Source organism: Marmota flaviventris, chromosome 2 (genome assembly GCF_047511675.1).
Source record: "Marmota flaviventris isolate mMarFla1 chromosome 2, mMarFla1.hap1, whole genome shotgun sequence".
NCBI lineage: Eukaryota > Metazoa > Chordata > Mammalia > Rodentia > Sciuridae > Marmota > Marmota flaviventris.
Genome location: NC_092499.1, coordinates 175,697,160 through 175,816,285, shown reverse-complemented (window position 1 = coordinate 175,816,285; position 119,126 = coordinate 175,697,160). Strand labels below are relative to the sequence as shown.

Genomic DNA, 119,126 nt, shown 5'->3' with positions numbered 1-119,126 from the left:
TGAGTTGCTATAAACATTGATGTGGGTGCATCACTGTAGTATGATGATTTTAAGTATTTTGGGTATAAACTGAGGAGTGGGATAGCTGGGTCAAATAGTGGTTTCATTTAGAGTTTTCTTGAGAAATCTCCATACTGCTTTCTATAATGGGTACACCAACTTGCAGTTCCACCAGCAATGTAAGAGTGTACCTTTTTTCCCTCACCAAATTTTATTATTGCTTGTATTCTTGATAATTGACATTCTGATTGGAGTGAGATGGAATCTTAGTGTAATTTTGATTTTCATTTCTCTAATTACTAGAGATGTTGAACATTTTTTTCATATATTTGGTGATCAATTGTATTTCTTCTTCCGTGAAGTGTCTGTGCTTTTCCTTTACCAATTTATTGATTGAGTTACTTGTTTTTTTGGTGTTTTTTGAGTTTTCTGTATATTCTGGAGATTAACGCTGTACCTGAGGTGTGTATGGTAAAGATCTTCTCCCATTCTCTAGGCTCTCTCTTCACATTATTGATTGTTTTCTTTGCTGCAGAGAAGCTTTTTAGTTTGAATCCATCCCGTTTATTGATTCTTGATTTTACTTCTTGCACTTTAGGAGTCTTGTTAAGGAAATCAGGTCCTAAGCCTACATGGTAAAGATTTGGATGTACTTTTTCTCCTATGAGGCACAGGGTCCCTGATCTAGTGCCTAAGTCTTTGATACACTTTGAATTGAGTTTCATGCATGGTGAGAAATGGGGGTTTAATTTCATTTTGCTACATATGGATTTCCAATTTTCCAATTTGTTGAAGAGGTTATCTTTTCTCCAGTGCATATTTTTGCATTAGTATTTTTAGAAAATTCTAAGGAATACAAACACATACACACACACAAAAAAAAAAAAAAAAAAAACTCTTAAAACTAATAAGTGAGTCCAGAATAGTTGCAGAGCAGATGATAAACACAAAAATCAATTGCGTTTCTTATACTTGAAACAAACCTGTGAAAAACTAAATTAAAAATATAATACCAGGCTGAGATTGTGGCTCAGCGGTAGAGCACTCACCTGGCATGTGTGGGGCACCAGGTTTGATCCTCAGCATCACATAAAAATAAAGAAATAAAAACAAAGGTATTGTGTTCATCTATAATTAAAAATATATACATTTTAAAATACAATACTGTTTCCATGGCTCAAAAAAATAAAATACTTGGGTATAAATCTAACAAAACATGTGTAGGACTTGTGTGCTGTACGGGAGGGTGTGGTAGTCAGGGTTCTCTAGAGAAACAGAAGCAATAGGAAATCATCTGGATGGACAGATAAGTCAGTAGGAGAGGAAAGGGTTTATTATGGGAATTGGCTCAAGCCATTAAGAGGGCTGAGAACTTCATGGTATGTCATCTGCAAGTTGGAGACTCAGGGAAGCTCATGGTGGAACTCTCAGTTTGAGACCAATGGCATGAGAGCCAGGCAGGGAGTGGGGAGGGATCGGGGGTGCTGGTGCAAGTCTTAAAGCCCAAAGGCAGACACCCCTGAAGTTCTAATGGCCATCCATCTCCAGAAGAGACAGCAAACTCACTGGTCCCCTGCCTTTTTGCTCTAAACCAGGCTCTCAACTGATTGAATGTTGCCTGTCTGTGTGGGGTGAGGGCAGATCTTCCTTATTTAGTCCACTGAATCCAATTCCAATCTCTTCTGGAAACACACTCACAGACAGATCCACAAAGAGTGCTTCACCAGCTATCTGGGTATCCCTTAATGGGATCCAGTTGACATCTAAATTAACCACCACGGGGGGTGCTTGCTGTGTTCAGGGACTGAAAGACTCAACATATTAAAAATGTCAATTCTATCAAAACTAACATGTAAGTTTAACAGACTTCTTATCAAAATGCTAGATAAGTTAAATTAAATATTAAATATATTACATTAATAATTAAGGAAATATTAAATATTTAACATGATGCGATATACATATATTAACTATAAAATATTTAAACATATATAAGACTATTCTAAGACTTGTATACACAAAAAAAGAGAAAGAACCAGAAGTGTCAAAAATATTTTGATAAATGAAAAAAGAGTGAGGATATGCAATTTTAAGAGTCCTTACATACATGCAGTAATCAGAACTTTGTGAAATTGTCAGAGAGATAGACACATAGATTGGTGGAACCGAATAGGTAATCCAGGTACAGCCCACACAAGTATAGACAACTGTTTTTTTTAAGAGAAAAAGAAATCTAATGGCAAAAGGATTAATTTCTCAAAGGAGGAAATTTTTAAAACAAAGGTGCTGGATATTCATAAACAAAAAAATGAACCTCACCAGGCACAGTGTGGCACACTAGAAATTCCAGCAATTCGGGAGGCTGAGCCAAGAGAATCATGAGTTCAAAGCCAGCCTTGGCAACTTAGTGAGGCCCCAAGCAACTCAGTGAGACCCTGTCACAAAATAAAATGTAAAAAGGACTGGGGATGTGGCTCAGTAGTTAAGTGTCCCTGGGTTCAATCCCTGATACCAAAAAAAAAAAAAATAACAAAACCAAAAAAAAAAAAAAAAATCCTCTATCTAAACTTCACATCTTGTACAAGAATTGTCTCAAGATGAATCATAGGTTCAAATGTAAACATGTTTAACTATAAGTTGTTTAGCAGAAAATACATAAGAAAATCTTCAGGAATCTCTAACAGACCTGACATCAAAAGCATGATCAGCTTTTAAAAAGCAATATGTTGGACTTTATCAAAACCAAAAATAATATTTTCTCCAAAATACCATGTTAAAAGAAGGAAAAAAGGGCTTCAGATGTTTCAAAATATCTAAAAACCACACATCTGACAAGGGACTCATGTCTAAAATGTTTCTCTCAAAATGCAACAGTAAAAAAAAAAATAAGGCAAAATTGTCAGTGGGCAAAAGTCATAAAGAGACATTTCACTGATGAGGATAGACAGAAAAATAAAACACATGAAAAAATAATCAACATCTCCAGCCATCCAGAAAAAATGCAAATTAAGGCTGCAATGAGGTATTACTACAGACCCAACAGAAAAGTCACAGTGAAACAAAGTGACAGTGCTGCCAAGAATGTGGAGAAACTGCATCTCTCACATACTACAGGTGGGAATGGAAAATGGTACCACCAACTCTAAATTAGAGTCTGGCAATTTCTAAAAAGAACTAAATACAAACTTACAATATGATCCAGCAGTTGCACTCCCAGGCATTCATCCCAGAAAAAAAAAAATGAGAGCTTATGTATACTCAAAAGCCTAGGCATGGGTATTTATAGCAGATTTCTTTATAATAGTGAGACACTAGAAACAACCAAAATGTCCTACAAGTGGATGGTTAAGCACAACGTGTGCACCCACATATTGAAATAATACTCAGCGATAAAAAGGAAGTATTTATATGTGCAAACACTTATAAGGATCTCAAAGGCATTTTTGTGTGTGTGTGTGGTGGTGCGAGGGATTGAAGCCAGGGCCTTGTGCATACAAGGCAAGCACTCTACCAACTGAGCTATATCCCCAGCCCTCAAAGGCATTTTGAGCAAAGAAAATCAAACTGAACATTTCACATACCGTAGGAGACATTTACACAACATTGTCAAGATCATGGAGACACAGAATACATTAGCATTTGGCAGAGACCTGGTAGAGTGGAGTGGGCACCTTATCAAGGAGTAGCATAAGGGAGGCCTTTATTATCATGGAATCGTTCTGTGTCTTGATTGTCACAGTGGTCACACAAGCAGGCTTATTAGACAAAACTGGAAGCATTGCTACACTCAGCTATAAACAATGTTCATGCAGTCACCATAGTGCAGGCTGTCTCAAATAAAAATATAATCATATTCTGGGGACACCTGTGTGGCAGGAGGTCAGCAGGGACAGAATGTTGTACACAGGTCTTTGGTCACAGGAAGTCATTAAATAATGCTTAAGAGGGGAAAATTAAGAAGTAGCCATAGAAGCATGTGATATAAGATATGACAGTAAAATCTAAAGTTACCAGGTAAAAGAGTTGACAAGTAGCCAGGCACAGTGGCGCATGCCTGTAATCCCAGCAGCTTGGGAGGTTGAGGCAGGAGGATGGCAAGTTCAAAGCCAGCCTCAGCAATAGTGAGGCACTAAGCCGCTCAGTGAGACCTTGTTTCTATATAAAATACAAAATAGGGCTGGGTATGTGGGTCAGTGGTGGCCAAGGGTCCCTGAGTTCAATCCCCAGTACCACCCCGCCTTCCCAAAAAAAAAAAAAAGTTGAAAAGTGTTGCTTTGGGAGGTGGGAAATGGTGGGTGGTTAGGGAGATTCTGCTTTTCAAATGCAGAATTTATAGGACTATTTGACTCAAACTACATGTACATGGAACTTTGATAAAGGGAAAATGGACTTTAGATCATTAAACTAATGTTATAAGAGTAACACATCAAAAGACTATTCACATTAGTAGCACTAGAAAGAGAATTTTGTAATTTGCTGGATAAAAGACTGATGTTCAAAACTCAATGGCAATCCTATTCAGTAGTTAAAACCCACTGAAAAAAAATAACAATAATTTTAAGATTTCATAAACTAGAAAGTATTAATTAAACTAGAGTACTAATTAAAGATACAAAAACCACCTTATGGGTGAAAAAATAAAAAATCATAAATTAAAAGTCATCTAAAACTAAATATATACTTGATATATATAAGATCATATATAATAATATATATAAATGACACACACACATATATATATATCAATTTTCCCCAAATTAGTATAGAAATTCAATGCAATCAAATCATAATTCTAAGTGTCATGAAACCTGACAACATTATTCTAAAATGCTTTTGGGCTAAGAATAGTCATGAGAAATGTGAACAAGAAAAAGTAGAATGGTTTGCTTAAAAGAGCAAAATTTAAAGCTCTTCTAACACAGTGTAATGTTGACAGAGATGGACAAGGAGATTCATGGAATTAAGTGCTCATCAAAAGAAACTCAGATTTAGAGAAAATTGATATATGGCAAAGGTGGCAACAGATATATCACAGAGGATTGGAGAATTCATTCTTGTAGAAAAACGTTAGATCCCTACTGCCTGTGACTAATGCGTGCATACACACACACACACACACACACACACACACTCACCAGAAAAAATATGGCTAGATTAAAGACAATATCAAAAGAGCATAACTGGAGCAAAGACTCTAAAATTTTATTTTGTATGACAAAAAACTCAAATCCTACCAACACTGTGACTTTGTGCGCTACACTAGAGGAACGAGAGGGACTCTTACATGTGCCCAAGGAAACAAACCTAAGAATGTCTGTACAGACAAGGTTATACCAGTAAAAACATTGACGATAGCTTCAATATCCATTTCAGAAGAATAGTCAATGAATTGTGCCTGTTCTGGCAACAGAAAACCACAGATCAGTGGACATTAATAACAGAGTTACATAAATCCACACAATGAATCCACAAACTGGGTTAAGAATAAAAATGCTGTGTGTGATAGACTAGCATCTAGGTAAAACTTAAAACATGCAAAATAACACTGTACATTGCTTAAGGATTTATATGTCTGTTGTAAAAATCATAAAATCAGAGAATGAACATCAAATTTAGGACAAAGTTTTTTAAAAAAAAAAAAAGAAACTAAACAACATAATGGCAAAATGTTAATATTTTGTGAAGATAATATGGTAGGTCCAGGGATATTTTATATTTCATTTTTATACACTTGAGAACAGATAAATGCTTACTCAACAGACAGTAACTTCAAATTCTATATGTGTTAAAATCCTACTTTGTGGAAGCCCTGAGTCAAGGTGAAATCTCTGAATATTAAGGCTGCTCATGACCAAGGGCAGGGGGACATGTATTTTCTTGGTCAATTGGATCCTCTTGGATAGATGCAGAGTCAATCTGAAGTCCAGCTCATTAGGACTGAGCCTTTCCCAAGTCCCCTTACCCAAGTCCATCCCTGCCCAGCTCCAAAATTTTGAGGGAAGGAACATGGGAAGGTGTGCAGAGGGAGCATTCTGTGGCAGGGGTGGCAGAGGAAAGAGCGGGGCCTGAGGTCACTTCCGGGTCCTTGGAGCTGCTTCTGTCCATTTGGACCTGTCAGAGAGGGTAGATGGCAACGGATCAAAGAGGATGCAGGAGCTGTTGGTGGAAATCATTAATTCATCCGTTTGTTTGCGCATTATGTACTGAATCCACAAATATTTATTGAGCACCTACTATGTGGCAGGTACTCTGCTTGGCCTGAGTTCAGCTGCAGATCAGGAAAAAAGTCCCTACCAACTACATCCCGACCCTTCTGTGGGTTCTGAACTCTCTCTCCCATGCCCTCCTTCATCATTGCTACCAGTCAGAACCTTCACATCTTTAGAGTATGTTCTATGAGTTGATGTACCGTCCTTCGAGAAAAGGAGGACAGTAAAACACATGTCCCTGCAATGACCCTCTCCATCCCCAAGAACCCAGCCAAGTGAAAGGAACAATGAGGGTGAGTCTGCTCTGGAAGGTCCAGACACACATTACCTAGAGGGTCACTGGCCTCTCTGCTGGATGCTGGGAATCGGGGCAAGTTCCTGTTGTCTATAGAAAGCTGAGTGGTGGCCGTACGAGGAACAGAGCAAGAGAAGCAAACAAGTGACGTCACTGCCTTTGTAACCTAACTCCTCAAATCCCTCTTGCTGTGGTAACAGGCAGAATTGGGGGCACTGTTGAGAGAACAAGGGCTACTTGTCCAGATGGTACCGGACAAGGTGCTTCAAGAGGCAGCCGTGCTTATCTTTTCTCTTTTTGTGGGGGGCTGGAAGGGGAGGGATCCCAGGGTTGCTCTACCACCAAGCTATATCCCCAGCCCTCTTTATTTTTTATTTTGAGGCAGGGTTTCTTTAAGCTCTTGAGGCTGGCCTCAACCTTGTGACCCTCTTGCCTCAGCCTCCTGAGTAGCAGAGATTACAGGTGTGGTGACACTATTTTCTGGTGATGTACCATGTAGGAGAGAGATGATGTTTGTCCAGCCTATGGCCACCAGACTTTCTGGAGTAGTGTCATGAGGGACAGAGGTGCTATATGGCAAAGCACTGTAAGGGACAGAGGTGCCATCTGTCTGGCCCATTGCCCCTTGACCTTCCTTATAGCATGTTTTTTTTCAGTAAATCTCCTGTGTCACATGCCTTCTCTGGGTGCTTCCTTGGGTCTCTCAGACCCTCCCCCACTGCCCTGACATAACTGGGCCACGGACAGTTGAGTAGATTGTAGCAATATCTGCCTGGTTCATTTCAAAGATACAGCACATGAACACTGAAATATATCACAGAGTATGGGGGACTCTCTGGAGATGGGGTCTTGACATTCATTGCACCCCCACACTCTGGACTCCCACCTCCAGGGTCCTAGAACATAACTTGAAAATCTTCCAACTCCAAGGCACTATACAATACATGGTTAGTTGGAAGCCTCTGAGAATCCCAAAAGACATTTGGAGAAAATAAGGGAGTTTATGACCTTTTCTTGAGGCTGATCACATCTGTGGACACTCTTGTGGGCACCCTGTGTGACTGATATGGTTTAGATATGAGGTGACACCCAAATGCTCATGTGAGAGACGATGCAAGAAGGTTCAGAGGAGAAATGACTGGGTTAGGAGAGCCTTAGTCTAATTAGCGCATTAATCGACTTGAATGGATTATCTGGGTGATGACCGTAGGCAGATAGGTGTGGCTGGAGGAGGTGGGTCGCTGGTGGACATGCCTTGGTGTGTATATGAGGTCCCTGGGGAGCCAGGCTTAGTCTCTCTCTGCTTCTTGATTATCAAGTCCTGAGCCCCGTTCCTCCTCCACGCCTCTCTGCCAAGATGTTCTGCCTCCCCTCAGGCCAAGAGCAACGGAGTCAGCCATCTCTGGACTGAGACCTCTGAAACCATGAGTCCCAAATAAACTCTTCCTCCTCTGAGATTGTTCTTGTCAAGTCTTTTGGACACAGCAGTGAAAAAGCTGACTAAAATGGTGACTTTGTACCCTTGCCCTGAATTTCTCCTGCTAGCCCATAACTGTGCCCCTGACCTGTCTCCCTGGGGACTAAGCCCACCCCCAAACTCACCTGTCACAGTTTCCACCGCCTACAGACGTAGGAGACCGTGAAACTCACCAACAGCAGCACCTTGACACCCAAGAGGAAAGCCACAAAGGTAAGGGTGGACGTCCCTGGACCTAAACGCCACAAAGCACAAGAAGCCATTGAATGGTGCTCTGTGAGTCTGAATATCTCTGAGGTCAGGCAACCAGGAAGTTCCAGAGCCAGCAAGTTGTACCCAATTCCTCGTACCAAACCTGACAGTTTGCTCTCTTGGAAAAGGAAAGGTGATTTTGACCTCTGAGGCTCACCTTGGATTTGGCCCAATAAATGCTGATTTGAGTATCTGACATCCACCAGTCAATGTGCCAGGCTCTCGGGGTACAAATCCAAGTTCAGTGCATGCCATTGAGCCCTTGGGGTCATTTATCATACCATTTGCTATTATCATAGGAAGCTGGTCTCATCGGCAACATTTCATAGATGAGTGAACTGAGTCTCAGAGATCATTGACTCACTTGCCTACGTTTACACAGCTACCATCACTGGAAACCATTTAAAAATAATTCTACCCTAATTCAAGTAGTAATAATAGAAGCCGGCTTTATTGCACACATTTGTGTAGATTATGCATATATTAACTTATTTAAACCTTGTAAGGACTCTGTGAATTAGGATGTTTCCTTAGGCCCTATCTACAGATGAGCAAACTGAGCCCAGAGGAGTCTATATCTGTGCAATAATTAATTGGAAGAGCTGGTTCTGTCATTGGAGCAGACATCATGCAGTGCCCAGGTGAGGTTGTTCAAGCAAGTCTTATAGAACAACGTCCAGCAAGCTCACCTCCATGTCAGATAGACTATTTTAACCAAGAGTCTTGCTGACAGCCAACTCAAAGTCACCAGTAAAAGAGCACTAACTTACACCCTCTCCAGGGTCTTTTTGCAAGGTTTTGCTGGAAGACCACTCTCTGCACAGAAATGAAAGAAACTTGCAGGATGGCCACAGCCAAAGGAAGCCACTGGCTAGAAACTGATTATTCTAGAAGTCAGACTTCTACTCTGACAAGACCTCAATGATGATCCAGCTCCATTTCCTCCCAGTGCCTTCTGGAATCCACTCCGGAGACAAAGGTGACCCAGTTACCGGTAAGAGAAGAGGTTCACTGACCTGGGCTCCCAGAGGGCTCGCGTTTGGGATGGGACGCTGTGGACAGGATGAGGCTGGCCTGGACGGCAGGCTGTTGCTGGTGTTGCACCCTGCAGGTGACCAGCCACTCGGACCTCTGCCTCGACACGTTCACCAAGTGCAAGCTTTCCAAGGTGAAGGAGCCATCGCTGTTCAGCTTGGGCGTGGGCTGATCAGTCCTTTTGAGTGCGTGGCAGTGTTCCAGCCAGGTGAGGTGTGTCTCCTGGGGATAGAATCTCTGCACATGGCAGGTAACAGCCACCAAGCCGGAGGGAGTCGAAGACTGGGACACTGTCACTGTAGGGGGAACTGACAAAACCCAGAGAGAGTAGACAATTACCGTGGGAATTCCTCTGGCAGGTCCCTGGGGGTGGGGTCATTTGTCCAGGAGAAAGTCCTTGGGTGGTACAATTTGAAGGAGCTGAGAGCTTCTGATCCCAAAATATCATTTCCTCATTCTCAACCTCCAAGATCTATCAAGTTCTATCAGTGATGCTGGGAATGGGTCAGGACTGCCACAGAGAAGGTCCTGAGTATTGGTAAATGGGTGGGTGCATGCATAAAAAAAATGCATGACAGAATGGGTGTCTGAATGTGTGAGGGAATGCATGTTTGGATGGATGGATGGATGGAAGAAATAAAGAATAAATGGTATTGGTGAAAACCATTCCAATCTTTCTTTTCCACATTGGCCATTAAAGATGAAAAGATGAGGTATGAAAGTCACTTAAGAATCTACAAATCAGTCAACTCACTCTCTATGACTAGACAATTCTAAGATTTGAAGGTTCAGAGCCACTAGATGTCTTTGAGTCCAAGATACTAAGATTGTAATAGGAAGGAAATTCAGTTTGGGAAAGGAACTTGCTCAGGGTTATAGTTGGTACAGCTGGAATTACACCAGAGAAGGAGTGTTTTACCATTGTGCTATCCTGATGCCCAAACTATAACGCAATTAAGATTCTGATAATAGGATCTAAAGGCTTCTAGAATTTTTTCCACCATATTTTCACCTATGCAATAGAAGGTATTCACAACAGGGAACCTTAGGCTATTCTGGAATCCGATAAAATATGACCCATCTCAGTAGATTTTGAATGCTCACCCAGCGCCATCCAACTGTGACAGGCTGGGTGTTGTAGATTAGGAACCTTGAGCTGCCACCAATAGCCAACATCACCTTGTGTGGTTCATTTTCCTGTGTTTCCAAGACTGAAATTTTGAAATTTCTAACACTCATGGATCTATTTAAGACGGATGTCAGCTCTTGGTCTAGGGTAGAGAGTTAAGTCCTTGGGTGGTATAATTTGAAGGAGCTGAGAGTGTCTGATCCCAAAATATCATTTCCTCATTCTCACCCTCCAAGACCTATCAAGTTCTATCAGTGATGCCGCTAATGGGTCACACAACCAAGGAAGACCCTGTCCTGAAGTTTACTATCTGCTCTGTGTCCCCATTTGGTGCTCAGGCCCAGCACAGGGACTCTCACCAAGCAAAGAGCAAGACTTGGGAGGGAAGCCCAGGATGTGAAGGTCTGGTGGTGTGGGTGGTACCCATGGGGAACAGGCTAGGGTGAGTGTCACCAAGCAACCCATTTCTTCTGGTGGCATGGTGTCCAGGGCATTTTGGGGAGGATAGAGGCCTGGACGCAGCTGAGGACACTGCTCCCGTGTACTGACTGGCTTTGTCTGAGGCAGCGTCCGTGGGTGTTCTTATTTAATCCTCACAAAACCAAATGTGGTGAACACAGAAAGCCGCTTGATGTCGTGAAAAAAAGACAAAGAAAAACACACTTAGAAGGAGCCCATACAAAATCAGGCTCCCATTTCATAGAAATGGTCAAAAAGGAATTGGCTGAACTTCATCTTGAAAAACCACTTAAATTATAAAAATAATTTGTGTTTTAAATAAATATAGCATATCACTGCAACTATGCACCAACTCTCAAAGGAATAAGAAAACTGCTATAATGTCTTATCCAAAACTTAAACTAGAGGACCAACAAATCCTTCATTTCAAATTCACATTCACAGCACCATCATTATAAGATGATTTTGGAAAATGATTCGAAATGATTCGAGGGTTCTATCAGTTTTCAGAGGGACCTCTTTTAATCAAAGCGTTCTCTCCCGAAGTGCCCACAGCACCATTATCATCAGAGACTTTCTTCTTCTTCTTCTTCTTCTTTCATTTATAGCTTTGCCTGTGATCCCAGCACATCTCCGGGATCATTTGCGTCAAATTCTTGAAATACCACTTTTGTAGGATCTCCCAATTCACTGTGCCCTGGAAGTGGATTCTCTTTGCCTGGTACGGTCTGCTGTTGCCACACATCAATCAAGGCAGGGCTCACTTCCAGCAGGAGGGGCTTCCTGATGGTATGGTGTCCCGGGTGTGGGATCACACAGGTGTCAAGATGCCCACGCTGCACAGTAAACTGCTTACCAGCCCCTCCAACTCACTGAGTCTCACAGCAGGACTCAGTCCACCCACCTCCACAAACTGCTGGCCTCTGGGTGGAGTTGTATCTCCAGCTCCCAAAACTCCTTCTCATGCCTCTGCCTGGGGTTTCTCTTTAACCAGGAAAAGCCACCTAGCCCACGAAGGCACGTCCCAGCCTCCTCTCCATCACGGGACAGTTCTAGGCACAGTCTACACTACTTCTCAGAGGGTCCCCAGTGGCACTGCCCTCCAGGCACCCACAGGAATATCTAGCCCAGTAACTCACCATTTCTCGCCTATTCTCCTAACCCATCTCTCTTCCCAACCCTCAGAATCACCTCCCAGCCCTCTGCCCCCAGATCTCAGATTCAGACTCTGCTTTCAGGGAAATCTAAAATAAAGACAACCACAGATAGAGATAATGTCCTTGAAACCCAACTCAAGAAAGGGATGCGGCCACAGCTCATTTTAAAGGAAGCAGTCATTTGGGGACATTTGTATCTTCTGTGATTTTTGGTTCTCTGCACAATTGCCCTAGCTCCAGGAGATTATATAATAAGTACTCAGGTAAGAGGAGTCTCTAAAAGATCTTTTTCTGTTACTCAGCCAAAGACGGCAAAGCTGACAGAACATAGGAACAGCAGGCAAACCCGCAGCTGGTTAGGATGGCAGAGCCAGAAGCCTGTATTCATGCCCAAGGCTCCTCACTCACCAGCTTGGTAACCTCAGGGCACCCTCACTTCTTTGTTCCAGCCCAAGAAAATAAAAGAAAATTAGATTAAAAAAAATTTAGACCCATATCCAGGTAAGAGTTAGTCATCTAAAGACATCATATTCTAACAAATTTGTAAGTTTGCAAATCCCTTCAAATCTTCTTCCTATAAGGTGATAATAATAAAATTAAGTCCCCAGAAAATAAATAGATGTTCTATCTCCATTCTACACATGAGAGGAGTGAGTTCTGAGTCCAGAGGATGTGTACATCAGCTGGACACTCGTGCCTGGTCCGGCTCGCTGCAGGGGACCTTCCACCTTGTTAGAGGTGGTTAGCATCCTTCCTGCAAGGAGAGACTCCCAATAATTAAAAGCAACACCCATTGCCCCTTCTGAGAGGTTCCTGTGAATAAAGCACCCTGTGAAGTACTTTACAGGTGTTTCACAGAATTTCTGCCACAACCTAGTAAGACCATTCGCCAAAGAAGAAACTGATGCTCAGAGAAGTCCACAGCCCAACTCTGCCCTGACTCAGTCATCTGGCAAAGATAAAGACTTACTGCGAAGGTACTGGTCCAAGTTGATGGTTTTCTGGAACACCGTTGTCAACTTGTGCTTGACGTGGCAGAGGACCTCAGAGTTCATGTCATCCAACTGCAGAGGGACGAGCACACTGCTGGTCACATTGTAGGTGTCTCCACTGGCGAGGATGACGGTCTTGGATTGGGGGAGCTCGTGCTTGTTTTTGAGCCAGGTCACACTGACCTGACGGGTGTGTAGTCCAGAGGATGTGTACGTCAGCTGGATGCTGGTGCCTGGCTCGGCTCGCTGCAGGGGGCCTTCCACCTTGTTAGAGATGGTTAGCATCCTTCCTGCAAGGAGAGACTCCCGTGAGAGGGGCTCAGGTGCCTGAATCCCAGAGTGAAGGAGTCTTCTGCATCTCTGTGAAGAGGCCCATACTTCCTCTTCCATGAGGCTTAAAAGCTGCCTTTTGATAGGAGCTAGCCTCGGAGGCTGAGAGTGGAGGCCAGGCGAGGAATCCACAAGGGATCACGCAGGTGTAAAGAGGCCCACACTGCACAGAGGCCCACAAGGCACAGCAAACACCCACATCACACCCTGCCTACCAGCCCCTCCAACTCACTGAGTCCTCACAGCAGCCCAGTGGATACAGCTGTTACCATTCCCATTCTACAGATGAGGAAACCAAGGCCCAGACAAGCTAGGCAGCTTGTTCAAGATCCACAGCTCGTCAGTGACAGAGCCAGAAGTTCTCAGCCAGCTAGTGTGGTCCCTGAGTCTATGCCCTCCATCCTCCCCTCAGTCCCTGAAAAGGTGAGACTCCTCTCACGGCTCCTGGGCAGGTCAAAGGAAGAGGTCAGGAGCACAGGCTTTGGGTTTCTCAACTGCATTTGCATCCCCAACGCCTCCACAGGGTGAGGCTGAGCAACTCCACTCTCTGGCCTCAGTTTCCTCATCTGTAAAATGGGAGTGATTCTTAATTCTCAGAGTTAATCAATCAAGTAAAGGAGCTAGCATAGAATACGTGCACAGTAATCACTCTATAAGTGGCAACTAGCAGAGTAGCATGTACTGTAAGTGGGCATCTGAGGAATTGTTATTGATAATCATATTTTTAATGTGAACAGAGAAAGAAAAGGCTCAGAGTAGGTCTTGACTCGCCCAAAAGCTTCACAGCAAACAGAACTGACATTGCAACCCAACAGAGCTGCCTCTACTTCTCCACAATTGGCTATTAACCGATGGCCTTTAATAGTGCCCAGGGTTCTGCCCCGCTGTGGGTTGAGCACTACGGAGGCTGCAAATGCAAACAACTATTGCAGATCCCTGACCATGTGCTGCTTGGTCCAGATGCCACACAGGAGTCAGGGAAAGGAATCCTCAGCAGGTCTCCACCAGGCAGGGACAACAATTGTTACTGCACAATGAGGATACTCGGAAAGGAACCGCGCTTTGCCTGAGATCACAGGAATGGGCAGTGGCAGCCCTGCAAGGGGACACTGATCTGTCTGCTTCCAAAGTTCTGCCTCTTCCAAAAATAAGAGCCAATCCCTGCTCCCAGGATGCAGAGAAGGTGAACCCAATAGAACTCAGGCTACGGGTTTCTAGAAGCCCCAGAGTTTAAGTATGCATTGTGGGAACCAAGGGGTACAGGCAGACGTGACAGTTCAGAAGAAGTGAACATCAGAAATAGAGTATTTTAAATGGAGAGTTGAAAAGAGATTTAAGACAACACTGAAGCTGGCATTCTCAGCCAGGAGAGAGGAGAAAAGTATAGGAAAATCATATTTACGAATAGACTAACCTAAACCAGCACTAACCTAAGGCTCTCCCAGACCTGGGTCCCTCTGCTGCCCATCAGAGGATCAGATTTCCTAATGAGGCTCCCAGAATACTGAGAGTGCTCTGTGAGCTGAACCAAGCAGGAACTGTTGACAGCGTGGGAGCTACAAGGATACCGCCTTAAGGAACGAGATTTGGGGGAGGTTTGCAGAAGTAAAAGGTGTGTTCTTGCCAAGTAGAGAGAGGCCTGAATCCAGGCGAGGAAGGGGCTGCCCTTCCTGCTGCAGACCCTGGGGGACCACGCAGCTGCACAAGGCAGGGATGTGATCAAAGTGATGGTCTCAGGGGCTTTGCCTTGCCGCAGTGGGACAGATATACCGTACACAGGTGAAGGAGAAAAAAATTAGGAAAAAACTCAGTGAGTCAATAAAAAAATAATAATAATGCAACTCTTTTCCCATCAGAAAGGACCATTTTGGAATTTTTCACCCAGACCTGAGTATTACTAGTGGATGAACCTTTCCTTATGTCTGCAGGGCATCCAAAAAGGGGGGCAGGGCACAGAGAAATTTAAAGGTGGGTTTATTGCCCTGGAGAATTCTCGCAGCAGGCCCAGAAAAGCCAATCCTGCCAGGGAGAGAGAAAGCGGGTGGAAGCCTGCTCGGTGGAGAGGGCCTGGCTTCCCGCAGCGCCCTCCGCTCTGCCCTGTTCCCTGCCTGCGCTGCAGGGCGCAGCACCCAATAGGCAGCTCCGCTGTGGGGACGGTCTTTTCCCACCCGGTGAGACTCGGCAGAGCTGTGAGCCCATTCGCTGGCTCGGCCCTGGCCCCAGGCCTGGTCCATCATCACACCACCCCCTCACCAAGCCCGCGCCCCAGCCAGCCCCCTCCAGGCCAGTAGTCCTTCTCCCAGGCCAGTTCTAGCGGGACCCAGGAAACCCTGCTCGCGCCGCTTTGAGTCTGAACTGAGCGGGCAGCGACACCTGGTGGACGAAATGGTGTAAAGCCACAAAGAGTGAAAAATAGGGAGCAGAAACTGGGTTAGGTGTGGAGGAGACAGGATGAGGAGAGAGAAGGGAGGGAGAGGGAGATTCATACTGTCTCCAGGTGAGAACCTAAGGGACACTCTTTCCCAGCGAAGGGGGTCAAGAATTCCTAGCCTCTCTTTAAAATTGACTTCTGGAAATTTCCAACAGAATCGGGGATCTGGAGCCCAGAGATCTGCCATCTCTGGCTGGCCTTCCTTCCTTCCTTCCTTCCTTCCTTCCTTCCTTCCTTCCTTCCTTCCTTCCTTCCTTCCTTCCTCCCTCCCTCCCTTCCTTCCTCCCCTCCCTCCCTCCTTCCTTCCCTCCTTCCTCCCCTTCCTCCCTTCCTCCCTCCCTCCCTTCCTTCCTCCCCTCCCTCCCTCCTTCCTTCCCTCCTTCCTCCCCTTCCTCCCTTCCTTCCCTCCCTCCCTCCTTTCTACTGGGGGTTAAACCCAAGTGTGCTTTACCACTAAACTACCTCCCCAGACCTTTTTATTTTTTGAAACAGGGTCTCACTAAGTTGCTTAAAGCCTTGCTAAATTGTTGAAGCTGGCCTTGAACTTCTGATCCTCCTGCCTCAGCTTCCCGAGCCACTGGGGTTAGAGGTGTGCGCCACTGTGCCGGGACAGCTCTGCCATTTCTTAGAGTCAAGTGTTAAGACAGAGAATTTTTTGATACAAAGACAGCATGAATGGGGAAGGGGACTTCCCTCCTTTTTCTTGATGGGGTGCTGGGCAGGGAGAGAGGAGTGCGATTTGGGGATGGATGTGAGAGTTTTCACACCAGTTAGGGCACCCTGCCTCTCTCCACCTTCACCCAGGGGCTGCCCTGAGTTCCAAGCCCCCCCCCCGACCATGTTGTCCCCAGGGGCTGGGTGCACCTACCTTTCCCCCGGTTGGAAGCCTGCGCTCGCAGGGTGATGTTGGCCTGCATGGGGGGCTGCTCGTCCTGGACCACCCAGCAGGAAAACTCACTCCCGTTCAGCGTGACCTCTGCCTGCAGTGTGTCCTCCAGAGAGAATGTCCCATCTGGGTTTCTAGTGACCTGGGGGGACTCCACCGTGGGGATCTTGTGCCTGTTCTCCATCCAGATGAGCTTCACGTCTGTGGGGTAGAAGTGACTGGCGTGGCACGTGAGGTTCACTCTCTGATGCACCTGGATGCGAGTCCCGTCGGGGTCCATGGTGATCTTCAGGGTGGGGATGACTAGAGCGAGCAGCGAAAGAGGGAGCTGTTGAGAGGAGCCCCTGCCTCCTCGTCCCCTCCAGGTCTTCCCTTCCCAGGGGCCAATCTAAAGTCTCTCACTCTCTTTTTAAAGAAATATTTTTTTCTTGTATCTCAATATTAGGCAAATCGGGTTAACTGTTATTTTCATTAATATGGGTGGAGGGGCGGGGCTGTCTGGCATATTCTTTTCAATAAGTTTGAAAATTTTCATATCATAAAATACAATTCTAAGAATGACTGAAAGACCGTGCCCATGAGGATAGGGTCTTGTTCCTCGCTCTGTCACAGCACTTAGAACAGGACCTGGCGTACAGTGGCTCCTCATGACTTATTGAATGAATAATAGTTAAAATCAAAACCAAAATAGCAATGAAATGAATAGAACACAGATATTCAGAAAGGGAAGTTGGGGCCAGACAATTGCAGAATAAAAATCAGGCCACGGTAAACAAGTGAGTGCCAGGCATCGTTCTAGGTGTTTTATAAGGAATAACTCATTTAATCTTAAAAGGAACTTTACAAAGCAGGTCTTAATTTTATTCCCATTTTATGAGGAAACTGATATGCCCAAGGTCATACAACTTGTAAAGTGGCCTAGGGACAAAACCCAGACAGCTAGCCTCAGACACCCATGGTCTCCCATCATATATATGACTACATTTATTTATCTATTTATGCGCAGTGGTGGAGATTGAACCCAGGGCCTCCTGCATGCCAGGCAGTACTTGAACACTGAGCCACATCCCCTTGGAGCCTAGACTTATAATCCCTATACATGTCCATCAGGGATGGAAGGGAGGAATGTCCAGTTCCCATTTGTGAAATGGGCAATCAGGCAAAAACCCCCAAAGCCCATGCCACCCCCACCACACTCTACCACCCACTCACCTTGGAGCACTTCAGAGAGATTCAAGCTCATCTGCAGGGGCTCAGTGAGGTCCCCATGGGTAACTTGGCAGGTGATCTGAGACAAGACCTCTTTTCCAGTCAGTGACACCAGTACCTTGCTGGTTACGAAGTACCTGCCTTTGTCATCGGTCATCTGAGACTGGGTTGAGGGTGGATGTTCATCACTGTCCTTCAGCCAGGTGACATTGAAGTTTGTGGAGCTGAAGGGGCCAGCAGTGCAGTTGAAAGGCACTGAATTTCCAGGGGTGGTCCTCTGAGATGGGCCCGTCAGGGAGATGACCGGCTGCTCCCCAGCTGCAAAAGAGAGGGGTTGTGGTGGCGTGCTGAGGGGGACAGATCCAGGAGGCGATAGACACGCCCAGGACTCTGCACCCAACTGACTTCTCTCTCCCTCTTTTATTTGGGGGTAACCAGGGATTGAACTCAGGGGCACGCAACCACTGAGCCACATCCCCAACCCTATTTTGTACTTTATTTGGAGATAGTGCCTCGCTCTTGCTGAGTCTGGCTTTGAACTCGTGATCCTCCTGCCTCAGCCTCTCAAGGTGCTGGGATTACAGGCATGTGCCACTGCATCCGGCTCTTTCCCTCTTTCATTCCTGGCTTCCATCCTCTCTGACCCAGAGCTGGCATCGGGGACCCTGGGCTCCTCTTTTACCTCCAGCCCGGCCTCTCGTCCTGGGTCCCATGTTCCTCCCTTGACTCCCAGGCTCCCGCCATCTCCCTTTCCCACAGTCTCCACACTGAGAAAAAGATGCCAAATAGCCCCTGGCAGGCAGGGAATCAGCTCAGCCAGGTCCCAGCCTCAGCCTCCCCCTGGACACAAGCTGGCTCGATCTGGTAATCCTGGGGGGCCTCCCTGTCTGCTCTGAAGGCCTCCATGGACAGGACTCAGGACTCACCTGTGAGTCTCAGCAGGAAAGTGAGCAGGAGGGTGACCAGGGCCTGCCCAGGGGAGGCAGACATGGTGAGGTACCTGGCGTCCCTGACCTGTGCTGATGGCAGCCCTGGATGAGGCTCTGCAGGGATCCAAGAGCCACTGCTGGTCTCCTGCCAGCCTGGGACTACGTTATATTTCCCAGCTGCCCACTCCCAGCCAGACCTGGAGAAGTGGTCACTGTGGCAAAAGTCCCCATCCAAACCACAAACCCACAGCTGCAGCAGTGTCTGCTGCCTGTGGCTGGGTGCTGACTCTTTCTGGTGCCCCGGGGGCCAGACTGGGGCAGGGCTGAGCTCCACTTTGAACCTCAAGGCCAGCTAGCTCTGTGTCCTCTGATACATAAGCTGTGGGGGCCCCTCTTCTGGAGACTTCTCCATAGTGGGACCACGGAGAGCCTTCTCTGTCCCAGGGATGGCTTCTGGAAATACAGAATGGATTGGATATGATCCCAGGAGGGTTGGTGACGTGAGCTGGGACGAATACAACCGAACACAATGAAAACAGAGCAGGAACCCTGTAATGCCACCTCTGGCCTCTACTTAACTAGAGCATCACGACATGGACCGGGCATTTCCTCCTGCCTGGAACTGTCTAGTGGATTCCAAGCTGAGAAAAATGAATTTGAAGCGCAGCCAGAAATTTCCCTGCCCTGATGGAAGCATCTCTCCCTTGGTCTCTCTCCACCCCTTCTCCACTCTATCTGGCTTCCCAGGGCTTCCCCCTGGGATTGTTTGGGGCCTGTTTTCACCATGAAAACCTTTGCCAGGAAAATGCTGCCTTTGGTTCCCTGCTGTACCAGCAGCCAGGGCACTCCTGGGCACAAAGAATTCACTCCAAAATAATGAGGGGATCTTCAGGGCAAGGAGAGCTCAGGGCTGACGTGAAGCAGCCAGGCCCAGCCTGCTCCCGTCCCCCCAGCTCCTGTGGGGTGTACACTCAGCTAGTGCCAGGGGGAGGCTGAGAGGAGCTGTCATCCTGGGGGAGGGCTGTTCTGGAGGCCCCCCTCCCTCGCCACCCCTCCTAGCCAAGCGGGACAGAGGGGATGGGTGCCGACAGAGGGGATGGGTGCCTGCTGGCGGAGACGCCTCTGTCCCCAGGTGTCTCCTGCGGCAGACAGCGGGCTTGTGGATCTGTCTTCATGGCTCCCTGAGCAGGCGGAAAGGGGAAGTGAAAAGAGACAGCCAAGCAGGGACAGGGTGGACTTCCTCCTCGCAGAGTGGCAAGGGGGCCCTCGGAGAGGCCTGCCCTGGATGAGGGTGGCCAAGCTTGGAGCCTCCTGTCTGCGGCCCATTCTGGAAGGCTGAGTGCTGGCCAGAGGGCCCAGGAGCAGAAGATGCAGCATGGACTCCAAGCTGGGCACAGCCATGCACCCGCAGGGCCCTCCCAAGCGCCTGGGCCTGTGCTCCAGGAGGCAGCTGGCCTCCAGACTCCACCCACAGTGAACAGGGCTGCTGAGAGGCCTCCGCTTCCCCTGACTCCCCTCCCAGAGGGCAGAAGGAACCCCCCAGGAAAGGCAGGAGGAACACAGGAACACCTCACCTGCGCCCCTCCCTGGTCCCTCTTCATGTCACGGGGCGGCACAGGGAAAGCATGAGGGCAGGAGGTCCGTGCGCTCTGAACTGGACTAGTTAGGACCAGGCCTCAAACAGGTCCTGACCCAGAGTAGCTATTTCCTAAAGTTTGGAAACGATTCGTCCTTTATCATCCATCAGTCCCACTTTGTAGAGCACAGTTCTGCAGGTACGCAGTCAGGTGGGGAGAGTCTAAGGGGCCAGAGGGGGGAAAGGAAGGAGAATTTTGACAGAGCTAAGTTGAAAGCAGGTAGAGGAAACCAGCGCAGGTGTGCACCCCAGCAAAGTGCACCTGTTACAAAGGGGCTGCACCTGCTCAGCACTTGCTCAGGTTTCCTCACCTCTCCAAGCCTAAATGTAGTCAAATGAACTAAATTAGTTAAAATCAATTTCACCTGATATAACATTTAATCCAATAGACAGTCATCATGCAGACAGCATTGAAAAATTGTGATATTTTCCATACTTTTTTCTTTAATCTGAATTTCCCACAAAGTGGAATGTCGTCTTAACAAATCAATAAAGTGGTGTTGAACAGCAACAAAGAGTTGATACTGCCTTAGTTTTTCAGTGTCAATATTAATTAAAATTAAGTAATATTTGCAACTCAATTGCTCAGTAGCACTAACCAGATTGTGAATGCTCAGTAACTACACATGGTTTTGGCTACCATATTGGAAAGAGGGTTCTTGGTGACCTTCCTCAGGAAAGCTACCTGACTCCCCAAATGGGTCCAGGCACTTCTCTTGCATAGCATTTTTCACAGCCGTATGAACATTTTAATTAGTTGCATTATGACTGTTACCCTTAATAGATTCTAAGCCCCGGAAGGCAAGGAGCATGTCTTTAGCCCACTACTGTGAATAAGTGCCAGGAATCCAGAAGGGCTTCCATGAATGTTTGTTGGATGGACAGATGGATCCATGGAGAGGTGGTTGTAATCATGGATGGATAGAAGGATAGACGGGTAGATGGGTGGACGGACGGACAGATGGACTCATCCATGGATGGACAGACTCATAGGTGAAGAAGTAAAAGGAGGACGTGTGCTATGGAGTAAGTGGAAGGAGGACACACTCCCGGTGAGAAAGCAAAGAAGTCCTCTTGGAGGAAGGGGTTGGCCTTCAAGGGCTCCTGCACCTTCTCCTCAGCCTCAGTCACACCATCTCCACAGGAGGAGGCTGGTCATGCCGAGACTTGGCCGCAGAGGGTGGGGAGCTGTGGGTGGCCAGCCTAGTGAAGCTGGAAGGCTTGAGGAGAAGTGGGGAAATCAGAGTTCTCCTGTGGGTGTCCTGGGACGAGCCAAGGTACCCACAGGGCTCCCCCAGGCTGGGCCGCTGGGCAAGACTCGGTTTTCTCTGGGGGGAGCTGTGCCAGTCTTCTTCCTGATTCCAGCACCAATGAGAACTAGATCCCACCCCCTCAATGCTTGTGGGCGCCCTTGTTATGACTGTGGTCCCCTATCCTGCCCAGAGGGACCAAGGGACCAGAGAGCGACAGAGAGAAAAGATTCATCAGCTGTCCTTGAAATCTGATTCCTTGCTCCAGGGACCCATGGAGACTCTTCATCCTCACCCAGGCTTAGAGGGGGCTCAGTTCAGCATCACCTTAGGGCTCATGTCACTCTGAGGCTCCTGCAAACAAAATGCCCATCTCTTCCCAAGAGGGTGACCAGACCGCCTGAGGGCAGGGCCCTTCCTCGTTCGCCCGCTCCCTGCTGAAGCCATCAGGGCTTAGCACAGTACCAGTGTCACAGGAAGTCATTTCCTTATCGATGGACTCATTCCTCCGACTCCTAACAGAGCATCAAGGATGCACCAGCTACCACTCCAGGACTGAGAGGTGAGCTGTGGACACACAGGTCTCTGTCCTCAGCAGGGCTACATTCTAAGGGGGAGAGTGGACATCAAGGAAGGGATAAGCAGCACAATTCCCTGGAGGGTTAACTGGCATGTAGGAAAATAAAGAAGGCAGGGGACACAGAGTAACGGGGTATGTTTGAGACAGGGTACTCAGGAATATCGCTCTGGGGGGAGGCATGAGCTAGGACCTGCAGGAAGGGAGCCGTGGTGAGTTCCAGAAGGAGCGTGTCCCAGAGAAAGGAATGCAGCATTCAGGGCGGTCATGAGTGGGCACAGTGGTGGGAGCAGAGTGGCGGGTGCAGGTGGTCATGGGAGAACCCTCGGGTGGGATCATGCAGGTCATAGTGAGGGGGTGGCATTGTCCTCTGTGTGCAGTGCGTCGGGCTGAGATCAGGGCTGGGCGGGATCCAATGTGCAGACAGAAGCTTCACACACTGGCCGCTGTGGGCTGGGGGAATGGGGTGGAGGTAAGGGACCACTGTGTCCAGCTGCGGCCTGCTGGACCCAGGAGTCTAGGCTGGGGAGGAGACAGGAGGTGGGAAGTGGAGAGAGACTTGAAGACTGATGGCATATGGGTGGTTTCCAAAGACCTGGCATGGCCAGTCGAAGTTGCACACACCTGTGATCCCAGTGGCTCGGGAGGCTGAGGCAGGAGGATCTCACAGTTCTAAGCCAGCCTCAGCAATAGTGAGGTGCTCAGCAACTCAGTGAGTCCCTGTCTCTAAATAAAATTCAAAATAGGGCTGGGGAGGCGGCTCAGGGGTCAAGGGCCCCCAGGTTCAATGCCCTGTACCCCTCCATCAGAAAAAAAAAAAAACAAGACCTGGCATGGGATGAGACCACCTTGGAAAAGAAGCAGAGAAGAAAGGGAAGCAGGAGGGTCCTGGGTTGGATTCTGATCTGATCTCTCTCTGCTACCACTTGCTGGGGAGCTGGGGCCAGGTCTCGGGTCTCCACCATGGAGGGGCTGGGCCAGGTGATCTCTGAGAACTCCTGTCCCTTGAGCCTTCGCAGACCTGGTTTCACTTCCTGCACTCCGAGTCCAGCCCACTCAGGGGCCTCCCTAGCCACAGTGTCTGCTGGCCCCAAGGGTGCTGTGACCTAGGTGTTGAGAAACCTCTCTCTGTTCCAGCTGCTCAGCCAGAACTTTCCTCCCTGACTTGCTCACATGTCCCACCCCCGCCCCCCAGAGAAGGGAAGTTCTGCCCTTAGCAGGTGAGAGGTTTCGTTGTTGGACAGCATTGATTGCTAGAAAGTTCTTCCTTCTCAGAAGCTGAAAGGAGCCTCCCACACTTCCCCATTCAGTCGGCTGCTCCCCCTGCTGTGTGCTGTCAATCAAAGCAGGTCTCCTGGGTTTCCCTTCCACACCTGTGCCCACCTAAGTCAAGGAGCTGAGAGTCCACCATCAAGGCCACTGTTGGGGCAGAGGCACTGATGGTCACCAGCATCTCCCACGGTTCCCCTCTTCTGCAGTTGGGAGCCTTCAGGGCCCAGCAATGGATGTGGCTGAAGTCCTCAGCCCCTGGGCACAGTAGTATGCTGGGACTATGTGAAATAGCCAGAGGCTTCCTACGGCCCCAGTTCTCTTTCCCCTGTTTCCTCTCCTCAACTGCTAGAATTTACCCAAGGAGGTGGCTGGGTTAATGAAACAGAGAGAGAGAGAGAGGAGGAAGGAAAAGAGAGAAAGAGAATCAGAAGGGAGGAAAGGATGGAAAAGAGGGAATTTTGGATTCCAGAGGGAAGCATTTTGCCAGAGGGCAATTCTGAAACCCATCCCAGCCAGGCAGAGGGAAGTCACCCAGCCCCCTACTTCCTGTTTGGCCTAAGAGGGGAAAAAGGGGGGGAGGGAGAGAAGCTTCCCCTTAAGGAGGAAGAAGAACCCCAAACCAGGCCGCACTTCTGCCGTGAGAGGCCCCCAGAAGACTACGACTTAGAGGGTGACAGACCCCTCCCTCCCCACGGTGGAGTCTTAGCACTGTGCAGTGCCTCGGTGTCCGTTTTGAACATAGGTTGGGCTTTCTCATTTAAGAAGCAGGACGCAGTCACCCTGGACATTTTCTAGTGTCACCTTCGTCCTAGTTCCTCATTGTGGTTGATGTAGGTATCTCTGCCTAACTCAACTTCTTCCTGGTGACCACCTCCCTGTGGCACAGCCTGGTGCAACCTACTTGACAGCCGCACAGGGACGGCAGATTTGCCACAGTGTCCACCTCTCAGTCGAGGCTGACCTCCAGGGACTCCTACCTACTTGCTTAAAACCCACCAATTAAAATTTCCCACAGGAAACCTATTTGGATCTCACTCTGGATCCAACAAGGGCACTAGCACGTGGGTCCCCCAGTCTCTCTTGTGCTCCCTGACCTCTGTGTGGGTGGCCTTTGGATGTACCATGTACCCCCAGGACCTATGAGTAATAAAATCTTTACTTCCATCTTGTGTGTCTCCTGATTACTGATGAGGAACTCTCCATTTTAAAGATTCTATATTAAAACACTCCCTGACAATTGACCACCACATCCATAAGGCTGCAGTGTAATCAGCAGATCACAGCTGCAAGACCCAGACTCTGAAGAGCACTACAACCAGAAAGCTCCAGGGCCAAGATAGGAGAAGAAAACAAGACAATAAGGAGTCTTGAGGCCATTTTTGCCCACCAAGCATTAAGTGGAGCCCACATCCTAGCCAGATTAACATCAATCCTCTCTCTAAAGGTCCATTTTCTTTGGAATTTATCATCCCATAGGACACCCTCAACTTTTGTCAAAAACTCACAAGGCATACTTGTGTTGATTTCCCAAGGCTGCTATGACAAATTACCATGAGCTTGGTGACTGCAACCAACAAATATTTATTGTCTTACTTTTCTGAAGGCCAGAAGTCCAAAGTCAATATCACTGAACTGAAATGGGAGGCTTTGCTCCTTCTGAAAGACCAAGAGAGTCTTTTCTTACCTCCTCCAGGTTCTTTGGCTTGGACCAAATCACTCCAATCTCTGCCTCTGTGGTCCTATCACTTTTTCCTCTTCTGCCTCTCATTCTGCCTCACTCTGCCTCTCTCTTTTTAGGAGTTATATGATTATGTTGAGGGTGTACTTGAAAGATCCAGGATAATCCCCCATCTCAAGATTCATTATTCAGCCTACCATAGGTGCCAAAAGGCCAGAAAAAGAAAACACTGAAAAGACAAAACGATCATCAGAAGCAGACTAAGAGGTAACACAGATGCTGGAATTGTCAGATGCGGAATTTAAAATAACTATGATCAATGTGTTCAAGATTGTAATGGAAAAACGTTTTCCAGAAAAGGTCATTTGTTAAGAAACTAAGCAAATCTTACCAAATTTAAAAAGACTGAAATAATATAAAGTTTCTCTACCATGAAATGAAACCAGAAATCAATAACAGAAAGAAAACTGGAAAGTTTATAAATAAATGGAAATTAAATAACACATTGTTAGCAACCAATGAGTTAAAGAAGAAATCACAAGGGAAATTAGAAAAGACCGAGACAAATAAAAAAAAAAACAAAACACTAAAACTCATGGATGTATCAGCAGTGGTGCCTAAAGAAAAATTTATAGCTATAAATATCCATATTAAATAAGAAAAAATAAGAAAAAAAGACATAAAATCAATCACTTAATTTTATACCTTGAGGAACTAGAAAAATAAGATCAAACCAAACTCAAAGCTAGCAGGAAAAAAATTAGAAAAGATGAGATCAGAAATAAAGAAAATAAAGAATAGAAGAACAATATAGAAAATGAATGAAATAAAATGTTGGTTCTTCAAAAAAAAGATAAACTTTTAGTTAGATTGACTAAGGGGAAAAAAAAGAAAAATCAAATGACTAAAATCAGAGTTTAAAATAGGGACATATAACCAATTTTATAGAAATAAAAAGGATTGTAAGAGAGTCCTATGAACAACAGAATGTTAACAAATGTGATAACTAGGTAAAAGGAACAAATTTCTAGAAATATACAAATTTCCTTAACAGATTTATGAAGTAACAGAAAATCTCAACAGATGTTTAACAAGTAAAAAGATTTAATTAGTAATAATAACAACAGTAGTAATAAAAACTTCTCAACAAAGAAAAGCCCATGACATGATGGATTCCTTTGTGAATTCTACCAAATATTTAATGACAAATTAACTCCATCCCCTCCAAATTCTTTCAAAAATAGAAAGAAGAGCTGGGGATATAGCTCATTTGGTAGAGTGCTTGCCTCACGTGCACAAGACCCTGGGTTCAATCCCCAGCACCACCACCAGAGAGAGAGAGAGAGAGAGAGAGAGAGAGAGAGAGAGAGCAAGTTTAAGATGGGAATACTTCTTTACTCATTCTATGAGGCATGACATGACCTGACTCTAATGCCAGATAAAGAAATCACAAGAAAAAGAAAATTATAGGCCGATATTTCCTATGAATAGAGATGTCAAATGCTGGAAAACCGAACTCAGAAATCTTCTTAAAGGATTATATGCCATGACCACAGGGGATTTATCTCAGAAATTCAAGGGTACTTGCGCATTAAAGAAAAAGAGAAAAAACAAACAAACAAAAAAAGGTCAGTGTAATACCTCACATTGATAGAGCAAAGGCACAGGGAGGAGGCAGAAACCCACATGACCATTTGACCATTATCTCAAGTGATGCAGAAAGAGCATTTGACAAAAATCTAAACCCCTTCATCATAAAAACAGACAGAAAAATAGGAATAGATGAAAAGGTCTTCAAAATGATACAGGGCAATTACGAAAAAAAAATTTTTAAAAAGTCAAAGCTAGCACTGTATTCAGTGGTCAAAAGCTTTTTCCCGAAGATCAGGAACAAGGCAAAGATACATTTACTAGAAGTTCTGACCACAGTAATTAGACAAGAAAAATAAATAGAAAGCAAACAATTGGAAAGGAAGAAGTGAAATAATCTCCACTCACAGATCCTATTTATAGAAAGTTTCACAGAATCGACAAGAAAACTACTAGAGTTAATAAATGATTTCAGCAAAGTTATTGGATACAAAATTAATATCCAAAAATCAGCTATATTTTTATATACCATCAATGAACAATATGGAAAAGAAATGAAAAAAAAATAATTCCTTTTAAAATGGCATCTAATAGAATCAGATACCTAGGGATAACTTTAACCAAGGAAGCGATAGACTTGAATAATGAAAACTACAGAACATTTCTAGAAGAAATTAAAGACATATAAACAGAAAGGTATCCCATTACCACCCAAACAATCCATTTCTATCCAAATCCAGACACACTTTCTTGCAAAAATGGAAAGCCAATATTTAAATTCATGTGGAATCACAAGGAGTCCCAAATAATCTTGAAAAGAGAGACAACATTGGAAGACTCACTCCAGATTTCAAAACTTACCATAATGCTATTATATTAAAACACTGTGATACTGGCATAAGGATAAACATATGGACAAATGAAATAAAATTGGAAGTTCAAAAATAAACTTATATACCTATGACCAACTGATTTTTGATGAAGGTGATAAGTCAGTCAACCAATAACACAGTCTCTTCAACAGATTGTGCCTGGACAATTGGATTTCCCCAAACAAGAGAATGAAGTTGGATCTCTACCACTTAGATCACAAATAGATCACAAAACTTAGATCATAATAGATCAAAGCCTCAATATAAAAGCTAAACTCATAAAAGTTTTAGAAGAAAACATGGACAGAAATCTTCATAATCTTCATAACCTTAGATTTGGCAGTGGTAACCAAAGCATGAACAACAAAAGAAAACATAGATAAATTAAAATCAAAGTTAAAATTTGTGAAGCAAATAACATTACCAAGAGAGTGAAAAGTCAGCCTATGTCATAAGATAAAATATTTGAAAATTATATATATCTAATAGGGGTTAATATCCAGAATATATAAAGAGTTACTACAATTCAACAACAAAAGATGACAAAGAATCCAATTAAAAAAATGGGCAAAGGACTTTAATGAAAGTTTTTCCAAAGATATACAGTTGGCCAATAAGCACATGAAAAGGTACTCAAATATCATTAATCATTAAAGAAATGCAAAATCAAAACTATTTCATACCTACCAGGATGGCTTTAAAAATATTTTTACAGAAAATAACAAAGTGTTGATAAGAATATGAAGAAACTGGGAACTTTGTACATTGATGGTAAGAATGTAAAATGGTGAAGACAGGATAGAAAATTTGCCAATTCCTCAATACTGAACACAGAATTACCATGTGACATAGCAATTCCCCTCCTAGCTTTATGCCCCAAAGAATTGAAAATGGTGCCTCAAACAGACAAATAGTATATAATTCTATTTATATGAAATATCTAGAATAGGTAAATTCACAGAGACAAAGAGTAGGTTAGAAGTTACCAGGGCTGGGGGAAGGAGAGAATTGAAAATCACTCCTTAATAGTTGCAGAGTTTCTGTTTGGGTATTAAAAAAAAAATGAAATAGATAGTGGCAACATTTGCACACCATTGTGAATATAATCAATGCCACTGAGTTATGCATTTGAAATTATTAAAATGGCAAATTCTATGATTGATATAAATATATATATATATAACCAAAATAAGGAGAACACCACACACAAACACACACACACACACACACACACACACACACAAAGATGTAGAATAACAAGTGTTAGCAGAGAAAATGGAACCTTCTTATATTGCTAGTGAGTTGTAAAACAGTGCATCTGCTTGGGTAAGCAGTTTGGTGATTCCTTAAAATGTTAACTATAGGGTTCCCATGTAACTAAGCAATTTAATGCTCAGACATATACCTAAGGGATTTGAAAACATATCCACACAAAAATGCATATGCCAATGTTCACAGCAGCCTCATTCATGAGAGCCACAAAATCGAAACCAAGCAAATGTCCATCAATTGATCACGGAATAAACAAAATGGAATGGTGCAATGGAATAGTATGTCATAAATAGCATGTTTTAAAATTTTACCCATGTTGTAGTGTGTTATCAGTAATTCATTTCTTTTTTGTGGCTGAATAATGTTCCACTTTATGACATACTATTCCATTGCACCATTCCATTTTGTTTATTCCCTGATCAACTGATGGACATTTGCTTGGTTTCGATTATATCCATCCAATCAGAGCCAAATGCTCAAGTGCACAGGGAACAATCACAAAACAGACCATGTTCTGGACCCCAACATGCACACCTCACCATCGAAAAGATGAGACATCATAAAATTATGTCATCAGACCACAACAGAGTTAAACTAGAAATCAGTCACAAAAAGATCACTGAATAGATTTGGAAATGAAACAATACACTTCCAAATAAACCATGAGTCAAAACAGAAGTCTCAAGAGAAATCAGAAAATATTTTGAACTAAGTGAACACACAAACTGTCCAAACTGGCGGGATTCAGTGTTTGGAAGGAAATTTATAGCATTCGTGTGTAAATTAGAGAAGAGGAAAGTTCTAAAATCAACAGTCTAAACTTATACCTTAGAAAAATAAAGAACAAGAAATTAAATCTAATAGAAGGAAGAAAACAATGTAGATTATCATATAAATCAATTAAATTGAAAACAGTAGAGAACATCGATGAAGCCAAATGCTTCATTAATTTAATTAATTAATGAATAAAACTGAGATGCCTCTAGTCAGACTAAACAAGAAAGAGAAAGAGAAGACACAAATCCCCAACATCAAGAACAAAAGAGGAGCCAGGTACAGTGGTGCACGCCTGTAATCCCAAAGGCTCAGGAGGCTGAGGCAGGAGGATCTCGACTTCAAAGCCAGCCCCAGCCACAGGGTCTAAGTAACTAGAGGCACTAAGTAACTCAGTGAGACCCTGTCTCTAAATAAAATACAAAATAGGGCTGGGGAGGTGTCTCAGTGGTTGAGTGACCCCAAATTCAATCCCTCGCACCAAGAAAAAAAAAAGATCAAAAGAGGGGTCACTACTGCTGATTCTGTGGACACTGAAGGGGTCATGTAAGTATTGATGAGTTTGGATAAAAACGGGAATCCTTGCACTCTGTCCGAAGGAATGCAGGTGATGGAATCAAAGCCATTATGGAAAATATATGAAGAAACTTAGAAATAGAACTACCGTAAGATCCAGCAATCCCATTACTGGGTACACATCCAAAGGAAATAAAACTAGTATGTTTACATCTACTCTCCATTTTCATTGAAGCTTATTCAAAATAGCCAAGATATGGAATAAGTGTCCATCAACAGATGGGTAAAGAAAATGTGGTGCAAAGATACCTAAAATGGAATACTATTCAGCGATAATAAAGAAGGAAACCTGTCCTTGGCAACAGTGATAAACGTAGAGGACATTATGTTAAGTGAAATAAGCCAGACACGGAAAGAAATAGCATGTGATCTTGCGTACATGTGGAATCTAACAGAGTTGAACCCTTAGAAGCAGACAAAAGAATGTTAGTCATCAGGGGCTTAGGGGTGGGGTGGGGAAGGTTGGAGAATAAAAAGAAAATAATGGGGAGATATTTTGTATTTGTGGACTATAAGTCTCAATGTCTTTAAGATGTCAATTCTACGCAATTTGATCTACGGGCTCAGTGCAATCTCAATCAAAACCCCAACATAGCTTTTGGTGGATATTGATAAAGTGATTTTAAGTTTTACATGGAAAGGCAAAGGTACTTGGATAGTCAACAAAATTCTGAGAAAGAACAAAGTTGGGAGACTCACACTGCCCAATTTTAAGAATTACTGTAAAGCTAAGCAATCGAGACCCTCTGCTCAAAAGAACAGATACATAGATCAAAGAAACAGGGAGCTCAGAAAATAAGTAAAAGGTCAGTCAACTGATTTTGATACTCAACATCATTTGTCAACTGGAAAATGCAAACTAAAACAAGTACGCACCTCTGTTAAAATAGCTAATATTTTTTAAAAATGGCCAAACCAAGTCCTGACAAAGACACAGCTCTCGTTTATGGCTGGTGGGAATGAAAAATGAGACAGTCACTTGGGAAGACAGGCGTTTCTTAGCAAGTTAACAGATTTACCATATGACCCAGCAATTACACTCCAAGGTATTTACCCAACTGATTAGAAATCTCATGTCCGCACAAAAGCCTGCACACAAGTGTTTATAACAGCTTTTTTCATAATAAAGCTGGTAGCAACTGAGATGTCTTTTAATAGATGATTGTATAAACAAACATGGAAACATCCCTACTATCAAAAGGAACAAACCATCAATCCACGTAACAATATGAATGAGCTGTCAATGCATATTGCTAAAAGAAAAAAAAAGCCCTCATGACTTCTTTAAAAGGCAAAAATGATAGAAATAGAAAACAGATCAGTGGTTAAAAGAGGTTTGGAGAAAGGAAGACAGTCAACGAGGGGATGAAGACAGTCAACAGTGGATACCTTAGTGTTTGTGTTTGTTCTGTTGTTTGGGGTGCAGGGCCTCGCCCATGCTAGGCAAGCATTCTACCACTGAGCTACACTCTCAGGCCTCACAGAGGATATTTCAGAGCCATGAAACTATTCTGCATGGTACTTGGGTGACAGACTGATATTTCTGATAAGGATTTAACATTCAGAACATACAAAGAGCTTTTATACTATCCTTTTGTTATGACCCATTTCTCAGTGTGGGTTGTGGCTCAGTGGTGGAGCACTTGCCTAGCACATAAGAGACACCAGGTTCAACCCTCAGCACCACATAAAAATAAATAAATAAGCCAGGCACGGTGGCACAGGCCTGTCGTCCCAGTGGCTCGGGAGGCTGAGGCAGGGGATTGCAAGTTCAAAGTCAGCCTCAGCAAAAGTGAGGAACTAAGCAACTCAGTGAGAGCCTGTCTCTAAATAAAATACAAAATAGGGCTGGGGATGTGTCTCAGTAGTTGAGTGCCCCTGAGTTCAATCCCTGGTATCCCCCTAAATGAATAAATAAAGTTATTATTTATTTTACAACTAAAAATACTTTCTTAAAGTACTCATTTGTCAAAAGTCACCAATGTAATTAATTGTATTACACATATGATTATCAATAATTTGTAATACAAATTATTAATTGGTAATACAAATTTGATCATCTCACTGAAGGGCATGGGAAATTGAAGTTTTAACTTTGGAAATGACCCTAAACTAGAAGACTCGGATCAAAAGAACTATCCACAACATTGCATTCTGGTTAGTTAAGTTATTTCTCAAAGGGATACAAGTGAACAACTCTTAAACCCAAGCAGCTGTGTACCAAAATGGAACAATTAAGAAAATGAGTGACAGGTGGTAGGAACCAGACCAGTCACTGTTGAGGCGGGAGGTTGTGAATAACCAAGGGGAACAAGATAGAATGAGCCCTGTGACTGGGTTAGAACCGGATACAGTAGGAGCTGGGGTTGTGGCTCAGTGGTAGCACACTCATCTGGCATGTGTGAAGCACTGGGTTTGATCCTCAGAACCACATAAAAATAAATAAAAATAAAGGCATTGTATCCACCTACACATATAAAAAAAAATTAAACAAAAAAGAACCAGATACAGTAGCATGAGCTCATGTCCAGCTTAATACAAATACAGAAAGAACTTGTTATGTACATACGTGAGCTACTATACATACACATATGTATGTATGTTTCCTAGGGCAGCCCACTAAGAGTGGGTCCCCAGTATCAAGGAGCACACTCAGCCCCCGGGTCTCAATTTTGAAGCCCATTCTCCAATAAAAGGAACCAGGACTCCTTGAAGAAATGGCAATTTGTAAAACCCGGACAGAATGTATACAAGGTGACCCTGGAGCATGTCTCTATGTCAAAGAGACACAGGGGCCAATGGAAAGGGCTCTCAGTAGTCAAAACTGGAACAATTTGAACAGAGAAATAAAAGACTGTGTTAGATTTTGACTCTAAGTATAAGATAAATATCTGTGAGTGCACATCGATGTAATAAATTGTGGAATAAATAAAAGAAGAAATCCAAATAACTTATATCAACACTCCCCCCTGGAGGAGGTAGAATATAATTCTCCATCCTCCCTGAGGGGCTACCCATGGCGGCTTCCTGGTATGGGTACAGTTTGGATAGGGAGTAAGGGTTCAATGACAGCAGAAAGGCCTGCAAACTCTGTCCCAGCCAGGTGAGAACTTAGCATGAGAGATAAGGGATACTGGTGGCATGTTCTCTTGACAGGATGTGTTGAGAAGGACCCATGGCCCCTGTGGTCTTCAGCCCCAAAGCCCATACCCGAGTCTGATCCCAGGAACAACATCTGACAATCCCAATCTGAAGGACCATCTACAGAATGCCTCACCACTTCTCCCCAAAACTGTCAAGGTCATCGAAAACAAGAAAGATCTGAGAGGAGCCTACAGGGATATGGTGGCTGGATGCAATGTGGTGTCCTGGGTGGGAGACTCTTAAAGAAAAAAAAAGGCACCAAAGGAAAACCAATAACATCTGAACAAACTATGGCCTTTTGCTAATATGATGAAGAACCAATATCGGTTCTTTAGTTGTGCTAAATGCACCAGAATAATATGTTAACAATAGGGGAAACTGGGTGAGGGATTATAGAAACTGCAATATTCTTGCAGAATTTTGATAGATCTAAAATAAAAATCCTAGCATAAAAATCCATCCTAAAATACAAATTGTATTTAAATGTATCTTTTGAGGGTGATGGTGGGGGGAATACACATTATACACAAATAGAGTCCCTTCTACCACTTTGAATGTTTTTGTTAGTGCATTTTTAATATTTTATGGCTATACATACAAGTGGGGTTCATTTGGTGCCACCACACACAAGCACAGAACAAAGTGCGTTCCACTGTAGTCCTAGTACCTCCTCCCTCCCTTCCCTTTTGCCCCCACCCAGTTCCCCCTCCCCTACTCCTCTGGCCTTCCACCATCTATTATTATTTGTGTAAATTGGTTCTTTATAGATATGCACAAAGGTGGAGTCCACTGTGGTACATTCGCAGGTGCACACAGAGTAATTTGATGTATCCTTAATGGCCACAATAGTTCATGTCCCCTGCATGGTGTCCTTGGCAAATGATTTTACCGTTCCTCCTGGGGAAGAGTGCTTTCTGTTTCCCCACCTCTTGAATCTGGATTGGCCTTGAGGCTGGCTTGTGATAGGATTATGGAAGTAAACGCATCATGGAGTCTCAGGAAATCTTGGGATGTTGCTGGATGATGGAGACCTGTGGCCCACACACCCCTCATGCCACAGCCAGAAGCCAGCCAATTGCCAGACACGTGATTGAGACCATCTGAGACCACCCAGCCTCCCCCTGGACCTCCCTGTCTAATTCCAGGCAAGGAGCTAAGGCAAAATGAGCCAAACTTGGCCCGGATCCACAGGGCCACCCAGCTGACCCACAAGAGTAATAACAAGAGCTTTTTGTTTAGTCATTGAGTTTTGGAGTTGGTTTGTTCTGTAGCAATACCTAAGTGATTCACTGGAACCCGAGTAGAAAAATACACAACGTTATTTGTTGTGACATTGTGATTATAAAAGATTAGGAGCAACTTCCAGGTCCATCAATAAAAGATTGATCCAATAATTTTAGGAGCTCCATAGAATGGGATTCTACAAAGCCATTCAACAGAATGAGGCCACTTAGGGGAACCAATATAGAACAAATTCCATTAGACATTTTTAAGTGAAGCTGCTAGATGCAGAAAAGTACATAATACAAAGGAAGTTCCTGGCCCTGTGAAATATTTCTATCTCCCCAACTCTGGGAGGATACACAGACAGAACAATGGCTGTCTCTAGCAAGAGGAACCCGGTGGCTGATGAAAGAGTCCAAGGGAGACTTCCCTTTCCCTCATTTTTTTTTTTTTTTTGTATCATGTAAATGTGTTATCTATTCAAAAACAAACAAAAGCAAAATGTAGAACCTCCAGTGCTTTTCAAACTCAAGAGTTTATGATTCTGTTTCCAAGATCCATTCCCAAGATCCATGGGGACCACAAATAGCAACACAGGAATGAGGCCCGTTTTCTCCTCCTCACCCCATGCCTCCCTCTCCCTCTCTCCCTGCTTCTCTCTCCTCCCTGGAAGACAGCTCCCACCTTGTTTCCTGGTTTTCCAGCTTCAGCTGGGGCCAGCACAGCCTCGCCGGCCACTGGAGGGCAGCGCAAGGCTTCCTTCTCTGGGAGGAACTGTGGTCTGCCCAGAATAGGAAGCTGGCTCTGACAGCAGAGGCTTGGCCTTTAAGTTAAAAAAAAAAAAAAAAAAGTCTCAACGTGGGTTTAAGCCCCACCCCCCAGAACCTCATTCCAGGCCCCAAATCCCCCAGTCATTGCCCTCCCAGACCCAGGCCAGGCGGAGCAATGGAGACCTAGATGACCCACAGCGCGTGTCCCTCACCTCCCTCTACTCGCCTCTATAAAATCACTCGTGAACTTGCCCTTCATGCTGCTGAAAATGAGCAATCTCTATAATAAGGATCCCTGGAGGGTTCCACTTACTCCCCGCATGATCTTGAGAGAGCCCCTTTCTACCCTGAGCGACTCCCCATCTGTACACTGGGAATGGTGAACTTAAGAATGAATTAAGGACTTGGTTCCTGACTTTGAACTGAGCACCTTACAGACTGTGTTATGCCCCATTTTACAGAAAAGGAGGCTGAGGCCCCTGACAGGCAGAGGCACTTGCCCTGGTTGCACGCTGCTCAGTGACCAGCAGAATTTGAATCCAGATTTCTCCAGCTCCTAAACCCCCTGCTCCCACCACTTATCCCGCCTCCAAGAGCTGCCTACGGGAGGCTTCAAACGGGAGGTAGCTGCTGAGCAAAAGCTTTGAAGGCGGGATGGAGCCCATGGTAACTGAGCCCTCTGCGTGCCAGGCCCGGGAAAGCCTGCTTCCCTGGGGATAGGTGCTGTGGCATTCCTGCGCCCGGTTGGCCAGGCCGGGAGACGGAGGCTTATAGTGGCTCGGGACCACCCTCAAGGCCCGCGTGTGGGTGGAGTGGGCCGGGTCGCAAGACCTGGGGTTGCCACCGGCGGTGCTGCTTGGGCCCTGCTTTTCTGCGCTCCCAGGGGCGGGTTCCGGCGACCCCCGCACCAAGGCGCTGCGCCCGGGTCTCAGGCCTCCTTAAATTGTCCTGAGGATTCTGCAGGAGCGCGCTGGTTCCGGGAGGAGGCGGGGTGCGGGGGCCACTAGGACCTCAGCGCCAGCCTCGGGTCCGGCGAGCCAGGTTTCGGACCGGTTCCCCGCCCCTCTCCTTCCCCAACCGGGAGGGGCGCACAGCTGTGGGGCGCTGGAGCGCAAGACGCACCCTCCAATCCGTCCTTTTTTGCAAACTGAGTTCCTGTTTTCATGCAAATGCCTTTGTTCCCGCGCCGGGGACTGGAGGACCGAACCGCAGCTGACTAGGGCTGGGCGCCGCTTTTCCGCCTCGCTTCTATTTGGCCTGAAAGACTTGAACGCGCCGGGAACAAAAAGGCCGGTGCGCGGCAGCCAGCGGCAGGGGCCACGCCAGCACCACTCCTCCAGAGGCAGCGGCGAGGGCGCCCGCACGCTGAGCAGGGCTGGTCCCTGCAAGCCCCTCACTTGGCATCACCCAGGGCAAGGGCCGTCCGCCCCTGCCTCAGTTTCCCCAGATGCACTGGGAGATGTTCTGCATCAGGGCTCAGCCCCGTGCCAGCTCCTCGCTGGAATTCCTTTATCTAGGCGCTGTGGGAGGCGGCGGTGCAGACGAGGAGACTGCTGGGAGGGAAGTCGCCTTTCAAAGAGGAAAGGAAGACACACAGACACTCATGTTTCAATAGCAACAAGTGTTCCTATCAGAGCAAACAAATGCCGTGCTTGCACCAGCCTCTGTTCTAAATATTATGTACACGCTACCCCGTGTAATCGCATCGCCTCGAACCTAGGAGATTAATTCTCACCTCCTTTTACAAAGAGGAACTTGGACGTTGAGTCTTCTATTCCAAGGAAATAGGAAGCTGAGCAATACACTGATGGGGAAACCATCCAACAACATACCGAGGTGCCAGCAGATGGTGGGGCCTAGCTAGGTTTGGCCTAGACCGTTCAGCTCCAGGTGGAGCCCTGGGATCACCCCCTCCCTGCACTCCTGGGTGTGCTAGGAAGAACTGCAAAGGCTGACCAGCCACCGTCCCCAAGCCAGCCAGTGCTGGAGGGGAGCTCCTTCCCAAAGGGTGCCAGCCAACATCTCTATGCATGGGGCCACTTGTTGAGGCCTGAACAGTGACAGAATTCAGCCAGGCAAAGAGCTGGCACTCCAGGCAGAGGGCACAGCAAGGGCAAAGGTGGAGGGATGGACTGAGCATTTCATGATCAAAGGAAGGTCAAGGGGGACTTGCCTGCCCCTGAAGCCAGTTAGGGGGAGCTGCAGAAGATGGGTGACCGAGGAGGTTGGACATAGTCGAAAACCAGGTGGGCAGGCTTGGCAGCCAGCAGGGAGCTGGGGGGAAGTTGTGCTGTCCTCACGGGTGCTGATGGTGCTGTGCCCAGGGTGCTCTGGTGTGGCTAGGTGGGGGTGGGGGGCCCTCCGGATGAGCCGTGTAGACTTGGGGAAGGAAGTGAATTACCCAGGCCTTAAACACCACCCCCTCGCATCTGGCCTCCTGGCTTCCAGGAGATTGGTGTTGACATTCACCACGTCCCCAGCCTTTGTCTCTAACACAAACTTGGAAATGTCAGATCAGCTAAGCCCTCAGTCTTAGAGGCAGGGCTGAGATGGAGGCTTAGACTGTAGTGACTCCCACCCTTCTGGGGGCAGGGAGACTTCTACCTGATCTACTCATGGATCCCAGCACCCAGGCCAGGGGCACGCTGCCCTGCTCCCCACACTTTCAAGGACCCTCTAACCATCTTCCAGCTGCATGCACCCCACAGTGCCAGGGGACACACCTGCCCAAGCCCATGTTCTCTTTCTAGAATATTCCAGGTTCCTGGGATCCTAGAGTTCCTTGCCTCGAGGTCCCAGACCTGCTTTCTGGCCTCTGGTGTGGCCGAGGGTCACTATGCAGTGTGGGGTGTGGGTGGAGCTGGGACATGCAGCCTGAGATGTCCACAGCCCTGGGTAGTGCTGAGGGTGAAAGGGGAGGTGGTGGGCTGGGGGGTGAGGGGCAGGGCTGGGCTGCTCTCTGCGCTCGCCTCCGCACAACCTCTGACAAAGTCTGAGGTGTCTAAATTGAACTTGGCCTTCCAGGCAGTTCTGCGGTTGTACTAACCCAGCAGAAGGACGGAGCGGTTTTTCCTAAGCACAGCATTAGCTTGATTTATAACTTATAAATATTTAGATTTAGGGGTGAGTGGGCACCAGCCTCCCCAGGATTAGGGGTGGGTGTGGCCCAGCGCATAGCAGATCTTCAATCCTTATCAAATAGATGGATTAATCTCATTTAATTTAATCCTCACACAGACTCTGTGGGGGAAATCACAACGTCTGTGTTTTATTGATGAGGAAACTAAGTCTTGGCGAGATTTAGTGACTGGCCCAATTCGTCAAGCTAGAAAGTAGCGGGGACGAGCCGGCGGCCTTAACGTGTCTGGTTCCACAATCTATTGCAGTGGGTTCATGACAGGCTTGCACCGTTATGAACGCATTAAGTGGATTATAAATGTTTGCACATGTCACTAATTGGTCTTCGGGGACAGAAGCACTGTTTACAGTACATCTTCCCTTCTTGATTCATGCTCCACCTCCTCAGGCACCTTCGGGAGGCAAGAAGGAGGAGATCAATGCTTCCTTTTACATTAGTGGGTAAACTGAGGCCCCAGCGATAGCCCAAGTGTCATCAGAGCTCAAACAAACAAGGTTTATTTTTCTCATAAGAAATTCGGAGGTAGCCAGGCCAGGGCTGGATCATTGCTGTACCGTTCTCAACGTCCACCTCCTGGTCTGGGCTCATGGTGCATTGCCACGTTACAAACTGCCCCCAAACTACAACCATTTTATTTTATTTTTTTACCATTCTGTGAGTCAGAAACGTGGACAAGGCTCAGTCTGGTGATCTGTCAAGGATCCATGGGATCAGAGTCACTTGGTCACATTTGATCTACGCTTAAGCCCATCTGGAAGATCCAGATGGTTATATTTGGTTAACTGGTGACTTATTGTGGGTGAGAGGAATACTGTGCTCAACTGGGTCCCTCTTGATGTAAACCCAGGGCCCCTCCAGGTGGCCACTCCAGCAGGGTTGCTGACCTCATAGCAGCTCATATCTTTAAGAGGCCATGGCAGAAGCTGCCAAACCCTTCAAGGATTAGGCCTAGAGGTGACTTAGCATCATTTTCACTTACTCTATTGGTCCAAGTAGTCACAGTCCAGCCCAGATTCAAATGCAGAGAAAATAGACTCTTTCTCTCCAGGCATTTTTAATGTACCACGTGACCCAAGATGGCTGCTTGAGATGTAGCCACCACATCTCATATTCCAGGCAGCACGAAGAAAGGGAGGGGGGCTGGGGATGTGGCTCAAGCAGTAACGTGCTCGCCTGGCATGCGCGGGGCGCTGAGTTTGATCCTCAGCACCACATAACAAAATAAAATAAAGATGTTGTATCCACCGAAAACTGAAAATAAATATTAAAAAATTCTCTCTCTCTCAGAAGAAGAAGAAGAAGAAGAAGAAAGGGAGGCATTGAAAGACATTTTCTAGAAGTTACTTGCAACATTTCCCACTGGCTGGGACTCACATGGCTATACCTAGTGCATGGAAGGGAAGCTAGAATCTAGTGTTTATTCCAGGATGACATGTGCTCGGCTTAAAATTAGGGATTCCCTTGACTAAGGAAGAAGAAGAGTATGGCCACTGAGAAAGAACTAGAAATTTGTTCCACCATTGGATTTTTTTTCTACCAACCACCAACTACATTCCCAGCAGATATGTTACACTCTCTGTCCCTCCTACTACAGCCCCCACACTGTCATCAAAATCATCTTGCCTTTATTATTATGTCTTGTTTTCCTAAAAGGCAAATCTTCGGATCATTCCCATGCCAACAGCAAGAATCTGGAGGTTTTCTTGTGAGGACCAAGAGATTGTCATTCTTGAAATGACGATAATGACATCCACCACACGGCAGGCGAAGCACCAAGCTCTCTAAAAACACATCTCGCTCGATGTGCACCCTAACCCACTGAGGAGGGGTCCCGGGTGAGGAGAGCCAATGCCAGAGAGCTCAGGCAACTTGATCCAGGTCACACAGTGAGTAGGTGAAAACCGAGATTCGAGTCCTCAGCTGTCAGAGTGGAGCTGTGGGCTGACGTGCCTGCACCTGGGAAGGCCGGGCCCTGCTGAGAACGAGCAAGGCCCGGGCTTGGCGTGTGTTCTGGCGGACACACACAGGTAAGCCGAGAGCCACAGCCTCTCCCTTGGCCCCTGTGGTTTCCTGGGGTGGAAAAGCCTATATCCAGCCCAATTAAAGGAGTCTCTTTCCACCCCCAGCTCCAAAACACTCTTCTGACACCAGTTCTTGCCTTTGTTCAAGAACCTACAACGAAGCCCAGACCTCCTCAAGTTCAATTTTTCCCCTGCAAAGAGGAAGGGGGAGGAGAAAGAGATAGACAAACCCAGGTTCCTCTCCTGCTTCTGCCCTTTTAACGAGTTTCGGTTTCTGCATCTGTCAAATGGGAGGGAACAGTCCCTGCTCTGTTAGCCAATCACAATGCTGAGGCCCACATGGGAGAGCTGAGCCAGCCTCCCCAGGAGACCCAGAGGGCTGCAGCCCCCACTTGCATACATTATCTCCTGGGGGTTGGGGAGGTCTGAGGTTGGGGGCAAGGTCAAGGAAAGCACAGCATCTCTGGGGGGCTCCTGTTCACAGCCTCACTGAGGAAGTGGCCCTGGGTGAGCATTTCATAGGGGTGCCCTGGTGGGGGGCAGAGTGGCCAAGACCACGGGGTCTGGAGTCAGACATACCAGTGTTGGAACCAACCAGTCCTTACTGGCTGAAGGGCCTTTAGAGAGATTGTAGAATTTCTCTGTACTTCATTCTCACATCTATAAGGGGGGACTGAAAGAGGCCCTATCTCTTGAGGATTTTGTTAGGAATCAAGTGAGAATGTGCCTCGAAGTACCCAATTGAATACAGATGAACCGATGGACCACTGGGAATGATAACACTGGCTGGCACTTTTTGAGTCCTCATTAAATTCTGTGCTATGAATAGTTCATCGATTAGCTCATGTATCCCTAGCCATACTCCTAAGACGTTAAGTAACATTACTATTTCCTGCTTATAGATGTAAAGATGGGGATGAGGGCTAGGCATGGTGGCACATGCCTGTAATCCCAGCAGCTTGGGAGGCTGAGGAAGGAGGATCAAAGCCAGCCTTAGCAAAAGTGAGGCACTAAGCAACTCAACGAGACCCTGTCTCTAAATAAAATACAAAATAGGGTTGGGAATGTGGCTCAGTAGTCAGTATCCTTGAGTTCAATACCCAAAAACCCCCTCAAAAAAAGATGGGGATACAGAGAGGTCCAGCAAGCTGCCCAAGCCCACATGGTGAGAAATGGTGGAGGCTGAACTTGACCCTGAACCCAAGCTGTCTGATGCAGAGTCGGCCTCCATCGATACGCCACACTGACAGGATGATGGCGTCCTTACCATTGCTGACTCTGACTGTGGACCCACTTCCTCCATGACCACCACAACATCTGATTGGAGCAGGAGGAGTCACCTGACCCACAGGCTGCCCATCGTGTAGCCAGGTTGCAGCTCCATCCAGCCATGCGGTTCAGACGGTGAAGACCAAGCCCAGCTCCCGACAGGCCACGAATGAACTCAGCCCCTGCACACTGGATCTCCAAGAATCTTTTCCAGGGGCTCAGCTGCGTTCTCTGGTGTCTAGCCAAAATCCCTGCCGCTTTGCAACCACTCTTTGGCTGGGGGTCATCAGAGGGGTTTTGCCCTTTGCAACCAAGCAGCCTGGCTCAGCCCTCCCCTTTCACTTTAGGGCAACTGAAAACCCAAAGTGGCAATGGAGAGGGCTGTGGCACCAGGACGTCCCTTGGCATAGCCTGCAGGTGAGGAGGCCCCAAAGACCTGGCGCTGCTCTCCATCTGCAATAATGCCCTTTGTGGTCACCCCCATAGGGGCAACTCCAGACCAGTCCTTTCCTCCTCACTACGGACTCACGGCCAGCTACTGACTTTACAGCTCCTTTTTTGTGTTACAGGCGCCTCACGTGAGATCTAAGACACACTCCCATCAGGTATTTGGGACCAATTTTCTGCAGTTTGAAATTGTTAGAGAGAGAGAGAGAGAGAGAGATTGATTTTCCCCAGTTCTTTCTGACCCTGGTACTTCCCCAGAGGACTTCCTGTCGCCCCTCTTCCCCACCATCATCCACCCCAGAACTTCTTTGTTCCCCTGGCCTCTGGTTTGAGAAGAGAGCAGCTCAGCTCTGCCCACCCATTAGTCAGCACACTGGAGTCATCTGGGGACACAGAAAACCTTTGATGCCCAGGTGTCCACCCACCCTGCCCACATGCACTCACTCACACTGGGGTCCAGGTACTCTGGTGGGGGGTGCTGGGTATTGATTGTCACAAATTGCTCCCCAGGTGACCCTGGCCCTTGCTGGAGTCGAACAACAACTGTGTCAACCCAGACTCATCCTGAGCCCTCAAGGCCCTCAGGGGCCTCCTGTTAAGCAGGTCCAGCCTCCTTAGAAGGCAATGTCACAACTTTGGTTTGGGGGAAGGGGGAAGATCTAGGAGTTGAGCCCAGGGATGCTTTGCCCCCGAGCTACATCCCCAGCCCTTATTATTTTTGAGACAAGTTCTCCGTCAGTTACTGAGGCTGGTCTTGAACTGCGATCCTCCTACCTCAGCCTCCAGGTGCTGGGACTGCAGGTGTGTGCCACGGCGCCCAGCTTAGCCACATCTTTTGTTCCCTGACCACATCCCTGGGGTTCCACCACAGCTGCCTGAAGGACTGGAAGCGATGTTTCCTCCCAACCAGATGATGATGAGCCTCATTCACCACCAGGGCTCCTGGAGGGGGAAGGTTCCCGTTACCTTACGCAACAACACGGGTTCACGGTTGCCACTTGGGGAGTGCAGAGGAGCCCACGGGAGCCGACCACAGCCTGGCTTAGGACCCAGGAGTCCATGAGCAGAAAGGAGCCATTGTCCCCTAGTCACTTTAAGGGAACAGCTTAAAAACACATTCAAAGCGCCCTGATGATAATGAATATGCTAATGTGGTTTCCATCAGGCTCTGGCGCTACCTCCAAAAACCCGCTTTCTGACCTTCCTTCTGGATTCAAAGCTTCCATTGAAGTCGACGGGGGATTTGGGTGAAAATAACATGAAAGTTTTCACTTGAATGGACAGAACTGGGGAGTAGTGAATTAAAGGTGAGCTTCACATTGGCCCCAACAGCACCGACCTTGAGGGGGAAGTGCTGGCTTCTAGTAGGTTCTGCGTGGACCTTCGGGCCAGATAGCTCTTGCCTTCGGGTGGACCCAGCCAGTAAGCTTTAATCGAGGGTCCCTCTTGGATGACAAATAAGCTCTGGAGGCCTGGACTCAAACGCCAGCTCCTCCACTCACTGGCTGGGTGACCTTGGGCAAGGCAAATCACCTCTCTGATCAAACTCAACTTCCCCATCTGTAAAATGGCATGAAAGATGCCTTCCTAACTAGCATTGTTACCTACAGGAGAAGCCTGTTTGTGGGAGGGATCAGGGAAGGGTCTTGCCTCTCCTGACCCTCCGAGGCAATAGAGGCACAGCAAGGGTGTGGAGACCCAGGCTCCCATATCCAGGCTCTTCCTTCCTTCATCAGCTTATCAGGCAGTTCCTGGGTGCCAGGCTCTGAACGGGGCTGCCACTCTAGAGGGACAGATGCACTAACCGTGGGAACAGAGGAAGAATATATTAGTGCCATGGAGAAGAAATGAAAGGGGCAGAGTTTTGGAATCAGGCGGACCTGAATTGAAATCCCAGCCCTCTCCCGGTCGGCTGTGAGTCTAAGAGGGTCATTTTATCTCCCCCACTCTCCTGTGTTCCGTAAGACACATCCATCATTCTTCCACCCACTAAACCAATATTTATAAAACTCCGTCTTGTGTCAAGCACCGTTTTGAGGGCTGGGGGTGGGGACCACGATGGATGGAGCCGCTGAAAATTCTTGTCCTTGGAAACTTAAAATCTAGAAGAGAAAAAACAGACACTCAACAAACACACAGGCATCCCTCGGTATCCAGGACCCCCTTGGATACCAAGTCTAAGAATGCTGAATCATTTATATAAATTGGTGGAGTATTTGTACTTAAAAGAAAACCTATGCATGAACTCCTACATGCTTTAAATCACTTCTGGATTAATTATAATCTCAAATTAATAATTCTAATAATTCTAAGGAGCTGTTATACTGTATTGTTAGGGAATGATGACAAGAAAGGTTTTTTTTTTTAAACAATTTCAACCTACAGTTGTTTGAATCTGTGGTTGTGGAACCCATAGATACAAGAGGCGGACTAATTAAAAAAATAATAATAGGGGGAGTTAGTCACATGGGTATCTGGAAAGAATATTTCCAGCCAAAGAGGCGGAAAGGCCAAAGGCCCTGTGGCAGGACCAAGCCTGGCTAGTGCAGGAGTTGGAGAATCAGCATGGCCGTTGTTCAACAGATAGCAGTTATTCTTCACAGTCCTCTCATAAAAGTTGGGGTGAACCTACTTTCCACCGTCATAAAAGGTCTTGGAGGCTCTGTAGGTTGGCAACTGTTTGGTTCCCTTTCCCTCTTGTTTTTCTGAGTGACGATGACCCGGCCGTCCTTCCAGCCAGCCTCTCTGCCTCCAGTCCAAAGTGAAGCCATAGGAATGTGTGACGCAGGGCGGTGCCAGGGAGGGGGTGCGCTGTGACTGATGGCTAATGAAGAAAAAGGGAGCGACTTGAATTCCTTCCCCTCCAAAGCCTCGCAAATTAGACGCCCAGGAAATGCTGTGCCCGTCGCCAAGATGCACCTCCATCTGGGGTAGAAGGCGACATCTGCTAAACAGCTGCATCTTGTTGGAGAGCTGGCACTTAATTAAATTACTCAGCTCTGGCACGGGCAGGCGGTGCTGATCGGAAGGGGCGGCGCTGCCCCCTTCCCCGAGGGGCCCAGACTCCTCTCCCCAGGGTCCCCCCACAGTGGCTGAGCCAGCCACCCCCGGCCCTCAGCTCCCCAGCCAGGGCACGCCCACTGGAGCTCCCTCCTGGTCTCCACCCAGCTCCTCCATGTCCTTCAAAAGGCCCAACTCCAGCCCCGGCATCTCCTCCCAGAGGCCTCTGGTCACCTTCGGGGACAGACAAGGACCTGCCGTGGGCTGGAGCTGTCTGTGTTCCACCACGTGGCAACTTTGCCAACCCCGCTGTTTGGCGAGCGCCTCGTGGTTGAGAACCGTGTTTAATCCATCCTTGTAACCTCAGCTCTGCGGCCGACTCCCCTTAACACTTAGTAGGTGTTCAGTTAATTGGTGGATGGATAAAGGAAGGGAGGGGAGGAGGCAGAGATGGAAACACAGGAGGGAAGACGAAGGGATGGAGGAAGAGATGGATCTTCTGCCGCCCTCGTATCCCCTGGAAAATCGATTTGGTGATCTTCCACTGGGCCAACCTCCACTCTTGCCCCCGGTCATCCATTTTACTCAGAGAACTTGGGAATCTTTTAAAGATGGACTTACATTGTCTTGTTTCCCTGTTTAAGGCCTTCCAGCAGTTCCCACATTCCCAGCCCTGATCTCCAAACCCCTGTGGGATGCGGACCCTTCCTCCCCCTGAAATCTCCTCACTGTCTTATGCTCCAACTACCCAGAAAACCTGCCCGCTCCCTCTGGCCTCAGGACCTTTGAACCCGCCATTCCCTTCACCTGGGGCTTGCCTTCCCGGCTTTCTGCCATCCCCGCATGCTCTGCGGTCTTCAGGTTCAACCTGGTGTCAACTTTCCTTACTCTCCCATTGACATCTCCGCCATCTTGGTTCCCAGGGGCTAAGGGGCCTGACCCAGCCTACCAGGGCTTTCCTTGCCAATAGTCAACCTGTCCTCCAGAGCACCGGCCTTCGGCCTGACGGTGGCACAGACCTCCCCCAGGGCCAGCCACAAGCCACCCCCAACCCCCATCCTCACTCTTCCTCTCCATCAACTGAAGAGCCTTCCTGAATGGGCTCGTCTGGAGCTGCAGCTATTAAACCATCAGAGCAACGTCGGGCCATTTGTTGACTGTGGCACTTAGAGCTGCAATGGCTTCTTGTTGGACTGTTACTATTTTCAGCTCCGTTTCCTAGGGGTAGTGAGGAGAGGGTAGGCAATGAATCTATTCAAGCAAAACGATGCTTCCGTGAATCCTAGAATTTCGGAGTCATGGAATAGTAAAAGCATCCTCAGGGAATCTAAGAGCAGCGAACATCTCGACTCTGGATTAATGGTTCCTAGATTCCTGGGATTCTAGACTCAACAACAACAACAAAAAAAATTAAAATCTTGCAGTCAGACCAACGGGGACTCAAAATCTAGAGGGACGGGATCCCAGGAGACCCTCAGATTGTTGAGTTCTGGACTCCCATGTCCCCTCCTCAGAAAGCCTTTTCTGAGCATGTCATCCGCCATGTGCCACCCGCCCCCTCCCCCGCCCCATGCCCTGTCACTTCCTGTGGCTTCTCCCTTGTTCATTTTTCTTCATAGCACTGATCGCCACCTGACATGAAAGATCTCTCTGCTTATTTGTTTACCTCCCGTCTCCCCCACACACATTAGATTGAGGTCAGGAACTTTATTTTGTTCACTTTTAGAACAGCACTTAGAAGAGTGCCTGGCATGTAGTGAAGGCTAAAAAAAGAAAGGGGGGGAAATGGTCCATTCACCAAGTATTTATTGCGTGTCCATTTCCAGTCGGTGCCTTAGAGGGGATCTTGTCCGGGCTCGGGAGGTGGGTTTCATTTTGCAGGCCAAATGTAATTGGGAGTAGACACTCAAAGCACAGGGCCCTAAAGGATCCTCAGGACTTATCCGAGGGGCGTGGGGAAGGACATGGATTGTCCATGTCAAACTGGCATGGACCCAGCAGGGAGCCATCAGCCAGGTCTGCTAGGGCTTCTAAGCTTAGCACAGGGGTGCACCAGGCTTGGCCAGCTTGGGGGTGCTACTGCCGGGATGGAAGCCCCCATTGTTCCATCTGTGTCCTTCATCCTCGCCTCCCAGGACTGGACCCTGAGCCTGGGTCCCTAGGGAGGGCACTGTGTTGGCCTCCCCTCCCCCGTCAGCCTCAGGCTCTCCCTCCCCCCAGGCCTTTGGGGGTTAAGGGGCTGCGGGAGTCCCTGGCCCTGAACCCCAGCCTGGGAACCCAATTCTGGAATACTGCCTGAACGCACAAGCCAGTTATTTTTAAAAATCCAAAAAGAAAAAGAAGAAAGAGAAAACTCACTGCCTCGGTCCCTGTACCAGCCCTGGCTGAGAGAATAGAGACTTGAAAGGAACAAAGGGTTTCCTCAAACACGGCAGATCAAGGGCTTGGCTTATGTGGTAACCGGTAACCGACCACCGCGCTTTGTGACAGATCCTTCAGAGCCCGCGGCCTCTGTTCCCGCCGCAGTCTTGGCAGGAGGGTGGGGGGAGTTCGGGACACCCTCCTGCCCCCCCCCCCCCCCGAGGTCGGGCTGCTTACAATCATAGACTCTGAGAACCCCTGAACGTCAGGGACTCAAAGGCCCCTGGGAGTCCGACCCCCCCACTCAGGCAGCTGGGCAGGCAGAAGCCCTGGAGAGGCTCAAGGTCACTGGCAGACCAGTGAAGTGCACCAGCCCCTCCGCTGCCTGCTGCCTACTGCACCCACCACGGCTGCCTGAGAAGGCTGTCTAGGGAACGCTCCCACCCACAAAGACTTCCCGCTCCCTCCCTCCTCTGGATTTTCCCTTTTGAGGTACCTGTGGGGTATGGCTCTACCCCAGGTCTCCAAGGTCAGTGCTGGTCAACTGCAAGATCACAAGAGGATGATAGTTGAGCCCCAGATTCCAGGATGCAAGAGGTCAATGGACTTACGGTAGACACCTGCTGTCCCCAGAAGATGCCTCATGTAGGTGCTATGGCACCCCAGGACATAAGTATTATCGCCCTCACTTTTCAAATGAGAAAGCCAAGGCTCCAAAAGACTGAATCAGGTGCCAGAGGTGACCCCACAGGGACTGGCAGAACTGAGGCCGATTCTGGGCTGCCAGGGCCATGTTCCCCTCTGTGTACCAACGACTGGCCATGCCTAGCTCCAGGTGTGGGACTGGGGTGCGCACCGGAGGGAGCAGGCTGGGAGTGAGGGGCTCCCCTCCTCCAGTGTCACCATGCATGGGAACCTGCTCCACCCATGCTCTACCCTGAGGTGGCAAGACCCCGGGCCCTGCCCACCCTCCTGCAGGTCACTGGCTCACTGGGTCTTGCTCTTCTGCCTCCATCTCTGACCTAAGGTCTCTGGCTCTTTTCTACCCCATCTGTCCATCTGTGTCATCTCCATTCTGTGAGCCCCCACCCCCGTGACTCTCTCTCTGTCTTATTTTCTGCCTCTGCCTCTTCCCCTAACCCTCCGAGTGTCTCTATTCCTGTTTTCCTTTTCTGTCTCTCTGCATCTGTGTGCTACTTTCTCTCTCTCTCTCTCTCTCTCTCTCTCTCTCTCTCTCTCTCTCTCTCCACATTCCATCTCCCCTCTCCCAGCACTACAGGGTGTCCCTCAGTGTCACTGACTCGCTGGGTCCCTCCCTGTTGACACTCTCTTTTCCCACTTCAGTCTGTCCATCTCCCTCATCTCCATCTTCCCAAGCTTCCTGGGCCCTGCTGTGCTCTTCCCCACACCCCCACAGGGACACAGGACATTCCAGCAAGTCCTGCGTCCCAGCTGGGCTGAGGGGGGATGAGGAGAGGCTGGTCAGGGCCACCGCCAGAGGCGGCTCAGGGGCTGGGGTGCAGGATCTGTTAAAGGGAACTGAGCCATCCTCCTCCCTTCCTTCTCGGTTGCTTTCCTGGGAGGCAGAAGAGAGAGTCTCTGAATAGGGATTTAGAGCACTAAGCTCCGATTCCTTCTTTTTAATATTTATAAAGAGAGAAAGGGGATAATTTCAGGAAGATCATTTCAAGGCGAAAACCCACATATTTTCAATAGAATTATTCCAAAAACCCCTTTCCGGCTCATTGGAGTGTATAATTTTGTAAGTTGAAGACACACGAGGTCTGGTTTCCAAGTTCCCTAAAATGACGCAGCTAACAAGGCCAGAAAGGAAGTCAGATGAGAGGAAGTGGGGGAGGGTCGTGGGGGACGGGGAAGAGCCTGGGGGGCACACATGGGACAAAGGGACAGAAGCAGCCAGGGTCTCTGCCATGCCCCCTCCCCTCCATCTGTCTCCCTCGACAAGCCAGCCAAACTCAGGACCGTAACCATCATCAAACACCCAGCCCGGTCCTGAGACCTCCCTCCAGGTCGGGATCTGCCACGCAGATGCCCTCCGACTTCTCAAGTGCCGAGCCTCTGGGGCAGCTCCATCCCTGCATCTTCCTCCCTGGGACCCTTGGAATCCCAAATGTCCCCGCAAAGGCTCCTGGGTTGAGGTTTCGTCCCAAATGCAGCCACGTCTGGAGGCAGGGCTTTTGAGAAGTGATTTGGTTCCTGGGGGTTCTGACACCATGGGTGGATTGATCTGTTGATGGGTTCCCCGCCTGCCTCTGCCAGCCCGTCCCCACCATGATGTTCTGCCTCCCCACCAGACCCCTGCCACGGAACCAGCTGACTGTGGATGGAAACCCGGAGCCAAAATAAGTCTTTCCTCCTCTAAGTTCATTTCCTCGGGTATTTAGTCACAACAGTGAAGAACGGCTGACATTCTCCCCAAGCCTCTTCTGCCCTTGGGCTTGATCTCAACCATTCGGCTGCTCCGGAGGGCAATCGGGGAGTCAGGCTTGGGTCCTCCGTCTCCCCTGACTCTTCTAGTTAGCTGCCAAGACTCGGTGATTCTACCGACTTCAATCCCCAGGATCTTGCCCTCATCTGTACTCCCACTGCCCACAGGGGCCTCAGCGTCCCTGGCCTAGACCTCGGTCAGAGCTCTGGGAAGCTCTCTGACCTCTCGCCTGTGTTCAGGCACAGAGTGATCTTCCTGGATCCCAGCTCTGAGGGTGACCCTCCCTTCCTCAGAAACAGCCACACCTCCCTCCACACCACCTCCCAGTGAGGTCAGACCCCCCACCCTGGTGTCCACATTGCCACAGCCTGACAACTTGATTTCCTTGTATCTGCCCTTCAATCTCCAGTTCTTTGCTACAGCTAAAATGGGCCACTCTTTTCTGTCCACCTAAAAGCACTGAGACACCATTTTCTACCTCCAAACCTTGGCAGAACCTCCTTCATTCCTCTGGAATGCCATCTTGGCCTGCGTGGCTCCAACCACCCTGAAGGTCCACTCAGATGCCACCTGTCCATCCAGCACTGATGTCCTCTTCACGGTCTTTGCTGCTGCTGGTGATCTTTACTTCTCTTTCACTCCTGACATGTCTTTTCACCTTGAACTCCAGACAAGCTGCAGGGTTTGAGAATACCTTGAGTTCTGTGGCTGGGACAGAAGGAAGAGGAAATATTGGACCACTCTGACATTCTCTGAAGTTGGACCAAGCTTGATTCTGTGGTTTCTTCTGGGTGCCTGAAATTGCAAGCCGGATCTCCTGATAGTAATTAGCTACCATGGCAATTAGCAATTTTATTGCAAAGGTCAAGGGCTGAGCACTGACGATGAGCCAGGGGACTATTATCACCTCGGTGGGATGGATGAAGAGACCGAGGCTCAGAGAGGCACAGAGACCTGCACCATATCACGCTGAGAATGGGTCAGGACTCTGGCCAGACCAGCCCAACTCTGGAATCCTGTGTTTAACCTCAGAAGCTGACATCGCATTATCAATGGGAACTGAGTAACGTGGTCCCTGACTCATCCTCACTAAGGGGGACAATTTCTGTGTGGCCACATTCCTCCCTGGGTCCCAGCTTCCCCATCTCCTCAGTCTTCAGTTCTCGTTTGAAAAACGCCAACCTTTCAGATTCTAGCCTGGCAAACCCCAGAGGCCCAGCTCGTCTTCCTTTACCTAGAGAAAAACCCATGTGAAGAGGTGAAGCCCAGACAGCAACAGAAGCCCACAGGGCAGGAGCGTGCCCCCCACCCCCCAGACCCCGTGCCAGACGGGTTTAACTTGACCATGGCTTTCCCTGGTTCATCTCTGGAAGCCCTCGGGGATGCTGTCAGGCGGTTCTCACTGAACTCACTACCCCTTCTGTCCCCCTGCAGGGCTGCCCCCAATTCCACCTCTCCCCCAGGAGGCTACGCTGGCTGGTGCTCCAGGCCTTATCTAACCCACAAGGTCTCCTCCGTTCTCAAAGCCCTTCGTGCATCCCATTCCAGGGAGAATAGGTCCCAAACGGCACGACCCTGCCCCAGCCTCCCAGGCTCCCACCCCCAGGCCTCCCAGGCTCTGTGCATTCCATCCTTTCAACAGGACCCAGGAAAAGCCAGGTGCTTTTCCTGCCCAGGGCTCTTGATCTTGCTCTTCCCTCAGTTCCTCTCCTGGCTTCTTCCCTTCTGTCTGTCATTCAGCTCAAAAATCACCATCCTGCAAGGCCGCTGCAGAGCCCAGTGGTCCATAGCAGTCCCTCCCCACACGTTGGTACAGCGCTCTGTTCATTCTCCGGTGACACGAGGTGGGACATCTGAGCGTTGCTAACATACTGTCCATCGGAGGAGTGACGAGGAGTGACGGCAGCTAAACAGCCAACTAAGAAGCCCCGAGTTCTTAGTCCTCCAGGGAAGCAGCTCACAGACCACCAGAGACTGTGGAACCAACAGAGCAGCCCATGGTGACAGCACCAAGTAAGCCTCCGATTAAGGAAAAGCCACCTTCAGAACCGTAGAAAAAGTTCTGTGGCACTTGTCCTCACCGGAGCCCCACCCTGTTCCTGGCACAGAAGGTGGAAAGGAGGTGACAGATCCCTTGTCAGAGCCCCTCCCTTGAGCCAGAGGGAGCAGGCAGACCTGCCTTAGGACGACCTGGGCTGTGGCAGGGCTGCCTGAACTGCCGTCTGCTTACCCCCACTCTGGCCTAAGCAGGGGACTCTGGTGGGCTCTGTTCATGAAAGCTGCCAAGAGACCCTGGGCCGTCAGACGCTCAAAAGCAGCTGAGCACACGAGGAACCCAGAAAGCCCCAAGTAGGCTCAGGGAAGAGTGGTGCTCAGAAAAGACCCGAGAAGCCCCTGAGCTTCCACCTTGCTGAAGGGTCAGTCCACGACCAGTCTGCAAAGGTGGTCCAACTGTCAACAACAATAAAATCACAACAAAGAAACAGAAACCATGGCTCTTGCAAAGAAATAAAATAAAGCGACAGAAACTGTCCCCAGATATGGGACTTACTAGAAAGCCACCTTGCAACAACTGTCTTAAATATGCTCAAAGAGCTGAGAGAGAACAGAGAAAAAACTGATCGGGAAAATGACACATTAACCAAATGAGACGGTCAACAAAGAAATAATGGAATAAAAATAATTATGAATCCATGTTAGCAGGTACACAATATACAAAGATATTATTTTGGAGAGGATAGAGCTGGGCAGGGTGGAATTTTTATATGCCATTGAACTTGAGTTGATATCAATTCAAATAAGATTGTTATAAATACAGAATGATATATGTAATCCCCATGTTAGCCTTAAAGAAATATCTATTTTAATATGTATTTTTAAGTATCAGTAGACTATTTCTGTTACCCACACAACATATCTTAAGTACCTATAGAATATACACAAAGGGAAATTAGAAGGAAATAAAAAGACATCGCTACAAAAGTCAACTAAACATGATAAAAGATTATAACCGAGGAAATGAGGGACCAAAAAAAGAACTATACAATGTGCAGGGGGAAAAAAAGTATCAGCAATTAGTTTGAATGTAAACTTTTTGATCAAAACGTATAAATTAATGAATGAGTTAAAAAGAAAAGATCCATGGTTATGTTCTCTACAAAAGACTCATTTTAGATCGAAAGATACAAATAGACTGAATGAAGAGAACTCATGCAAATCGTAACCAAAAGAGACCCTGGTGGAGAGAGAGGATCTTCCAACGGAAACGCTGAGTCAAACGTGATCATGAGAGACAAAGGAGGACATTGTACATGCAAAAAGGTGTCAGTCCACCAGGAAGAAATACTGATGAGACACACACCGAGGAGCAGAGGGCTAAGCGTTGCCTGCCCGCTCAGGGTTAGTCCGGTGACTGCAAGAACTTGGCTCCAGAAGCCGGCACTGGAACCTTATGCGCATGCGCGGTTCCCCTTATCCCTGGCAGCTGATCCCAGGGAAAGTGCGTAAGGTAGTATCTGCAGTTTGTCGCCAGGCCTCAGGCAGGAGCACGGGCCGCTGGCTTTCCTCACTTTCCTAGATGTCCCTTCCAGGACTTTGGTATCCTTCTTTGCTATTTATTCATGGGCCAATCTTGAGGATGGGAACAAAGGCACTTAGGAATTGTGGGCAAGTCCCATCTCCCCAGCCAAAAACCTAAAGCCACAAAATGTATCAGTAATTAGTTTGAATGTAAATGGATTAAACTTTTTGATCAAAAAGCATAAATTAATGAATGAGTTAAAAAGAAAAGATCCATGGTTATGCTCTCTACAAAAGACTCATTTTAGATCGAAAGATACAAATAGACTGAACGCCAGGGCTTGTAGATGCACATCAGGGAATCCAAGAGCCCAAGAAAAAGGGGTCCCACTGCAGGTCCGCCAATCTAAAGAGCTTGCATTACTTGAGGACACTGAGGACCAGAGACAGCAGGGGATCAGCTAAGGCCACACAGCAAACTAATGGCAGAGCTGGCATCCAGACCCAAGTCTGCTTCCGACCTGCCACAGGCTACTTCTCTATGGGGACTGCCCAGAGATTCCTCCCTCCCATTTTCCTATGACATTCGATTCTGTCCCCACCACGCAAGGCCTCCTTTTCTGGATATATCAGCTATACCATCTCATATAAAAATGGGTCCTTCTTTTAAAAGTACCTTTTAAAGTCCCATTTTACAGATAACTGAGCCCTGAGATCGAAGACCAGCTAATTCTCAACAGACAGGGTTAGTTATCCTAAGAGCAGGGTTTTGCAAAGCACGGGGTTCCCTTTGTCCCTGCCTCTTTTGTGCAAGCACCCGCACCCCTTCCTTCTCATCCCTGCATGAAGCAGCATGAAGGTGGCACAGGAAGCCCGACAGATGCCAGTGCCGTGCTCCTGCCTTCCCTGACTCCAGAACCTTGAGCTAAATAAACCAGTTTTCTTCATAAACCGCTCGGTCTCGGGTATTCTGTTATAACAACAGGAAACCAACCGAGACAAGCACTCATGGTCCTTAGCCAGCCTGCTGGCCCATGCCTTTGGCCTCTTGGCTGTCTTGGATCACGGAGTGGGAGTGCGTACGGCCCCCTGGGGTTGTGCAGGACAGCCAGAGTGTGTCCAAGTGTGAAGATTTTTTCAGTCCGCTTGGCATCACTGCTTTTTCCTCCAGGGAGCGAGGAGCGGTGTGATTTGGGGTGGGAAGACCCAGGATAGTTTGGCTCAAACCACCTGTGGGAGGCCCACTTCTGAAGGGGACAGGTGCGCCCAGGGAAGGGGCAGAACTGAACTACCGCCAAGGTGGTGGCTGAAATTTGGGTGGGGGCGGGGCTCAGAACTTTGTGGTTCTCCCCACCAATCAGCGCAGCCAGAACTGCGATCTAGAGAGCGCTGGGCGGGGCGGGGCCGGGGGTGGGGCCAGGGGCGGGGCGGTCCCGGGGCGGGGGCGGAGCAGGGGCAGGGCCGGGGCGGAGCCAGGCGGGTGGGTTCCCAGGGCAGGCGGGGCCCTCTGTCCTGGGAGCATTAGTCAGCTGGCTGGAAGCCCCACACTTCGGCCACCCTGGTCACTGTATCCTCTTACTTTCCTGTCAGTGAGGAAGCTGTTTACCCCCAGAAAGTCATTCATTCCCTGATAAGATCAGCCTCATTGTTAATGGAAATCTCACTTCCTGAGCGGGAGGAGGCGAAGGGTTAGCGGCCAGCGCTCAGAGCCCCATGGACAGCCTGCGGACAGAGGCCACCAGCCTCTGTGGCCAAAGGGAAAAAACTTAGGTCCAGAGAGAACGTTGGAGGTGTCAGCACCAGGGCAGAGCCCAAATCCAGCCCTGGACTCCCACACACCCCCCAATCCCAAGAGCCCCGCTCTGGATTTTCAGATTCAACACGCCATCCAAAGAAAACATGCTCATAAAACATTCCAACACAATGTCATATTTTAATGTAATGCTCTAATGTGCTATTATAACATTGCATTCAAATATAATGTACTAACACAGATTAATATTCCAATTCAACACGTTAGCACCATTCGAACCACCGTTCTAATCTAACACTAACACACATGCCCTTCCAACACACAACCTTATATAACACCCTAATACAATATTCAAAGACATCCCAGCACAACAGTCTCATCTAGGCTAATCACACCATATGACATTTCTTCAGTATTTGAACACAATTCTAACACAACATGTTAAAATAACTTTTTAAGTTATTACTTCAATAAATATCCAAGACTCTGGGATTTTAAGCCCCTGGAATTTCCACTGGACAAGGTGAGGCAGGCTGGTAGTGATGCTAACTCACGGCTTAGTTACAGACCTGGCCACAGCTACCACTGGCCATGTCCAGAGCAGTTCTCAGTTCTGGGGTCCCAGACCCAGGCCAGGCTGACCCAACTGTCCAGTCAGAGGGCACGTCCTTCCCAAGGCAGAAAGGAATCCTGCCTTGTGGTAGACCTCCAGTGACCACCCTCATCCCATGTTTCTGAGGTCTGAGTGGGGGTCATGTGTGGGGAGGAAACAGGAGGAAGAACCTGGTGCAGACACTACTTTGAACATATAGGGACAGACTGTCCTTGCCATCCCAATTACTAGGTAAAAGGAAGACAGCCAGGACCTGAAGCAGCACTAACTCCTTTATGCTTGGGGTTTGGGGGCCACAGAATGCCTCTCAACCTCCTTCCTACCTGCAGCCTTCCAGCCCCATCAGGGCTGCCAGCTGCCATGCTTTTCAGCACACTCGCCATTTCTCATTGCTGGCTCTTAGTACAGCAAGTACTAAGACCCCTTCCCTCTAAGTTTCCCATGATTCATTCCCTCACTTCCTCTGGGTCCCTCCTGCTGTACAACAGCAGTAGGCAAGTCGTCCTACCTTTTGGAGTGGCCTGTAGGGTTGGGTTGTCTTAAACAGCAACCTTGACTGCTCGATCCTTTTCCTGGTCCATTTCCTGCACAGAACTATTGCTGCCTGGTGCATTTTGGTGATTTGCTCATTTCTTTCCTTCCCTGGAAACCATGGTTCTTTACTCAGCTGGACCCCAGCAACACCTGAAGAGCTATTTAACATCCCAGTGCCCCGTGGCAGACAGGCTGAATCAGGATCACTGGGGTGAAGCGCAGAAACCAAGAATTTTTAAACTTCCCCAAGTAGTTCAGACGCACAGGGCTAAGGCTGAGAGTCCCTGAACTGATTGTCCGCTCCCAGGGGACCAGGACTGCTTCGATCTTGTTTCACAGTGTCTGGCCAAAGTGTCTGATAGACAGCAGGTGCTCAATAAATATCTGTTGAATGAATAAACCATTCGACAAAACATTTCCCTTTTAAAATTTTCTGCCTAGCCAAGTATTTTAACAGCACAAAAGGAAAGTAAATCTCCTCCTTCCCTGGGTTAAGTTGTCTTAAATGGAAAGGCTGCATTACCTGGTGGGGGGCAGGAAAAAGAAGACCGTTCCTTGCAGCCAGCACTGCACTTGCAAAGGCCCAGAGGTACACCCAGCGCTCGTCTCTGGTTCTATCAAGGATTCTCTTAGCATCTCCCTCAGGCTCTATCCGCCTGGGCCACTCATAACCTTCCCAAGTGTCCCTCCAGAAGATCAACACTTCCCAGAAGTTCAATGGGCATGATCATTCTGTCTCCTGGGGCGGGGTGGTATTCTAAGCATCCAGTGAGATAATAGATAGAAAGTGACATTCACACCAAAGAGCTTGTGTTGGAATGTGCGAGCGCCCTCTCTGTGCCAGACAAGTGCCTCGTTACTAGAGAAGGCATTTCGTGGCCTCTGTTCAGCAGCTGGAGGTGAACTATTGCACTATTTTGTAGATGGGTGCATAGAAGCTCAAAGAGGGAGGGTGACTTGCCCAAGGTCACCTAGTCTGGAACTAGACCCAAGTCTTTCCATCTCCAAAGGCCATGGAAACAGCTGATTCAAGGGCTCTCGACCAAGGCTGAAGGTTTTGGGGGTTCCCAGCCCCATGGGTACCAGGTGGCCGCGACAGAGGAGACAGTCTGGCTTCATGATTTGTCTGGTCCCCGCCCGATTGTTTGCCCAAGGGAGGGTTGGGTAGGGTGGCGGGAGCTGGGGCCTGCGGTCACGGGGTGGACTTGTCCATCTGCCAGCCAATCCAGGCTGCCGGAGCTGGCGCTGAGAAGGCCCTGGCCCCATCTTGCCAGGACACTCTATCTTTGTCCCAGGACACAAAAGGGGCCTTGTCTTGGCCCGGCGGCGCCGATTCCACATGCTCCTGACTGCCCCAGCCCCTCTGCCTCGAGAAAGGCCCACTTTGTGGAGTCAAAAGACTAACTTGTTTCTTTTTCATGAAAACGTGTTGACTGACCTGGTCGATTTATCTTGGGAAAGTGGTGGATGAAGGAGGGGAGTGAGGTGACAGAGACAGGCACAAAGTGGAAGGCCCTGCAGCCCAGCCTGACTTGAGAGTGGACACTCAGCTTTCCCCAGGACAAAGGGAGAGCTGCAGGCCGAGTGGCATCTCAGGGGCTCAGGACAGCCTTCCCACCTCACTCGAGGCAGAGATTCCACCATGAGACATTCATTTCTTTGGCTTTAACCTTTGAAGGCAACTAATCCTCCAAGTAGGAGGCCTTGAGTTATCACACCTGAATGTGAATTAGGTTTCCCAGAGAACAGAGGTGAGTTGGTAGCAGGAGTGGCAGGAGTAGTGTCACCAAGAGCCAGCAGAAGGAAGGAGAGAGGAAGAGGGGACTATTCAGAGGTAAAAATGAGCCCCAGAGAGGGAGGGAGGAAAAGCAGGCTGGTGGGGCAGCCACTGGTGAGCAAGCCCCCAAACAGACGAGGGGAGGCTGCATGGAAAGGGGGCAGGTGTCTGGGCAGAGTGGCAGGATGGACTGACGGGCCCTGGAGATGCAGGAGGGACAGGTGCTCAGTCAGAGGGAAGGGCACATGGGCCCACTGGGGTTTCCAGGGAGGCCCAGGTGACTGGCTTCCCACTGTGTGAGAGGGAAGCCTGCGGGGGCTCCTGATCACCTTCTCAGATTCTCATTCTGGAGGGATGGGCACCCACTCAAGGAGGGGACGATGGGGTGAGGTGATCTAATGTTTACTTTGCTACAAAAGCCCCCCCACCTCCCGCCCCTGATCCTCTAGGAACAGTGGGTTGAACAGAGGCTGCGCAACAGCTGGCCGAGGCTGGCCCGGGGGTGGGGAAGGGGCCACCAGACGGGGGAGGTGTCTTCAGAGCTGGGACCTGGGTTGTGATGAGGTGGGACCCGGGCGATCACATCCCACTCGCTGTTCCCTCCGCGTGACCCGGGGAGCTCCTCGCCCTGCTCCGAGCCTCAGTTTCCCTGTGTGTGAAATAAGGTCCTGGGGCAGGAACAGCTGGCTCCAAGGTCTCCGCAGCAGGGACAGCCAGTCCCGAGCCAGTGCTGTCAGGGGTGGGGGCCGTGATCCAGTTACTAATCTGGCCCAAGGCAGCTGCGTGAGCCCGGTGAGCACAGTGACTCACCCCAGGCCTCCAAGGAGGACGACAGAAACTGGGTCAGCCCTGGGGCCGAGATGCGCCCACAGGCTGCGAAAGGCTGGCACGATGCCTCTGTGCGGCTGGGGGAGGGGAGCAGGGCACCAGCGCTGGGCTTCCTGAGCCTCTCGGGGCACCCAGGTTCCTGCCACTGCAGCCACCATACTGTCCCCGTGGGGCCGAGTGCCAGCCCAGCTTCCGTGGGAGACCCAGAGGCGCCGTCAGGGGAAGGGTCCTGCAGTGTGCCCGTTCAGCCTTCGCTCTGCCGGGCTCTTGATGGGGTAGACGTCACTACCCCCATTTTATGGATGAGGAAACTGAGGCCCAGGAAGTCGTGGGTGGCAAAGCCAGGACTAGTTCTAGGTTTAACTTTTCTTTCCATCGTTCCGCTCCGCCTCCCAAGTCAGCCACGGATGGGCACGAAACAGAAAGAAAGAGAAGCTAAATATGTTTTAATAAATATAGAAAGTCACACCTCATGTTTTGCCAGGGCTGAGAACTTTCCCAGGAAATCTACTTCACTCCGGTGGGCCCCAGCGCAGCCTTTTGCAAGGTGGATGAGCCACTTGGCCACTCTTCACTGCTCTTCTGCCGCTGGAGGATTCATGAGCAAGGGTGTCAAGTCTGTATCCAGAGCCATGCGCATGCCAGCCAGCGACCAAGCATGGCTGCGAGGATCTACGACCAGGTGCGGTCATCGGCAAGACCTGCCTTCGCAGGCGGATGGTGTAAAGCCGGAAAGAAAGATACTAAGAATAACTTTTGGAGATTCAAGTCATCTTCTAGTTGTGCTTTGAGTAAGTTCCTTCCTCCCTGAGCCTCGGTTTTCTCATTGTAAAATGGGGTGGTTGGGGTCCCCTGCTCTGGAGGTCAAGGTCATGGCTAGATGAGATATTGCAGGGCCCACAATAGGTGTGCATTAAACACAGTCGCTGATGTCGTCTGTGACGATGGGCACACAACCTCAAGAGCCCAGCAGTTGAAACAATTGAGTTAGGGTGCCCCCACCCCGAGCAGCAGGTGTGGAGGCTGCCCGAGATGAGCAGGTTTATGGAGAGGGGAGCAGGAGGAGGCAGCAGGAGTCTCAGGGCCTCTGTGTAGCAGGTCTGGCACCCAGGAAGGAGAGGGAGGGGAAGGGTGATGGGTGGGGAGAATCCTGGACTTCAGCCCAATGCCAAGGTCCCGCCATACTGGTGGGAGTCCTTGAACCAAAGCCACTCATTGCAGGAGTTCCGCATCTCCCCAGGACGGACAGACTTGGTGCCTGGTCATGCTCAGGCTTCAGCTGGGAGCAGCCCATGGGACACAAGGGCTCAGCACAGACACGGTGACCCATCCCCAGGGGCCGCAGCTGGACCCTCAGTCAGTCAAACTCTCCTGGTTGACGGCTGTCACAATAACCAGGCTGAGCCCTGGAGCCAGTGTGCCCTACCCTCTGCAGGGCACATGGGAAGGAGCTCATGCCTATCCAGGGACCCTGGGGAGGGCGCTGGGCCATGGTGGAGGGACACATGCCCTGGACAAGGCTTAGATGGTGGGAGGTGGGGCCTGTTTGACACAGACCCTGCTGACGCTAGGAAGGGAGCAGGAAGGGCACCTGCAGCAGCAAATCCAAAATATGCTCAGAAGGCTGCTGCTCCAGGCCCCAAGCTCAGGGGCGGAAAGGGTGCTGGGGGCTGGGAGCTCCCAGGAACAGCATCCTGGGTTTCTTTCTTTTTTTCTTTTTTGCAGTACTGGGGGTTGAACCTGAGGTGTTCTGCCTCTGACCCACATCCCCAGCCTTTTTTATTTACTTATTTTTCATTTTGAGACAGGGCCTCACTAAGTTGCTGAGGCTGGCCTTGAACTTGTGATCCCCCTGCCTCAGCCTCCCAAGCTGCTGGAATTTCAGGCATGTACCACAGCTCCCTGCATCCATGGAGCCTTTGATGCTCTGTGTGAGAAGGGGCCTTGCCTCTCATCCGGTCCAACCCTCTCATGTACACAGATGGGGAAATCAAGACCTGTGTGGGGACAAGAGTTGCTCAAAGTCCCCCTCAGAGTCACAAACGGAATTGAATCTGGAGCCAGGACTCCGGATGCCCAGGGCGGGGCTGAGTCCAGCTCTGCCACACATACTGAATGTCCACATGGGGAAGTGGGGAAGGGAACAGGAAGGAGACAGATGCCCAGAGAGGAGATGAGGCTCAGAGAGGGGCCAGGGAGCCCAGAGAAGGGCAGGGAGACTCCATGAGGAGGCTGAGGTCAGAGAGGAGTGTGAAGGCTTAGAAAAGAGGTGGACGGTCAGGTGCTCAGGAGACGGGAGCCCCCTGGTGGGGTCCAGTGGCTGGATTTGGGTTCTGAGGCTCATGGGTGTCCCAGGTGCCAGGGCAGCTCTCAGAGGCCGAAACCTCCTGTCCTGCAGCCAGGGCCACCTACAACCCCCACCTTGGGGCACCTGATCTGCCACCCAGAGGCAAGGGGCTGATACCCTTGGGCATTAGCTCCTGGAGGTTTAAGGAACTGAAGCATGGTGGCCTCTGTGAGGAGCGACTCCCAGCCTCCAAAGAGGGCTGCCCGGGAAGCCCGGGAGCTTCCCTTATCTGGGAGCCATATCTGGGAATCCTGCCCAGAGGAGGAGGGTCTTGGGAGGAGGGTCCCGCTCCCCGCAGAGCTTAGTGACATAGCAATGACCACAGTACCACTAGTGGCATTCCTTGAGGTGTCCTTTCTGTCTCCTCCCTGGCAGCCCTGGCTCTGGTCCTGACCCTGCCCAGGGCCACTCTGCCCAGAGGTTCCCTCCCCTGGCCTTGTGGATGGCCCAGCAAACAAGACCCTGGCCTGGACAGCCGCAGTGGGCAGGCACGAGACCTCCGTGGAGGTTCTCACTTCCACTGCCACCTCCCACTTCACAGATGGGCACTGCCACTCTGGAGGGGCATCTGGCAAGGTGACTGACGCCACCTGGCAGGTGGCCCAGGCCAGGAACCATTCCAGAGAACCCACCCAGCAGGAGTGCGGCTGGTGCCCACACCTGGCTCCCAGGGAGGTGCCCCCGGCAGGTCTTGTGCTGAATCTCACCTTTCACAGGAGGAGATTTCAATGAGGTGCCTAAGAGTTGGAAACTGGGCAGAAGTCCAGGCAGGGGCTCCGAGCCCTGGCAGTGACCACCAGGCTGCTTGCCTTCATTAAAGCTCAGGGAATAGTGGTGGTTTCCTTAAGCTACCACACACACATCGGCACTTAGATCAGCAGACACCGTGCTGGGCACTGTCCTTAGACGCGCCTGTTCACTCAGTCACCCAATGAACAAGAAGCTCCTACCGTAGGCCAGGCACAGTTCTAGACACCAGGCATCAGCAGTGGAGAGTCACACTGCCTGCTTATGCTCTGGCCCTCCCACAAAGTAGGTCTTTTATTCCTATTTTAGACGAAGCACACGGAGAGGTGGTATCACTTGCCCAAGGTCACACAGCAAGGAATGCAAAGCCCACATTTTATCCTGGGCCTGGCTGTCGTCTCATCCTTTATTCTCCAGGACCCTTTCCCAGCAATACTCTCAGAAGGGACTGAACCAGAGATGACTGCACCGATGTCTGTCCAGAGCTGTCCCTTTCAGAGCCCCTGAACGCCCCATCTCTCAAAGCCTCTGCCTCACTCATTTCCTACATGGCACACGGGGCTAATGACCCCTCCCTTGAAGTTGCTGTGTGGACTCCCTCCCTCCTCCCTCCCTCCCCCTCCCCCTCCCCTCCCCCCTCCCTCCCCCTCCCCCTCCCTCCTCCCTCCTCCCTCCCTCCTCCCTCCTCCCTCCCTCCTCCCTCCCCTCCCCCCTCCCCCTCCCTCCTCCCTCCTCCCTCCTCCCTCCTCCCTCCCTCCTCCCTCCTCCCTCCTCCCTCCCCCTCCCTCCCCCCTCCCCCCTCCCCCTCCCTCCCTCCTCCCTCCCTCCTCCCTCCCTCCTCCCTCCCTCCCCCTCCCTCCCTCCTCCCTCCTCCCCCTCCTCCCTCCCCTCCCTCCCCCCTCCCCCCTCCCCCCCTCCTCCCTCCTCCCTCCTCCCTCCTCCCTCCCCCTCCCTCCCCCCTCCCCCCTCCCCCTCCCCCTCCCTCCTCCCTCCCTCCTCCCTCCCTCCTCCCTCCCTCCCCCTCCCTCCCTCCTCCCTCCCTCCCCCCTCCCTCCCTCCTCCCTCCTCCCTCCCTCCTCCCTCCCTCCTCCCTCCCCTTTCCCAGCAGGACTCCCTGAGCCTTCCACACTGGACAGACACCAAGGCTGAGAAGCGCCTCCTCCTCTTCTGGAGGTTATTTTTGCTCCAGCCTTCAAGAGGAACCCAGGGGGCCCAGAAAGGTGAACCGGTTCAGCCCAGGCAGTGATGGGACCCTACTGGGGGCCAGAGCTGTGTGACTCAAAGCATCAGCCTTCAGGGCCCCAGCAGGAGCAGCCGGCACCTGGAGCTGGGCCATTAGATTAGAGCTTAATAAAGGGGTAACCTACAAAGGGAAGGGAAGCCTCCAGGGGACCACAGGGAGGGAGGCAGGACCCCAGGGAGGGCAAAGCTACTGTCACCAGGAGGCAGACAGAGCTGTGACCTTCCCTTGGAGGACACAGCCACCCCAGATGCCGCAGCAGGGGCTTGAGGACTAAACCCCCCACCTCATCTCCTTTAGCCTCTGACCAGGGCTCCCATGGGCCAGATCCGGTGGGCGGCCAGAGGACTGGTAAAGTCATTGCCAGGTCCCTGAAGGCCAGCCTCCCAGGACAGAAGACTAGGGGAAGAAGGAGGGAAGAGGACCGTGTGCCAGTCAGGCTTGGGTCCCTGTGGTCAGAGTGCCTGACCAGAACCACTTGGAGGAAGGAGAGTTTATCTTGGCTCGTGGTCTCAGAGAATCAGTCCATGCTCAGGGGAGTCCATGGCTCTGGGCCCAAGGTGAAGCAGAACATCATGGCCAGGGCCCAGCCAGAGGAACCCTTCCAGGGCATGTCCCCAGGCCAGCCTCCTCCAGTCTCAGGCACCTGCCACCAGCCCCCGCCACCCAGTCAGCTCATTCCATCTGGGATGGGCTGCTAGGTTCCGGCTCTCACAGTCCCACCACGCCTCTGAGCACCCCTGCACCCACAGGGGCTTTAGGACATCTCACAGCTGAGCCGTTAAGGACCTGGGAGGAGAACCCACAGGGTCTGCTGCAGAAGCCCGGGAGCTTCCCTCTCTCCGCCCTGCACCTGTACAGGCCCAGACACAGACAGCAAGGTCACAAGGAACATGCCACACACAGTATGCAAGCTGGCCACTTGTCTGGGGGTGCCTTCTGTTTGGGTTTGTTTTTTTTTTTTTAATTGTATTTGAACCCAGAGGTGCTCTACCAATGAGCTATATCCAAGCCCTTTCTATTTTTTAAGATAGGGCCTCACTAAGTTGTGAGGCTGGCCTCTAACTTGCCATCCTCCCTCCTCAGCCTCCTGAGCCACTGGGATTACAGGCTGTGCCACTGCACCTGGCTTGGCAGTTGGTTAACATAAATTGAGCTTCATCACAACAGAAGCACAATCACACGACCATTCATTTACCTTCTGGTACTTTCTTGCTCCCATAGCCCAGCTGAGTGGCTACAGAAAGCCTCAAATATTCATTTTCTGACCAAGAGCAGACCACCTCCTGTTCCACCTTTACCTCCAGCCCCGTAACGAGCCACCCACGTGGGCCATGGAGACAGTTACTGCTCAGCGGATCTCAGGGCTCCCAGCAGGAAGAGGCCTGCCTCCCTTCTGCTCATGGCCTAGATCAAGTGCCACGGCTGTGCCTCAACTTCAAGCTGGCAGGAAAGCACAGTCCTGCCAGGTGTCCTACATGAGCAGACCCAGAGAGGGATCCTGATGCTGACTGCACCTCTGACAGCAGCAGGATGCAGACATGGCAGAAGGTTGTAAAACAAAGGAACGAGGACCAGCCACATCTGCGGCAGATGTCACCCGCGGCTGCTACACACTGGACACTGTCTCGGCTGGGAACAGCAGGAACACACAGGGCTGCCCTTTATCCGCCTCCATGGAGACACAGCCAAGAGGTCCCAGAGGCCACAGGACCCTAGGAGCGGCAGCCACCCTCCCTCCGCCTTCCTCTGGCCTCAGCCTTGTATGGAACATGAGGGGGGGGGGACATATTCTGAGGGTTCTTCTCTGAAGAACTCTGGGCTCCATTTCGGGCCCTTTCCAGCCGCCTTCCAGGTGTGGCAATCTGTGGCTCTCCACGCGGGGTCAGACCTCAGCAGCAGCAGCAGTAGCTGCTGTCACCCAGGAACTGATTGCAAGCGCAGATTCTCGGGTCCCTCCCCAGATCCACTGAATTGGAAACTCTGGCCGTGGGGCGCAACAATCTGGGTTTTGACAAGTCCCCCAGGTGACGCGGATGCTCGCTCGACTGTGAGAACTGCTGGTAGAAAGTGAGGCTTCGACAAATTGAGATGTGCGAAGGCTGAGTGCAGACCTGCTGGCTGTCGCTCGGAGCCAGCGACAGCTCCAATCTCCCCAGCCCTAAACCCCGGGTCATCCCAGATCAGGAGTCAGTTACGCCCACACCAGACCCTCCCTGCCACCACCACCCCTGCCCCCCTGGCCTCCCACTCACAGCGGTGTGGCCATCCCGCCCCAGTGGCCACAGGATCCTCTTAAAAGCTTGATCAGATTATTCCGCGGCTGTGCTCAGAACCGCCAAGGGTCCCCATGAGCATCCTCCGGGGCAGAGAGGGGTTGGATTCCCACGACCCCCAGCCCCTCCTACACTCTGGCCACGTCCACCTGTTCTGTTTCTCCACATGCCAGACACGCGCCCACCGTGGAGTCTCAGCCCCGTTGGCCAGAAACCCTCCTCCAACTCGCCCCGCGCGGGGTCCCTGCCTCCCGTGAGCAGCCTTCTCTGACAGGTCCATCCTGGACCATCCCTGCCTGGTGGATGCTGTGTACTCTCAGCTCCTCCCACCAGGACGCGGGGTCCGCGGGTCCAGGGCTGCTTGGACAGTGTCCACCCCGGTGCCCAGGGTGTTGTCTGGCACGAGTAGAGCCCAGTAAGTCCCCGTCAAGCGCGCCATGACGGTGCACGGGCAGCGGGTAGACTCGGACACATGCCGGCTCCCCTTCCTGCCTCCTGGCGACAGCTCTGCCCCAGGTTCCCACTATGACCAGCACAAGGCCACCCCTCACCAGCACTCCCAAAAGTTGTTCCACAGAAAGACCCCAGGGTGGAGGACTTGGGCGGGCTCCCTTCCCCTGCGTCTAACCCTGGGACTGGAGCAGGCGGAATCTCTTCTTTGCTCTCTAATTTTCTCAGCTCTAAGCCGGGGCTGATGCTAATAATGCGCACCTTGTAACTTACAGGGCTGCTGCGGGGACTCGCTAGGGTGCGTGTGAAGGGCACCTGATACCCACTCGCCCTCGCGATGCAGGAATCACTCGTTGTCACGATTGCTCTCTTTTTGCTTCCTTCTCAATTTTGCCTCCCCGGTATTTGGACGTCAATAAGGTTTATTGGGTGTAGAACCGGCTTCAGGGAAAGGGGACCTGGGTTTGGATCCAAGCACTGCCATCTTGCTTTGTGACTTTGTCCAAGTCACTAGCCCCCTCTGGGCCTCGATTTCTCCATCTGAGCCATAGGAAGAGTGTTGAAGAAGGCTGTCTCCAGGAACTTGCAGCTCCAAGTCCTCCTGGAGGACCATGCCCCCTGCGAGGGCCACACTCCTTAAAGACCACGCCCCCTGTGAGGGCCACGCCCCCTGTGAGGTCCTTTGGTGGAACCTCTGGCTCGGCCACATGGTGCCTCTCCCATCATCTTCACTGAGTCTGTGGGGCAGCACAGGGCAGCCCTGATGTGGCCAGGGCCAGCACTGGAGTGTGGCTGAGAACATGCAAACTGGCTGATTTGGGGATTAGAGAGGAGTGACTTAAGCTCTTGGGAGGTTACTTAACCAAGAAGTGACTTAACCTCAGTGTCCCCATCTGTAAAATGGAAACGATTATACCTGGAGGGATGAAGTGAATTGGCCCATGTGACGTGTTTAGATCAGCGCTTGGCTCGGAGCCTTCACTATGATTACTAACAGCCCTCATTATCACACACAACCAGGCGTCAGCCAGGCACCATGAAGAGACTTGAATTTATTTCTCACAGAAGCCCTATGCTATTTTTGGGTCCCACTTTAGAAGTGAACAAGTTTGGCTCAGAGATGTCAACCACTTGCCCAAGGTCACACTGCTTACAGGTGGAGCTGGATTTGAACCCAGTGTGCTCTCAAACCAGGATCTTGACCTCACCATATGTTTCCCCTTAGCTCTCTACTGACCGGGAAACCAAGGATCTGAGAGCTCAACCCGGCTTTAGTCCTGCTGGGACCTGTCACCCAGGACATTCCCGAATCCAGGCAACAGTGTACCTGCAGGCAGAGCTGTGGTCTGGTACTGCCCGAGAGGCAGAAGAGCTCTCCCAAGGTTGCCCAGTGCAGGGGCAGTGGGAGAACTGGGCCCGGCTGCCCACCCACCATGTGGATGGCCAGGGCTCTGAGAGAAGTGGCCCCAACATCGCCAGCCCCCCTCGGCTCCGCAGCCCGGGCTCCTCCTCCCATCATCTCTCTGCCTTATGACCTGCTTTGTGAGAGAGAGGCCTGACGGCTTCCACGTTGCCATGGGAACCAGCCCAGTGCAGGCTCCTGGCAACTAGATGGGGGATTCCAAGTCAGCAGACAATCCCGGGGCCCGGGCCCAGAGAAGGGCCAAGGGTCAGGACTGTGGGCCCAGGGGATGCACAGGGCCAGCTGGCCCCTCTCCACTGTGCCCCCAGAGCTCAGCGACCCCACAGCTGGGAGATGAAGGGACTGTTAGAGCCCCTAGGGGTCTGGAGCAGAGAAGGAAATGGGAAGGCCACCAAGTTGGGGCTCAAAGAGCCGACAGTGCCGGGACCACAGGGCCACAGGCCTCACGATGGCACACAGACACACTCCCAGGTGAAGCAGGTGTGTACACAGCAGCTCCAGGGAAAGAGGTCCCCAGATGCACAAGTCCAAAGGGACACATGGACACCCAGAGATACACAGAGGACACTCAGGCACCCAAAGACACACAAAGGACACGCACACGGTGCTCACCAGCTGGGTGACCCCGAAACATTGCCTCACCTCTCTGACACTGGGTCTTATCGTCTGCCCAGTGGGTCCCACGATCTGAGTGGTGAGGACAGGGAGGACAGCAGGGAAACAGATGACCTTTCATCCAGACATTGAACCCACACTTCCTGAGCTCCTACTATGTGCCCGGCATCTGCTCCAAGAAAGAAGCTGACTAGGGCCCACTCTCAGGAAGCTCTTGTCTAATGAAGGGACAGTAAACACACCCGCGAACAAAACCACCACCGCCACCTGGTCCCACCTGCACTTAGTCCTCCTCTTCATGTTCAGAACCCTGCCTGGTCTCCCTTGGCCAGTCCTGCCCCATCCGGGCAGTGTTCTCCGGAGGCCAAAGTAGTCTTACTAAGTGCAACTCTGAGTAGGTCATCTGAGGCAGAACTCCTTTAGTGGGTCCCGTGTGGAATGAAACCCATCATCCACAACTTGACCTTCAAGGCGGGGAGAGAGGCCAGGCCAGGGCAGGGGTCATTCAGGAAAAAAAACCTCACTGAAAAGGTGACATTTGGGCAAAGATATGTAGATCCTGGAAGTGAAATCTGGGGCCAGAGGAAAGAGGAAGTGCAAAGGCCCTGGGGCAGGATCATGTCTGGTGTCTGAAGGAAGCAAAGAGGTTGGAGTAAGCTGGTGGGAGTGGGGGAGAGACCTGGCTGCCTACAGGAGGGAGCTATCAGGCAGGGAGGGCGAAGGTCCAGGTTGGGCCTGCCTGCCTCTCTCCATTCTGCTCCTAGGGCCCTTACCCAAGGTAGCAGAATCTCCTGCTCCTCCTTTTTATCCCACAAAACTTCATCAGCCAAACAGTGAACTTTAATATTCCCGAGAAAGAAAATCCTCTGGGATGGTGTGTGCTCACCCAGGACAGACCCAGCCCAGGTGGGCGGGGCTTCTCCGGTGACTCTGGTAGAATTTCTGCTACCTTCATGGGCCTGAGGCCCAGAAAGGGGTGAAGCGCCAACAGTGGCCAGTCTCAGGGCTCCTGTCCCCACCTAAGACACCTGGGCCTTAATGCAGGGCTGCATGGGGGACCCCCCCCCAGCAGCAGGCGAGGGGACTGGGTTTCCTGGGCGGCAGGTGGTTAATCAGGGCACAGCCTCCGCCTGGCTCCAGGTCCCGGGGATGCCCTGGGCTGCATTTCTGGCTTGTTAGTGCCTGTCACAGATGGGCAGAGCCCGCTCCGGCTGTGAGCTCTCTCCCGCTGCCCATCCCTGCCCGGCAGAAGCCAGGAATAAGAGGGAGGCTGCCAGGGCCGTCCTCCACCCCCAAGGCAGGCCCAGGGTTCAAAACCGTCCTGGAGGCCCTATCCAGCCACAGCCCTGTGACTTGGGCTGAGACTCCCTCCCTCCCTGAGCCCCCTGTCCTCCTGGTCCTGCCTGACTCCAGAGCTGGGTTGAGCCTCAATTAAGAACGAGGACTTGAATGCCCGGAATCCTTGAAGAGCCAGGTGGGCTTCCGTGCACCATCCCTGAGGAATCTGCAGGACCTGTCATTAGCGCCACGCACTAGCATAGCCGCCTCGCTGGTCTCCCTGGATTCTGTTGCAGGAAACACCAGGCGAGAGAGTCACACGTGACCCAGCAATTCCAATTCTGACTATGTAACCAACAGAATCCAAAGCAAGTCTTAAAAAAAAAAAAAAATGTTTGCAGGCCCTGTTCCTAGAAACCTCATTCATAATAGCCAAAAGCTGGAAACAGCCCAACCGGAGCATGTGCCAACGAATGCATGGAGACACAATGGAATATTATTCAGCCTTCAAAAGGAATGGAATCCTGACACAGGTTACATTGTAGATAAACCTTGAGGACATTATGCTAAGTGAAATGTGCCAGTCACAAAAAGACAGACACTGTGTGATTTCACTTCTGTGAGATCTGGAGAGTAGTCAAATCCATAGCAACAGAAAGTGGAAATGGTGGTTGCCAGGGGCTGGGGGAGGGGCCGTGAGTGTCTAATGGGTCTAGAGTTTCAGTTTTGGAAAAAAAAAAAAAGTTCTGGAGCTGGATGGTGGCGATGACTGCACAACAATGTGGATGTGCTTAATGCCACCGAGCCCTGCCCGTAAAGAGTTAAAATGGTAAATTTCATGCGATGGGTATTTTGCAACAATAAGAAAAATTGCACAAAGAAAACACACTAGATGAGGCCTTCCCCAGCTCTGTGTCTTCTCCAGCATGGCTCCCTGGCTCTTCCTGCACTCTGCACCCTCACCTCCCACCCTGATCTGTCCCCTGTCCCTCTCCTGCTCGCTCGCGTCAGCCCTAATGGCTTCCTGCTCTTTTTCCAACTCACTAAATCCACACCAGCCTTAGGGCCCTGGCGCCTGCTGTCCCTTCTGCCTGCTCCAGATACCTGGGGGACTTGTTTGTCCTCCTCCTTTAGGTCTCAGGTCAAGTCCTGCTCCTCACAGTGCTTCCCGGCCACCTGGACCCGATGTCCCCCAGCCCCAGCCCAGCCTTCTTCAATCAATAGCCCTTCTCTCCAATTCATATCTCTTCAAAGCATCTCCCACCCGCCTGAGAGTGCACTACAGGCTCACCTACTGTCCTCTCGCTTCCCACAGCAGCTCTGGAAGGCAGGAGCTTGCTTGCAAATGCCTGGCACATAGTAGGTGCTTCCTAAATGGCTGTCAAATAAATGGAGGATGATCCAATTTGATGGACAACACGTATTTAAGACACACACATGTTCCTGTATCTGTGCAGTTGAAAGCACACAGAAAGGCTTGGAAAGATGCCTCCCAGGTGTCCAGCAATGAACCAGAGAGGACAACGGACAGGCTGGGGCACAGGGGCATGACCACGGTTTGCTCCATCCGCTCAAACACTGCATGAGACTCTACAGTGGAGGACAGAATCACATGGCACCTGAGTGATTTTGCTCTGAGATAGCCGTGCTGTGTCCCATATATGCACACAGGTCTCAAAACTCCCACAGCTCTTGGAGGGCGCTGCTCCTAGGCCCCAAAGGTCACTCTAGCTCATTCTCCATGCCCCAGAGAGCCATAGGACACCTGCACGCTGGGCTCAGGAGACACCAGGGTGCAGAAGCGATCCTGTCCTCAAGAAGCTTGTGCTTTTAGTCTGGGAGATGCACAGAGTGAGGGGGTGGCAATGAGGAATCTCAGTTCAACAGGGAGAGCCAGAAACACGGGAAGGAGGTGAGGCGGGAGCCGGAGGACCCATCCAGGCAAAGGCCAGTGCAGAGGCCCGGCGACTGGTGCATCCTGGAGAGCGGAGCCCCAGCCAGCAGGCCCCCAGGCCTGGAAGGGAACCTGCGGTTGGGAGGGGAGCAGGGGCTCACAATGGAGAAGTGGTCAGCCTGGCCGTGGGCGGCTGAGAACAGAGTCTGGGCCTGGCTGGCTAGGTTGGGGCGGGGAAGGGCCTGACACTCTTCCCGGGGAGGGAAGCCACCGGGTGAGCTGAGCATATGTTGGTAGGGGCGCTGAGCCAGGCGCAGGGATCCCACCGGGCGGCGCTCACCTGCCTGGGCTGTGGCTCTCATGGAGAAAGGACAGTCAACCGGGATGTGGGTTGACAGCCCAGCGATTCCACAGGAGTCCGCGTGATCATTTTCTGTTTCTGAAGTGTGGGGGAGGGGACGGTCTCCGCGGATGTGCCCACAGTAGGGGCATTCAGAGTCTCAGGCTGGGGTCCCCAGGCTGTCAGCCTCGAGTGTCTTACGAATGCCTCTGCCAATCTGGGAAGCTCCTCTGTCCATCCCGGGACATGGATCTGGGTCCAAATGTCTAAAAATGAGCACGGGTCCCGGAGCCCTGGGAAACCCGGTCTGCCCAGTGGTCAGGGCTCTGCCGCAGGAGCCTGACCCCCGAGGGGATCTAAGTCGCCACCTACTTGGCAGGGCCTTGGGAAGGTTGCTTCGCCCTCTCCGCCTCGCCTTCCCCCTCGGTGAAATGGGGATATGAATAAAACCTGCCTCCTGAGGTTGTCACGTGGGAGCTGGAGCTCTGCTTGGTGTCTGCGCATCCTGAGAGCAGCTTGTGACCTGCGGTCACCCAGAGTCCTGCCTGCTCGCAGGGGCTCTTCTTTGGGTCTGACCATGGGCGCAAGCTGGCATTTCTGAGAGTGTGCCTTGTCCATGTGTCTGTCTGTGCACAGGCTCCTCTTGGCCACTAGAGCAAATGTGACTAGCTGGGGTGGGGGCAGGGAAGGGCCAGCAGGAGGGGCTCCTGCCACGGCCTGACCAGCTGGACTTTTCACAGCCCAGTGACCCTGTCCCTCTGATCGGCCAAGCGGCTAGAGCGGCAGGCAAAGGACAGGCCCGTTCTGGGCTACCCACGGCCTGTGCCAGCTCCAGCCTGACCACCGGAATCAGGTCTCCAAGCTGATGCCTCTTGGGACTGGGGATGGGGGAGTCTCAGAATGAAGGGCTGGGTCTATGCCACCTCGGTGTCCCTAAGTCACAGCACTCATTCCTCAGCAGCAGCCAACACTTACTAAGGGTTGGCTGGGTGTCAGGTTGGACTGAACAGATGTGGGACAGGTCCTTCCTCTGTCCCCTTTCTGAGGAGAAAACTGAGGCAGGAGAGGTGAATTGCTTACTTAAATCCTCAGCTGGGAAAGGAAAAGACCAGAATTCAAATTGATTAAATATATGTTCTAAAAGTGAGTCAGGCCAGGCATGAGGTACAAGCCTGTAATCCCAGTGACTTGGAAGGCTGAGGCAGGAGGATGGAAAGTTCAAGGCCAGCCTGGGAAACTGAGTGAGATCCTGTCTCAAAATAAACAATATAAAAGGGGTAGCGATCTAGCTCAGTGGTAAAGAGCCTTTGGGTTCAATCCCCAGTATCAAAAAATTAAATAAATAAATAAAAATGTCAATCAATGAATGACAGGCAGAGTGACATCTATGGTGCCGGAGGAGCAGGAGAAGATGGTGAGAAATTCTGGCAGAGGAAAAGCCCAGCTTGGCTCCCTGTTGGGGAGCCTGGAGGACGTTGGGGAGGGGACGGTGGAAGGCCAAGCAGAGGGGCTTAATTGCAAGCCTGTTCCACTCTTTGGAGAATTGGCTGCAATGAGGTGCCATGGGGACAGGCCACCTGGATCCTCTGCTGAGGATAAATTGGCCATCTGAGTCCAGGTATCTGGGAGAGCTTACAGCTGAAGGCAGACAGCAGAGTTGGTTACAATGACGGCTCTCACTCAGTCTGGGGTCAGAAATCCAGTGACTACATTAATGGCCAGAGAACCTTGGGGGTAAGTCACCTCCAGTAATTGATCCTTAGTTTTTCTCATCTGAATCAATGAAAGTCATTATCCCAAAGCTTGGTGCATAGTACTTGATAAATGGCTACTCACTCAGTATCAAACAGGGACTTGAGCTACAATCAATTGACTAAAAGATCAAGTAGAAAAGGTAGACGACATGCGTGAACAGATGGCGAGTTTGAAAGACAGCTGGCTGGAAATGCTAGAAGCACCCTAAAAAGACCTGGGGGCACAGAGGAAGGAGTCTTTGGATTATTAGCAGACTGAACACAAGAGAGAAAAATGAAACTGGTGATGGGTTCATAGAAATTCCCCAAATTGGAAAGAGGAAACAAGAATAAAAATTCATAGCAGGGTTTCCTAGATGTCCTGAGAAGGTTGAAACCCAGGGGAATCGTGATGCTCCATGATCCTGCCCTCGCTCATCAACAAATAGGTACTGAGCTTCTGCCACACACCAAGCCACTCTCAGTCCTGGGGCTTTAACAGTGATCGAGAGGACAAGACACTCCCCTCAGCGAACTCCCAACCCAGGGACAGTCAATCTCAGACACAGGTAGAATATACCGTGTGCTAGATGGTGATGGAGAAAATTCACGGAAGGGGGAGGAAGAGTAAGTAGAGCTGGGGGTGCAGTTTTAAACAGAGTGGTGGGGAAGGCCTCAACAGGTGGCATCTGGGCAAAGCCCTGGGGAGAACCGTGTGAATGTTTGGGGAAGAGCCTTCCAGGCAGATGGACAGCAGAGCTTGCAGCCCGAAGGCCAGGTGGGCAGAGCACAGTGACCTGACAGATGGGGACCAAAGTCACAGAGAAGGTGGGGCCCTGGGGAGAGGGGGAGGGAGGCAGGTTAGCAGGCAGGGATTTGGGCTTCTGCTGGCAGTGCCATGGGAACCCTCAGAGGAATTGTGCGGCCCAACTTCATTCCTCTGAGACCAGGGACCCGGGAGGCAGGCAGTGAGCATCTCTGGTGACAATCCAGGTCGTGGCATGGAGATGATGACAGGCTTTAGACTCGGAGTACACCTTGAATGCCGGGCTGATGAAGGAGGGCTCTTATTATTAGTGACTAGTTAGAAGGACCAACCAGGCTCCTTGGGGAGTTTTCCAGAAATCTCCGTTCCCCAGACAAACAAAGCAAAGCCACCGGCCTGTCCCCTCCCATGGGGTATCTTGATGATCATCTCCCGGGAGCCCAGCAGGCTCCTGCCCTCCTGGTCCCTGAGCCCAGCTCCACAGCTACAGACAGCTGTGTGTTAATTCAAAGTCAGCAAAGGTCACCGCAGAATCCTCAGAGAAGTCAGTCCTGCAGCACCAGGCAGTCTGCCTCTCTGGGACGGTGGGCTCTCCTGCAGACCCCTCTCTCATGGGATGGCTGGGCACTCTGTCCTTGTCCACAGCGGTCCCCATCCTGGCCTCGCCCTCCGGCCATGACTCACCCCACCAGGAGCAGGAGAGGAGGTCCTAAAACACATCACCCACTCTACTGCCCAAACTCCACCGTGCCTGCACGTCTGGGGATAAGGATCTAGAACGTCATGGTGCCCCTGAGGCCCCATGTGATCCGTTCCTGCCCCTCACGATCTTCCTCCCCCGACTCCACCTGCTACAAGAGGCTGTGCCCAGGCCACCCACGGAGAGCTCCGCTAGCGCTGCTCCTACAGCGCGGAATCCCCGCCTGGCCACCTCCCACTCCTCTGCCCCCTTCAGAGGCAATGCCCTCTTCTCCAGCAGGCCTCCCACCGCCCCCACTGAGTCTGGGATCCCTGCAGCTCCCCCAGTCCTGGCTCCTCCTGCGGTTCCACTTGCTCTGCACTTGGAAGAGACAGGCAGGCGGCAGGGACCCTCCCTCCGTCCACGCAGGGAGCGCAGCACTGTCAGGGCACGCTGTCCCACCAAGCCTGCTTGTGGATGGCCTTGGGTTGCAACAGTCTAGAGGCACGATCATTGGAAGGCGGTGAAGAGTTAGGTTAAAGCCTGTTTTTTCACTTCCAATTGCCTGTTTTTATATATATATTTTTTATTTTTCGGTACTGAGGATTGAGCTCTGGGGCACCCAACCACTGAGACTCATCCCCAGCCCTACTTTGTATTTTATTTAGAGACAGGATCTCACCGAGTTGCTTAGTGCCTCGCTTTTGCTGAGGCTGGCTTTGAACTCACCATCCTCCTGCCTCAGCCTCCCAGCCCCTGGGTTTACAGGCTTGTGCTACAGTGCCTGGCTCCAATAGCCTGTTAATGATGTGCAACACACACGTGCATGCTCAGGCAGGCTTACGCACACACACACACACACACACACACACACCTCAGACCACGGCTTCCTGGAAGGTTGGGGTAAGTGTTTTATTTCTCTCTTTCTCCATCCAGGATGCTGCAAAAGTTCTGGCACAGAAACGCTCATAAATCCAGCCCTGACGGTCGCCTGGAGACATGGGGGAAGAATGTCACTGCCAACCTGGCCCTGGCCCCACATTCCACAGATAAGACAACTGAGGTCTGAGAGAAGGCCTCAGGCCAAATCAACAAAGGAGGACAGGGCCATGTCCACGCAGGACTGGAACCCGGATCACCTCCCCTCCACACCCACTTCCTCTGCCCTCCCCATCCAGAGAGGCTGCACCAAGCTTCCTGGAACGGCTTGCCTAATTCCAAATAGCTTTCTTGTCTGGTCTGTTTGACACGGGGCCTCCCTCAGGAGGAAACGCAGGGACCACTGGGGAGGTGTTTGAGGAACCAAAACCTGTACCCTCTTGCTTCTCCTAACTCTGCCCACACAAACTGTTATATCAGATCTCAAGTTAAAAACTTAAGTTCACAGGGCAGGGGCTAGGCTGGTGGCCCTTCCCAGTGATGTCTGATGTTCCCTTAATAAAAGGATTCTGGAAATGCTACCTGAGATCTCCCCCACCTAAAGCAGCGCATTACATATTAGCATATAAAAGAATCTAAGTCAAGGCAAAAAGAAATCTATCAAATTTTGTGTAATCCCCTTCTTCAAGATTACATAACCACACAGCCCTTTTTCTTCAAGTTCCTGTTTTCATCTCTATCAGTTACGGACAGCTTTTGCTGTTGCATCAAACACTTCAGTCAGGTTGGTTTGCACAACTCAGAGGATGTGTTAGTTTTTGTAAGCAAAAAGTCCAGAAGTCTGGAGGATCTCAGGCATAGTTTGATCAAGGCCATAGCTCTATCACTTAGGGATTTCTTTGCGTCTGCATCCCTTCCTCTGAGTGCTTGTTAGTTCCATCCTCAGGCTAGGTTATCTCGTGGGACCAAAATGACTGCAGTGATTCCAGGTATCCTTATGGACCAGATGCCCTATCTGAACCATGTACTCTCCTCTGAGCCAATCACCAGGCAAGTGGAATGGGCATTGACCAATAAGAGCCCACAGCTGGGATGAAACCATAACATCTTCCACGAAGTCTGTGAATGTCTCTCCTAGGAGCACCCATCCTACCTCCCCATCCTGTTCTACCCCGTTGATTAAACCTTGATTGGTTCCCAAGGTGCTGATAAGCCATGGGTCTCAAGGAAGATAGACCCTCCCAGAGCCCTGGGGTGAATCTTGGGGGGTCCAGAGATCATGGTCACTTTGCCTGTCTTCACTAACAGTTGGCTCAGGAATGGCCACCTGATGTGGCAACCTCTTGGAACCAAGAGAAACAACTGCGAGAACAGCTGCCAACTTCCCAGGGATGGTGAACCAGGGATATGGAGGGCAGGGGCCAGACGGCCTCATGGGACAGTAGCACACCCTCCGGACTGCTGTCTCCTGACATCCTATTATAAAAAGTTAGGAGAGCCTGGTTGGTTAAGCGGAAGACATTCCTAACAGACACAAAGCCGTCTTTTTGGTTTTGTTGTTGTTGTTGTTTAGTTTTTTTCAAAACAAAACTGTGAGAGCACAGACACAGCTTTGGAGACGCAGTTTGGGTTTTCTTGGATCTCAGATACTTTTAAAACCCCAGGGACATTTGCAAGAAGACAGATCAGCCTTTGCCACCACCCAGCGAGGGTTGTGCTCCCTGACCCAGGTGGGGGAGAGCCACGGAGCAGCCGCAGAAGGGCCGCTGCCTCCTCTGCTCCCGTGGAGGGGCGCCCTGGGCTCGCTCTGGGGCATATTTATTGAAGAGGCCTACGGTGATGCCAACCTGAATGTGCATTCCTAAATCCAGACACTGGCTCAGAAAAATCTTTCCAAGCCTTAAACTTGTCTCTCCTCCCCATCCTGCTCATTCCATTTCTGGACTCTCTCGTGAGGAAGTAACCCACACTGAGATGAGAGAATTCCAAGAATGTCAATATTTTCACCACAGCTGCAAACACCATAGTCCAAACAGACCCTGATTAAATCTAAATGCCTAACAACAGGTGAAAGATTGAAAACTATCTGCTTTATGGAATATTATGGGCTTATGAAAAATGATAAGTTCTTAATAGCCTGGAGGAAAGTCAGCTATAACTATATACAGAGAGAGAGAGAGAGAGAGAGAGAGAGAGAGAGGGAGAGGGAGAGGGAGAGGGAGAGGGAGAGAGGAGGGGAGGGTGAGGAAGGCAATGTTCTCAATTATATAAAAATTGCATGGAGAAAAAATAAACCAGAAGAGAAACACACTAATATGTTAACAGTGATTGTGTCTGGTTAGGGTTATTATAAGTACTTTGTTGGGGAATTTTTCCTGCTGTTCTATATTTTTCCATTTTCTCTGTATGTTCTACTTTTGTGAGCAGAAAGAATAAAATCGACTTTTCTTTTTAAAGCTTCCAGGACCCTCCACTGTGTGAGATCATTGCTGTTGTCTCCCCTCCAGTAAAGCAAGTAATCAAGGGCTACCTGGAGTGGATGACCCCCTTCTGCAAAAAGGGGTTCACGTCCAAAATAAAAACAGCTTCCAAACCAGCATATTTGATTAATAGCTTGAAATTCTTTCAAGAGGCAAAGGGAATAGTGGGAAAAGGGGAAGATCAACACCCTATTTTTAAATAGTGACGTGAGCTCACAGGAACTAAAGGCAAAGAGAGGTACACACCATTTCAGGCCTCATGCAAATCCATGCAAATGAGGCATGCTCCCTAGCTAAGCAAGAATCCTGGGTCTGAGCTCCCACCTGCTCCTGGGTCTCCCAAGGTGTGGGGGGAGGGAGGAGAGGCTGCAATGATGACCCGCATTCATCGAGCACCTACTAAGTGCCCGGCTTGCAAAGCAGTTTCACAGGCTGTGCTGACTCACCATCACCTGAGATATAGGTAAGGTCATCATCCCCAATTTGCAGGCATATTGAGGGGTGCTCAGAGAAGGAATTGGCTTGTGTAAGGTCACAGAGATCAGCTGCAAAACCTATGGAACTGGTGACTAGCTTACACAGCGCTGGGGGTACAAGGACATGTGCCTATGATGGGTTCAGGGTCAGTCATTGGGGGAAGGAGAAATGTAGTCTGCTGGGGCCCCCCCAAAACCCAAAGGTCTGGAACACCTGGATGCAATATCATGTGACATTCAGGTGGGACACCTGTAAGTTCCAGACAGAACTTGGACCTAACCTGGCCTTTGCTCTCTGCCTGCAGACACCTCCCAGGGCTGCCATAACTCCCAGAGGAATCTTTGCTCAAAGACCACCTGAGCATCTGACCCTTCTACCCGACATCACCTGCCTATCTCTCTGCCCACTTCTCCCAGCCCCAGTGTCTATTACCCGCCCTGCTTGGCTCCGCTTCACGGTGCTTACACTTCTCTGGCTTTATTATATATGTATTTGCTTATTGATAAGAGAACCTGCTCCATGAGGGTAGAGAGTTTAGCTCCTGGATTCGCCTCTGTGCTTCCAGTGCCTGGTACATTCTTGGCGTTCAAGACACACGTGTGAAATGCATTAACGAATCCATAAATGAACCTCAACTTCCCCAGGACATGGCTACACAACCTTAGACAAGGATGATAATGACAGAATCATGAATGTACATTATTTGTTTTATTCTATTTCTGAGCGCATATGTTTACATGCCTGTCTTCAATTGATCCTCACTTTTGCCTTCTGAGTCAGGAAACACAAATATTCCCATTAGACAGCTACAAAAATAGAGGCTCTGAGGAGTCAGGGAAACTACCAGCTATAACCAGCTGATCAAACTTGTGGGACACTTTTTTAGGAGGTACCAGGGATTGAACTCAGGGGCACTCGACTGTGAAGCCACATCCTGAGCCCTTTTTATTGTATTTCATTTAGAGACAGGGTCTCGATGAGTTGCTTAGCTCCTCACTTTTGCTGAGGCTGGCTTGGAACTCATGATCCTCCTGCCTCAGCCTCCCGAGCCACTGGGATTACAGGTGTGCACCACCACGCCCAGCCAGCTAAGCTGGTCAGATTCTAGAACCCACTTTCCTACCTGTCCTGTGATGCCCCAGGTCAATTCCACCCAATGAGAAGGCAGGAACCACATCTGTTTTCTCACCTGACACCTAAAACCAGTTACCCACCCTTGGAATATAGTCAATAAACCAGGGCTTCTCAGAGCAGCCATGGACCAGCCCCACCCGTTGGGACCTCGTTAGCACTGGTGATTCTCGGGTCCCCCCTGCAGACCTCAGGAACATGGATGCACACCAGAGGGTAAGAACCCTGGGGACAAATGACTGCACGTCTGCAAGCCTGCCACCCCCTCCGTGAAGCAGGGCGGATCATCCACCGGGTCTCAGTGAGGACAATAGGAGAATCTCGCCCAGCACAGACCGACAGGGGATCCCGGTCTCCTGATTCCTCCCCACCGGCTATTGGAGGAAAAGTTTTCAGCTCCAATTTCAGGCCTTTGATTTCAGCCTCGTCTGGCCGGGGAGATGCCAGCTTGTCAGAGGGAACCGGGAGCCGCCAGTGATGGAGTGAGAGGAGGAGGATCTATTATTAATTACCATGTAACATTGATTAAGAGCCCACGGGGCACGGCAGCTGCAGGAGCTTGGGAGAGCCTCCGTTTCTGCCTGGAGGAAAAAATGATTAGCAACATTATGAAAGGAAATATTCATCCTGGAGCCGCCCTGAGCGGACACCTCCAGGGAAGGGGGATTTGCCTCTTGCAGGGATCCTTCCTCCTGGGGAAGGGATGGCTTGCCTCCCCAGCTGGGGACAGACCTGCTGGGGCGGGAGGGTAGACCTGCAGACCTCCAGCCCGCAGGTGGCTGTCAGGCAGATTGACAGATTGCAGATCTGAAAGCCCAGCTCTCGGGGTCCAGAGATGCCCACGTGGCCTCTCGAGAAAGTGGTTCCAGGGGCTGGAGTCATTTTGATTTTTTGAGATTGAGGCAGTGAGGGTTTGATGTCAAGTCTCTCAGTCTCTAAAAAGGGCTGAGACAGAGTATGGGTTGGCTGCTTTTATGGCACCTCAACTGCCTTTGTCACATTTCATACTTTCCCCAGCCCCACCCACCGAGGCTCAGAGGGGCACTCACATGGGAAGTTGGTGGAGCGGCTGGGATCCCAGCCCATGGGTGCTTCCAGGACTCTGGCTCTTTCCATTGTACCCTTTGGTGTCCTCAGGGATCTTTTCCGTGTGTCCTCAAACCATCCAAATAGAACACATTCCAGACTGTCTGGCCGCAGCCCAACCCAAGCCACATCCCTCTGAACTGTGTCTCACACCCAGATGTAGAAACTCCTAACTGAGCAACACATCCGGGTGATCGATTTGGACACTCACTAGTCCCCACTACCCTGGGCTCCTCCCGGAAGTTGGTGCCAAGGAGCCTCCCCTCCCCCAACCCCCCCATGGGCCAGCCTCTGACCTTTGACCTCAATTTCCAAGAGGGTCAAGAGGAAAACCAATCACCTTTCACTTCGCTCCATGGAATTCTATGTCGTCTGCCACTGACTGTCTGGGACACCTCAGGTAGGTCCCTGCTCTTCTCTGGAAACTGATTTTTCTATAGGCCAAAGAGCACTCGCTGGACCCATAAGGCAAGTTCCTGACTGCTTTAGTTCTTTTTTTTTAATAAATTCATACTTTATATATATATATATTTTTAAATATTTTTAGTTGTTGATGGACTTTATTTTATTTATTTGTATGTGGTGCCGAGAATCGAACCCAGTGCCTCACGCATGCTAGGTCAGTGCTCTACCGCTGAGCCCCAGCCCCAGCCCCTGACCCCTTTAGCTCTATGATGGAGTCATGGACCAAGTCGTTCTGAAAGGCTGGAGTAGGAAGACGACCTTCATAGGTGGTAACAATGGCGATGGCGGTGATACCAAGACACCAGCCAAGGTGTCTGAATGTCCACAGAGTACCAGGTGCCCAACATGGACTGCTGTGTGGAAACCTGAGGCCAACTCCATGGGGAAGGTGGCCTCGTAAGTGCCATTTCACAGAAGATGAGATGACACTCAGTCTACAGTGTGTCCCCCAGAAAGTGTGTGTTGGTACTTGAATGGATTAGGCTTTGAGCTGCAAGTGCCCCTCCCCCTCTCATGCCTCCCCTCTTACCCTCTACCTTTGGCCATGGGGGGACCCAGCAAGAAGACCTTACTCCATGACTGTCCCTTGACCGTGGACTTCCCAGCCTCCAGAACCCTGAGCCATCTAAACGGCTGTGGTTGACAAATTACCCGCCTGCGGTGTTCCCAGAGAGCAGCCTGAGATGGACCACGACACTCAGAGAGTGCCCGCCGACGTCTACGCCACGTCCCCTCCGGTGGCTACACAACATGAGGCTTGTGACCACCTTCTAAATTTCTCCATTTGTAATCCAAACCATACCCAAGGTCCCCGGGGGCTGAGCAATCTGCTCTGTTTCCCAGGAAACCATTTTGAGTCTTAAAGATTTATTAAGGGGTCTACAAACTTGGGGGAGAATTTTTACACTGGTACAGGCATCTCAAGATCCCCAGGGAGGGAGGGAAGGAACGTCCCATGCTGGCAGGTGTGCAATCCAAAGCCAGGCGTCGCATTCAGGGGATGTCATAGTAAGGATTCTAACAGATGGGAAGAAGATAGGATGAGTTTAAAACAACAACAACCACAAAAAACAGTAAAGAGCCACCCAGACGGGCTGGGTTCTTTTCTCTCTTACTTAGGTAAGTGATCTTGGGTAATTTGCTTAACTTTTCTTTGCTCAATTTTCTTGCCTTTAAAACAGAACTAATAATAGTCCCCCATCTACTCTGTCTCGCTGTAGGATTATATAAATCAATATGTGGGGAACACGGAGTGCCTCGCACATGGCCATCTATCAAGCATTAGTTATTACTTTCAAACTTTTATTTTCACTCTGGAGTCCTGAATCCCAGTGAAGGCTTCGGCCGATGCAGTAGAAGAAATAGATCAAAGAGAAGCCACCCATCTGCTGGGGTAGGGGAGCTGGAGCACAGGGTCCCTGTCAAACCTGCGTCCTTCCCACACCGCCTCCCATTACATCAAGGGGAGGTGACCACACCGCTCAAGGCCACCCCACCTCCGAGGCTGTTCGGAGGTTCAGAATCCAGTCTGTGGGCCCCTCAGAACTAGGGCACTGGGCTACTCCACTGCACACACGGGGAGACTGAGGCCCAGAGGGGAACGGGAACTTGCTGAGGTCACCAGCCAGTTGAGACACAAGTTCCCTCTGGAGGGCAGATGGACTTCTTAGTCATCTTCCCAGTAAGATGTCAACAGCTGCAACACCAGGTCACATCCTGTGCGGACTCTTCTGTCCCTCTCTGCGTGTTGCCCCAGAGGGACCCAGGGCCTTGGCTCCGGGAAGCGGGCACCAGAGTCCTGCCTGCTGGGAACTCAGAGAGGGGAAGTCACACTTGGAGGAAGGAGATGGGGACGGGCCCCAGAGCCAGGCAGCCAGAAGACAGCAGGGTGGAAGGGAGTTGGACGTGGCAGCTCAGGCTTCTCAGGCCCAGAGAAGTGCCACAGCCAGGCCGGGACCAAACCTGGGAGGGAGCAATCTGGAATAAACAGGGGCAGAAGGGTCCCCACATTTGCCACCACTGCCCCCCCCTCCACCCCAGGACTCCGCTGTCCTATGTGACAAGGCCCGGGGTGACTGTCGGGTAGGCATCCATCAAGGCCTCCTGGGAGAGGCCTGTGGGACCAGACTGTCCCTGCACAGAGAAGACACGAGCCCAGAGAGGGGTCTTGTCCAAAGTGGAACAGAGGTCAGGGCAGAGCTGGGACGGCACCTCAAGCTCCCGGGGCCTCTTTGTTTCCCTAGGCCCCGGGGCCTCGACTTGGTGTCTATGGTCATGATGATGGCGACAGCAAGATGAGACATTTTATTTTTTTCTTATGTGCCTACCACAGGGCAGACACGGCCCCAAGGCCCCACATGACTGAACCGTCTACATCCTCCTAAAACAACCCCTGGGAAAGGACTGTGGTCCCCATGTTGCAGATGAGGAAACCCAGGCACATCTAGGTTGCAGAAGGTGCCTGAGGCTACGGCCGGCCTTGGAGGGACAGGGATTCAGGCCCGACAGCCTGGCTGGTGCATGAACCATATTTATTCACCATCCTGACGACAGCAAGAGGACTTTCTTTCAGGAAGTTCAAGCCTCAGTGAGCCTGGGTGGGGGACCCTTCGCTTCAGAACCCATCTGGCTCTGTGGAAGCCATGCGTGGGCAGCTGCCTCCCACGGAGCCAGTCACCCCTCTTACCCACGCTGCTAGGGTACAGAACACTAGCTGTCCCAACTTCCTTTTTGACTAGGAGTGACACAGAACACGGATTCGGCCAATGAGATTAGGGGTCCCAGAGACAAGTGTTCCTCTTTAACTAGAAAGCCCTTCCCTTCGTGCTTAGCCCTTCCCCTTCTTCCTATTGAACAGGGGATATAATGCCTGAGACATGGCAGTCATTTTTTAACCAGGAGGTAACAGGAACTAGGGTAAAAGTCTACTCGTTAAAGACAGCAAAGACTTGGATCCCCCAAGGCAACAAGGAGAGCCATTCTTGTCCTGGATAGTGTATTCTGGGCTCCTTGTCACATGAGATAAGAAGGGCCAACTGGATTATGTCTCTGCCGCAGAGTTTCATTATTTGTAGCTAAATTCATTCCTAACTTTCACCAAGGTGGCCTAGATGGGACCCCAGGACTGCTTGACCAAGTCCAGGGAGCCTCTGGGGAATGACTCTGCCTCCTTGAAGTCATACCTTCCCCCCCAACCCCCACCCATCTCTCCCAAAATGCACCCGTGCTAAGCCTTTGCTTGGACCGGGGCTCAGAAACAGCTCCTGAGCAATTAAATTGCTCCTCAGGCCACACAGTGACCAGTAGCCCCCAGACCAACCCACACAAACCCCTCTGAGAATCCTGAGGAAGGGGCAGGGGTCTTGCCCTGCGGCCACCCACCATGAAGATTCCAGCAGCCTAAGTGCCCAGCCGGTTGGACTTCCAGGAAGCACGTTTGATCCGGCCATGGCTACCCACTGCATCCACCCCTCCTGGGACTACTGGGTGTGAATGGGGCGGTGAGGGGTGGGGAGGTTGCAGGTACTCACAGGTGAACAGAGCCACCAAAGCCCCTGCCTGCCGCCGGCGTTCTCAGCCACACTCCCCGGGAACCAGGAGGGAGAGCAGGAGACAGTAAGCAAAGCAAGCAGGCAGATGTCTCTTGATGCCAGCCCTCAGCTTTTGGAGACACTTTACAGTTTACATTGCTTCCCTGCCTCTCCTCAACAGCTCCTTGAAATACAGACCCACTTCCCCATTTTACAGAAGAAACATAAGCACAACCAGGGAACTAGGCAGAGACTTCCTGATCCACAGGGGTGCACCCCTGTCATCCCAGCAACTCAGGAGTCTGAGGCAGGAGGATTGCAAGTTCGAGGCCAGCCGCAGCACCTTAGGAGATCCTAAGCAACTTAGCAAGACCCTGTCTCCAAATAAGAAATAAAAAGGGCCAGGGATGTGGCTCAGTGGTAAAGCACCCAGATTTCAATCCTTGGTATCATCAATCAATCAATCAGTAGGGCTCGGGGTGTGGCACAATGGTAGAACATCCCTGGTTCAATTCCCAGTACCCAAAAAAAAATGAGGAAGGTAGGAAGCCTACCCGAGCCCCACCCACCTCCTTCTCCAGGGCTCTGGCACAGCCTACACTACTATGGTGCCTTCACAAAAACAAAGAGACGTCCCCACGATCCCCCAGTGTGTCCAGGAGGTAACCGGATTTGAGGCCACTGCAGCCGGGCTTCAGTGGCCCTCCCAAGACTTCTGCCTCAGTCAAATCAGCCAGCCGTGGGCTCTCTGGCTCCGAGAGCCACCTAATCAGTCATCAGAAACAGCAGCCTCTACCCAAAAACAGAGTCGGGCTGGGCGCAGCGTTACCAGCGACACGACACCCCCCTCGCCAAGCTGTTGGAGCCTGATGGTTCTTTAATTATTCATCCCTGCTGAACACGCAGGCTCAGGGCTTCAGCCAGGCTTGTTGGAGCTCGCCCATGGCGGGAGCCTGGGTAATGAGTCCAGACCTGTCAAGAAGTTTGGAATCTGTCTGCCCACAAAATGTTCCCTGGTCCTCCCACATCATCCCCATCAGGCACAGATGACAACGAGCCAGGATGCTTCAAAGACTCCAAGGGCCCGGGCTGGGCTTGCAGTATGGATGGCTAAACCCCACCTGGCCTGATTTCTATTGCATCCAGCCCAAGGTCTTTCAGATCTTGAGCTAAATGGGGTGTCAGGCAAGTGGGGAGGGTTGCTGAGCAATGCAGGGGGGTGTCATTTCTTCAGGGCAATAGGTGGGAGACCGTGACTCAAAGAAGCCAGCACACAAGGAGGAGAGCCCCTTCTCCAACAGGGACAGAGCAAACAGACCTGGCTTGAAGCTGGGCCCTGTCCTTTCCTAGCTGTGTGTCCACAGACAAATGACTCGCCCTATCTGATCAGATGTCTTTCCTGGGAAATGGAGTTTTGTTCATTGTATCAGTGTCTGTTGAATCCCTCCTGTGTGCTGGGCGCTGGGGATCAGCAGTGAAAATAATAATAACGATCTCACTGGGCTTCTGTAAAGATCAGAGCTAACATCTCTACCCCACTGTGTCTGATGTATAATAAGTTCTCAACACAGCCGTTATCGTTACTTTTGATATAGAGAATTTGGGCTGCACACATGCAATTGCTTTCTACCATCCTGTGCTGGAGGGTCATCATTATAATTGCAGAAAAGGCTCTCACACCACGTCCACACACACACACATACACGTGCGTGCACGCACACATGCACACACACTCAGGCCATCATGAGGAGTGTGCATTTCTCCTTTACAGCTGACTTTGACGTTCATTTTTCCTAGCCTGACAGTTCTTTATCTAACTCATTTCCCTCTTGGTTCTAACCTAACGGAGCTTGCCCTAACCCAATCTAGCGTACAGCAAGGACCCAAAGATGTTTTGTTTTTTTTTTTATCTCCTTGGCAGCGGGGATTGAACCAAGGGGCACTCTACCACAAAGCTCTTTAATTTTTCATTTGGAGACAGTGTCTTGCTAAGTTGCCCAGGCTGGCCTTGAACTTGGGATCCTCCTGCCTTGGCCTCCTGAGTGGCTGGGATTGCAGGTGGGCGCCATCGCCCCCAGCAAGCCTTTTGTTGATTCCATCCCTCATCCGTTAGGTGTCTACTTGACAAATGCTTACCCAGTCCTCTGTCGCGCCAGGCCCTGCTGTGGGCACAGGAGACACAACTGTGACCAACATGGACAGTCTCTGTTCTTACAGCATCTCCATCCCAGACAGAGGACAGTCAGACAGGCAGGCAGTAGGCAAAATGTCCACTATGGCAGTGCCCCTCACCCCAGGGGACAGGGCCCAGGACCCACCATGGATGCCTGAAACTTCACACAGCACCAAACTTTGTAGGCATCTGCTTTTCCCTGTCCACACAGACCTACGGTAACGTTGGATGAGTCAATTAGGCACAGTAAGAGACGAACAGCATCAATTAATAGTAAAATAGAATAATTATAACCCTAGACTGAAATAAAAGGTGTATGAATGTGGCCTCTCTCAAAGGGTACTACTGCTCTGCGCTCCTCCTCTCCCCGGCGGTAACGTGCGTGGACACAGGTGACGAGACGATGAGTGGACCCCAGGCTTAGGCAGGGACTCCGGGCAGGTGTGGGGGGGTCATTTCAGATCAGCAGGTGCCCAGGCGACATCCAATCAGAGACGGCTGGAGCAGAGAAGGGACTCCTGTGAACACCTGGGGAAGGGAGGTCCATGCACAGGGAATGCCAAGGCCAAGGCCTGGGGGAAGTTGGCAAGGGACGGGAGACCACAGGGCCACCTGGGGTCCCAACCTGCCACCTTGGGTTTGGGGGCAGAAGCACAAACATAGGCCCCCATGATCCCTGGAACTTCTCAGACTCCTGGAATAAAGGTCCAGCGGGGCCCCTTACAGACTCCAACACTTCCCTGAGGAATTAGAAGGATGGAGACCAGAGAGGGAAGATGATAGCCCAAAGTCACACAGCAAGCACTGGCTGGCTGGACCCACATCCCACATCTCTTAACTCCAGTTAGCATTGCCTTCACTGAACCACAGCAACTGCCTTTCTGGGGGTCAAATTACAGAGGCCAAGAGGATCCTGGGAGACCCTCGGGGTCACACAGGTCAGGACGCAGACTGGAAGGCCAGCAACGTGAAGCCTCCCCACCCCCAGCCACGCCTGTCCTCCTGCTCAGAGAACCACAGGAACCAGATAACAGGCTCCATCCTGGCTCTGCATCTGGGAACCATGGTTACGGCTGCCAGTTGATTGGCAGGGGGTCCAGACGCATCCGAGCCACCCTCTGGTTCCTAGAGGTTGCCTGAGAAGCAGGGGCCAGGGCCAGGGGACAAGAGGGACGGTCACCAATCACCCCTGGATACCACCCGCTAACCTTCCCCTCCCGAACCGTTCATCCGGGCACCTCGCACCACCGCGAAATCCTTTTTAGAGCTCTGAATTAAAAATAAATTTGCAAGCACATAACCAGATGTTACATGGGGAAAAGATAAATAACTCAGCCTGTCAAGGAACTGCCTCATCTCAGTCAACCCTCTCTCTTTCACAAGGTTTTAATTTTTAATTTCACAGCGGTAACTATAGCAACCTGCAAAAATAATATATTCCAAAGCAAAACAACTTTCTGGGCTCGGGCTTGGCGTCCCCACGTTCTCTCCTCCCCCCTCCACCAGCTTCACGCAGGTCTGTGCCCAGAGTTGACGAACACTCTCAGTCTTGGACTCCCTCATTCATTCTAATTCATTCATTCACTTCCAAGTGTCCCTTGCCACCCAATCCACACAGCTCCTGACTTTGGGTAGCAGGGCTTTGAGCAGTGGATTCAGGATCATGAGGGTCACCGTGTTACCCTAACCTCTTTTGCTCCCAGGTCTTGAGTAGATAGGAGAGTTTGGAACCTCTGTACTGCTGGGCGCAGTGGCGCATGCCTGTAATCCCCATGACTTGGGAGGCTGAGGCAAGAGGATCGATCACAAGTTTGAGGCCAGCCTCAGCAACTTAGGAGATCCTAAGCAACTTAGCAAGACCCTGTCTCAAAATATAAAATAAAAAGGACTGGGAATGTGACTCAGCGGTTGAGCACCCCTGGGTTCAATCCCCAGTACTAAAACAAAACAAGAAACATAATTGCAATACAAGAAGTCTTGGGTAAAAGGGATAAAGAATTAACAAATGGAGCATAAAAAGGCAGAAGTTGTCATTGCCTAAGGTGATCTACGAAGGCTTTAGAGAGGTGGTGAACTTTGAGTTAGGTCTTGCTGGATTAGCAGAAGACTTCATCAGAGCAAATAAGGTAGAGAAAAGTACCCCAGGCAGGTCGAGCAGCATGTGAAAGTCAGCCCGTGTGAGGGGGGTGAGTATGGCCCGGGCACCCTCAAGAGGATGCCAGAGCCTGACGAGGTGGAAACATATGCACCCCTGAATACTGAGCTGAAGACTTCAGTTTGGTGGCCTGGGGAGATCAGCAAAGTAGTGGGGTGAGCAGAATATCTTAAAAGGTGGATGAGTGTGAGTCAGATTAGAGGAGAGAGTAGAGTCAGGGCCTGCAAGGAGGGAGTCTCAGATGGGTAGTGGATGCAGGCAAGAGAAGAGAGTGGAAGTCGTAGTTTGGGTCCCGTGGGAGGCTGGCCAGAGCCGAGGATCCAAGTGTGTTTAGAGGTGATTCCTGGAAGCACTGATGTGGGAGAAGGAGAGAAGGAAGCAGATACACGTTCTTGAGCAAGCCAGTTACCACCAGGAGTGACGGGTCCTGAATCCTCCTGGGGGACTCTGGGAACCACACCTACTGAGCCTCAGAGAGGCCCCTCCGAGAGGCACTGAGCAAGCAGAGAGGCAGGAATTGAAACGCCGGTTCCTGGTGACTGGCTGAAGGCCGCTCCCAGGAGGCTCCGCTCCATGCTGTGTTGGTAACGGGGCCGGCTCCAGGGGCCAGACTCTCACACACAGACTCATGGTCCAGACGTAGAACCAACATGGCCCAAGACGGCAAAGACAGACAGAGGGATCAGGATGGGCGTAAGGAGCATCGCGCCGGCAGAATTCTAGACAATAGTGAGTGGTCCTCACGGGGGACCCTGAGGCCTGGGGTGGGTGCACACACGGGCACGTGGCTGGTACAGGAAGGTCAGGGACATTTGTCCCAAGTGAAGTAGCCCAAGGCCAGGCTGCTGAGGGGTCCCGGTGGGACTGACCCAAGTCCAGGCAGCCCACCCAAGTGCAGCCCCCAGGGTCCCACCCAAAGTGGGCTCAACTGTCCAAGCCAGAAGCCCTGTCTCAGAGGAGTGGAATTGTCCCCTCCGTCTCTGCTTCAAAGTGGAACGTGGCAAGGAAATGTGTCAAGTAGGAAAATGTTCCACAAGGTCAAGTTCACGCAGAGATGGACACTGAGGGTGACCTTGGGTCACTTCACTCTCTTGGCCTCAGCTTCCCCTTCTATAAAACACAGTTCACAGAAGGCCCTATTTTATCTGCTTGTCACATGGGGGTCATTAAATGATGGCCGGTGGTGTCTGGAAGTCACCCAGTCAATATCACCTGGGAATGTCATCTTCGGAGGTACGATTTGCACACGACACACGTACTCGGCCCCAGAGACACGGTGTTTATCAGGCGGACATGGTTCCTACCCTCGTGCCGCCCCCAGCCTGGTGGCCGTGCTGGAGTGCTTTATATAGAATGTTGGAGAAAGCCAGATAAAAAAAAATATGCATAAAGCATGATTCTAATTTTGTTGAGAAACACACGTTCGCAAAGGCCCGAGGGATCTACACCAACACGTAACGAGAGTTAGCACTAGATGGTGGGACTCGGGGTGGCAGCCAGGTTACAATTCTTTTTTTTTTTTTAAAGTGGTCGCAGCGGACTGCATTGTTTGAAAGGGAAACAAGCCTGCTTCTCTCTGACTCCCTGCCCATCTCACCAGCTTCCTCAAGAAGCCAGGAGCTCCCCACCCTCAGGTGACACTTGCTGGCACTTCCCAGGGTCTCCCTGCCCACCCAGCGCATTTGGAAAGAGGTGAGGGGGGGAGGGGGGGCTCCATCAGAGCCACAGTCCTATGCTGCTCTCTGGAGAGTGGGGAGGGAGAGCTGAGCTCTGGGTCTAGCTGCGGGCCCTGGCCAGCGCCTGTGAAGGCACACTCTGCCTTGGGGTCCCTCTCCCACATGGGACCCCAGGAGAGGGACTCCCTGATTGGAGCTTTAAGGCTGTTATTCCGAGGATCGCTGTCAGCAGGTCCCTCTGCCCGCCTGCCAAAGCGCATCCTCTGAACAGCTTCATCTGCAGTAAGCTGACATTTTCTTCTCCGTCTCCTGCCTCTTGGGTCTCCTGCAGTTTCTGAACTTAAGTGAGGGAGGAAGAAAACCTATCCGTTGACACATATAATCACACGGTCCACACTTAGCTCTGAACACAGGCCATGGATGAAGACACAAGCCACCCATTTTTCTCAGGTGTCCAATCCCCTTCGACATAGGGGTTGGTGTGATAGGCCCAAGGCTGATGGAAAGTTCCAGTCAAGTCCCCAGGGTGGACTTGAGGGTGTGCTCTGAGCTCTGATCTCACGGGGGCTTCCATGAAGAGCCCCCAAGCAAGAGTGGTCATGGGTCCCACGCAGGACAGAGTGATTTTTCTGGGATTAATCGGTGGACATACACACGGATGCAGGATAGACAGGAGGAAGAAGCTCTCTCCTGCCAGGCTGGCTGATCCTGGGGCTCTCGAGTGTGGGTCCATCTGCTAACGGCCACCTTCCTTGCCACAAGTTGGGAAGACAAAGCCAAGAAGAGAGTGTGCCCCTTTACCCAACCATCCCTGAAACTGCCTCCCAGACGAGAGGCAATGGGCCCCATTTTTTTTTCTTAAGTAGTTTGAGTTGGGTTTTTTTGTATGTTTGTTTGTTTGTCCATTAAAGGTGAAAGAATCCTCGGGGCTAGGGATGTGGCTCAAGTGGTAGCGCGCTTGTCTGGCATGCGTGCGGCTCGGGTTCGATCCTCAGCACCACATACAAACAAAGATGTTGTGTCCGCCGAAAACTAAAAAATAAATATTAAAATTCTCTAAAAAAAAAAAAAAATGAGGTTTTTAAAAAAAAAAAAAAAAAAAAAGGTGAAAGAATCCTCAACCCCCACCCCCCATTGCAGTGGAAATCTACTGGTTAGAAGTTGGTGGCCATCCAGAATCCACATCCCCTTCCAAGGCACCCTCGTTGGTTAGGCAATCACCTCCTCCAACACTGAGTTTATCTGGGAGCATCGAGGGCGCTGACACCAAGTCCCCCCACTCCTCAGTCACTGCCTGCCCCTCCACACAGAGCAGGTGAGCTGGCCGTGCGTCCCTTCCATCTGCCTGCCCGAGAACACACCAGGGATGGGGATGGAGGAGGCTGCACTGTGTCCAAGTGACATAACGCAGTGGTCCACTGCCTGAGCTCTGAAGTCCAGATGCCCTGTGGTCTTCCATGCAGTGACTTTTTCTGTCCTCTTGTACAGAATACAGAAGATCCACACAAGAACTCACAACCCCAAAGCATGTCACAGCCACCGGAGAGCCCTGAGCCTCTGAATGACCCTGAGGAGCTGACCCCGGGTCACCAAACTGCGAAATGCTGGTAAACATTCATCGACTATGTTGGGCCGCTGAGACTGGGAAGCTGTTGGTGACAGCGGTTCTCCTGCTTTGACGAATACAGTCGGGGGACAACGTGGACAGCTACCTGAGAGCACCTGGCCTGTCACAGCTTGTCATCAGGCCATAAATATCCCTTGGACCCTCCTGTGCTTGAGGCCGTTACTATCACTCTCATCTTTCTCCTCCATTGGGATCTAAGCTTCCCGAGAGGTGGATCTTATCTGTCTTCCCCCTCTGTACTGCGTCCAGGGATCTAGTTAAGTGTCAGGCCCATAACAAATGTTCAATAAGCATTCATGGATTGCATTTACAAAATGACCTGATGCGACGTTCTGATTGTGACGCTTCACGGCACTTGGAAGGTTCTCCCTAAGTGTCCCTACAGCTCAAAGGAGCTGAATGAAGACAGGCGGCTGGGCAAGGCACAGAGGGAGGGCGGGTGCCAGCCAGGGCTCATCCTACCCCAAGCCCCTGATCCCTCGCTGGTCTCAGACTCTGTGCCGGGGGAAGTCGGGGAACCAGTTGCCTCTCCAAAGAAGCCCCCATTCCAGAGGCTCTGGGCTGTGGCAGGGGTGAGGAGACACTTCAGGAAATAACATTTCAGAGTCTTAGGCTGTGAGAGCAGACTTCTCACCCCTGCCTGGGTGTGGAGGTGGAGGTGGGACCTGGTGTGTGCGCCTCCAGGGTAAAGCATCCCTCTCACGGTTCCAAGTCTCGTCTCAGGGAAGTTTAACTCCTTGCACCCTGTGCCACCCTGTGCCTCCAGACAGGCTCCAGGGATTTAGGCCAAAGCTCCCAGGACCTAGTAGGCAAGTGCAGTATGAATGGGCCACACCCCCAACCCCTGACCTCATCACCTCGATTTTTTTTTTCCTGGTACTGGGGATCGAACTCAGGAGTGATCTATCCCTGAGCTACATTCCCAGTCCTTTTTATTTTTTATTTTGAGATAGGGTGTCACTAAATTGCTGGAGCTGGCCTTGAACTTGAGATCCTCCTGCCTCAGCCTCCTCAGCCACTGGGATTACAGGCATGTGCCACTGCTCCAAGTTACTTGGATAACTAGAGGAGTGTGTTTTTAAAATATCTCTGTTTTAGCTCCTGTGGCTTCTGGGAGCATCGCAGGAGATGGGTGAGCTCTGCCTTCCCAGGAGCCGCCTCCCAACCCAGCAGTCAGCTCAGGACTGCAGGGACCTGGTCTCCGGTAGCAGTTGGGGGTGGGGGGCATTGCTTTACTGCCCTCGTGTTTTGTGAAACTTCAGGACTGCTTTTCTAATGCAAATATTGAAAATTTATGATTTATGCGATAACTCAGATATTTTTTATTTAATTTCATATTTTCGCATGCTCTATTTAAGGGAAGAGAGGATTTTTTAAAAACAAGCTTAGATCCCTTCCCAGGTTGCGTTTTCTAAGTTGAGTTCACGGCGTTGGCGGTTGTCTGGTGAGCATCCTTACCAACACCGTAACAGGGGCTTGGGGTTTTACTTTTATGTCTTTTTGCCAGACACAAGGGAAGGCACCCAGCAGCCTGGACGGGTTCCTGGAGGGCCAGCTCGGGGCCTCTGAGCAGCACCCCACGGCCCTTCCCTGGAGCCTCAGGCACTGTCTGCTCTGACCACGAGTTCCAACATTTCGCTTTTGGTTCTTTTAAACTAGACGACAAACCCAGCACTTAAAGTGCCAGAAGTACAACTTTCTAAGGAGAGAAAAGGTTGTCACATTTTAACGTCTTAAGACAAACGTGACTGTGGAAATGCTTCAGTGGGTTTCAGTGGCATGGCCTGTGCTGGCGGGTCTGGTGGATGTCATTACAGACAATGGCACCCGGCTTTAGGAATGTGGATTGAGGAACTCTGTTGGTTCTGTGGAGGAATCTGCATAGCAGCAGGCATTGGTTCTGCTAGGAGTAAATACCGAAGCTGGGCCCGGTGGCACATGCCTGTAATCCCAGCAGCTCTGGAGGCTGAGGCAGGAGGATCATGAGTTCAAAGCCAGCCTCAGCAAAATTGAGGCACCAAGCAACGCAGTGAGACCCTGTCTCTAAATAAAATACAAAATAGGGCTGGGGATGTGGCTCAGTGGTTGAGTGGCCCTGAGTTCAATCCCCAGTACCCCCCCCCCAAAAAAAAGCAAATACCTGAGAAGCACTTGTGTCACTAGCATGCCACCGTGGGGGGTACCTAGTGAATTGTGGGGAGCCCAGCACAGGGTGGCCCCAAGCGGCTGCTGTTGCCATCAGAAGCCTGCAGGTATACTGACTAGGCAAGTGTATTCTGCACCACCACCATTCCCTTTGTTACCCTTTTCTGAACAAGCTTATATCCACTCTGCCCAACCTTGAGCTCTGGGGTTGGTTTGCATCCTGTGGGCCCTCTGACTTCCTGTTTTTAAAGCGGGATTTCTGGTCCTGCTAAACACTAGGATGGTCTTTGAATATCAATGCAAGAAGCTAATGGCCATGACATCTGATGGATGTGTGGCTGTGGGGATTTCTAGATTGATGTCTGACCACAGTGGACACCCAGCCAGGGCCAGCTCCCCGTGTCTGGGTCGGCCTCAGAAGCAGGACCAGCCCTGTGGTCAGCACTGCCACCTGCCGTGGCAGTATCCAGGAGCCGTTCCAGAACAGCAGCACGTGGTCTGCAGCTTGTGACGATCAGAATCACCCAGAATATTTAAAAATATTTAAATGGTGAACCTATTGATAGAGAATGTTTATAAACACCAATCCATAGGTCTGTACTGATCTCTAGGCATTCGCAATATGACTATAAACCTATAATAAGGAAATGGGGGGGGGGGACCCTGTGAGTGTCCCGTAGGTGCACATTTTAACTGTCTGGAGACACAGTTACCACGTCTGTCCGTTCCCATCATGGTGAACCAGATGAATTGGTCTGGCCACCCCTGTGGTCCTGCTCTGCAGGTTCACAAAAAGATATCATGTTTCAATTTCCTTTTGTGTGTGGACCACAATGTAGAAGCTAAAGTTGACATATGTATTTTTCTATTCTTTGATTTTTTTAAATAAACTTTGGAAACCAAAACAAAAATTCTCTGTTTTAATGACTAATGTGGTAATTATCAACAGATAAACTGATAAACAAAAACTCTTCGGGGGCGGGGGGGAGGGGGGGCTCCGTGATTTTTACATTGGTCCTGAGATCCCAAAATTAGAAACCACTCTCCCAAGGTGACCTCCCACCTACGATTATTCTGACACCTGCTGGCCCCTCCCCTCCCTCTCCAGGTCCCCGTTTGCACTCTGTCCTTGCGCTCTGATCCGCTGACCAAGTCACACATCCATGAGAACCCCCGTTCTCCACACCCCTGAACAGCCACCACCTCAAATCCTGCCACACCACTGCCCTCCATGAAACTGTACTCACTCTTCAAGACCCAAACACTTCTGCCTCCCCAGATGCCTGGCTGGTCGCCCTGGGTCCTCTGAGCTCACAGAGCCCTCGCCTGACCACGGGACAGACAGATGGTGCAGCTGGACGGATTTTGCCCAGACAGCCCGGCTCTCCTGCTAGACGGCAGCTCCTGGCTTTGCATTCAGTGCAGCTCTGAACCATTCACCCCGAACGAGCCGCTTCCTCTCTCTGAGCCTGTTTCTTCATCTGTAAAATGGAGCAGTCTCTATACTCACCTTGCACATTGTTTAAGGATCAGAGCAGCTCATGGGTCTGTGGTTAGTGACTTCAACCACAGAAGCCTCTCTGGGAGATACAAGTCCAAGACCAAGGGGTCAGCAGGGCTGGTTCCTCCTGAGACCTCTCTCCTGGGCTTGCGGATGGCCATCTTCTCCCCGTGTCCTCACGTCAGCTGTGTCTGTTTCCTAATCTCCTCTTAATCGTCATATTGATCGAGGCCCATCCTCATGACCTCATTTTAACTTAATCACCTCTTTAAATACCCTGCTCCTAATACAATCACATTCTGAGATTACTGGGAGTTAGGACTTCAGCATAGGAATTTTTTTTTTTTGGGGGGGGGATAGGGGATATAATGCAACCTATAACAGTGTCTGAAGCCTCCAGTCCAAGGCCATCACCTGTGGCAGAGCTAGGCTTCTCTCTTCTCCACCACCAGGGCCTGGGACTGTGGTCAGTGGCCTGGGCCAGCCCATCAGCCCTGTAAGGGATCAGTCATCTCCCATGACTCTCTGCTGGACTGCTGGACTGACTTAGCTATGTGAACTTGGGTCAACCCTTGGCCTTCCTTCTCTGAGCCTCAGTTTCCAAAATCGGCAACATGGAGAAAATGACTTGCAGAATGATGGCGGTGGTGAGATGGACCATCGTTGTCATTTTTATCTATGTGACATCCACTTTTCTTGAGCACTTACTATGTGCCAGGTACCGTTCTAGGTTCTGGGGATGCAGCAGTGAAAAAAAACAAAAACAAAAAAAAAACAGACAAAACTCCCAGCTCTGCTGGAGCCGACATTATTCCAGGGACCGCCAGATACCAAACAAATAAGCAAGTAAAACACAAAGCATCTCAGATGGCAGTAAGTGCTAGGAAAGAGTAATAATTAAACCCAGAGAGGGGGAAGGGGAGGTGTGGGAGGACAGGGGTGGGGGTGCTGCAATTTTAAACAGGACGGTCAGGCAAGGCCTGTCTATAAAAAGATTTGGCAATGTGAGGGAACCGCACAGGTATTTCAGAGACCTTTGCAGGCAGAAGGGGCATGAGCGTGCCTGGCATGTTCCACAATCGGGCTGCTCGAGCTGAGTGAGCCGGGGGGGAGATGGCTGCAGGCAGAGCCAGAGAGTAGCCAGGGGTCAGCCAGGGCAGGGCCTCGCAGGCCACTCTAAGGATTCTGGCTTTTCCTCTGCATGCAATGGGAGCCTCCAGAGTGCTCTGAGAGCAGGAGGGGGCGTGACCTCACTCTGATTTTACTAACAGAGCGTAACCTGGGTGACAAGATGAGATTGCAGCTGGCTCCTCTGCTGGGCGGGTTCGGCTCAGAGTGGTACGTGCGCCTCTGCAGATGGCTCTGTCTCTGGCTGCTCCCACCCTCCAGCCCTGCTCAGCCTCACCCAGCCACGCTGGCTGGCCTGCCACACCCCCGAGCCTGCAATCAGTCTAGACCTCATCCCCCTCTCAGGAGCCAGTCTAGGGCTCCAATCCAGCCCTCATCCCTCCCTTCCCAGAGAACTAAGAAGCAGTTAAGAGACAAGTCTGGGCATCGAGTGTAGGGTTCAAGCCTTCTCCTTAGAATCTCTGTGCCTCAGTGTTCCTAATCTGTAAAATGGGAGTGACCATAATAACAGACCATTAAGAACCTATCTCAGCATCGTATGAAAACAGGGCTAATGAACGCCAGCATTTTGAGTGAGTCTGTGTTGTCATGAGACTGCCCAACAACACCAGAGAAAGACTGGCTGCTCACGGGGCTCGTTTCTTAACCTCCCCAAGACAGCCCACGTTCATTGGAGAACAGGGGCTGGACCATAGGTGGCTGATTTTCACACCTGCCTACAGGGCAGCAGGTGGGGTCCAAGAAGAAACCCCTTGGGAGTGTACTTGGCACGTCCAGTAAGCATTATCTGCGGGCACAACACCCATCATGCCACACGGGAAAGACATCCATCCCTCCTCTGCCTTCCCAGCCTGCAGGAGGATGCAGAAATGACCATGCTTCATGGATCACCAAGGCCTGGTATACAGCAGGGGCTCAGCCAATGCCTATCAGAGGCAACCAGAGCATAGCCAGAGGCAGAGGCAGGTCCTGACCTTTCCCAGATGTGTGGCCAGGGGCCTGTCACTTTACCTCTCTGAGCCTCTGTTTCTGATCTTGCAATGGGGACAGCTCATTCTTCCTGGGGGGGTGAATGGGGCAGGTCCGGGGCTCCTGCGTCTCAGCTGCAGCGGGTCATAACTCAGGTACCCAGAGGATGCCTGGCAAGTGCCCTGTGGATGTGGTGGTGCTTCTCTGAGCCTCTGGAGCACCTGGGCCGAGCAGATGGGGCCATGAACTCTAGCAATCTCAGGTTGGGGACTCCTGAGGTTCCCAGGAACCAGGTGGCCTATAGCAGCAGGTGGGGACATGAGTTAGGTCACTGTTTCTGTCACATGGATGATTCTGTGTTTAGTAGGTTTGCTCTGGGCTCAGAGAGGAGCTGGACTCACTGAGTTCAGGGAAAAGAGCATTGGGGAGGAACATCTCTGTCCCCTGGACCAGAAAAGCCCTCACCAGCACCAGGGCCTTCTGTCTGCACTTTTCTTTTCATGTTTTCCCTTCTAATTCCCCGCGCCCCCCCCCCCCCATGGTGCTAGAAATCAAATCCAGGCCCTCATGCGTGCAGGGCAAGCGCTCATCACCGAGTTGCACGCCAGGGCCCGTCTCCAGGCACTTTTCTTACACCACTTCAGTCGAGCCTCTCAGGAAGCTTTTGAGATAAGCGTTCATGTCACCACTTTGCAGGTGAGGAAACTGAGAGCTCCCAGGGCCAGGCGCAGTGGCTCTGGCCTGTCATCCCAGCGGCTCAGGAGGCTGAGGCACGAGGATTTCGAGTTCAAAGCCAGCCTCAGCAACAGCGAGGCACTAAGCAGCTCAATGAGACCCTGTCTCTAAATAAAATACAAAATTGGGCTGGGGAGGTGGCTCAGTGGTCGAGGGTCCCTGAGTTCAATCCCAGTACCTGCCCTCCCCCCCCAAAAAAAAAAAAATAAACAAAAAAAGAAAGGTTCCCAGAGCCTCCCAGGTAGGAAGTGGTAGAGCCACGATTTGAGCCAAGGTCTGAGCCTCGCACTTTCTGCCTCAGAGGCAGCCCTAAAACCTTGACCTCTTCCTAAGCCAGACCTCTGGAGTTCAAAGCGAGGGAGGGGCTGCCCCTTTGTTCTCCCTGCCTCAGTTTCCTCATCCAAAAACTAGGAGCCACAAGACCTACCTCATGGGGCTCTTGTGAGGATACAGTGAGGGAGTGTGCGGAGTGACAGGCAATCCACAGTCACCAAAAGCTCTCTCTAATGCCACCCGATTACCCTTCTCTCAGCTCTGCGACCGGCACCGCGTGTGTCGCGGGCTTGCTTATTTCTCTTGCTCACTGCCACCTCTTCTGAGGCATATCTGTCTCGCTTTGAAAAGCTTCTCTTTGTCACTTTCCTCTCTTTCTTGTTCCCTTCTGGGTCCTAAATCCTGGCTCTGCTGCCTGAACTTCAGCCGAGCACGGGGCAGCCATCCTGTCAGTGACCCTCTCAAACTTTGCTCTCTAGAAAATTCTCCTGGGGAGCTCGCTCCGTGTGGAGTCCTGGTTCCACTCGGGAAGATGGGGTTCTGTAGGTTCAGGGCCGGGACAGGGAATGGGCCAGAATTCTTGACAGCTCCCCTCCCCCGTGTGTGGCCCACCTCCCAGGTGAGACTAGCAGGGCCTTGGCAGGGACCACATTTGCCCTCAGTTTCTTCAGCTATGAAATGGGAACAAACAAAATCTACCTCCCAAGGTTGTCAGGATGAAATTCTTTTGTCTAGAAAACAAACACATTCCTTTTTTTTATTTTTTTTTTATTTCCTGCCTTGGCTTCTGTGTAATTTCTTTTGTCTCTGTCTTTCCCATTCTGCGTCCTGATGGTTTTGTATTTCATCCTCTCCACCGGCTCCCGACCTGGGAAGCAGAACCCGCTCCAGCAGAACTGAACAAGGGTGACCCTTCTGGAAGGCGGTCCAAATGGCCTGACCCGCTCCTCCCCTGCTGCACCCAGGCAGGCAGTCCCCCAAGATGAGCGTCCCCCACCCCTGCAGCCCCCACAGCCTGGAAGCCCAGGGAAGATGGGGGATCCATTGTGCAGGAATGGCCCTGCTGCTATGGAAACCGGCGTTCAGGAAAGGCTCCGAGAAGCTCCATTCTGGGGAGCCGCCTGGCCTTGGGGGAGGGGGAGAGGCCAGACTCCGCCTCGGACGTTGCCCTCCCATTACCCGCCATGTGATGCTGGGCAAGTCACTTAACCTCTCTGAGCCCTCGTCTCCCTCACCGGCCTGGGAGCCGCAGCCCCATTAGCGGTGGGAAATCAGGGCCGCTGATGACTGAATGGCGCGCTGCGGCTTTCAAGCCTGAAGACGCGCCAAATTGCCGTTTGCTTTCATTACCGCGAGCTCGAAATATTCTAGTGCCAGCTTGCTGCGCGACCCTGGGCCACCGAGGGCCAGCGAACGATTTCCATGATAGAATTCCCTCTCTCGGCGGCGCGGGGTGCACACGCACGCCCATGCCCACATGCACACGCGTCGGCCACCAGGTCCTAGCAGGCTGCCGTGCGCCCCCTGCACCCCCTGGCCGCAGCTCCCCCGCCAGGAAGGGAAGGAGGCAGGGAGCGATGGCTCCTGGTTACTCCATGGCAGTGCCAGGGTGCGGATCCATCTGAAAATGCGCTTCCTCTTTCCCATGCCTCCAGGGCATGGGCTGCAGAGGGACCATGGGGTGGGATCTGCCTGTCACCCACCCTAAGTGGCATCCGGTGAGGTCTCACACATACCTCACTACCCTCAGGAACACATCACACCCAAACACTTTCAAACACACACATGCACCATGGTGCACAATGAGCACAGGTCACCTTGGACATCAGGGTCCCCCTGGACAAGCTAAGGACTTTCCTGCCTCCTCCTCTTGGCTGACGCCATCTCTCTATGGAGAATCCAGTTCCCAGGTTCCTCTAGCGGGCTACTCCCTTGTGGATCCTTTGGGCCCCGCCTCACCTCCTAACCCACCTGATCATCCAGAGAACACTTGTGACTTGCCCAAGTTCGCACACACAAGCAGTGAGTGGCGAGGAGCCTTGTTAGAACCTGGGTCCAGCTGCTCCGAAGAGCATCCGTGTTCATCCTGCCAGCCTGGCTGTTAGTTTGTTTTCCCAACAAACATTTATTACGCCCCAGGCAGGCTGCTTGGTGCTGGGGACCCAGCCATGAACAAGGCCAGCCGAGAATGAGAGAGCACAGCCCAGAGAAGCAGACAGATGCTAAACAAGCAATTACAAGCATGATGGATGCCACCAAGGAAAAGCAGAGAGCCCCCGGCAGGGGACGACAGGAGGATGCCAACAGTTCCCATGGTACGAGGTTTGGCAGCAGCCGTGCCCCAAGGGTGGTCCCCTTGCAGAGCAACCCCCTGGGGAGGGACACTTTCTCCTGAGCACACACCCAGGGAAGGGCACTGTGAGGTGTGAGGACCTCTTCAGAGGCCTGGGGGGGGGGGGGGTTGGCAGGGGATAAATGCTTTCTAATCACTCGCCTCTTCTTGGGTGGGCTCCTTGCCCCCACCAGGCCACCCCCAGACCACCCCAGGCAGGTAGAGTTAGCCCCAGCATGCACATTACCAAAGCAAGGCCCAGGAAAGCGGTGCCAATCGAGGATTGGAACCCAGGCCTATCAGACTCCAGATCTCTAGGAAGGTCCCTAGAGATGATCTGCCTCCTGGGTGCCTGGTACATGGCCCTGCTGAGTGTGCTTACAGCAGCAGGGAATACAACCAGCATCCAAGGAGCCCATGTTACCCATTACCAGATGCCACCTGCACCTCACAAGGAAGCAATTTGGCGACATGTGGTAAAGCTCCGACGTGGCAACGGGCAAGTGTTCAGACAGGTGCTTCCGATTGCCAAGCTGTGTGGCCTCAGGCAATCTGTCTAACCTCTCTGAACTACATTTCCCAACTGTACAGTGGAAAATATGTGAGGAGTTTCAGGTCTCTGGCATCCTGGTTTTGCCTCCTTTTCCATGCCTCTCCTCCAACGACCCTGGCTTCAGGCTCTTTTGCCGGGTCCTGTCCTTGCTCAATGGCTTTGACTAGGACCACCGGGAGGGAGGTAACTAACAAGCACACAGGGGCCGAGGCCAAACCTGTGCTTCTTGATGGCCCGTGGAGAAGGTCCCCCATTTCCCAGTGCTTCTGGTGGCAGGCTCCAGATCCAAACATTCTGCCCCTCGCCTGGCAGATGACGGGGCCCAGGCGGAGCATGTCCCTGTCCAGGCAAAGCTGCCATCTTTGACTGGATCATCGCCTAGGCCTCCTTGACCACAGGGAAGACTCTGGAGAGGAGGCAGTGAGTTCCCCTGGGCCTCCTTGCCAGTGCCCGGAGCTGGCAGGCAGCGGGAAGCCAGGCCCAGGCTTGGCAGGGCCTAGCAGGGGCTCAGTGCCCAGGGCCAGGGCCCTGCCAACCTCATTCCCCCAAACAGCTACCGATTGTCCCCGTGGCTCCCAAGGTCCCTGAAGCCCTCCCAGCAGCCACTCTCTCACGGGGATCCCCTCTCTCAAAGGGTCCTGCAGCCTGGCTGCTTCCGGCCACGACCAGGGAGGCTGGCCGGCCATGGTGGTCCCAGCCTCACGGGAGGCCCTTGGACTTCCGAGCCCTGCTGGGAGCTCTCAGCCTGGTGCTCAGCAAAGAGCAGGCGAGGACAGATCCCGGGGTGGGCCAGTCCTCGTGGCATTTGTATGCAGGTGCAGGCCCGGAACATGAGCTGGAATCCATCAACAGAAAATAAAACGCTCAGGGAGTGCAGCCCTGGAAGACAAACGGCCGCGGGGCGAAGGTAACGGCACTGGCTGAGCGCGCACTAGGTCTCAGGCCCACCCCAGGGGGATCATCCAAGCCTCCCAGCAGATGGGGGGGGGGGCTGTGGAACCTGCACTTCTCAGAAAGGGAGGAGGCCCAGGGATGGATGCCGCTTTCCCAAAGAAGGGAGCAGGCCTAACCCAGGCCCTGGCCCCAGAGGCGGGGCCTTGCCAAATCTGCCACTTTCCAAACCACCCCCGCCCCCAGAGGCTTTCAGAAGGGCTGTCCCAGGAGCAGAGTTTTCACGTCAAATTCTCATTTACCACCCCACCCACCTGGAGCAGCGGCCGAGTTCAGAACAGGGTGCATCCGAATAGGGTGCAGGGGGTTCCTAGAATCTCAGTCCAGGCCCTCCCAGACCTGCTGGGGTGGCCAGTGTGGTCTTTTCTACATGGTGCTACTGGATTCTGGGCTTGAGAGCCCTTGGTTAAGAGACAAGTTCATCTAAAAAGAACTGGCTTTTTATTTGTCAGGTGAAGAGACCCACAGATGAGCTGCCCGTGTGAGATCTAGAGGTGACCATATAAACTGCCGTTTAGTTAGCACCTATTACGGGCTGGGTCAGAGTGCTTCAGGTCCCTCCACACAGCTCCCTGCCGAAGGTCACATTACACTTCCCATTGTACAGATGAGAACACCGAGGCACAGGGTGTTTAAGGTCCCTCGTACGAAGCTGCCCAGCTGGGCAATGGCAGCTGAACCCAGGTCGGGGCTCCAGAACCGGCTGCCCCAGCCCCATCCTGGAGTCCACAGTCCAAAGGGAAACAGATAAACATCTGAAGAATTCCTGGGAACAGGTACTTGGGGAGGGGGCATGAGTGGGCTGCAGAAGCCCAAAGGGGCCCCAAACCCAGAGAAGGGAGCTGATCAGAAAAGGCTTCTTAGGGGAGACCCTCGAGAACTGGGTTTTGACAGATGAGTAGGAGTTGGCTGGGCTGATGTGGCAAGAGCCGTGAACGTGGGGGAGAACCTGGTGACATAGAGGTCTTGGTGAAGTCCCGGCTAAGGAGCTGGACAGCACCTGAGGGGGTGCCGCTGAAGAGGGGGAGACACAGTTTTGCATTGACAGAGGCGATCTGGGACAGAGCCCGGCAGGTGGAGGCAGGGAGGCCTGGGGCTCTGGGAGCAGGTGGGATGCAGCTGGGCGGAGCCGCTGAGGACTTGGGCAGGGCAGGAGGACTGGTGTGGGGGGTCTCGAGAGGCAGGCAGAGGGGTGTGTGGAGATTCTGAAAACAGGCCCAACACAAGCACCGGGGAGCTGGACAGGCGGGGGGACAGCAAGTCCCTTTACAGGGACTTGTGTGGAGTCTGGGCTCCATGGGCACCGGCGGGGGAGGGGAGGCGGGTCCAGGAAGAAGTCAGAGACCTTCGTGCCTGAGGGTGGGCGAGGTCACCCTCTGACAGGCGAAGTGGGCAGAGGACACTCCGGGGTGGCATCTTCCAAGTTTCAGCCTTGGTTCCAAGCAGGTGCCCCTGAGGTCCTGTCACCATCACACCCACCCTCCCTCCTCTTCACATCTTCAAGGGGTGGTCAGGGGAGTGACCAGCCGTCCAGCTATCCTCTGAAGGTCACATCATTGTCTGGGGGAGGTCTGCCTTCTCTCTGGAGGATCCTTGAACTTACCAGGTGTCCCTACATGCTTGAGGCACTGAATGGGCACTAGGTCAGGTGGGTTCTGCGCAGTGGGCTCCCAGGACTTAGGCTTGGGGACAAGCCCCAGTACCTCTCCCACCCCACCCCTCTCCCACACGTGCAAGCCCTCATTCCTGGACTCCCCACGCCCTTTTTGCTGTCAGTGTGGCCTTGACCAGGGCACCCCCACACACACACCTTCTTCATCTGGTAAATAGACCCATCAGTGTTAGAATTTTTTGAGGAATAGGGTCTAAATGGCACACAGGGACAAAGTTCTCTGTATGTGAACTGGACGCCATGCACCTCCCTGCAAGGCGCACAGTCTTGGAGGAGCCCTGCAGGTCCACCTGTGCACCGTGGGGTCACAGTTGCATGCTCTCCTGTGGTGACTAAACATGCACAGTGCCCGGCTACAGGGGGGCACGCCTCAAAGTCCCCTATTTCTCTTCCCTTCTCCTGACTGTGGGGGTGGGTGCCGCGGCCCCACCTTCTCACTGCAGAGCACCCTGACCCTCTTCCAGGGCCAGCCCTACAGGGATGGCTGGACCCAGCTGGGCCCCCACCTCCTCGGCTGGGGCTGGAGCAGGGGAGCAGGGAGTGGGAGGCCTGCAGGCCTGTGGTGTGAGATCCCAGCTGTTGGAGCTAGTGCCAGCAGCAAAAGGTATTTGCATCAGATAATGGGTAAAGTGTCTTGTTATTCCATTAACTGTGTAGCAGCGACTGCGGCAGAGGGAGGGAGCGTTGGAAACCCACGGGGCAGGCAGGGGCTGAGATTGCTGACCACCAAGCGGCCTCTAGGCTTCCTGGGGGCCCAACAGCCCCAACAGGAGCGGCAGGGAGCCACGGATGGGCAGAAGGGTGTGGGGAAGGCTGGGCCTCATCCTAGACTCTCAGCTTCACAATAGGAACTCCAATGGGGGCAAAATCAAAAAGCACATCCTGGTACCACCAGCACCAGTGCCAACACCAGGATGTCCCCCGAAGGAACTCTGAGTTCCCAGGACTCTGGCTCTGATGACAGCCGTGGTACTCAGCCTCCTGCATCAAGCTTTGGTGCTGTGCCCATGGGATGGGATGGGGGTTTGCATTCCAGAGGTGGTGAGTCACACTTGCACTTGACCTTGCTGGGCTTTCTATACAATGGGATGATACTACCACATTTGCTGCCAATAACAAACCCCCCAGAGTCCCTCTGCAGGTGCCAGAGATCCTGTAAAGAGCAAGACCAGCTGAAGTCCCTCTCTGGTGAAGTTTGCATTCCAGGGGAGGGAGCACATAAATAAATAAGAAGGTGATAAGAGCTATAAAATTTGGAAATAGGATAATGAGAGGCTGGGTGCAGGGGTGGGGTGCCAGGGACAGGGTTTAGAGGGAGAGGGAGAGCCATTCCCAGCAGGGGACATTGGAACCAAGGTTCAGGTGATGCCCATGGAAAAGCCCTGGGCATTGGACGTTGGACTTGGGGGCCTCCCTGGAGGAGGGGAAGGCCAATTCAGCTCCACAGCAGAGACCATCCAAGATGAGGATGGAGGGAGGGGAGCGCCCGCCGTGGAGCAGCACTGGCTGTAAGATCTGGGTTTGATTTTGAGCTTCCTGGCAGCCCCCAGCAGTTGGAAGCAGGCAGAGACACGATCTGATTTCAAATGTTCAAAGGCCTCCTGGTTGTTATGGGGGGATAGATGAGTTGCAGGGACCAGGGCGGGTGCAGGAGAGCCAGAGGATGCCCAGGCAGTGGTCAGTGGTCAGTGGTTGATAGGGGCTGGGCAGGGGAAGGTGGAACGCGTGGTGAGCCAGGGCTGGGCTTTGAAGGTGCTGTCAGCAGGACCAGGAATGAGAAGCAGCAAGGGGAAGGCAGGGACAGGCTGACAGGGTTAAAGGAGATGGCGTGTGCTGGCAGAGGGCTGATTTAGCACAGCACCTTGCCCGTGGTAAGCGCTTTATAAACACTGCCTGTCGCACGGCAATCTGCACCAGGCACCTTCTGAAGGTTGCGGGATCAGCTCTGCAGATCATGAAGAATCAGTGGCCTTTCTGGCCCCAGGTTCCTGGGTTGATCCGAGAGGAGCATAGAGGACTCGTCACCCTAGAAGAGGTCTGGCAGTCATGTTGTCCAACCTGCGCAGTGACAGCACCTCGGGCAGGGACTTGCCCCAGATGGGCTGGTCAGGGGCAGAACCAGGACCTGAAACCAAGTTGCCTGACTTGGTGTAAAATTCTCTCTGGGATCCGTTGCACCTGCCGTCCCCCATTGTGAGCCCAGGAGCACCTCCCTCTGCTTTTGACCCTCCCTGGACCCCATGGCAACAGTCACAGAGACTTTGCACTTGCTCTTCCCTCTTCCAGAACCTTCCTGTGACTGCTGTGGGTCACCTGGCCCCTCTCCTTCTCACCCCAGCAGTCTGTCAGCTCTCCCAGCTGACCCCAGCATCCGGGGCCTGTGGGGCTTCCCAGCACCAGGCAGGAGCTCGGCCATCCCCACATCTCCCTCCACAGCTGACTCCAAAGGCAGCTCCAGCCTTTTGCCCGTGGAGGCTGGCAGGGTGCCCAAGCCCCACTCCCTGGTGCCACGGGCCCCCCAGGCCCTCACTCCTGGTGGCCCAGACACACAGGAAGGAACCACCTTTCCTGTTGGGACCCAGCCCGGGCAGAATCCCCCTGTCTTCCTCCTCGTCCAGCTTGGGTATGAGTCAGGAATGTCCCATTAATACTTTTCCTTTTCCTCCTCCCCAGGAGCCAGCCCAGCGCTCCACGGCAGAGGAGGAGAGGTGGAGGCCATGGAGTGTGCCCCACCTGCCTCCTGCAGGGTCAGGTCACCAGGAGCCTCAAGCCAACAGGCATTTCTTCCCCCAGTGCCGGAGGGGTCTGGCCTTCGGCTGGCCCCAGACTCGGGATCTGGGCTTTATGCTTAACCCCAAAGCAGTCCGAGCCTCACTCAAGGCCAAGTTCAGACAAGAGGCAATCAGGGGCTTAAGTGGCTGCCAGAGAAGGCCAGCCGCCTGGTTATTAAATATTAAGTGGCAAAAGCCTGGGAACGTTTAATTGCAAATGAGACTCGGAAGCAGATGTTGCCAACAGCTTGGCCCGGCGCTCACGGTTGGGAGCGACAGGGGATTTCAAGTCACTGAGCCGGGCTGCTGGCAGCTTCCCGGCATTTACTGGGTACCTGCTGGGTGCCAGGCCTTGAACTGGAAGCCGCAGGTAGAAAGACTGGCCAAACCTTGGTGAGCTTCCAAGGGTTCTGCATCTGGTGAAAACCTAAGACAAGACAGGCAGACTGCCCAGCACAGGTAACCCCCCGGGGGGGGGGGGCGGATGGGAACCCAGGAAACACCTGTTGGGGAACCGAGTCTTCAGAGGGGAGATGAGCAGGCTCGAAAGGAGACAGTCAGTTAGTCACTCAGTGAACATTTATCCAACACCTGCTGTGTGCCAAATGTTGTGGATTCTGGGAAATGAAGTTTTACACAAGTCGAACGCTTTCTCTCATGGCATTTACTTACCATTGACTCGGAGCCTGCATGCCACCGCAAATGAAGGTTTGCACCATGAAGAAACGGCAAAGAGGAAAGAATCCCTGCAAAGTAGGGAGTTCAGTGTGGCCAGACACGTGTGGGAGGGAGGGAGGGTTGGAAAAGCCAGTCGTCATGAGCCTGAAAAACTGCCCTGCTGAAGAGTTTGGGTGAGTCCTGAGGGATTTCAAAATAAGTGGAATGACCTCCCTCAGGAGCCATCCATGGCTCCCAGCATCCTGGGAAAGGACATAATCTGGACTTTTAAGCTATCATTGCTTACTGAGAAGCTACTATTGCTTATTTAATAGTAGCTACTATTTAAGCTACTATTGCTTACTGAGAAGCAATACAGGAAGGAGACGCCTCTGTCGGCATCCAGGTGGAGGTGGCTGCCTGGTCAGCTGCCCATCCCCACCCCCACGCCCACGCCAGGTAGGGTTATTAGGGGAGGATGGAGGATCAGGGAAGAGCCAAGCTCCGCCCCTCCACTCTCCTCACACCTGCAACCTGTTCCACCAGCTCCTGAGCCGCTGCAAACATCCTGGGAACACAGGCGCCTTTGTGTTGGCTGGAATGCAGACCTGCCGAAGAGGGGGTGGGGGAAATGGGAGAGCCAAGACCCTGCAGGCCCCAGGTCCTTGCCCAGGGAGGGAAGATGCCCGTTCATCGTGCCCAAGAATGCCCCAACCCTGCTGGAGCCCGTGTGTGTGTGTGTGTGTGTGTGTGTGTGTATGTGTGTGTGTGTGGCACGCGTGCGCGGTGCGTGCCTGTGGGGCAGAGTGGGGGAGGTCCTGATGAACTTCCAAGGTCATGCCCTGGTCATGATTCTATATAAAGAAAGGCCAGCAAAGAGGGAGGGAAGAGAAGAAATGCCGTGAAGATGCCAAGACCCAGGAGGATGCAAGACCTTAAATATGGTTTTCAGGGTAGATGATAGGAGATGAGAACCTAGAATATTCTACAGACAAACACCCCCCACACACACCATGCTAAGATTCTAGAATCCTGTGATTCTGAGACTCTAACCTGATCAGGGAAGGCAAACATCACAGCCAGAACTTCCTCTTAATACCCTCCCTGCCTCTGGAGAGAACCCCACACCCATAACTCCAGAGCCAAGCAGCCTTGTTTACCCCATTTTTTGCCTTTAAATTGTCTTCTGGCTCCTCGGCGGCGTCTGCTCATCTGCACACACCCCTCCGCAGTCCCTCCTCCCTGCCTGGCAGCCAAACATTTGCCATCTGCATGTAACCCAGTGATTAGCACCGCAGAGCCGGAGAGGGAGGCTGGAACCCTGGCTGCTGCCAGTCAGTCGGCCTTAAGTCAACCAGGCTGCCGGGAGTCACCCGGCTCCCCAAAAGGGCCGAGCAGGGGAGGAGAGGCCACACACACACACAACGCACACGCACACACACCCAGCAAGGCACACAAAGAAAGCCCCCAGCGCACAGACACACAAAGACACGGAAAGACACGCAGCCACAGACAGACACCCCAGACAGCACACACCCACACGTGTGCAGAGCTCACGGGCAGACACACGCCGGTGTACACGGGCCTGGACAAACACACAGACACGCACGGCACACTTAATACACATCCACACACACAGGGACAGTCACAGGGCAGAACACACAGGGGCCTGCACCCAGTGATGAGCAGAGCGCACAGTGGCTTGCACGGACAGGCACATGCAGACACACCCAGCCCAGATATACACCTGGGGTCACAAGGGCCCTCACTCTCCCAGGGGGTGCATGGCACTGAGCTGTTGGCCTGCCCTCTACGCCCACCTCCCACTCCCACCCACCCGTGGGACATTATGTAGGGACCACTGTGCTCGCAGCCCGGTGCTGGGCCCTTGGGGAATCCTGGGCCTGTGACCCAGTGGGTGGAGATGGAGAGAGCTCAGCTAGGCCCTGGGGGCTCCGAGGCTGCCGGCGCACATGCAGGCACTGTCCGGAGACCAGAGCTGTACGAAACAGACTTTCCAGAAAGGTAGTGAGCTCCCCAGCACCGGGGGCCACCCAAGACCACCCAGGGTGTTGTAAATACTTGGTTCAGTGGGCACTGGGAGCATGGAAGCCCTGTAACATCCCTTCGGACCCCGAGATTCTCTATTTCTATCAATTCCACTGGGCTTCCAAATAGTGATTTTTTTTTTTCCAAAAATTTTTGTATCACCTTCTCTGTTAGTAGAAACACGTTCAACATGTTCCCCCAAAGTTAAATATAGGTGTTTATTTATAAATGCACTTATATGCGTTTTCGCTAAAACATAATGTATTTGATAAAAGATACGCAAAAATAGAAAAACTTGAAGTAATGAGACACACACACACATAGATCATTACCTTAAGGGACAAGTGGAAGGGCGGGAAAGCCATATCCCATTACTGAGTGCGTCCGTATGGCAGACTTCTGATATATATTATTCCTTTGAATCTTCAAAATAGCCCTGTAAAGAGGCTATCATGATTTTTCCATTTTCCTGATGAGAAACTGAATGACAATCGAGCCACCTGTAGCTGGCAGGGGTGGAATTGGAACCTGCATGGGCTGCTGGCTCCAGAGCCCACCGGGCCACCGTGATGTTCTCCCACCACGCGGGGACAGGATGGGGTTTGCATGAAGTCAGGGAAGGACCCATTTGTTTTTGGAGGTGATAGTTGCAAAGCCAGGGGCCTGCAGCTGAGGGGAGGGGCTGCATCATGTGTCAAGAGTGTTGAATGCTGGGTGCAGTGGCACACTCCATAATCCCAGAGGCTCGCAAGGCTGCGACAGGAGGATCCCAAGTTCAAGGCCAGCCTCAGCATCTTAGCAAGATCCTAAGCAAGACCCTGTCTCTAAACAAAATAGACAACGGGGCTCAGTGTATGGCTCAGTGGTTGAGTGCCCCTGGGTTCAATCCCTAGCACCCCCAAAAAGGAGATTTGATTGACAGCCTTGAAGCTGAGCAATGTGATCTCAGACCATTGGACTAGATGTGGCCATTTCTGTCCTTCAAATCATGGCTGTTCCAGGTGCTGTCCAGGCGGGGACCAGTGGCTTCGAGGTTCGTTATGGATACAGAGCTCTGCCCCCACTCATGACCCACTAAATCAGAATCTGCACGTAACAAGACAGAGTCTGAGGAGCCCCAGGTACCTTCTCGGCTGGTGTGGGCCCTACCCCGACCCGTGGGTGAGAAGTGGCCCGGCCTCGGTCATCTCAGGGCTCCTCGTCCCAGAGTTTGGCAGTTCCAGGGTCTTGGGGCGTTTGAGGTGGCTTCCTGGAATCTGTGCCTGCTGCTTGGCCTGGATGTCCTCGGCCGTCCACCCTGCAGTGGCCTCCGTCTTGCCTCAGTGAACGCCCGCTGCCCTGAGCCTTCCTCGCCTCTCCTTCCTCTCCCCCGTCCGCCCTCCCCCACCCTGTCTGTCCTAGCCTCCTGGCTGCCCCCTGTCCTTGAACTTGCCGGGGGTCTCGGAGCTGGCCGCTCCTTCCCCTGGGGTTTTCCTGCGGCCCTCCCTCTCGTTTCCTGACAACCCTTAACAGCTAGGACAGTTCCCCCCGAGAACGCTCTGGGGACAGGAACTGTGACTATCTCATTTCCAGCACTGGGCCGGGCCCTGGCCCATGGTAGGTGCTCAGTAAACGTCCGCTGGGGGAATGGAGGCCTGCCTGCCTCCCACCCAGGGCCTCTGTCTCCGCAGCACCCAGCTTATTGGAGCCTCTGGCAAAGGCAGAGGCTGTGGCACCCAGGCCTGGCTTCCTGGGGCCCCCATGAGGCCTGCTGGGGAGGCCTCACCTGCTCCCCGTCGTGCAGGGTGGGGCAGCATCCCCACTGCCCTGAGACCCTCCGGCTCTCCCAGTCCCCCCTGGTAATCACCTTGGTTTCAGACCTTCCTGGAGACTCTTGACCCTAACTCCTGCCTAAATCCCAAGTCCATTCTGGAAGGCTGACTGTTTGCTGGAATCCGGGGAGAAGAACTGTCAGGAGATGGAACCCGGATGAACGTTCTCTCCTGAGGCCCTTCACGTCTCAGGCTGAGGTCTGGGGCCACGGTTCCTCTCTGGCCCTCAGTCTTTTTATCGATTCCATGGAGTCCCTGCTGCTCTCTTTCTGGAGAAGGAATGTCAGAGAGGAAGCTCTCAGGGTGGAATTCAGGCATAAACCAGCCCCGTGTTCCAGGCAGTTGGCACTGGGGTGGGAAGGACCTGGATGGGAGGAGGGAAAGGGATCTGGCATCAAAAGATCTAGATTCCCTGCCTGGCTTTGCCCCTGTTGGCTCACCTGTGCGAATGGGGAGAGGCCAGGGGAGGACGGAGCTTCAGCCAGGTGAGCCGGCACCTGAGCTCCACCTTCACACAGCCAGGCTGTGAGGCAGCCGGAGGGACAGGCCACCAGGCTCTGGAACCGAGGTCTGAGGGGGCTTCCCAGCCCACTCCCTCCTTGCCCCAGTGGCTGGGGCAGCACGGAGACCAGGGTGGCCACAGGCGACCGGGAGCCAGGGCCCCTGCTCATTGGAAGCTGCAGCAGAGAAAGTGGTATGTGTCCCACGGGCTTTCCCTGAGGGCCAAGCCAGTTCCTGCCCAGGGACGGACACTTCCTCTTTGGAACAGGCAGAAGGCCAGCTGCGGAGTCTTGGACTCCTTGCCTGGAAAGGCAGCTGGGAGTTTGATGAGGACACCTGTTCCTTGAGGAAACCCAGGCCAAACCAGGCCCTTGGGACAAGATGGAGGAGCCTGAACCCGTTGATCAAGCTGCAGCGCCCTCATAGACAGAGCTGCTTCCTGCTCTGTCCATGAGCAGAGCCATGAGAGGAGACAACATGTGAGCAGAGACACAAAGGAAGAGTTGGAATGAGCTAGACAGATAGAAGGGGAAAGATGATTCCAGGCACAGGAAATGGCAAGTGCAAAGGCCCTGGGGTGGACACCCACCAGGAACGTACCCAGGAGGTAAGTATGGCTGCAGTGCAGTAAGCAAAAGGGAAGAAGCAGGAGGGGGCGGGGTCACATGGGACCCTGTGAGCTACATGGAGAATATGGTTTTCTTCAAGAGATGAGATGGCAGGCTATTGGGGAGGTTTTGATTGAAGGAAAGACAGGTGGAATGTCCAGGAGGAAGTGAGAAATGCAGGTGTCCAGCACAGAGTGTGGAACAAGTGGGAAGGATGAGCAAGACTCTTGCTTTATTTTGAAGGTAAAGCCGAGAGGATTGCCTGACAGGACAGGGAGTGGGGAGGAAGAGAAGGAGATGAGCAGGGGACAGAGCCTGAGAAGCCACACGCCCCAGGATGCAGATGGAGAAGCAGCTGCCACTACACAGCAGGCCCCGGCTTTTGCAGAATCAATGTCTCTCTCTCTCTCTCTCTCTCTCTCCTTCTTGTCCATTAATCCCACTCTCAACCTGTTTCTGGATGAGGAAGCTGAGGCGAGACCTGCCCAGGATCCCGCAGCTAGCGAGGGACGGTCTGGGACTGAATGCCCATCTTGTGGCCACTCAGCCGTGTGGTCCCACGAGAGCTAAATCTTTGGGTGCTGTGGCCCCTCAGCAGGCCCAGTGCCGGGCACCCCAGAAGGACCTGGAAATCATGGAGCCAGTCACTCTGGAGTGACGGGGACCCAGAGAGGGGACTGTGGGACATTCCAGGCTCCCTGCACAGTACGAGCCAGAGTGCGCAGACATGCAGGGGGAGCAGGGGTGGGGAAGGAGGCTGCCGGGTTCACAGCTTGGCTCTGACGCTCTCCAGCTGTTTGCTCACCACAAGCCCCGGCCAGCTCCCTGTCTCAGTTTTCTCATCTGTGAAATGGGAATGAGAATCCTGTCCATGGGAGAGTCACCAGAGAACCCACTGAAGTCCCTCAGGGCTGGGCTTGGTGTGTGCTCCCGGCTCTGGCTGTGGTTATGCTGTAGGCAGGGTCAGCTCCCCAACCCAGGCTCCCGGACACACAGGGAGCCAATCAGCTCTCTGGCCTTGCCTCCCCGCCCTGCAAGACTCCCCTCCCAGAGGTGTGGGGGCAGCTCAGCCTCAGCACAGCTGGGCTCGGCTCTGGGTGGAGTCAGCTCCCAGAGCCTGAGAATGGTATTTAGGCCCTGACAGCCCAGTCCCACCCTTGATGAGCTCCACGAGCCGCCTGCCTGCTGCCTGGTGCCTTAATCGCTGACTTTCCCGGGAAAGCACTAATTACCGCACGGCTCCCTCGGGGCCTGGCTCAGTGATCTGTCACAGCCCCTCAGCCTCAGAGCACTCACTGTACGCTCTGAGCGGGTGCTGCTCTGCCCTCCGCCCTCCCTTCACCTCAGACAGGAACCCCAGGGACGGACAGACTGGCCAACCAACAGGAAAGCCGGGACCAGGCCCGCCAACCGTTCCCATGTCCACTTGAACAGCAGTCTATCCAGTGGCTCTTGACGTGTGGCCCTGGGACCTGCAGCCTCAGCATCACCAGGGGGGACCTTGCTAGAAATGCAAATTCTAGGAACTTACCTGACACCCACTGAATTAGACCTCTGGAGGTGGGGCGTGGCATGTGTCTTAACCATCCCTCCCTCCAGTGGCTGCTGATATCTGCTCAGTTTGGAGAACCACAGCTCTGTTTTCCTGGGCAGCTATGGATGACAGGCGGGGTGCGATGGAGAGGTGATTATAAAGTGGGGTGAGTTTTGAAACACAGGTTTGCAGAGACCTGCCTCTGTTGATTCCTTACCTTGTGAGCTGGAGTGAATCAGTTTTTAAACTTAATACATATTTATTATCAACCTACTCTTTACTGCTGAAGGTCCCTGGGGCTGAGGTTCTGGGAAAAAAAAAAAAAAAACAATTGGCATAATCAATATCAACTTCTTTAACCCTTACAAAAACCGTTTAGATTCAACACTATCATTGACCCAATCTTCATAAGTGAGAGGCGGATTCCTGAAAGAATTTGCATCTGGGCTGGGCAGGGTGGCGCACGCCTGTAATCCCAATGGCTCTGGAGGCTGAGGCAGGAGGATCGCAAGTTCAAAGCCAAACTCAGCAAAAAGTGAGGCACTAAGCAACTCAGTGAGACTCTGTCTCTAAATAAAATACAAAAAAAAAAAAAAAATAGGGCTGGGGATGTGGCTCAGTGGTTGAGCACCCCCTGAGTTCAATCCTGGTACCCTCTCTCCAAAAAGAAAAACAAAGAAAGAATTTGCCCCAGGGATAGTCTGAGTTTCAGCCTTAGGACCACGTCCAGAGCTAACCACTGAGCGGCCAGGCTGGACTGAACTGTAGCTAGGCAGGAAGATAGATAAAACACAACGAAAACACACAATTTGGGCAGGTCACAATGCCTGCTAGGCAGGCAAAGTGGGGAAGAGGCTGGGGTGTCACTGGGGCGGGGCCGAGGGGGACTACTGTGACAGGGTAGTCTGGCCAGGCCTCCCTGAGGACGTGGCTTGTGAGCAGAGGCCTCTCAAGGTCTCAGCTTGGTCAGCTGTAAAACCGGGGAGTAACTGGCAAGCCCCTGGGGTGTGGCGCCAGTGTGTTCCAAAACATGACTCTAAAGTTCAGCAAACGGGAAATGGTGTCATGTTTTGGAGACCCGAGTTCCAGTCCTGACGGGCTTGGCCGCCCATTAGCTGTGCATCTTAGGCAAGCCACTCCCACCCTGGGAAGCCTCCGTTTTCACAGCTACAAAATGGGCGAGGGTCGGAGGACATTTACTTTGAAGGCAAAAAGCCCAGAGGGTTGGCTGACAGGACAGTGAGGGGGAGGAAGGGAAAGAGATGAGCCGGGGACACCCAGGGCCCCGGACCCCCAGCCCTGCTTTCTCTAGAGCCTGGTCAGCAGCTTTGCTCCCGGGCAGCTGGTCCCCGGTGCAGGCTGCCCAGGAGTCTGTGCTGTTTGTATTTTGATGGTTCTGGCTCCACAGCTGAGGCCTCTACTCCAAAGGCCTCCTCTTTGCCCAGAAAAATAGGTCATTGGCAGCCCCAGCCTCTTGACAGGCCCCGCACAAGAGCAGCCTGGCGGGCTCGCCCGCTGACGCTGGCCCAGGGTGACGGGAAGTGAAGAGCCGGGCGTGGACAGAGCTGGTGCCAGGGAGTGCTGGGTCCCTGCAGGGTCCCGCGAGCCCTGCGAAGTCGCCCTGGTCCACTCACCCTGTCCCTGGCTTTGTCCTCACCTCGGGGGACCCAGCAAGGTTGTTCCATGAGTGTGGAAGAGTCTGGTACCTTAGCGCCTTCTGCGGAGGCCCACCCCGGATCCTTCCTACTAGGGCTGCTTTCACATCCAGGCCACCAGTGACACCTTGTATCAGGATCGTCCTTGTCATTCCTATTTCATAGACAGAGCCTCAAAATATTTTTTTTTCTCCAAGTTACATAAGTCAACTTGCCGGAGTCCTAGCTTCGAAGCCCCTGATGGTCCCCTCCTGCGCTCAGTCAGATCTCTCCAGCAGACCCCTGACCACAGGGAAAGGAGCTGATGGGACACATATCAAAGGATCCCTGGGGCTGCTGAGTGACAGGAAGGATAGGTAGAAATGGGACACCCGGGGGCGCGGGGTTGGGGGGGGGGAGACAGGGAGGTTCAGACCAGGGTGCTAACAGGGGAGGGGCTAAGAGGCTCTATTCTGGATGTGATGGGAAAGCCCAGCCTGTGCCACCCAGTGACAGACTGTCACCAGGGGTAGCAGAGAAGAGTCGAGGAGCCGGTGCAGGGACAGAGCCCTCTCTGGCTTCCCATCCCGGCTTCCCATCCCACCTGCCCGGTGAGGTGAGATTGTCCCTGACCCCTTCCCAAAAACTGGCACAGGAAGGGGCTCTCCCCCATTGTATCCGTTTCCACTTGAAAAGCTAAATAGTTTACTTATCGATTTGTTTATTTCCCCCACTAGACTGTCCGCTCCTTGAGAGCAGGAGTTTTTTTTTCGGTTTTATCTTTTTTCCAGCTGCTGCATCCCCGTTGCCTAGCTCAGTGCCTGGCACATAGTAGATGCTTAGTAAATATCGGCGTGCACAGGAGCAAATGCTCATGACCCAGGGCAGCCCAGACTGTCTGCTATGGGAGTGCCTGATTGGAACCAATTATCTGCCATAATCTCTAGGTAACCACAGGCAAGTGGTACACACCCCCTCTGTTTGCCCATGTGCCATTGATCTCCACGGCCTCTCTGCCCTGATGTTTGGTGACAGGTGATTTTTATGTGGATACAGAACCAGGCCCAGTAGGCCCCTTCTCCACCCCACCCTTGGGGCAGAGTTGAGGATAAAAGGGACTGTGTTGGGAAGCCCTGCTGAGCGTCTTTGCCAAAGGTGCTATATATAAATAGCAGGTGGTTCAATTATTATCCTTCCTAATCCCCAGTTTCCTAATCCCAGGCAGGTTTGTGTGTGTGTGTGTGCCCTGGGGAACTGCAAACAGCAGAGCCTTCTGGAAGGCCAGAGCAGGAGGCTGCCTTGCCTCTGACCTCATCAGAGGCTCCTGTCCCCCTCCCACTCCAGAGGGAGTCTGGTGACGGGTATTTCCCCAGGAGCCTCCTCTGGCCACCTTCATGGTCCTGCCAGATGTGGCCTGAAGAGTTGGAGACTCATCCCTGCTGCCCATTCCTGAAGCTAGGACAACCCCACAATAATCTTCCCACCCTGATACCCCAGTTCCATGCTCCCCTCCCTGCAGCCCCCTCTGGCAGGCAGAGTGGCCTTTTGAACACAACAAAGACCATGGCACTGGGCTCTCTCCCTGAGCCTCCAAGGCCACCGGGCTGGATGGCCCACCAGCCAAGCTGACTTTGGGTCTTTTTTCTGAGGTCGACCCCTCTTCCTGGAACATCTTTCTTCCCAACCTCTGCTTTCCCTTCTTGTCACCCGGCTCCCACCTCTCAGGGAGTTAACTTACCTGCCACCTATCTAAAGGAGCTCACCCCCTCTGGCTAAGCTTCTCTTCTAATGTTGTCCATTAATTCCTTCGACTTGCCTTCTTATCTGTCTCCTCTACTAGAATGTGAATTCCTCCAGGGACAGGTACCTGTTGTAATCTCCCACGCCCAAAGAAATGAAAATTCCCTTGAACTTCAAAGCTCCCCGGAACCCTGTAGGTTCCCCAGGACTGGCGTCTCATTTACTTATCAAACATTTTCCTTGCACTTGGTACATGGGAGGCGCTTTTCAAAATGTTATGCAAATATTAATTTGTCTAATCCCCACAACAGCCTTTTTTTTAGGTTGGTTCTCACCCTGGCCTCATTTCAGATGAGGAAACTGAGGCACCGAAAGAGAAGGCATTTGTTCAAGTCCCCAAGGCTCATAAGACTATAGACCCAGAAAGTCTTGTCTTATGTTCTTAGCAGCTGCACCCTGAATGCCTGTCTGTCTTGGCAGAAAAGGAGAACCAGGCATTTGATCAAAAAGCCCGAGGGGGCAAGGGTGTCACTGTGCAAAGGTTATTAGCTTGTGAATAATAATAATTAAAAAAAAAAATCACATCTCCTTTCTACCTTAGGCCTTGCTGTGTGGCCTTTAGGAAAAATCTCCCTCTCGGGTCCTCAACTCCCTCTCCCCTTATAGGCAGGGACTTCTCCCACTTTGCTTCCTTCTGTCCCCTAACCACTCCAGTGTGAACCAAAATTGGCCATCTTGAAGCTTATTTTCAACTCAGAAACTCTCCAATTAGTAGAGGGTCTTGAACTCCTTTCCCTCCCTCCCAGTGGAGCCGCCTTCTGCCAGATGACTCCAGCACTCCAACTCCCCACAGCTGACCTGCTGATGCTAGGGACATAAGGAAGAAGGACAGGGACAGCCTCGGCTGGGTTTTCCACGGGGGGACTCCGTCCTCTCCTCCGGGCCTCTCACCCCAGGTCT

General features: G+C 51.5%; 1 long non-coding RNA gene and 1 gene segment (V, D, J or C); both read right to left on the bottom strand.

Moving 5' to 3' along the window:
* Positions 1 to 6,024: 6,024 nt before the first annotated feature.
* On the bottom strand, positions 6,025 to 81,234 carry LOC114107001 (signal-regulatory protein beta-1-like). The segment is given in 9 exon segments: positions 6,025 to 6,111; positions 8,107 to 8,216; positions 9,250 to 9,576; positions 12,984 to 13,295; positions 16,635 to 16,955; positions 17,865 to 18,179; positions 50,590 to 50,819; positions 80,403 to 80,471; positions 80,940 to 81,234. Coding segments are annotated over 6 exon segments (1,482 nt in total).
* LOC139704760 (uncharacterized) lies at positions 44,113 to 50,583 on the bottom strand. The gene is made up of 3 exons (XR_011706746.1): positions 48,159 to 50,583; positions 44,934 to 45,125; positions 44,113 to 44,403 (listed from the first exon to the last, which is right to left on the bottom strand). It is a non-coding gene; the product is annotated as an uncharacterized lncRNA (long non-coding RNA).
* Positions 81,235 to 119,126: the final 37,892 nt, after the last annotated feature.